At 44.8% G+C, this 141,395-nt stretch overlaps 7 protein-coding genes and 1 pseudogene across 11 annotated transcripts; 3 read left to right on the top strand and 5 right to left on the bottom strand.

Annotated features, from left to right (window-relative positions):
• Positions 1–50,936: 50,936 nt before the first annotated feature.
• Positions 50,937–52,251, bottom strand: Znf70 (zinc finger protein 70). The gene is given in 3 exon segments (XM_069994224.1): positions 50,937–51,129; positions 51,131–51,875; positions 51,878–52,251. Coding segments are annotated over 3 exon segments (1,272 nt in total). The 5' UTR covers positions 52,212–52,251.
• Positions 52,252–57,331: 5,080 nt separating this feature from the next.
• Positions 57,332–68,059, bottom strand: Vpreb3 (V-set pre-B cell surrogate light chain 3). The gene is made up of 3 exons (XM_069994461.1): positions 67,719–68,059; positions 58,887–59,335; positions 57,332–57,796 (listed from the first exon to the last, which is right to left on the bottom strand). Exons 2-3 carry the CDS (start codon positions 58,936–58,938, stop codon positions 57,474–57,476), a joined length of 375 nt encoding a protein of 124 aa, XP_069850562.1. The 5' UTR covers positions 58,939–59,335; positions 67,719–68,059; the 3' UTR covers positions 57,332–57,473.
• On the top strand, positions 67,582–70,276 carry CUNH22orf15 (chromosome unknown C22orf15 homolog). Of its 2 annotated transcripts, none has more exons than XM_069994458.1 (6): positions 67,582–67,825; positions 68,427–68,510; positions 68,603–68,734; positions 68,905–68,979; positions 69,074–69,234; positions 69,518–70,276. In XM_069994458.1, the coding sequence occupies exons 1-5, from the start codon at positions 67,801–67,803 to the stop codon at positions 69,211–69,213; spliced, it is 456 nt and encodes a 151-aa protein (XP_069850559.1). In that variant the 5' UTR covers positions 67,582–67,800; the 3' UTR covers positions 69,214–69,234; positions 69,518–70,276. The 2 variants fall into 2 exon arrangements, with proteins under 2 accessions (XP_069850559.1, XP_069850558.1); XM_069994457.1 differs by having other exon boundaries at positions 68,424–68,510.
• Positions 70,247–72,335, bottom strand: Chchd10 (coiled-coil-helix-coiled-coil-helix domain containing 10). The gene is made up of 4 exons (XM_069994459.1): positions 72,199–72,335; positions 71,701–71,920; positions 70,537–70,684; positions 70,247–70,426 (listed from the first exon to the last, which is right to left on the bottom strand). Exons 1-4 carry the CDS (start codon positions 72,237–72,239, stop codon positions 70,407–70,409), a joined length of 429 nt encoding a protein of 142 aa, XP_069850560.1. The 5' UTR covers positions 72,240–72,335; the 3' UTR covers positions 70,247–70,406.
• Positions 72,336–75,651: 3,316 nt separating this feature from the next.
• Positions 75,652–85,787, top strand: Mmp11 (matrix metallopeptidase 11). The gene is made up of 8 exons (XM_069994456.1): positions 75,652–75,762; positions 80,996–81,210; positions 82,012–82,155; positions 82,244–82,377; positions 82,523–82,764; positions 82,844–83,060; positions 83,813–84,070; positions 84,924–85,787. Exons 1-8 carry the CDS (start codon positions 75,661–75,663, stop codon positions 85,055–85,057), a joined length of 1,446 nt encoding a protein of 481 aa, XP_069850557.1. The 5' UTR covers positions 75,652–75,660; the 3' UTR covers positions 85,058–85,787.
• Positions 85,788–87,091: 1,304 nt separating this feature from the next.
• Smarcb1 (SWI/SNF related BAF chromatin remodeling complex subunit B1) lies at positions 87,092–124,972 on the top strand. 2 transcript variants are annotated; one of them, XM_069994454.1, is made up of 9 exons: positions 87,092–87,365; positions 92,231–92,369; positions 94,250–94,379; positions 99,911–100,048; positions 103,019–103,146; positions 111,865–112,031; positions 115,343–115,533; positions 124,116–124,247; positions 124,608–124,972. In XM_069994454.1, the coding sequence occupies exons 1-9, from the start codon at positions 87,273–87,275 to the stop codon at positions 124,645–124,647; spliced, it is 1,158 nt and encodes a 385-aa protein (XP_069850555.1). In that variant the 5' UTR covers positions 87,092–87,272; the 3' UTR covers positions 124,648–124,972. The 2 variants fall into 2 exon arrangements, with proteins under 2 accessions (XP_069850555.1, XP_069850556.1); XM_069994455.1 differs by having other exon boundaries at positions 87,093–87,365; positions 92,231–92,342.
• A 2,437-nt stretch (positions 124,973–127,409) lies between these two features.
• Positions 127,410–129,881, bottom strand: Derl3 (derlin 3). 3 transcript variants are annotated; one of them, XM_069994779.1, is made up of 7 exons: positions 129,670–129,881; positions 129,460–129,522; positions 129,299–129,372; positions 128,947–129,040; positions 128,304–128,499; positions 127,781–127,871; positions 127,410–127,681 (listed from the first exon to the last, which is right to left on the bottom strand). In XM_069994779.1, the coding sequence occupies exons 1-7, from the start codon at positions 129,760–129,762 to the stop codon at positions 127,588–127,590; spliced, it is 705 nt and encodes a 234-aa protein (XP_069850880.1). In that variant the 5' UTR covers positions 129,763–129,881; the 3' UTR covers positions 127,410–127,587. The 3 variants fall into 3 exon arrangements, with proteins under 3 accessions (XP_069850880.1, XP_069850881.1, XP_069850879.1); XM_069994780.1 differs by having other exon boundaries at positions 129,727–129,881; XM_069994778.1 differs by having other exon boundaries at positions 129,460–129,525; positions 129,670–129,879.
• An 843-nt stretch (positions 129,882–130,724) lies between these two features.
• On the bottom strand, positions 130,725–131,259 carry LOC138808498 (peptidyl-tRNA hydrolase 2, mitochondrial-like; annotated as a pseudogene).
• Positions 131,260–141,395: the final 10,136 nt, after the last annotated feature.

Raw genomic sequence — 141,395 nt, 5'->3', positions numbered from 1 at the left:
GAAGCACAGGAAGAAGACATATGGCACAGCCCCCAAAAAGGAAGATAACATGGTAGGACCTACCAAACACCTCTCATTCCTAACTCTCAATATTAATGGACTTAACTCTCCAATTAAGAGACTTACAATTGAATGTGATACCTATCAATATCCCAACCTCATTCTTCAATGAAATAGAAGAGGCAATCCAAAAATTCATATGAAACGATAAAAGACCCTAGCAAAAACAATCCTTAGAGAAAGAACAGTACTGGAGGAATTTCAATACCAAACTTCAAACTTTATTACAAAACCATAGTAATCAAAACAGCTTGGTACTGGCACAAGAACAGACCTGAGGACCAATGGAATAGAACTGAAGACCCAGAAATAAGTTCACAGACCTATAGCCACCTAATCTTCAATAGGGGAGCTAGAATATAGAAGGGAAGAATGCCTCTTAATAAATGATGCTGGCAAAATTGGCTAAACACCTGTAGAAAAGCTAGATCCCCATATCTCACCCTGCACCAGAATCAACTGCAAATGGATCAAAGACTTCGGAGTCAATGCAGGCACCTAAAAACATTACAGGAAGGAATAAGAGAAACTCTAGGGCTACTTGGCACAGGCCAAAAATTTTCTTAATGAAGACCCAGAAACACAACAAATCAAAGAAAGGTTGGACAAATGGGATTGCATGAAATTGCAGAGCTTTTGCATGACAAAGGACATAGCTAGCAAGATCACTAGAAAGCCCACAGACTGGGAGAAGATCTTCACTAGCCATACAATGGACAAGGGTCTCATATCTAAAATATATCTGGAACTCAAAAAATTAAATCCCCCATCAACAAAGCCTCAAAGAAACAACTGCCCAATAAATAAGTGGGCTAAAGACTTAACGAGAAACTTCTCTGAAGAAGAAATAAGAATGGCCAATAGACACATGAAGAAATGTTCAACTTCTCTAGCTATAAAAGAAATACAAATCAAAACAACATTGAGATTCCACCTCACCCCAGTTAGAGTGGCTATAATCAAGAACTCTAACAACAACAGATGCTGGAGGGGATGTGGCCAAATGGGAACCCTACTACATTATTGGTGAGAACGTAAACTTGTTCAACCACTTTGGAAAGCATTATGGAGGTTCCTCAAAAGAATCCACATAGAGCTCCCCTATGACCCAGCAATCCCAATTTTAGGCATCTATCCAAACAATCACAAAGAAGGCCTTACTAAGGCTACCAGCACAACCATGTTTATCACAGGATTATTCACCATAGCTAAGATATGTAACCAACCCAGATGCCCCTCAGTAGATGAATAGATCAAGAAATGTGGTACACACACACACACACACACACACACACACACACACGGGATTCTAGCCCATCAGAAAGAATGGCATCGCCCCATTTCTTAGGAAATGGAAAGACTTGGAAAAAATATCAACTGAAGTAAAACAGACTCAAAAAACATAGGTCCCATGGTTTCCCTTATTTGAAATAACTAGTATATGTCTAGTACAAGCAGAAGAGAGCAAAAGTGATGTGCATAAGACCATATAACCTGATGCTAAGTGAAATGAACCCCAAGATAGGGACACAAGAGGTTTTATATTTGTTGCTGTTCTTCTTAACCTACTTATAATGTATTATGTGATTTTTTTTGTTTCTGGAAGAAAATTGGCATTTTTTTCTTTTTCTTTTTTTTTAAATTTTGAAAATACCATACAGAGGGGTTACAATTACATGGGCAAGGTAATGAGTACATTTCTTATCAAGCATTGTTGCCTCCTCCTTTGTTTCCCCTTCCCATCCCTTCCCATCTCCCCCCCCCCACCCTCACCCTCCCACCCTCCTCCCCTGGCCAAAGTTGTAAAGTTTGTTTTTCGACATAACAACTTGTACATCTCATTGTTGCAGTGGGTCCACCTGTATCCCTATTTAAACGATTTCTTTTTCCTCTTCCCCTCCACAAATTATACCAACATCAAATACAGTGAAAGCAGAGGTTATATCGTGGGAGAGGAACATACAAAGCAACAAAGAAATCATCTTATAAACATGTTAGAAACAATCATAAGAAAGAAAAAAGCATGTGAATACTTATCTTGGGGTTCATTTCACCTAACATCGACTTATCTGAGCTTTTCTGCTTGACTCAGACATATATTAGTTATTGCAAATAAGGGAAACCATGGGACCTATGTTTCTTTGGGCCTGGCTTACTTCACTTAATGTAATTTTTTCCAAGTCTTTCCATTTCCTAACATCCTCCATCTTTCTGATGGAGGCATAAAATTCCATTGTGTATATAGACCACATTTTCTTGACCCATTCATCATTTTATGAATGAATTTCTGCTAATATTATCTTTTATCTAAGCAGAACAAGTTAATTTATTATAAAAATAGGTAGCAGCTCAGAAATTGGACAACAGGATGGTATTTCAGTCAAAATGCGAACTCTTTCAAATGTTAGGTTTACTCTCTTCTTCCAATCAATATTCTCACTCTTGGCAATATTTGGGCTGTGACATGTCTTGTCTGTCTTATTTAAAACACAATAGAATAATGTGTGGGATTACTATTCAGTTTCTGACACATATTGTATAATTATGTAATTATATAAAATATATACACATACTATATATAACATATATATGTTATGTAACACGACATATTTTAACAGGGATTCTTGTACTTCCTAAAATATACTGTGTAAGGTCTCCCAGGAAGGCCTGACAGACTCCTCCCTTCTCTTGGTTAAGTCTCAACTCAGTACCTGTGTTACCTAGGTCACTGCCTGGAGACAATTACCTCACTGTTCTCTGCGGTCACATCTGAATCTGTTGTAGCCACACCTTCCCCCCACCAGACCAAACCTTCCCCTACCTGGCCACACCTTCTCTCTGCCCCTGCCCCAGGTAAATCTTGGCCAGACAGTGGCTCACCCCTTCAGCCACGTGTCTCCACCATGCACATCCAGGCAGTAGTTCAGAAACACTTTCTCTCTTGCCTGACTACCACATGGTGTTTTCTTCATCGGCTACCTCCTTAAACAATATATTGTTTATATAGCAATTGTTGGGGCACACATTATGAATTGTGATACAACTCTGAAAATTCTGTTACATGCTGTTACTATGGTGATGTGATCATATATGTGCTTTTCCTAGTACTGCATCCCACATTCTTTGCTGACTTGTTAAAGCTTAAGTAGCAGGAAGTTTTGAAGCATGTGGCTTGCTTTGCCATAATTTCACTATGGGAAACATAGTTTGCTGTGCAAAAGGTATGTTAATATTACACATTCAATTCTATCTCTTCAGATGGGCTGGTTAGTATGTCTCAAAATACTTTTTAAATATTTATTTCCTGAATTATAACAGAAACTGTTATATTTTCGTATTATTTTATTTTTCATTTCATGTATCCAAATCTTTTCTCAAGTAATTTGCCTTTAAATGTTTCTTCATTAATATTACATATAATTCATATTACAATATGTACTTTTCAAGGTTTCCCAATAAGTAGTCCAAGAAGTAAAAATGACAAGCCTTGTGTGTGTGTGTGTGTGTGTGTGTGTGTGTGTGTGCGCGCGCGCGTGCGCACGCATGTGTGTTGTCCTAGGGCTTGAACTGAGAGGCTGGGCACTAATCCTGAGCAGCTTTTGCTCAACACTCCTGCTCTAACACTTGAGCCACAACTCCACTTCTGGCTTTTTGATAGTTTATTGGATTATCTCTATGGAGTTTCCTCTTGGGCTTGCTTCAAACCATGACCCTCAGAAGACCTTTGTGATTTTACTTTCTAATTTTGTGCTACCCTATTTATTCCATTTCTTAAACTGATGAAACAACCTCAGAGTTGAGAGGCATGGTCAAAGGTGACAAAGGAGTTTTATTAGCTGCCTGTGACTACCTTGCCCTGGGTTACCTCAGAACTAACTGCTGCTGAAACCTCCAAGGGGGCAAGCTTCTTTCTCCTCCCTCCCTCTGCTCCTTTTCCTGGGAAGTCTGGACCTGCAGCAGCTCCTGAGTGGGTGATCCTGGCTGCTCCCACAATTCCCCATGCCCCCCTGCAACTCAGGGACATGTTTCAGCACCTGTTTGAGCAAGTTCTCAGGCCAGTTCAGCACCTGCCCAACTCTTTCTCTCTCCTCTTTCTCCTCTCGCCTCTCTTTTCTTTCCTCTTTCCTCTCTCCTCTCCTCTTCTGTCCTCTCTCTCTCCCCTCTCTCTCCTCTCTCTCTCTCTCTCTCTCTCTCTCTGTGTGTGTGTGTGTGTGTGTGTGTGTGTGTGTGTGTGTGTATACACATTAGTGTAGGGTGGGACTTTCAGCCTGGCTGAACTTCACACCCCTCTGGTTCTCACAATACCATTTCTTATACTTTTAAATTTCTGACTTTGCTGGGTGAATTTGATTCTTATCACTATTTATGATGAGTGATTGATTACTGTCTATGAAGTGGATTGAGTTTTATTTTTTGTTTAATTTTTCTTTTTTTTTCTTATTTTGTGTGTAACAGTTGTGGTCTTAAAACTCAGGACTGATGCTTGGTAGACAGGGACTCTATTACATAGTTATAATGCTAGCCCTCTTGACTTCTTTTAATGTCAGCAACTATGCTAGTCTTTGTAATGAGATGATATTTTTATTTTGTGGAAATGCCTCAACTCTTGGTTTGTTTAGAATTATACTTGAAAGCCTCCCTTCCTACCTGTGTGGAGCTTCAATGTCAACTTGAGGTGAGTGAATAAGGCATTCCCAGGTCTTCTCTAGTCAGGCTCAGAACATTGTATATATGGAAAGTCCTGTGTAAGAGGAAACTATAAACACTGCTGGCAAGCACTTTTTCTTTTATGTATTTTATATATTATGTACCTCAATATTATCCTTCACTTCAGGTAACCACAAGAGAGTCATTGCATATAATTGTTTGCACAAAATCTCACCTTAAAATGAATTTTTCACTAGGGAAGTTTAAAATGTTTGAAAAATAGACAAGTATAGGTCAGTCAGACAGAGCAAATAATGATTCTCCTGGAAATAGTCTGAATAAGATCCTTCGTAGTCCTTTTCCTATTCACTTGGTGTCAAAGTTTTCATCTGCACCATGAATGTGATTGCTATTTTTAATTCTGACCACATAGCTACAGAGCACATGGATACCTCAAGATGAAATGCTACAAATCTTGCTGCTTTTACTGAATTCAGTCCATTTTTGTTCTGAATAATGGCTTTCTAAACTGAATAAACACAAACCTTCCATGAATTTCCAGAATTCTGAACTACCTTGAAATGTACAGAGGAGGAGAAAATTTTTGTCACTCTGTATTCTGTGGTGTTCACTGATATCACTCCAGGAACATATTCATTTAAATGCTTTTGGGTCATAGTAAGTGACAAGTTATCCTCAACAGTTTTGTTAATTACTATTCAGCAAAAATTATACCTTAGACTGCTTCAACATATTAGAACATCTTTGGTCTAAGCTCCAAAGGAATCAATGTGTCCAGTGAGATGATTCTACATTTACCTACTATTTCTTGTTAGCTTACCTTGTTATTAGCAAAATGCTCAGAGATGGATTTCTCTTTTCTTCTTAGCTCTCATTTAGTTTCACTTTTCATTAAAGGCACTCTAAAAAACAGTTTGATTAACAGTTTTTAGAGCGTAGCACACACCCCTCTGCAGACTAAACTAAGTTCTTTGAGTAAATTATGAGTAGCATTAGCAATGATTAACAGTGAAACTGTGTTCCTAGCTGTCCTGCAAAGCTCCATTAAAAAGACATCTGAAATGGAGGAAGATATCTTTGATGAGTTACTACTCTCTGAAATGGTAAGACAACATTTATTTGCTTGGAATTGAAATGTTGCTGTCTTCGTTTTTATCCATTAAATTATGATCAGCAATTAAAAATGAGCCAGGAAAACCAGGTCATGTTTAACATTTCCTACTTAGAAGACTGAAATGAGAAGAATGTTTCTAGGACATCTCGGGCAAAAAAAAGTCCACAAAATGCCATCTTGTAAAATGAAAGGATGGCTGTGGTGATATGTGTTTGCCTTGTCAGCAATGTGGGAAGTATAAATAGATAAACTGTGGTCCATGTAAGCTCAGGCAAAATGTAAAGCCCAAAGTGAAAAATAAAGAGCACCTCAGCAGATGAGTCGATCAAGAAACTCTGGTATATATACACAATGGAATTTTATGCTTCCATCACAAAAAATGATATTGTACCATTCATAATGAGATAGAAAGATTAGGAAAAATTATATTAAGCAAAATAAGCCAGAGTCAAAGAAACATAGGTTGTATGGTTTCTCTCATTTGTTGTAACTACAAAGTGCCTATAAATCTACAAATAAACATACTAGGTTGTAAAAAACAAAAAAATACATTGGGACATGATAAATTATATAGCGTTCTAGACATTCACATAGTGAGACAAAAGAAAATATTATTAGGAGATGATCACAAAGGTTCAATAGTTATGGGCATATGATCATATAAAATGATGTTTATCAAAATGAACTCTAAGAAATGGAAACAGGGTACTATGTTATTTTGCTTCTTAGTTGTTTTAGATTTCTGTACCTTTTGTATATAAGTTTATCTGTTTGGAGGAGGGGAAGGAGAAGCCCAGAAATGATGGGACAAGGGGTGAACAAATGCAGCAGTGAAACTCAATAGACACTATGTTGAAAATGAACTATACAACTTGTGGGGGAGAGTGGTTGGGAGGGAGAACTGAAAGAAAACAATGGAAAAGGTGGCACAGTTCAAAAAGAAATCATACTCATAACTTGAGTTGTATGTAACTGTAACCCCTCAGTATATCACCTTTCCAATACAATTTATTTTATTTTATTGTTAAGATGCTTTACAGAGGGGTTAAAGTTACATGAGTAAGGCAATAAGTACATTACGTGTCAATCATTGTTACCGCTGCCCTTGTTGCTGTCCCACTATCCCTTCCCTCCCCCACATCCCCCAATACAATTTTTAAAGTAAAAAATATTGTACTTCAAATGTTTTTTTCTTTCATGTGATTGTTTTTAACATATTTATAAGATGATTTCTTTGTTGCTTTGTATGTCCCTCCCCCATGATATAACCCCTGCTTTCACTGTATTCGATGTTGGTATGATTTGTGGAGGGGAAGGGGAAAAATCGTTTAAATAGGGATACAGGTGGACCCATTGCAGCAACGAGATGTACAAGTCATTATGTTGAAAAACGAACTTTACAACTTTGGAGGGGGGGATGAGGGAGCGGAGGGGGGGATGGAAAGGGATAGGAAGGGGGAAAAAAGGAGTAGGCAACAATGCTTGATAAGAAATGTACTCATTATCTTGCCCATGTAATTGTAACTCCTCTGTACGGTATTTTCACAATAAAAAAAAATATTGTACTTTCCCATGACATTCCATGGTTATATCATAAACTTTGGATGTTAGTAAATACTGTTAAATTTTACTTAATAATAAGGAAAGCAAATAGGACTTCTAGTGTGGCTCAAGTGGTACAGGTCTGCCTCACAAGTATGAGCATCTGAATCCAAACCAAAGAACTACCAATGTGAGCAATAGAAACAAGGGAGGCTAAAAAATATACATTATAGTCATCAAACTGTGTTTTCTGGAATGGGTGAAAAATAGTCCTTTACCAACTGATTGCGAAGTGTTTTGTAAACAGCAATGTGATTAGTCAAACTTTATGCTTGCTACCTTCTCTTTGGAAATTAAGATCCTTCTTGGAGTAATTATTTAAGAACTGATAGTCAAATAGAGTTCAGGCATACATATTCAAAGAAAAGCAAGTACAAAATATGTACCCATTGTTCTTTTGGCACTTTGAATTGTCAATTATTTTTCTTGTAATACTCATGAAAAGTACTATAACAATGTGTAAACAAGTCACAGCACACCATCCTCATTATGTCTTTCTATAGTTTCAGGTGGCCTCAGAAGTATTAGAAAATGGTAAGTATTCCTCACTTACTATGTGAGGAAAACATTATGAATGCTAAAATACATGTAAGCTTAGTGGGTTCTTTTTTGAAATTTCATCCCAATTCTACAGTACCAGAAGGAACAAGTATAGTACAATAGCTTCAAAAAAATTGATTGGCTAAAAACTTGTAGTGTCTTTGGGTCCTGCATCAATTGTTCTTGTCCCTATCAGTTTATTAGGTTGTGTACTTGAAGAATGCTAGACATTAATGTGATTCTATGTTTCATGATTGTGAACATATAATGACTCTGTGTGATATGGTTTTTCTTAGACCATACTTGTATCTCACAAGCAATAGTGCCTCATTAGCTTCCCAAAGATAAAATACACCACAAAAACCACTTTACAAGATTGGGAGGAAGATGGCAGAGGTGCAACATGGGGCTAACTGAGCTCTCATAAAGAAACCAGTTTTAGTTTTCCAGTGAAAAATCCAAGGCTAGAGAGTCACACCAAATGTGCCATCATAGTACAGAGAGTTTGGTCAGAGAAGAAAAATTCAGACAGCTTGTTTAAGGAGACAGATTTGAGCACTGCAGGGTGACCATGGCGGCGGCAGTGGCAGCAGCTGCAGTTGCCACCATAACAATAGACAGAGCCTGGGGTAAAGGCGCCAGAGTTGGAGTGAGAACAGCTTTTACCCACCACCAGCACAAATTGACAAGGAGCAGAAATCCTCATCCTGCTGACCATAGATCACATATGGCCCCAAAACTAAGGGAAAGGTGTGAGTACCCCAAAGACATTCCCATTTCTTCTCACAGAGCAGTTTTTGGAAGGTAGCCTGTCCCCCACCACTTGAGAAGAATTCCATCTTTGATACTGGCAGAGACCATCCCAGAGCAGCTAGCAAATAACTCAGGCCTTAGAAGAAGACACTGTGGAGCCATTTTTCAACAACGAAAAGGAACCTGACCAGTGGGACTCAGCTCCACCCAGAGGAAAGTTGCCCTTACAGGCAGTGCAAGCTCCACCCAGGGTGGGGTGACTTTCTCCACTGGGTAAACAGATCCAGAGATGGCCCAGCCCCTCTGCAGCTGGGCAGCTCTCCAGCTACAGGAGGTCAAAAAAGTCAAAACTGGACACAGTGTAAAACCTGAGAGTGTCTACAGGCTGGGCACCAGACTGGAATGAAAGAGTATCTCTGGAACATGCCCCTCAGGGAAAAGCTACTAATTATAGACAGGCAACAAGCCCACCAACATTCAAGTTCCCTCACAGCAACTCCAATCTATAGGAAACAGCCATCTCCCTCCTGTGTAACACAGAGCAGATTGCCCTCCCAATAAACTAGTCTGGAAGGAGGGTCACAAAGACCCATGCCTGTAAGGCAGAGTTTCTTTCTACCTGCTTACACAAACTGATTTGAGAAACCAACTATGCCACAGGAAAACACCACAAGCAAATCAAAGGCTCCATAAAGAGACTCGATATGGACACAGGGGAAACACAAGATCCCCCAAATAAATCAAAGATTTTTTTTCTACTTAATTTAATTTTTTCTACTTTTTTATTATTTTTATTTTATTTTTATTTTTCCCTTTTCCTTTTCATTCTTTTCTCTTTTTTCACTCTACTTAATTGCTGCTCTATTCATCCCCAGATACATATCCATCTTTGATTATTAGGCCTCATTTTTCATTGTGTACATACTTAATTCAGACATCGATTACTTAATTCACAATTTCTCAACCTTAGTTCCTTTAATTGTTGTATTATTTCTTTATACTTATATAATTTTTTAAGTTTTTCATTTTTAATTATTTTCTTTTTTTCTTTGCCTTCTATTTCTTCTCATTTTCTGTCATTTTCCTCTCTCTGAATTTAGGTCTTAGTTATCTTTCCCTCACTTCATTCCTCTAATCTTATTTTCTCCTCACAGTTCTCCCTATACCTCTTAATTTCTGGTCTTATGGATCCTTCTTTGATTTTCTTAGTCCATTGATCCCTAGTTGATGGGAGTTGAGCTAGACTGTATCTGTTCTCATTCTGACTGTGTCAAAAAATCTGTGCAACTACAGGACTCTGGATTGGTGCTTGCCTTAAAACAGTGTCCTAGGGTGGAATTGGTTTTGCTTTTATACCTAAATGGGCAGAACAGGCCGTAGAATCACAAGACAAATGACAAGTCAAAGAACCTCAACTCACACTCATGACAAACAGGCAATAGAACAGTTAATGAAGAATCAGGATAGTTCTCAAACTGCTCTACAAACACTACTAGTAAAAATGCTGAATTAAAATACTGAAAGCCTGAAAAGGGCTCAGTGTGAATGTGAGAAGGCAATGTCTAAGCATGATAAGTAATACATGAGCATGATTAACCTAACCAAGTATTAATAGAGGTATTCAAGGAATCCATGAACAGAAAGCTGTCGGAATCCATGGAGTCCACAAAGGGAAAGCTAAAGGAATCCCAACAGAAAGAAAGGGACTCCAATGAAACTATAGCCACTCAACTAAGGGATTTAAGAGTGAACACTGAAAACCAAATCAAGGAAGTAAAGAAGTCCACATAAGATCTAAAACAAAGCTTCAATAAAGAAATTGAAACCACCAAATCTGACCACTTAGAAGGAAAGGAAATAAAAAACAAAGTAGAGAAAGAACAGACATGTATTCAAGACATATCCACGAAATATAATAAATCCATTCAACAGGGAGAAGATACCATCAACAGGGAGAAGATACCATCCTAGCAAAGAACTTCTGAAACATACAAAAAAATAGGCTCATACACATAAAAGAACCCCAAATGGACCAGACCAGCAGAGGACATCCCATTGTCACATTGCAATCTGTACAGGATCACTAGAGACTGTCAGGGAGAGAAGATCAATCATCTATAAAAGAAGACCAATCAGAATAACGACAGATTTCTCAGCAGAGGCCATGAAAGCAAGAAGAGCCTGGAAGGATGCATGCCATACACTAAAGACAAACAACTATCAACCAAGAATACTGTACCCAACTAAACTCTCCTTCATAATGGAGAGACTAAAACTCTTCCACAGCAAAGAAAAATTGAAGCAATATATCTCCACCAAACTAACATTACAAAAGATACTTAAAGATGTCCTATACATAGAAAACCAACAAAAGTACGATAAAGGCAGAAAAACAGCCCCCAGAGAATTTGAGAATCATGGTAAGAAGCCAGTAGGCACAGCCCCTGAGAAGGTAGATTAACATGGCAGGAACTACCAAACACCTCTCAATCCTAACTCTCAATACTAATGGACTTAAATCTCCGATTAATTGACATCGGTGGCCCAATTGGATCAAAAAGCAAGATCCTTCCATCTGCAGCCTTCCAGAGACACACCTTGCCCACAAAAACAAACATACACTGAAAGTGAAAGACTAGAATAAATCTACCAAGCAAACGGCCTCATTAAACAGGCAGGAGTTGCAATCCTAATATCAGATTAAATAGACTTCAAATTAAAATTAGTGAGAAGAGATAATGAAGGGCATTACATACTAATAAAGGATCTCTACTACAGGAGGATATAGCAATTCTAAATATTCACAAAATACAAAAGCACCCAAATTTATAAAAAAAAATATTACTTTCACTAAAATCACACATAAAGCCAAAGACATTGATTGTTGGTGACTTTAACACACCACTCTCCCCGATGAATAGATCAACCAAACAGAAACTTAAGAGAGAAACATCAGATCTAAACAACTGCATAGATCAGCTAGACTTAACAGGCATCTGTAGAATATTTCACCCAGCAGCATTAGAATACATGTTCTCCTCAGCAGCATCTAAAACATTCTCCAAAATAGACCACATTTTAGGTCACAAAGCAAATCTGCCCAAATTCAGAAACATTGAAATTATGTCCTGCATTCTCTCAGACCATGAGGGAATAAAATTAGGACTCAACCCCAAAAGCCACCAAAGAAAATCCTGTAACACAGAGAGACTGTACAACACACTGTCAAACCACCAGTAGGTAGTGGAAGGAATTAGAAAGGAAATTCAAATGTTCATATTTAACAAAAATGAATACACATTACTAGCTCCTCTGGGGCACAGCAAAAGCAGTATTCAGAGGAAAATTTATAGTTCTGAGTTCCTTCACCAACAAATTAGAGAGATCTGAAAACAATTTAATGATGCACCTGAAGTTCCTTGAAAAAGAGCATCTAGCCAAACCCGAATCCAGTAGACAGAAACAAATTAAATCAGAATGGAAACATTACCACAGAAACAAGATTCACAACATTATAAGGGAATACTTCTCAAATCTTTATGCTAAAAAATTTGAGAATCTGGAAGAAATGGGAGAATTTCTAGCAAAAAATTGATATGCCCAAACTAAACCAAGTCAATTTAAGCCAACTTAACAGATCTGTATCAGGCATCAAAACAGAAACAGTAAAAAGAGACCTCCATCCAAGAAACTCCAGGATCAGATAGATTCACAGCTGAATTCTACTAGGCCTGCAGAGCAGAACTCACACCAATACTCCAACTCTTCAATGAAATTGAAAGTGAAAGTTCACTACCAAACTCTTTCTATGAAGCCAGCATAACACTCATACCAAAAAGAGATAGGAACCCATCCAAGAAAGTGAATTATAGACCCATTTCTTTGATGAACATCGATGCAAAATTTCTCAATAAAATTCTAGCCAACCAACTTAAACAACTAATAAAAAAATTCGTACACTATAACTAAACAGAATTAATTCCAAGGATGCAAAGCTGGTTCAATATATTTAAATCAATTAATGTAATTCATTACATAAACAAGAGCAAAGATAAGAATGACATGATTATTTCAATAGATGCAGAAAAAGCGTTTGACAAGATCCAACATCCTTTTTATGCTGAAAGCTCTGGAGAAACTAGGAATATGGATCATTCCTCAATATAATAAAGGCAATGTATGACAACCCTACAGCCAGCATTATACCTTAATGGCAAAAAGCTAAAGCCATTTCCCCTAAATTCAGGAATGAGACAAGGATGTCTGCTCTGTCCACTCCTCTTCAATTTAGTATTACAATGCCTACATAGAGCAATAAGACAAGATACAAACATAAAGGGTATCCAAATAGGGAAAGATGAAGTAAAACTCTCCCACCTTGCAGATAACATGATCTTGTATTTAAAGCACCCATGGACTCCACTGCCAAGTTACTCAAGCTGATCCAAAATTTTGGCAAAGGAGCAGGGTATAAAATTAACCCTCAAAAATCCATGACTTTTCTGTTTGCCAATAATGAGAAGAGTTCAGCTGAAATCAGGAAAGCAACTCCTTTTATAATAGCATTGCCCAAAATAAAATATTAAGGAATTAACTTAACCAAAGAAGTAAAGGACCTCTATGAAGAAAGCTTTAAAATCCTGAAAAAGGAAATTAAAGAGGAGAACTAAGGAAGTGGAAAAACCTCCCATGCTCTTGAATAGGGAGGATTAACATCATGAAAATGACAATACTGCCAAAGACTATCTACAAATTCAATGCAATACCGATCAATATCCAAACCTCATTCTTCAATGAAATAGAAGCAATCCAAAAATTCATATGAAACAATAAAAGACTGCAGATAACAATTAACAATCCTTAGCAGAAATAACAATGCTGGGGAAATATCAAAACCGAACTTCAAGCACAACAAATCAAAGAAAGGTTGGACAAATGGGATTGCATAAGGTTGCAGAGCTTCTGCAGGGCAAATGACATAGCTAGCAAGATCAATAGAAAGCCCACCGATTGGGAGAAGATCTTTACTAGCCATACAACGGACAAGGGTCTCATATCTAAAATATACTTGGAACTCAAAAAATTAAACCACCCAACAACAAATCCTCAAAGAAACAACTGCCCAATAAATAAGTGGGCGAAAGACTTAAAGAGAAGCTTCTCTGAAGAAGAAAGAAGGATGGCCAATAGACACATGAAGAAATGTTCAACATCCCTAGCCATAAAAGAAATGCAAATCAAAACAACATTGAGATATCACCTCACTCCAGTTAGAACAGCAAAAATCAAGAACTCTAACAACAACAGATGCTGGAGGGGATGTGGACAGAAAGGAACCTTACTTCATTGTTGGTGGGAATGTAAACTTGTTCAACCACTTTGGAAAGCAGTATGGAGGTTCCTCAAAAGACTTCACATAGATCTCCCCTATGATCCAGCAATCCCACTTTTGGGCATTTACCCAAATGTTTACAAACAAGACCACACTAAAGCTACCAGCACAACTATGTTTATTGCAGCATTATTTACCATAGCTAAGATATGGAACCAACCCAGATGCCCCTCAGTAGATGAATGGATCAAGAAAATGTGGTATATATACACAATGGAATTCTATGCCTCCATCAGAAAGAATGACATTTCCCCATTTGTTAGGAAATGGAAAGGTTTGGAAAAAATTATATTAAGTGAAGTAAGCCAGGCCCAAAGAAGCATAGGTCCCATGGTTTCCCTTATTTGCAATATCTAGTATAGGTATGAGTCAAGCGGAAAAGGTCAGATAATGTGATGTTAGGAAAATGAACCCTTAAATATGTATTTTAATGTTTTCGTTTCTTTCATGCATGTGTTTCTAACGCATTTATAAGATTATTTCTTTGTTGCTTTGTATGTCCCTCCCCCACAGTGTAACCCCCGCTTTCACTATATTTGATGTCAGTATAACATGTGGAGGAGATGGGGACAAACAAGTCGTTTAAGGATTCAGGTGGACCTGTTGCAACAATGAGAAGTACAAAATGTCATGTCAAAACCAACTTTACAATGTCGGTGTGGGGGGGGAGGGGGGTATAATTGGATGGGGGGATGGGGGAGGCTGGGAAGGGAGGTGAAGGGTAAACAAAGGAGGAGGCTGCAATGCTTGGTAAGAAATGTATGCATTATCCTGCCCATGTAATTGTAGCCCCTCTGTACAGTATGTTCTCAAATAAAATAAAATAAAATTAAAAAAAAAACGAACTTCAAACTTTATTACAAAGTTATAATAACCAAAACAGCTTGGTACTGGCACAAGAACAGACCTGAGGATCAATGGAATAGAAGTTCAGACCCAGAAATGAACCTGCAGACATACAGCCAACAAATCTTCGATGTGGGAGCTAAAAAAGTAGAATGGAAGAAAGACAGCCTCTTCAGTAAATGGTGCTGGCAAAATTGGTTAAACACCTGTAAATAATAATAATAATAATAAGTTAGATCCTTATATCACCCTGCACCAGAATCAACTCCAAATGGACCAAACACCTTGAAGTCAAAGCAGACACCCTGAAAACATTACAGGAAAGAAGAGGAGAAACTCTAGGACCCCTTGACACAGGCCTAAATTTTCTTAATAAAGACCCAGAAACACAATAAATCAAAGAAAGATTGGACAAATGGAATTGTATTAAACTGCAGAGTTTCTGCATGGCAAAGGACATAGCAAGATCAAAGAAAGCCCACAGATTGTAGATGACCTTTACTAGCCATACAATGAACAAAATATACTTAGAACTCAAAAAAGTAAGTCTCCCAAAAACAAATCCTAAAAAAAAAAAAACTTCCCCATTAAGAAGTGGGCTAAAGATTTCTCTGAAGAAGATATATGAATGGCCAATAGACACATGAAGAAATGCTCAACTTCTCTGGCCATAAAAGAAATGAGACTGAGATTCCATTGAGATTCCACTTAACCCCAGTTAGAATGGCTATAATCAAGAAATCTGATAACAACAGATGCTGGAGGGGCCAAAAGGGAACCTTACTACACTGTTGGTGGGAATGTAAACCTTTTCAACCACTTTGGAAAGCAATATGGATGTTCCTCAAAAAACTACACATAGAGCTCCCCTATGACCCAGTAATCCCACTTCTGGGCCTTTACCTAAATGATCACAAACAAGGCCATACTAAAGCTACCAGCACAACTATGTTTATTACAGCATAGTTAAGATATAGAACCAACCCAGATGCCCCTCAGTTGATGAATGGATCAAGGAAATGTGAGATAGATAGATAGATAGATAGATAGATAGATAGATAGATAGATAGATAGATAGATAGATAGATAGATAGATAGATAGATAGATAGATAGAGACAGATAGATAGATAGATAGACAGACATATACAGACATACATAAATATACATACATACGTACATACATACGTACATACATACATACATAGTGGAATTCTATGCTTCCATTAGAAAGAATGACACTTCCCCATTTGTTAGGAAATAAAAAAATTGGAAAAAATAATAGTAAGTGAAGTAAGCCAGACCCAAAGAAATATAGGTCCCATAGTTTCCCTTATTTGCAATAATTAATATATGTCTAGGATAATGTTATCAGGTGAGCAAATAGCTCAATAGCTATGTACATATGACCAAGTAAGATAATGTTAAGTGAAATGAACTCCCAGACATAGACACAAGAGGTTTTTCTTTGTTATTGTTTTTAATGTACTATGTGATTTTTTTTATTTCCCTTGTATTTTTTCCCCTATGCTTTATCCCGTGTTGTCACTGTATTTGATTTTGGTACCCTGATATTGTATATATGTTCATTTGAAATATGGAAGAGAATGGTGACACAAAAGATAAGGGAACCAATGCAACAGTGACATACACAAGACAGTATGTTGGAAGTTATCTGTACAACTTTGGATGGGGGCTGAAAGAGAGGGAAAGTATGAGAAAAATGAGGGAAGGAGTAACAAGTTTGACTTGTTACTTATGTAACTGTAACCCCTCTATACATCAACTTGACAATTAAAAAAAAACACACTTTACACACACTGAATACACATTTGATCATCCAGTACTCACCAGAGTTGTACCAAGAGTTTTTTTTGTTGCCTCAGTACTCCAGGTGGTAATTCTCATGTATTGATATTATTGACCATGCTCCTGCTTTGTACTTTGATACACAAAACATGAGCACATGTGTGTGCCTTTACTGTTGTGCTCAGCTAATGTAATGAATTTAGACTCACTCATAGCACATTGGCCCTATTGTAAAGAATTTACCATTCCTGTGTTAACCTTAAATTACTCCATCCTAGAGAGTCATCATCTATCAATTCTGTTGTTTATTGTCACAGTCACTATCCCTCATTGTAAGATAATTTATTTTAGCACATAAATCAAGGCAATAATAGAATTTCAGATGTTAGATCTTCATTCATGCATTTCATGTATATAAATATACCCTATTTCTGATGAGTTTATAGATCCTTGGAGAGGCACAAGTGACTACATAGGACAAGGTGGCCCACACCATAAGTTCTAAAATGATTGTCTTCAAAGACACATCTCAGCACATAACATTTTATTTTGTTTTGTTTTTTGGGGTCCGGTCGTGGGGACTGAACTCTGGTCGTGGGCACTGTCCCTCAGCTCTTCAGCTCAAGGCTAGCGCTCTACCACTTGAGCCACAGTGCCACTTCCGGCTTTTTTTCTTTTTGCTTATGTGGTGCTGAGGAATCGAACCCAGGGCCTCATGCATGCAAGGCAAGTGCTCTACCACTGAGCCACCTTCCCAGTCCCAGCACATAACATTTTGATAAATATTTTGGTGTACTTTATGATGGCATCACGAGCAATAAATAGCTAAAATTCTGACCATTTAAGATCCCAGAGGAGTGGTAAATATAAGGACTATATATATGGACTTATATTACTTTTTTGTCAGTCATGGGGCTTGAACTCTAGACCTGGGCTCTGTCCCTCAGACCTCCAGCTCAAGGCTAGTGCTTTACCACTTGAGCCACAGCAACACTTCCGGTTTTCTGAATGGTATATTAGAAGAGTCCCATGGTCTTTTCCTGACCAGGCTGGCTTTGAACTGCAATCCTCAAATCTCAGCCTCCTGAGTAGCTAGGATTACAAGCGTGAGCCACCGGTGCCTGGCCACATATTACTTTTATAAGTCTCATATACCAGGGTTAAAGAAACTAGTCCCAAACTCATCCCTCTCCTCCATGATGACCTATGTCATCAAATGTGATTACTACTTTCAAGTCTTAACACAAAACAAGTTTATGATACTACAATTAGACAAAATGCCACAAAGATGGCTGCTTTCACTGAGTTCAGACAACTTGTTACCTGAACATTAGTTTCTTATATTGAATAAATAAAAAGCGTTGAACTACCTTAAAATGTATTGATGAGGATAAAATGTTTGTCCATCTCCATTCTGCTGTCTTTACTGATGTAATTCCACATTCATTTGAATGCTTGGGATCAGAGGCAATGTCATCTTATGAGCAACACTAGTATTAATTGCTCAGATTGCATTAAAAGCTCAGATGGTTTCACAGGTTTTAGAACATTTATATCTTAGCTCCTAATAAATCAACAAGAACAATGAAAAGCTATTACATTTACAGCTCATTTTTGTAACCTTATATTGCCATTAGCAAAATGGCCATGAATCAGTTTCCCTGATTTTTTTTCTACTGCTAATTTAGTTTCTCCTTTCACTGCAAAAGATGGCCAACAAGAAGTTCTATTTACACTTTTTAGAGCAATACCTTACAAACCTCCCTCTGATCTAAACTAATCTCAATTTTGGCTAAATTATGTATAGTTTTAGCAATAATTAACAGTTAAACTGTGTGTGTTCCTAGCTGTTATGGAAGGCTCAGTTAAGAAGACAACTTCTAAAATGGAACATTTCCTTGAGGAGTTTCTACTCTCCGAATTGGTAAGGCAAACTTTCTTTTTCCTTTTAAATTAAGACAAGCAATTAAAACATGAGCCAGTCAATACCACTCATGTGTTAATCCTCGCTAATCAGGAAGCCAAAATGACAAAGTGATCTAGGCCATCCCATGAAAAATGTTCATGAAGTATCATCTTAGCCAATGAAAGTATGGCTGTGGTGATATGTGCTTGTCTTTAGCTGCTTTGGAAATGTAATTATGGAAGCTGTGGTCTAGGCAGACCCAGGCAAAAAGCAGGATCCTAATTTCTCAAGTGGTAAAGGACAGCTTCACAAGTGTGTGCCTTGGAGTTCAAGCTCTGGGGTTGGAGGACCCTAAATGTGAACAATACAATCATATACACTTGAAAATATTCAGTGTAGGGCTGGGAAGGTGGCTCAGTGGTAGAGTGCTTGCCTTGCATGCATGAGGCCCTGGGTTCCATTCCTCAGCACCACATAAGCAGAAAAAAAAAGCCGGAAGTGGCGCTGTGGTTCAAGTGGTATAGTGCTAGCCTTGAGCTGAAGAGCTGAGGGACAGTGCCCAGGCCCAAAGTACTGGCCCCACGACTGGCCAAAAAGAAAAAAGAAAAAAAGAAAATATTCAGTGTAGGCCTTTGAATGTGTTTTCTGAAATGATAGAGAAATAGACCTTTACTGATTGCAGATGATATTTGCAAATGGCAGCATGATGTTATAATCCTTATGCTTGCTGACCACTTCTTTGAAAATAATGAGTCCTGCTTAGATAAGTCATTAAGAACTCATGATCTAGCATATCTGAATACCTAGCTATTCAGGAAGCTAAGATGTGAGAGTCAGAATTGAAAGTTCAACTGGGCAGGAAAGTCTGTCTGACTGTTACCTAATTAACCACCAAAAATAAGAGAAGTAAAGCTGTGATTCAAATGGTAGAGTGCTAGCCTTTAGCACAAAAGCTTAGGGACAGCACTGAGCCCTTGAGTTCAAGCTCCAGAACTGACACCAAAAAGGGGGATTTATGACAGAAATTGAGTTGAGTCACAGATACTTCAGTAAAGCTCATGAGTTTTCTATAGATTTCCTATTTCCTTTCCTTTGTGCACTCTATCTTGCCAGTATTTCTCATATCTTTTCATCACTTATGATCACAACACAACAATGTCCTCATAATGTCATTGTTCTATAGTTTCAGATCCCTGAAGAAGATGCTGAATATGGTAAGTATGCTGGGCTTACTACATTAGAAAACAACATATATGCTAAGATACGTGTGGTAATCTTGGTAGCTTCTCTTTTGAAATGCCACCCCAATTTTAGGTTACCCAGAAAGAGCCAGTATAGTACAAGTTTTGGATAAAAGCTGATTCTTTGGGCAAAGACTTGGGGTTTCTTTGGTTGCTGGCTCTGCTGTGCTGGCCCTCATCCATTTATTTGTAGTTTTATATTTGAATATTGTTGGGGCTTTGATGTGATTTTATGCTTCATGACTGAAGCTATATGTGATTGTGTATGTGTGATATTTTGTTTTTTCTTTGAACGTATTTGAATCTTACACAGAACAAGTGCCTTAATAATTTCCTAAGTAAAATGTAAAGACTTTGGGAAAATCACATTAAGTGAAGTAACCCAGACCTAAAGAAACATAGGGTCTATCATTTTCTTCATTTGTAATAATTAGTACATGTCCAGGATAGACCCAGCAGTGAATCACAATAGCTCAATAGTTATGTATATATGACTGTATAAGACGATGCTAAGTGAAATAAACTTCAAGTTATGGAAACAAGAGGTTTTTCTTTGTTGTTGTTTTTAATGTACTATCTGAGTTATTTTTTCTTGTGTTTTTTTTCTCTTTTTTACCTGAGATTTATCCCTTGTTATCACTGTATTTGATTTTGGTTTGCTGTGTATTGTGTATACATTTATCTGAATTAGGAAAGGGAAAGGGAACATCAAAATGGTGAGACAAAGGACAAAGGGTGAACCAATGCAGTAGTGATACTCACAAGACACTATGTTGGAAATGAACTTTACAAATTGTGGGAAGCATTAGAGGGAAGAGTAAGTGGAAGAAAAACAAGGGAAGGGGTAGCAATGTTTGACCATAAATGTACTCATTACCTTATGCATGTAAATGTAACTCCTTTGTAAATCACTTTGACAATAAAATTAAATTTAAAAACATATTTTCTAACTATAAAATCAATCACAAACACATACCTTACATACACTGAATATACATTACATCATCCAGTTCTCATCAGAGTATTGCTAGCTCCCTTCTCCTGTTGCTGAAGTTCACAAACTGATATTAATGACCCAAGCTCCAAAATTAAGGCATTGAAAGACAAAACACAAGCCCATTTGAGTTTGTCTATGCTGTTGCTCTTAGCTAATGAGATGAATTCAGGACTCATTCTTGGGCTCATTAGCACTAGTGCAGAATTTACCATTCTTGCATCAGTCTTGAAGTGTGCCATCCTGAAGAGTCACTGTCCCTCAATTTTTATTTAATTTATTTATGTTGTTACATGAGCACCAGGGTAATAATAGACTTTTCACACAGGCTTTGTCATCTTCATTTTTATGAAAGGTACATAAATATAACCTGAAGTTTCTGAGATGAGCATACATACTGGAGAGGTACCAGTGACTATGTAGGTCAATCTAGCCCACATCTGAAACTTTTAGAATGTTGTCTTAGAAGACAGATCCAAACACATGAAATTTGGCTAAATATCTTAGTATATATAAAAGGCTCCAATTCTGTACACTTAAGACCCCAGAGGAATCATAAATACTGACTTCAGTTTGGTTAGAATTATATCTATATTACTTTTGTAAGTCTCATACATCTGGATAAAGAACTTTAGTCTCTAATCCATGCCTCTCTTCTATGAGGTGCTATGTCATCATGATTCATTAGGTCATACACACACTAAGTCAGTGGACACACAAGTTACATAAAAATGGAAGGGTTGAAGGAAATATATCATAGAGGCATGGTCATTTTTAGTTTTCAGGGTATTAGTATTTTGAAGTATTAAATGTATTTTCATATTTTGACCTGAATTGGTGAAGTAATATACTAGACTATTTTTCCTAGATGTTAGCCTTGTATTCCAGAGAAACTTCATCGAATAAAGTACAAATCCTATCAAGTGACAAATGAAGTCACAATTTAGGCAGAACCCATTGATCTTGCTAAAGAAGATAGTGCAAGTTGGTGGATTTAAAATGGGCAAAAGGAAGAAAGAGACCCTCACTGGACCAGTGTAGGATTTTGCGTAGCTTCACAATGTCATGTCATATGGTGTGTATATTGAGTACAAAGTCAAGGAATCCAAGTTTCATTTTCACTTTTTCCTTTTCCTATTACCTTCTTGCACAAAAAAGGAAGTATTTTCCAAATAGAAATCAATGTGCATATTATACTGAATATATCAATATACTTCTGGATAAATCTAACTGTAGCCTGCTCTTTTACTTGAAACTCCTTCCTTGGTTATTTACTGTATGCTGCTTTTAGTGGTATTGGCAAAAGAAATGATGCCTTTTGACATCTGATGTCACCTTGAATTATCTCACTTGATCTAAAGAAAAAGTTGTGGTGATTTAAAATTATTTTTGTGTCATACATAGCAGCTCATGTATATTCTCTTCTACTTGGGAGGCAGAGATAGATTCATCATTCTAGACCAGCCCAGGCAAAATGTTAACAAGGCTTAACTTCAATAAAAATGTTGGGCATAGTGGTGCAGACCCTACCTAAAAAATAACTATAGCAAAAGAGTTTTGAGATATGTAGCTCAAATGGTAGAATGTTTGCCTGCATTCAAACTGAAATAACCAACAAAACACCATTGTTTTCTATGCCTGAAAGCATGCAGAGAAAAAAAAACCACAGAGAAACAAAAAGATACATGTGTAGTGGTGAAACAAAGACACACTCAAAGGGGAAATAAACCAGGCACTGGAGGATTGTGGAACAAAGCCAACACAGGCAGGAAAATCTGTGAGAGTTTTATCTCCAATTAACCACCAGAAAACTGGGAGTAGATCTGTGGCTCAAAATGGTGGGGTACTAGCCTTGAGCAAAAATAGTTCAGGGAAGTGCCAATGCCTTGAGTTCAAGCCCCATGACTGACACCCACACAGAGACAGACAGACAGACAGACAGACAGACAGACAGACAGACAGACAGACAGACAGACAGACAGACAGACAGAGGCAGAGGCAGAGGCAGAGACATAAAATAGTTGAATGTTATTAAATTGTAGTATTTCAATATTGTCAGGTCTGTGTTTGATTATCTTGATAAAAATTAATGGCAAATGATTTAGAATGTATTTACTGGGATGAACTCTACTTCATGAGTAATGGTTTTTAATCAAATGAGAAATTTGCCAAAAATAGTGGGAATATCTGGCACTTGAACTATATAAAGACTATTTTGGTGTATACTTGCAAGTTCAAGGCCTCTGTCTCATTTCTTTGCTACTCCTCTCCTTCAACAACACTTCAGTCCATGTTTGTTATCTACCCACAGCCATACACTCCAGCACCTAGTCCACAGCAAGAAAACTCCAAATGTCAACATTACTGACAGTTATACTCTGTTTCCTCCTAGATTCTACAAAGGACCAAATGGATTGCCAAGAATTTGACTTTGTAAGAGCACCTTTCTGTGTCTTATAAAGCAATGGAGTTCTACTTTCAATCAACTTTAGAAAGAAAAATTGACCATGCACATTATTCTTGGAAAGAAGTAATTTCTGTAGTGGAATGATGTTGTGTGAAAATCTCTTGCCAAATGATACAGAGACTGTCTAGGACAATTAAAGTACCTACACCTGCCGGGTGCTGGTGGCTCACTCTTGTAATCCTAGCTACTCAGGAGGCTGAGATCTGAGGATCATGGTTCAAAGCTAGCCTGGGCAGGAAAGTTCATGAGACTCTTTTCTCCAATAAACTAGTAGAAAACCGGAAGTGTCACTGTGGCTCAAGCGGCAGAGAGCTTGCCTTGAGCTGAAGAGCTGAAGGACAGCACCCAAACCCAGAGTTCAAGCCCCACACCCGACCAAAAAAAAAAAAAAAAGTACCTACACCCACTATGAACTGTAATACTAGAAGAATTTCCCTCAGCATAAAATTTCATCCATTAAATAAAGATAATGTATATACTTGAGAACTACCTGCTTCAAGAGATGTTCTCTCTTACTTTTTTGACTGGTGTCATCTGGAGCAGCTTCGGGTGGTTGTGACCAGTGACTGAAACATTGTTCTCTACCTGGTTTTCTAAGCCAGTGAAAGAAAACTGACCTGTGTGAAGTATGAAGCCTGTTCTAATCCTCATGGTGTTTTCTTTCCTATAATTACAGATCTCAGGTGCAACTTGTGGAAGTGGTATGTATTCACAATTTTTTGAGGAAGTATCCATCTGGCTTCAGTCAAGAAAACTCTGATTCTGGGTTGCACTGGGAAAGAGGAGTGGGTCTTTGATGAAAAGAAATGATTTTGCTAATATAGAACTATAGCCATTGAGGCCTCAGGCAGCATCCTGGGCCAGAGCAAAAATAAGTCAATCTTCTGTGAGCAGTGTACCTTCACCGGGTATAAATAGGGATAAGTGAACCATTCTGTCTGTTGATTTTTCTCCAGATTTTGGCTCCTTGGTGGAAATAGAAGAATTAGAAAATTTCTACATGGATGGTAAAATTGAAGGTAGGTGAATACATTCCAGATAAAATCCAATAGGAGAGGATTTCTGGAGCAGTGAGTTCTACTCTCTGCTTAGGAAGTTAAGGGAGGACAAAAGAAATCAGAAAATAAAAAAAGAAATATGTGTGGGGTTTCTCTTGCTCTTTTTACATTTTAATTGCAAAATTGTATGATTTTCAGTGTCTCTTTGTGTCTGATTTTGTGTGCTTTGTGTCTTCATTGGTTGTTTAAATATTACCTTTTCTAGAACATCTACACTTTCCTGCCTCTGCCATTGCCAGGCTTCAAAATTTATGCTATAGATTATGAGCACCCAAAGGATATTGTGTAGAAGTTTCATGTTCAGTTTGAGGAATTAATCTATGATAGAATCTGCTGGGCACAACTCTTTTTCATGCATGTTTTTGAACTTAGAGACAATGATCTATTGTGAGTTCATAGATAGAGGAGAAATGCACTTTTCACTTTGATCTTTCAAGATGTGTAGCAGCACTTTCATTATTCCCTCCCTTCTGATTACATTTCATTTAATGGTCACTTCTAGGAGTGCATAAGAAGATATTTAGTTTTAGTTCATTGTAAAACATCCTCTGTCCAGAGGGGAAAAAAGGGATGAAAATGCCTTTGATACATATCCACCCTAGACTCCTCATCCAATCACTAACACTAGCATGAGTTACACAATTTTGCAGAAAGTCAAAGGTCCTACCTCAAAGTCCTCTTATAGTCTTTTCCAAAATTAAGCCTTAGATGATTTCTATCTACATATTGAAGATTTCAATTCTAGACTAGATTATTCTAATTATAGGATAAAGCATGTTAACAGACACCTATGATGGTCTGTGTTATAGAGGATACTGATTCTGTTGGAGGGCCATCATCACAGAGGACAGTTAATAACACCCAAAATCCTGACCCTGAAGAATCAGTTCTCCAGAGATCTGAAGATTCAACCAAGGAGCTTGGCAAGCCTTACCCCAATGTAATGGATAAGAATTCCTAGAGAGCATGATGGTAGGTGCACCTTGGTTTCTTCCTGACATTAGCCTGGAATGATGCACCCCAGACTATCTAGGAGGGACAGAAGCTAGGATGCTAAGCATAGCAGGCCCTGACAGGGCTAACATCACTATATTTTCCCTCTGCCCTCAGGGACAACCCAAGATTTCCTTGTAGGACCTTAAGTACTCTTCCATCTTTCCTATTCTCTACATCATTTATCCTCCCAATAACTATCTGCTATTGTAACACATCTTACCCTAAGTTAGCTGTCCTCACATCTATTTTTAAATGTATTTTAATATTTTTTGCAGCTTGCTGGAACTCAGTCATCCTTGTAGGATATCCACAGAAACCTCAATTTTTGACAAGATCACTACCTGCGTCACCAACAACTTTCTTTTTTCTCATTTCTATATAAACTCTGTGCAAAGTCTAAACTTAAAGTTTATCATCAAAAGTTGGTTTCATTTTTGGAGGGTGGGATGAGGAAAAATGATGAAAGGAGAGTAAAGATGTATTGAACTGATATGCTGATTTGAATAATAACTTCTTTGCACAAGTACTTAAAGAAAATGGAAATACAATTTCTTTTATTGTCACAATCCATTTCTGCGAGGCAGATGGTCAGATGTCCAGCTTAGAGGTTTCATTGGGCTGAGTAGACCACACTATACAGTACTAGATAACTCATTTCCTGCTCAGTACATCCAGACCTCTCAAAGATAGTTCTGATGTGTTCTGGAGATATCACAATTCCTGACTTCTAATTTGCTACAACTCTATAGAAACAAATATAGATTGGTAGTGTCACAAAAATAGGCCCAAGGACCAATAAATAGACTAGAATAACCAAAAGTACAGCTATCTACTATTTGACAAGGGAACCAAAATATGTTGAAAACAGTCTCTTCAATAAATCATGCTGAGAAAACTGGATATCCATTTGCAGTAGAGTAAAACTAGATCTCCCTAACTGTCTCTTTGTATTTATCAATTCAAAAGTCATCAAAAATATCAATGTAAGACTAAAACCTTTAAATTACTTTAGGAAGAATAGGAGGAATATTGGAACTTACTGGAAAAGGGAGGAACTTTATGAATAGAATTCAAAGACTCAGCAAATCAGAGGAAATTGACAAATAGGATTACACCAAGCTTTTAAAATGTTTGCTAAGCTAAAAGTAAGCCTATAGAGTAGGAGATCTTTGCTAGCTATACACCTAACTGGCGCCTAATATCCAGAATAGAGAAAGACTTCAAGAAATTAAGCCCACTTAGGAGAGAAACACAAAGGTGCAGTAGCTATGTGCATCTGATCACATAATATTTATGGAAATGAACTTTGGGAAATGGAAATGAGATTTTTTTTCTTTGTGGCTGTTTTTTTTTTCTTTTCCTTTTGTCTTATTTGCTAATTTAGCTTAATTTTTGAAGAGTAAGGGGAGGCACACAAATTGTGGGAGTGATATTCCCTAGACACTATGCTGCAAATGAACTATACAACTTGTGGGTGGGTAGGAGTAGGAGGGAAAAACAGAGAAAGTGAGGGAATGGGTTATATTGTTTAAAAAGCAAATGTATTGTTTATCTAACTTATGTAACTAACCATTCTGTATATCACCTGTATAATAACATTAAAATGCATAAAAAAATTACACCATCAAAGAATAAGCAATCCAATGACTTTTTTAAAAAGCTAAATAAAAACTCAGATGAAGTGAAAGTAGCTAATGAATGTAAGAATAAATGCTTAACTCTTAAGAAACGTCACTTTTTAAAGACAGAAAGGCTGTCCAACTCATACCTCTGTTAAGATGCCTCAAGATTACTTCAGGTATAGGTACAGAAATCAGAAATATAATTTCTTCTTATAAAAGTCACTTCAAGCATTTTGTGGGCAAATTTTACCTTAGGAAAACGAAATATTCACATAGCATGGTCACTGGCTTTTTTTCGTGTGTGAAACAGAAATACATTTTATTAAGCTTCTTTGAAAGTATTTACAAAAGATTTAATAAAAATTATAAATAGACAGCAGTGTCATTAAAGACTGCTTCATACGATATCAGATATCTGTTTCTAGGGACAGTTATTCTATACAAACAACTTGACTGCAATACGATAGGTTATGCAAGTTATAGAGTATCTGGAGTAATTGCTCAACACCAAATTATTTAACAGTGCATTTACAAATGTTTCTAGAAAGCTTCTTAGGCATATTATGATCATAAAGAGTGCAATTAACTTTGTGGCTTATACAATTATTTATGTAAGTGTACCAAATGGATATCATTACCAGTTAATATTCATATTTTGCAGTAAAACTACAGTAGGTTGCCTAGTAACACAAAAAATTATTCCATATTGCCATATTGACATAAACTGACTTATTTTGGAGAAATGTAGGGAAGTCATCCCCTATCAGAGAGTGTAGCAACGGTTACATGGGAACGCATTACAGAAGTATTTGGAATGTCTGCTGGATATTTGTATAGATATAGCATAATGAGCAAGAGGTAAGAGACTAGACAAAGATTAATACAGGAATTGTGAAGAAGCTAATCAAAGATTAATACAGGAATTGGGTGAGCAGGATGAGAATAGACAAAGATAAGTGGAGGCATTCATGAAATCCACAGATAGCTTAAGGAATCCAGTGAGGCCACAAAGGGAATGCTGAATGGAGCACATCAGAAGGAAAGGGAGTCCAATGAAATCATAACCAATCAACTAAGGGATTTGAGAATGAACACTGAAAACCAAAGTAAGGAAGTAAAGAAGTCCATACAAGATCTAAAACAAAACTCTAACAAAGAATTTGAAGCCAACAAAGCCAACCAATTAGAACAAAAGGAAATTTAAAAAATAGAAAGTTTTGACAATAGGTTAAATCATGCAGAAGATCGAATCTCTGGGATTGAAGACATCCTAGATATTACAGAGAAAGGACAAACAACTATTCAAGACAAATGCAAAAAAAATATGATAGATCAATGCAACATTTAGAAGAAACCATCAGAAGGCCTAATGGGTGTAGAGGAGGATAATGGGTGTAGAGGAGCACAGAAGTGGAAGTTCTAGGAAATTTATTTAACAGGATCCTAGCAGAGAATTTCCCAAACATGCAAAAAGATAGGCCTATTCAGATACAAGAAGCTTTTAGAACTCCAAATAGACCAGACCAGAACAGGACATCCCACTGTCACATTATAATCTACACAGGATCAATTCAGACCAAAGAGAGGATCCTTAAAGCTTAAAGGATCCTTAAAGGAGAAAAGATCAATCACCTATAAAGGGAAACCAATCAGAATAACTTCAGATTTCTCAGCAGAGACAAAGCAAGAAGAGCCTGGAATGATGTATGCCATGCCCAAAAGACAACCATAAACCAAGAATATTGAACCCAGCTAAACTCTCCTTCATAATGGAAGATCAAATAAAAACCTTCCATAGCAAAGAAAAACTGAAACAATATATCTCCACCAAACTAGCCCTACAAAAGATATTTAAAGATGTCCTACACATAGAAAACCAACAAGAGCACAATAGAGGCCAAGAAACCACACCCAAACTGAGAATCCAAGATGCATAGGAAAACCCAGTTGCCACAGCCCCCAAGAAGGAAGATAACATGGCAGCAGCTACCAAACACCTCTCAGTCCTAACTCTCAATATTAATGGACTTAACTCTCCAATTAAGCAACACAGACTGTCTAGCTGGATCAAAAAGCAAGATCCTTCTATCTGCTGCCCTTAAGAGACACAGCTTGCCCACAAAAACAAACATATTTTGAAAGTGAAAGGCTGGAATAAAATCTACCAACCAAACAAGCCCCATAAGCAGGTAGGAGTTGCAATCCTAATATCAGATAAAATACACTTCAAATTAGAATTAGTTAGAAGATATAAAGGTCACTACAATTAAGGGATCTCTCCCTCAGGAGGATATTACAATTCTAAGTATCTATTCACCAAACAGAGCACCCAAATTTATCCAAGAAACACTACTTTCCCTCAAATCCTACATAGATCCAAGAATATTAATTGTTGGAGACTTTAACACACCACTATCCCCACTGGATAGATCAACCTGGCAAAAACTCAACAGAGAAACCAGATCTAAACAACTGCATAGATCAACTAGATTTAACAGACATCTACCAAATATTTCACCCACCAGCATCAGAATACACTTTCTTCTCAGCAGCACAAAGAACATTCTCCAAAATAGACCACATTTTAGGTCACAAAGCAAATTTGTCCAAATTCAGAAACATTGAAATTATACCCTGCATTCTCTCAGACCATAAGAAAATATGATTAGAACTCAACACCAAAAGCCACCAAAGAAAGTCATGTAACATATGGAGGCTAAACAACATTCTGTTGAATCACCACTGGATCATGGAAGAGATTAGAAAGGAAATTCAAATGTTCACGATATTTAACAAAAATGAACACACAAATTACCAGCTCCTCTGGGACCCAGCTAAGGCAGTACTCAGAGGCAAGTTTATAGCCCTGAGTACCTACATCAACAAATTGGAGAAATCTGAAACCAACAATTTAATGAGACATCTGAACCTCCTTGAAAAAGAGCAGCAAGCTAAGCCCCAATCCAGTAGATGGAAACAAATAATTAAAATTCAGAAGAAAATGAATTATAATTAAAAAAGACATAGAAATAATCAGCAAAACAACTAGTAGGTTCTTCAAAAAAATTAACAAAATTGACATACCCTTAGCAAATCTTATCAGAAAAAGAAGAGAGCGCACCCAAATTAAAAAAAAACTCAGATGAGGGCTGGGAAGGTGGCTCAGTGGTAGAATGCTTGCCTTGCATGCATGAGGCCCTGGGTTCAATTCCTCAGCACCACATACGCAGAAAAAAGCCAGAAGTGGTGCTGTGGCTCAAGTGGTAGAGAGCTAGCCTTGAGCTGAAGAGTTGAGGGACAGCACCCAGGCCCAGAGTTCAAGGCCCATGACTGGCAAAAAAAAAAACAAAAATAACTCAGAGATGAGAATGAAAACATCACCACAGAAACAACCAGATTCAGAATATTATGAGGGAATATTTTTCAAACCTTTATGCTAATAAGTTTGAGAACCTGGAAGAAATGAAAGAATTTTTTTGTTTCTTTGGTATGTTCCTCCCCAATGGTATAACCCCTGTTTTCACTGTATTTGATTCCAGTGCCCGCATCTTCTATATACACTTTTCTAATTTGGGGAGGGGAAGGGAAAAAACAAAATGCTTAAATAGGAATACAGGTTGACCCATTGTAACAAGGAGAAGTACAAGACATTATGTTGAAAATGAACTTTACAACTTTGGCGGGGGTGGGGGGGTGGAGGAGGAGGTAGTAGTTGGGGAAGTGAGAAGAAAGGGATGGTAGGGGGGAAACAAAGGAGCAGGCAACAGTGCTCCATAGGAAATGTACTCATTACCTTCTCATGCAACTGTAACCCCTCTGTACAGTATTTTTACAATAAAAAATGTCTAAAAAATGAAAGATAACTATAGACCCATTTCTTTGATGAACATCGATGCAAAACTTCTCTACAAATTTTTGGTCAATCAACCACTTTGGAAATCAGTATGGAATTTCCTTAAAAGACTACACATAGAGCACCAGTATGAACCAGCAATCCCACTTCACCCAAATGATCACAAGCAAGGCCATATTAAGCTACCAGCGCAAGCATGTTTATTGCAGCATCATTCACCATATCTAAGATATGGAACCAACCCCAATGCCCCTCAGTAGATGAATGGATCAAGAAAATGTGGTGTCATATATGTATACAGATATATACATACATACATACATACATATAGTAGAATTCTCTGCCTCCATCAGAAAGAATGACATTGCCCCGTTTGTCAGGAAATGGAAAGCCTTGGAAAAAATTATATTAAGTGAAGTAAGCCAGGCCCAAAGAAACATAGGTCCCATGGTTTCCCTTATTTGCAATACCTAGTATATGTCTAAGACAAGTAGAAAAGGTCAAAAGCTATGTACATATGACCATATAAGATGAACCCCAAGACAGGGACACAACTCCTTTTTTCTCTTTCTATTATTTTAGCTTATTTATAATGTACTATGTGATTTTTTTATTTCTTTTGTGTGTTCTTCACCCACAGTATAACCCCTAATTTCACTGATTCTGGTGCCTTGCTTCTTGTATATACATTTTTCTAATTTGGGAAGGGGAAAGGAAATAACAAATGCTTAAATGAGGATACAGGTTGACTCGTAACAAAGATATGTACAAGACACTATCTTGAAAACAAACTTTACAACTTCGGCGGGGAGGGGGGAGTTGGGGAGGTAGTGGGGGAAGGGATGGTAGGGGAAAATCAAAACCTGAGGCAACAATGCTTGATAGGAAATGTACTCATTACCTTACTCATGTAACTATAACCCCTTTGTACAGTATTTTTACAATAAAAATGGTCAATTGAGTTCAACAACTCATCAAAAAAATCATACAACATGATCAAACAGGATTCATCTCAGGGATGCAAAGCTGGTTCAATATACATAAATCAATTAATGTAATCCATCACATAAACAAGAGCAAGGATAAGAACTACATGATTATCTCAATAGATGCAGAAAAAGCATTGGACAACATCCAACACCCCTTTATGATGAAGGGTCTGGAAAAAAACTAGGCATCCACGGAATATTCCTCAATACAATAAAGGCTGTATGTGACGAACCTACAGCCAGCATTATACTTAATGGTGAAAAGCTAAAGCTATTTCCTCTAAACTCAGGAATGAGACAAGGATGTTCACTTCTCCATTTTTCTTCAACTTAAATAGAATGCCTAGCTACAGCAATTAGGGGATCCAAATAGGGAAAGTGGAAGAAAAACTCTCCGTCTTTGTAGATGACATGATCTTGTATTTAAAGAATCCTATGTACTACACTCCCAAGTTACTCAAGCTGATTCGAAACTTTGACAATGTAGCATGATATAAAATTAACCCTCAAAAATCAATGTATTTTCTGTATGCCAATGAAGAGAGGAGTGCAGCTGAAATCAGGAAAGCAACTCCTTTTATAATAGCCCAACAAAAAAAATAAAATACCTGGGAATTTACTTAACTAAAGAAGTGAAGGACCTCTATGATGAAAACTTTAAAAACCTGAAAAAGGAAATAGAAGACTCAACCCCAAAATCACATGGAACAATAAAAGACCCTAAATAGCAAAAACAGTCCTTAACAGAAAGAACAGTGCTGAAGGAATATCAATACCAAATTTCAAACTCTACTATAAAGCCATAGTATTCAAAACAGCTTGGTACTGGCACAAGAACAGACTTGAGGATCAATGGAATATAACTAAAGACCCAGAAATAAACCCACAGACTTATAGCCGCCTAATCTTCAATAAGGGAGCTAAAAAAAATTGAATGGAAGAAAGACAACCTCTTTAGTAAATGTTGCTGGCAAAACTGGTTAATCACTTGTAGAAAACTAAAGTTAGATCCTTACATATATTATATATATATATATATATATATATATATATATTATTATTAAGGTTATCTTTTAAGTCTTGAATAGATTGCCTTACCTCCTGGAGTTGGTTTTCAGCCAACCTGATGTCGTGTAGATGTATAGAGGTCAGGTCTGGCCAGCACTATATTGGCCACATAGTGTATTATAGGTCTGGCATCTTGTCTTCATGCTGGGGGAAGGAAACCCTCTCCCCCATCACCTGCCTCCCAGGTAAGGGGCGTGCCTGGACCCCGGAGGCAGTGGGCAGGCACTTGGTGGATAGGTTACTGAATCTGTCAGTCTAGTGCCTGGGACTGGGAATCTCCTGAGGATCTGCCCCTTGTGCCAACCTATTTAGTCCCAGACAAGCCTAGCCGCTGGGCTCCATGCCACATATGTCTCCATGATCGTGTCCTGTGTGCTGTCTCCTGGCTTGTTTCTAGTCATCATGGAGTCCCAATTCCATTCAGCTCTCCATTGGAGCTGAATTGGCTTGTTGGTATTGTTCTTGTTATTTCTTTCCTCTTTAGCATGTTTCCTAGCTAGGTTATGTGTATTTGCGTGCTGCAGAACTTTGTAACAACTGGTGGCCTGCAGCCTGTTAACTGATAATAAAGACTCCAATGTTCTATATATATATTTTTTGGGGGGGGTCCGGTCCCTGGTGGTGCACGGGACCTCAGAGCCTGTGATGTGTTGGCCGGGATGGGGTTGGTGGGTTCTCAGTAGGAGGGTCAGGGTGTTGGCAGATGCTGCAGCTGAAGGGTCTCCTCTGTGGCGTGGGGAGTCCTGGCGCTGGGAGGACCAGGTGGAGCTTGGTTCAGTGGGCTAGTGTGGGCAGTGGGGACCATGCTGGTCTGCAGCAGAGTTGGGAGGCGGCGGGCAGCCTTAGGGTGGCTGCGAGCTGTGTCAGCAGTAGTGCCCACAACAGCATGATGCTGCGGTGGCTGTGAGAGTCTGGGGTCTGCGTCTGGTGGTGGCAGGGAGGGAACAGGTTCCCCCAGAGCACCCAGTCAGCAAGGTGGTCGGTGCCATGGAGAGAGCCTGTGGTTTCCTAGGGCCATGTGCAGGTTGGTAGAGGCCCATGGGGATCCCACCGGCGCTGCAGGCACGGGCTGGCTTTGGGGGCTTACCCAGTGGTGCCCACTTCTGAGATTGTAATGGTTGGGTTGCTGAATTCACTCCTTCTCTGTAGCCTCCCGGGCGGGGGAGGGGGGGCAGTGGAGGGAGGTTGGAGTGGGGGTGGTTCGTGGACTTGGAGGTCTTCACCAGATTCCCTCCTTTCTGCAGATTAGATGCTCCTCTGCTTAAAGTCTGCAGAAAGTCCCTGCTCAGCACCCAGCTGCTCCACAAGGGTCCCATTCACTGTTTCTCTTTTCCCTTTCTCATTTGCCTGCTAGGATAATCCTCTTGTACTAGGAAAAGTCCTTAGTTTTTTGTTTTTGTTTTTGTTTTTTTTTTTGCAGTTGTGGGGCCTGAACTCTGGGCCTAGGCGCTGTCCCTCAGCTCTTCAGCTCAAGGCTAGCACTCTACCACTTGAGCCACAGAGCCACTTCCGGCTTTTTAATGCTTATGTGGTGCTGAGAAATCAAACCCAGGGCCTCATGCATGGGAGGCAAGCACTCTACCATTGAGCCAACTTCCTAGCCCAGGAATATTTATTTTTTAGCTATTCTATAAAATTATTGAGTGCCCACTAAAGCCTTTAAACATTCCTGATATTCCTTTCCATCCTCCTTGTATAATATGAAGTAATCATGCAATGATCTTGATGCTCTATCCAGAAAGCTGCATGCAAATGAAAGTGGATGGGCAAGCAAAACCCAACCAAAAAAATACCATTTAGACCCAACTTTCTTCCCTTGACTTGTGTGAAAGAAAGAAAGCATTGTTCTTACAGCAAAGGATTGTTCACAGAGATTCACTGGATGAAATGCTGACCCAGTGTTCCTACTGTATTTTGCATGTGCCTATAAAACATTTGCAAAAAATAAAATAAAAGGTAATGTCTTGACATAGCAACTACCAAGCTACCTTAAAAACCAATGTTGGTGACAGCCAGTTAAGTTACCCAAGAGCCCTCTCTCTGTGGTCTTACCTGTTCCTATTTGAAAAACCATTTCATGTATACATTACTGAAGTGAATCTATAACTTGAAATGTGAACTTGTTTAGTTAAGAACAAACTATATAAATGTTTTTTTTAAGAGTTTTATTTTCAAACATGCTCATAGTTTAGTTATCTGTAGCTGCTTTGTATTAGGAAAGCTCTTTGGATCTTGCTCCATTTAAAAAACATTCTTAGGATGTGTGTAGTAAATAAAGTTTTCTTTAAAGGAAAAGAAAAAGAATTGATGGTCAAAATGGAGTTGAGACATACATACTCTGAGCAAAGCACATACAAAACTTATACCCATTTTGGCACTTTGTCTTGTCAATGTTTTTCTTTTAATACTCATGAAGAGTACTAAACCACTGTGCAAACAAGTCACACACAGTACAACATTCTCATAATACCTTTCTATAGTAACAAGTGGCCTCAAAAGAATTAGAAAACTATAAATAATCCTTACTAACCCCATTATTGGAAGGAACCAGTATAGTATGAGGGCTGCAAAAAAGTTGATTAGCCAAAAACTCATAGTATCTTTGATTCCTATATTAGTTGTTCTGGTCCCTATCTGTTTATTAGGTTATGTATTCAAAGATTGCTGGACCTTTATGTGATTCTATGTTTCATGATTTTGAACCTATATATGAGACTGTATATATTTTTGTTTTTCTTAAGACATATTTATATCTAACAAAGCAACAGAGCCTCAATAACTTCATAATAACTAAATCCATCACAAACATACACCTTACACAAACTCTACCAGAGTTGTACCCGGAGTTTAGTTTACTTCCTCACTTCTCCAGGTTGCTGAGGCCAACTACTAACATTAATGACCCAAGCTCCCAAATTAGTACATTGAAGGACCAAACATGAGCCAGTATGAGTAAGCCTATACTGTTTCTCTCAGCTAATTAAATGAATTTGGGACTCACTAATGGGCTCATTAACCCTAGTGTAGAGAGTTTAACATTCCTGTGTTAGCCTTAAATTACTCCATCCTATAGAATCATCATCTATAAATTTAAGTTGCTGTTTATTGGCATAGTCACTCTTCTCATTTTGAGTTGCAATATAATATCAAATAAGCCAAATTTAATAATAGATTTTCACACAGAATTTTTTTTTTTTGGGTCCGGTCATGGGGCCTGAACTCTGGGCCTGGGTGCTGTCCCTCAGCTCTTCAGCTCAAGGCTAGCGCTCTACCACTTGAGCCACAGCGCCACTTCCGGCTTTTTTCTTTTTGATTATGTGGTGCTGAGGAATCGAACCCAGGGCCTCTGGCATGCAAGGCAAGCACTCTACCACTGAGCCACCTTCCGAGCCCCTTCACACAGAATTTGGCATTTAATGTACATGTGAAATGCATGTAAATATACCAATATTTCTGACAATTTAATAAATGTTTGGACAGGTCAAGTGACTATGTAGGACAATGTGGCCTATTTCTGTAAGTTGAGGAATCATGTCTTCAAAGACAAATCCCAACCCATAAAATTTGGCTAAATATTTTAGCATACTTTATAATGGCACCATAAGCAATAAAAGGCTCAAATTCTGGCTGGGCACCGGTGGCTCATGCCTGTAATCCTAGCCACTCAGGAGGCTGAGCTCTGAGGATCGCAGTTCAAAGCCAGCCTGGGCAAGTCCGTGAGATTCTTGTTTCCAATAAACCACTAGAAAACCAGAAGTGGCGCTATGGCTCAAGTGGTAAAGATCACAGGGACAGCGCCCAAGACTAGAGTTCAAGCTCTTGTTTTCAAATTGCTTCTCTTACTTTAAATGGAGAAGGGTTGCCTTACCAATTCACAGAGCAGAAAGTTCTCAAGAAAACCTTTCTCCATTTCAGATGTTCTTTACTGATATAGAGAAAACAACACAAAAATTCACATGGAACATTAAAAGACCTAGACTAGCCAAAGCAACTCTAGGCAAAAGAGACACCACAGGAGGGATCATGAATCCAGATTCCAAGCTCTACTACAGAGTCATAATAACAAAAACAGCTTGGTATTGGTACAAAAACAGACCGGAGTTCCAATGGAATAAATTAGAAGATCCAGAAATAAAATTGCATACTTACAGTCAGCTGATATTTGACAAAGGAGCCAAAGACATACAGTAGAATAAACATAGCCTCTTCAACTATTGGTGCTGGGAAAACTACAGCCACATGCAGAAAACTAAAGGTGGACCCCAGCCTGTCACATGTACTAACATCAACTCGAAATGGATTAAAGACTTCAACATCAAATCTGAAACTCTAAAATTACTGCAGGACAGAGTAGGAGAGACACTAGAATTTTGGGGGGGGTTGATCGTGGGGCTTGAACTCTGGGCTTGGGCGCTGTCCCTGCACTCTTCAGCTCAAGGCAAGCACTAGACCGCTTTAGCTACAGCACTACTTCCGGTTTTCTAGTGGTTTATCTCATGGACTTTCTTGCTCCAGGGCTCTTGGAGACAAATGGATGGATCCTGTTTTCTGATCCAATTTGCAATTCTTTTTCTTTTATTGGTAAATTGAGTCCATTAATGCTTATGGTTATTTTAGAGTGGTGCATTGTGTTTCCTGTCTTTTTTTTTTTTTTGCTTTCCTGAGTTTTTCTTCATTCCTTTCCTCCTGTGCTTACTATAAATTGAGTAGTGATATCTATCTGATGTGGTTTCCTTATCTTGATTGTTTTCTTCAGACTGTATTCCTCCTCATAAAATTTTTTATAGTGCTGGCTTATTGTTTATTAATTCATTTAGTTTTTCTTTACTATTAAATTAAACTTTACTATTAAAATTTTTAATTTCTCAGTTGAATGTGAATGCTAGCTTGGCTGGATATACAAGTCTGGTTGGCAGTTGTTGGTTCTCAGGATTTGGATGGTTATTTTCCAGGCTCTCCTTGCATTCGGGGTTTGTGTGGAGAGGTCTTCAGGGATTCTCATTTTCTTTTTGTAGTATAGCTCCTTCTTTGATTTTGCCGCATGTCAGATCATCTCTTTGGTACTCAAGTCTACTGTTTTTACTATGATGTGTCTAGAAGTTTTCCTCCTGGCAGCCTGTTTGCTAGGTGTTCTGTATGATTCTGATATGTAGGTGAGATTTTCAAGGTTTGGGAAATTTCTGGGTGCCAGTAGCTCACACCTGGAAGCTGAGATTTGAGGATTGCAGTTCCAAGCCACCCCAGGCAGGAAAGTGCATGAGACTCTAATCTCCAATAAATCACCAGAAAACCAGATGTGGCATTGTGGCTCAAGTGGTAGAGCACTAGCCTTAAGCTGAAGAGTTGAGGGACAGCACCCAGGCCCAGAGATCAAGCCCCACAACTGACAAAAAAAGATTAGGGAAATTTTCAGCAATAATTTTGAATATGTATCACATCCCTCTATTCTGGTATTCCTCTTCTTCGTTGATCCCAATTATAGAAAGATTGCATTTCTTAGTATTGTCTGCATGTTCTTGGACTTCCCCATGATAAATTCTGAGTGTTTTTTTTTTCCAAATCTGTGACTTTTTTCTCCAACTGCTGTGTTTTGTCTTTGGTCTCTGATATTCAATTTTCCATCTCATTCATTTTGTTAATGATGGATCCCATTGTGATTTGCATGGTGGAAATTGAGCTATGTGTGATTTGTTTTTTTTATGTATGGTTTGTATATTGGTTCTCAAAGTGTTCATCTTTTAATGAGGTATGTACTGTATCTATTCTTGACTGTATCTCTTTTTTTTAGGTATTGAAATTCTTTTGATATTTCTTCTCCATGTTCTTTGACTTGCTGATCTATTTCTCTCCTTATTTCTTTGGTCATTTCCTTTATCCATTTCCTTGGATGTATTGTTTGTCCTCCATTGTTTCTTCACTTTAACTGGAGTTTTTCCCTAGGTGGCTGCTGGCCTTTGTGGATGGTCTGCCATCTTTGCTGTTGATCAATCTTGTTTTTGTTTTGCTTTTGTTTTGTTTGTTTTTTGTTTTGCTGTTTGTTGACAGTGTCTTCCTGAAGCAGGGAAACTGAGTCTAAGTAATGTCACCTTGTTCTCAGGTATTCTGGTGCCAAGCTCTCCACCCAGCAAAGTCTAGAGGTGAGAGAGGCCATTCATTGAATTACAGAGGCCCTATAGCTCAATGTGAGCTAGCTCTGCTTCAAAGAAATGTAAAGGTCATATCCTTAAGAAAGCTTTGCTTCAGAGAATGCTGGCCTTCAATTTCCCCCAAATGGTCTGATTTGCTTACCTCTGAGTAGCCTCTAAGAATCTCCTTACGTGGAAGGCTTAAGGCATATCCCCTATTATGGAAAGAGTTTAATTGACCCCTGAGCTTGTATCTGAGTATGTCCTAATAAGGTCTGCTTCTGTGAGATTGGGAGCTCCATCCAAGCATGTGGTTTTTGTCTTCAAAATCTTGGTTTGGGCTTTGTTCTAGGATTCAGAGCTTTGCAACAGTAGTCCCTCCGCAGATCACGGTACTCCAATAAAGACTCCAACCTTTCAAAATGTAGCATCTCAGGGCTGGGGGTTTAGCCCAGCAGAAGGGCGCCCGCCTGGCGCACCCAAGGCCCTGGGTTCGGTTCTCAGCCCTGGTTTAAAAAAAAAAAAAAAAAGACAAAATGTAGCATCTCTCTCTCTCTCTTGCTAACTCTTACAACATTCCTACATAATTCAGGCTAGCGTGGAACTTGTTATGTTCCTTCCTTAGTCTCTCAGGCTAAGCATGAGCTTTATGCCCTGCTGTTATGATTGCTAGCTTCATTGCTAGAGCATAATTTGTGCTTCAGCTCATTATTTAACTACACATTCCTTTTTTTTTTTTTTCAGTCGTGGGGCTTGAACTGTGGGCCTGGGTGCTCTCCCAGGTCTTCAGCTCAAGGCTAGTGCCCTACCACTTGAGCCACAGTACCACTTCCAGCTTTTTTTATGTAGTGCTGAGGAATCAAACCCAGGATCTCATGCATGTGAGGCGAGCACTCTACCATTGAGCCACCTTCCAAGCCCTTAACTACACATTCCTTACAGCCCAGTACACCTGCATTTTTTGTTCCACTGGGCTTGAAAACAATATGGTGATGGTTTATGCCTGTAATTATAGCTACTCATGAGGCTGAGATCTGAACATCACAATTCAAAGCCAGCAAGAGCTGACATATTCAAAGCATACTTATCTCGTTAACCAGCAAAAATCCAGATGTGGAGGTATGGCTAAAGTGATAGAAAGTGAGATTGTGAGTGAAAAACACTAAGCAAGAGTTTGAGGTCCTAGGTTCAAGCCCCATTACCAGCACAAAGGAAAGGGAAAGGAGAGGAAATACAATTTACAGTCAGGGTATGCTTTGCCCATGGAAAAACACAAAGTTAACTATCTTGTTCAAACCTTCTCTAGTTCCTTCTCATTTGTAATTTCCTTATTCCATTCATTACAGAGAGATGTGTAAAAATATGATAGCAACCATGTATCCATGGGAGTCCCCAAACTCCACTTCCTGTTGCCCTGTAGCTGGAACTGGTTTCTTCAGAGCCAGTCTGGCCTTGAGGCTTGCAGAATGGCTGAGGCAAAGGAGAGTATACGTGTGAGCGTAGGCAGGAGCTTCCTTAACTCAGCACCAGCCAGGCTTACCAGTCTCCCACCCCCACCCCACCCATGGTTTCCTGTCCCAATATATGCAGGTCTTAGACAAAGAGAGACTATATCTTAGCCCTGTTCTCTTCATTTGCCATGATAGCTCAACCAGGATTTTTCCTCTACCTCTGTTTTACTCCTACTTCTCCATGTACTATGGGAAAATGGACTTGTGACAGCCTTCTCTCTGAGAATGTGAAATTATATGGTTCCCTATTAGCTGATTCTGAGCCCTTCCCACTTGACTCTTCTTGGAACCAGACTTACCTGGAAATTCCTGCTGCCAAGTCCCAACCTCTGAACCTATGAAACAAGGGGAAGATCAACATCAACTATCATGAGGGTATGCCTGAGTCCTGAGATATTCTAGCCAAGTTGTAGAAAAAAAGATTCACAGAAAAATCATGACTGGAGTACTTGTGAAAGAATTGTTTTAGGAAAGATGTGAACATGGTAAGTGTTGACATGATGATGTAAAAGTACAACAGTGAGACACAGAAGACAGTCACTGTCAAACTCTATTTCCTCAGAATAACCTGGGGCTAGAATACCACACATCATGCTCCTTCAATAATTAAGAGAGAGATATTTCCCAAAAGGGCCTGCTTCCTGCCACACAGAGGCTTGCTTGGAACACAGGAGCACAGGTGGCTAGAGCATGGAGGACATATTGTGTAGGATGGGGCAGTTATCAGGAATAACCTATAACAGTTGTTATGACCTGGACACTTTGTTTTCCCAGAGACTCAAGGGGGTGTTTGAGGAAGGGAGTAAACCCATCAAGTGTAGTAAGAGTGCTCTAGCTACCAAGGAGAGAAAGGAATAATGGGAAGAAATTGAGTCTGGACACTAGGCTACCAAAGGGTAATAGCATATCCAACTAGGGTGAGAGCAATCAGATGAAAGGAGCAAAGAGTCAAACTTCAGGGGTATCAGTGGATGAGAGATAAAAGAGACAGTGTCTAATTTCTGACTTAAGATAGCAGATTATAGAAAGGAACAAGAAATAAGAGAGATGAGCCTAGCAGGCCACAGGAGACGACTGAGAGTTGGGGGGGGGGGGCATTAAACAACACATCCTCAGTGTGCAGAGGCAGGATAGTCACTTGTTCACATGGATGCTAAGGGCCTTCATCACAGTGTAGAAGGGATACAGCATACAACAAGATCTGCAATCCCTCCCTCCAGGCCCAAAGTAGTAGAAAGGAAGATGTACAGAAAGGGAAGTCTACACTAAAAATTTCTAGGATGGGTTGCTGATAGGAGAGTTAGGATAGGATTTTATAGGACTAGCAGCCTAGATGTAGGCACTTGTGTCTTCTGACCATTCCTTACTATGAGCCCATGTTTGTTTGCTGTGCAAGTACTTGGTTTTGAACTCAAGGCCTCATGCTGTTGCCTGGCATTTCTTGCTCATAAGTGGCATCTAACACTTGAGCCATGTATCCAGTTCTGGCTTGTCTGGTGGATTTATCTGCCCCAGCTGGCTTCCTACTGCACTTTTTAGATATCAGCCTCTGGAGTAGCTAGAATTACAGATGTGAACCATTGTCGCCTGGCTCATGTCTTCACTTTTGAGGATACCTGTGGTTCTAGGAGATCAATCCAGACCACACAACGTTCCTATCTCTTCTCTAAGAGATGAGATAAGGTGAGAATTTCTGCTTCACTACTTCTGACATCCTCTCATTTTTTGAAAGAGTTTTGTGAGGTATGGAGGAAAGGAGTAGATGCTTCTGGTCACCTGTAAGGGGAAGGAGCGCTAACCTGAGTAGGGTCAGTGGCAAAAGGAAGCTAACAAGAAAAAGAGAAATGGGAAAGAAAGATGAAGACCAACAGGACCCTTTCAGGGTTTGGAGGCATCTAAGTGCCTTTCAGTGTTTACAGAGAGCCATCAGAGGGTTCTCTAGGCATCCTCCAGATCTTCCTCCTTCACTGCCTTCACTTTGAAGCATTATCAGTGAGGCACAGTGCAAGAATATGTAACTACAATTATAAGATATTTACAAAAACAGACAAAGTAAGAGTGAATATTAAAAGATCTCAAGCAAATGCCCCATTACCACCAATCTGAGTAGGCACGTTTGCACTCAGTAGTATGAGAGGAATAGCCCACAGGTGGCATTATGTGGCAAGATCCTCCATTATTTTGTGCCCTAATTCCATCTCACTAGGCAACCTCAACTTGCTTTCCTGAATCATCAGATATAAAACGCAAGGTCAGGGGCTAGGAATGTGGCTCAGTGGTAGAGTGCTTACCTTGCATGCATGAGGCTCTGGGTTCAATTCCTCAGCATAACATAAGCAGAAAAAGCCAGAAGTGGCACTGTGGCTCAAGTGGTAGGGCGCTAGCCTTGAGCTGAAGAGCTAAGGGTCAGTACCCAGGCCCAGAGTTCAGGCCTCCATGACTGGCTAAATAAATAAATAAATATAATTAAAAAAAAATAAAACGCCAGGTCATTTCCCACAAGAAAAGGGTTTCACTAGCAAAAACTTCACACATCTACATGTGTGAAGTTAATGACAATGCACTGCTTCCTAAAGAAGTAAGCAACTCTTAGCAAACCAATACCACTTGGTTTTCACCTTGGCCTCCAAAAAGCCCTGGTAGCACCCAGTCAAGACTCTAGCATTCTGTTCAGAATTGCTCTTATCCATGGCCACTGGGTAGATCTGACATTAAATCACTGCAAACCTTGAGCAAGTCATCTGCCTGTTTCCAAATCTGCAACTGGATGGGTCGGAAGACCCTCATCTTCCTGGGCCTTTGCAGCTAGCTGTGACAGCATTTCTTACTCTCTCTGAAGAAGGTGCTGGCAGCATTTTGTAAATGATGGAAAGCGTGGCATAGGAAGGACAGGGCAGGCACAAACGGGTGATAAGGATAGAAGAATGAGATCAGTACAAAATAACTATGCACAGTCACTTGGGGATGGACCTGTGATGTGTGTAGTTCTTTGCTACACATGGCAATGTTGAAAGAACTTTGGGAATAACTAAGAACAGAAAATTAAAGAAATGTTTCAGAAAATTATATTAAGTGAAGTAAGCCAGGCCCAAAGAAACATAGGTCCCATGGTTTCCCTTGCAATAACTAGCATATGTCTGAGACAAGCAGAAAAGGTCAGATAAGTTGATATTAGGTGAAACGAAGCCCAAGATAAGTATTCAAGTGTTTTTGCTTTCATGCAATTGTTTCTAACATATTTATAAGATGATTTCTTTGTTGCCTTGTATGTCCCTCCCCCACAGTATAACCCCTGCTTTCACTGTATTGATGTTGGTACAATTTGTGAAGGGCAAGGGAAAAAACAAATCACTTAAATAGGGATACAGTGGACCCATTGAAACAATGAGATGTACAAATCGTTATGTCGAAAAACAAACTTTACAACTTTGGGGGGGGGTGAGGTAAGGGAGAGGAGATAGGAAGGGATGGGAAGGGGAAACAAAGGAGGAGGCAACAATGCTTGATAAGAAATGTACTCATTATCTTGCCCATGTAATTGTAACCCCCTCTGTATGGTATTTTCACAATAAAATTTTTTTTTAAAAAATAAAATAAATAAATAAAAGAAATGTTTCAGAGCTAGGGTTATAGCTCAGTAATACAGCATTGCTTAGCATGCATGAGACCCTAGGTTTGACCCCCAGTACCACCAAAAAAATTTTTGCAAAATAACTACAATAGCCAGGCACCAGTAGCTCACACCTGTAACCCGAGCTATTCAAGAGGCTGAGATCTGAGGACTCCAGTTCAGAGCCAGCCTGGACAGAAAAGTCCCCATGAGACTCTTATCTCCAGTTAACCACTCCAAAAAAAAAACAAACATGGAAGTGGTGCGATGGCTCAAGTGGTAGAGTGCTAGTCTTGAGCACAAAGAGGTTCAGGGACAGCACCCAGGCCCTGAGTTTGAGGTTCAGGGACAGAGCCCAGGCCCTGAGTTCAATACCCACAACTGACAAAAAAAATACTATAAATAATCAACTGCACTTCATAATTTAACTAAACACGGTGGTATTCCTTATACTTCTGAATCACACCAGGCTACAATACAACATTATCCCTCCATGTTATAGCTAAGAACACTGGAGAATAGCTGACTCTGGCACTAATCCCAAATGTGAAGAGAAGACAGAGACAAAGAGAAGCAGATGTGCCAGGAAGGCCTATGGTCTACCTAGAAATTACAGTCTCCATGTGGTTAATAACTGCATGTGAGCAAGAAGTGAGCATATATTAAAATATTGCAATGTAAATAAATTATTCCTTGCTCAAAAATAATGTTAATCAGAATCTCTTTATAACAAAAAATACATTAAAAAAAACAGAAAATGAAGACCAACAATTTGCTGTTTATAAGTTACATACACAGTAAAACATATACAAATTTTAAAAATAAAATGCTTAGCTAAATATCATGCAAATGCAAATTCAAGAAAAGCAAGGGATTTCTATTGTATTTGGAAAATATTTAAGCTAAAGGGGTTACTAAAAGAGCACATTTCCCCACTATCACACTATTAAACAAATATGCCTCAAATATTATAGCTATGTATTGCTCATTTATACCTTGTCTATTTCTCCAAAAAATTTTTTAACTGCACATAGCAAGAACATACATAAACAAGCAGAAAGTAAAAATGAAACTAAAGCTGGAGATAAAGGCACATGCCTACTACTCCTAGCTTATACGCAGATGATGAGACAGAAGGATCACTTGCACCCAGAAGTTTGAAGCCCACCTGGGAAACCTACCAAAACTCTATGAAAAACATAATAATAAAACAAGCTGAGTGCCAGTGGCTTATACCTGTAATCCTAGCTACTTCGGAAGTTGAGATCTAAGGATCAGGTTCAAAGCTAACTAGGTCAGGAAAATTCATGAGAGTCTCATCTCAATTAGCTACCAAAAAGCCAGAAATAGTGTTGTAGCTCAAAGTGGTAGAGTACCAGCCTTGAGCACAAATGCTCCACCAACAGTGCCCAGGCCCTGAGTTCAAGCCGCAAGACTTGCACACACACACAAAAAAAAAATAATAACTAGGACTGGGAATGTGGCTTAGTGGTAGAGTGCTTGCCTAGCATGCATAAAGCCTTGGGTTCGATTCCTCAGTACCACATACACAGAAAAAGCCAGAAGTGGTGCTGTGGCTAAGTGGTAAAGTGCTAGCCTTGAGCAAAAGAAGCTCGGGGACAGTGCCCAGGCCCTGAGTTCAATCCCCAAGACTGGCTAAATAAATAAATAATACAAGATAATTTTTAAAAATTGATCCTGGTACCAGTGACTAATAACCCTAGCCACTCAGAAGGCTGAGATCTGAGGATGATAGTTCAAAGCCAGCCTAGGCAGGAAAATTGGTAAGATTCTCATCTCCAAATAGCCACCAAAAAAAAAGTTAGAAGTGGATCTGTGGCTCAAGTGGTAAGAGTACTAACCTTGAGCACAAAAGCTCAAGGATGGCACCCAGGCCCCTGAGTTCAAGCCCCAAGGCCTCACAAAGAGAAAAAAGAAATTCTATTAGACACTTAAAAATACTGACACCAAATAGTACAATATATAAGCAGCAACTATCTAAGTATTTATCTCTTAGAAATGTTAGTAAGTGGGGGGGAGGATGGAAAGGGATGGGAAGGGGAAACAAAGGAGGAGGCTACAATGCTTGATAAGAAATGTACTCATCATCTTGCCTATGTAATTGTAACCCCTCTGTACAGTATTTTCACAATAAAAAAAGAAACGTTAGTAATACTTAGACCAAAAGAAAATCACCAATACAGTACTATACAAAGCTATAACTATGAAAGAATAATGCAAGGACCAAAGTACCTACATTTACTAGCAGTACTAAAAATATGGTTAACCATATGTCAATAATTAATCTTAGAATTGGAATAGAGAGAGAGACAGACTGTGACAAAACATGTAAAAGAGTAAATGTGTAAATGTCTGTGTAGCCAAGTACCAGTGGCTCACACCTGTCATCCTATCTACTCAGGAATCTGAGATCTGAAAACTGAGGTTCAAAGTCAGTCCAGGCTGGAAAGTCCATGAAATTCTTCCCTCCAATTAATTACCAAAAAACCAGAAGTAGACCAGTAGTTCAAGCACTAGAACACTAATCAGGAGGCTAAGATCAGTAGGAACATAGTTTGACACCAGCCCAGGCAGAAAAGTTTTCTAAACACTATCTACAAAATAACTAGCAAGAAGCTAAACTGGAAACACGGTTCAAATGGTCAAGTACCAATCATGAGCAAGCAAGCGAAACAAGTGCAAGACCCTGAGTACTTGGGAAGGGGGGGGGGGGGTGAAGAGTGCTTAAAATATGACCTTGGATGATCTCTTAAAATTTTACAGTATTTGAGAACCTAAATGATTATTTTTAAATAATAAAAACAGTTAAAATTTTTAACATCCAAAAAAGAAGAGAAAAAAAGTTTAAGCCAGGCACTGGTGGCTCATATCTGAATTCCTAGCTACTTTAGAGGTTGAGATATGAAGATCATGATTCAAAACCAGCCTGGGAAAAAAAAGTCCAGGAGACTTCTATCTCCAATTAACCAGCAAAAGACCAGAAATAGAACTGTGGCTCAAGTGATAGATAGTACACCAGCCTTAAGTGAAAATGCTAGCTAAGAGTGCTAGGCCAAGTACCAGCGTGCACACACACACACACACACACACACACACACACACACACACACACACACGAAACATGTTAACACTACAGGGGATTGTCTTAGTCTCTTGGTATAGAAAAGAGAAACAAAAAAGAAGGAAAAGACAGTAAGTGCATATTCCGAACAATGAGAGCAGCATGAAGTGACTTGAGAAGCCAGATGTGAATAGAGAGAGCAGCCAGCAGAGGGCAGCGTGAACTTCATGTGCCTTATTCTGAGGTAAACCAGATTGATTCAATCAAGACTGCAAAAAAGCTTCCAAAAGTTGGCTTTAAGGAGAGCAATGATACATGCAAAGTGATGCTTTAAAAATCTATTTGGAGAGGGTGCCAGTGGATCACGCCTATAATCCTATCAGGAGGCTGAGATCTGAGGATCGCAGTTCAAAGGCAGTCCCTGCAGGAAAAGTCTGTGAGACTCTTATCTCCAATAAACCACTCAGAAAACTGGAAGTGACGCTGAGACTCAAGTGGTAGAGCACTAGCCTTGAGCTGAAGGGCTGAGGGACAGTGCCCAGGCCCAGAGTTCATGCCCAAAAAGAATCTATTTGGAAAACAGCACTAGCTACTCAGGAGTCTGAGATCTGATTATGATGGTTCTAAGCCAGCCTGGGAAGGAAAGTCCATGAAATTCTTTATCTCCAATTAAACACCAAAAAGCTGGAAGTAGTACTGTGGCTCAAATGATAGAGCACTAGCCTTGAGCATAAAAGGTCAGAGATAATGCCCAGGCCCTGAGTTCAAGCCCTAGAACTGGCACAAAAAAAAATCAATTTGGAACTGGACACAATGGCTCATGCCTGCTAACACTAAGCTACTCAGGAGGCTTACAGGTAGAAAGTCACACAGTTCACAGCCAGGTCTGGCAAAAAGTTCATAAAACCTCAACCAATTAGAAAGCTAGGTGTGGTGGTACACAACTGTCCTCCCAGCTCTGTGAAAAGCATAATGAGATGGAGTAAGGTCTACAATAGCCCTGGAAAAAAACAAGGCCCTGTTCAAAAATGAACAAAAGCAAAAAAGGGCTGAGGGCATGGCTCAAGTGATAGAGTGCCTGCCTAGCAATACAGGCCCTGAGTCCAAACCCCAAGACCACCATATAAATTTTTTATTTAATTTGATCATGCAATCCCAGCTACTGGTGGTTCAAGCCTATAATCCTAGCTACTCAGGCTGAAATATGAGAATCTGAGATTCAAAACTAAGCTGGGCAAACAAATCCAAGAGACCCTCTTATCTCCAATTAACCAGCAAAAAGCCAGAAGTGGAGCTGTGGGGCTCAAATAGCCTTGAGTGAAGAAGCTAAGGGACAGTACCTGGGCCCTGAGTTAAATTCCACAGACTGGCACCAAAAAAAAAAAAATCAGTTTGGATGGAGTACATAGGAAAGGCAGCCACAGATAGACCGTAGGTAAGTAACAAACGCTCACTGGATAAGGACAGGCCAAGGCTAAGGTAGAATGGGACTTTGAGGAGGCCCCTGCCTGATGCCGCCTGCTGTTCTAACTCTATCCCAGCATCCTTTCCTTCTTTCTTTACTCCTGACAAAGTGACCAAAGACTTTGGCTAAATGCAGACTGTGTCCAGTACTACCTGCGAGGCTCTGGACCTTCACAATGCAACTGTTTCTAGGTGGCATGAGGTTGCTGGAAATGATCAGGACTCCCAATGTGATCTTTCCAACTTAGCATCCACATCATTCAATGTTCAGACTCTCTGGCCTACCAAGCCCCACTTACTAAGGAACAAAAATAGCTCTCCCATGTTTATTCATCAAAACTATGTATAACTACCATAACTGCTGCACTGAGCTTCTGAACAGCTAAATAACCAACATCATGATGAATTCATGTCATTCCAGCCATTCACTTTGTGAATGGGGGGAGAGGGATGGAGCTACATTAAAGCAGCTCCACAGTAGAACACTTGTCTATACATAAAGCCCTGGGTTTAATTCCTAGAACAGAGAAGAGAAATTATTTGACTCAACTTATTACCTAAGGCCATACCTGAGACCCTGGGAGCTGAAGACGGAGAACAGCTTCAAGTTCTGCTCTGATAAGAGTGATCTGGTAAGAGTGATCAGGCTGCTGATGCTGCCTGAAAGCCCAAAACAGGCCTAGCCACCATGTACCTTATAATCACTCAGAAACCTTTGCAAACATACCGCTATTGGGACCCACCTACCCCGAAGGGATGCCAGACGATTGGTCCAGTTGAAACACAGGTAATAGTACTTTTTAAACCTTCAGGTAAACTCATTGGCCAGAAAACAGAAAGAACACAAGAGCCTGGACAAAACATCCTGGCAGCAGTCTCAAGATGAGGTCCAGAAGGAAGCATATATAAGCCATTTTTTTTTTATCTGCAAGGGAATATGGGATGGGGCTCATTCAGGGTCTCCATTCTCAGCCATCACCCATGATTGCTGTTGCCAAAGCACTTTTGAGAATGGATATATGGGAGCCACCAATCCTTTAAGGTCAGGTGCCATCCTCAACAAGGAAACAGAGCCTTGGGAAGTTACAGGACTTGTTCAAGGTCATATAATAGGAGGAAGCAGCATCAGGATTTAACCCCAGACCTTCTGATTGAATCACAGCCCTTCCAAATCATCAGCTGCCCACACCCCTGCATTGTTGAGCTGGGGGGTGGGGGAAGCCTATTGAATCATCAGACTGGAAAGTGCTCTGCTAGCATCCAAGGCACGTGGAAATCTTGGGAGCACTGGGTTTCAGGAAGGAATTGATGTTAGCTGGCACCAGTGCCCTTGCTGAGTCACAGCCAGGTGTCAAACATCTTGTGGCCACCATAAGTACCAAAATAATCTGTTCTCTTGTGACATAGCATTTGGTAGAATCCACCCTCCTTCCAAGGAGAGGGTGAGACCATGCTCTGGGATCCCCTGCCCTCACCCCTAATCTTCAAAGCAATCCTCCAGACTTTTTCTACTCTGTTAACCTGTTCTGCTTGTCCTTGGTCCCTGACCATGCAGAGATTCTCTTTTTCCCCCTCTACCACATCTACTTTTTTTTTTTTTTGTCAGTCCTGGGGCCTGGGCGTTGTTCCTCAGCTATTCAGCTCAAGGCTAGTGCTCTACCACTTGAGCCACAGCGCCCACTTCTGGCTTTTTCTATGTATGTGGTACTAAGGAATCGAACCCAGGGCCTCATGCATGCAAGGCAAGCTCTCTACCATGGAGCCACCTTCCCAGCCCCCACATCTACTTTTGAATCCATTTTCTGCAACCGACTCCAGCTGCACTGATTTTGCCTTCTTGGAAAGTTCCAGGCTTAGGCCTGATTTCATGTGTCATTTTCTTGAGACTAACTCAACTCTTTTCCTCAATGTTTATACTTCCTTTGGACTCTGAGAAGAGTGAGAGAGGGTAAAATGAAATCTCATAGGCTTGGGAGTCAAATATGAGAATGAGAGGACTGAAGCCAGCTCTGTGTGTGTGGCTTGCCTCCCAGTAGTCCCACCATTCCTTTCATGTGAGAAACTTGCTAAGTGTGGCTTAACAAGATGCCTTCCTGCCAGTGGGGACGTCCAGAAGGGCCTCATGGGCCTTTGTTCTCAGGGAGACAGGTAGGGTCAGAGAGGCAAAGCTATGTAAAGGCTTCCAAGTGATGATGGATATTCTCCTTCTCCAGATTTCCACTAGCATGGATTTTCTGATGCCGGCTAAGGTGTAAGCTTCCTTGGAAAGACTTGCCACACAGATTACATCCATAGGGCTTCTCTCTGGAATAGGTTTTATAATGTTCCATGAGAGCCAACCTGTGTCTGAAGGCTTTGCCACTCACAGGTGTACGGCTTCTTGCCAGCATGGATCCTCTGGTGCTGAATCCGTGCAGAGCTGTGGCAAAAGGCCTTGCCACAGTGACAACACTCATAGGGCTTTTCCCCAGTGTGGATCCACTGGTGCTCGATAAGTGAGGAACGACGGCTAAAGGTCTTCTCACACTTATGACACTTGTAGGGTTTCTCACCAGTGTGGGTCTTCCAATATTCGATGAGGTTGGAGCTCTGGCTGAATGCCTTCCCACGTTCTTCACACTTGTAAGTTTTCTTCCCTGTGTGAATCCACTGGTGCCGGATGAGGTAGGATCTGTGACAGAAGGCTTTCTCACAGAGGTCGCATTCATGAGGTTTCTTAAGGGTGTGGATTTTCCGATGCTGGCTAAGGCCTGAACTCTGGATGAAAGCTTTCCCACATTCCTTACACTGAGAAGGTCTCTCTCCGGTATGAATTCTCTCACGTTTTCGGAGACTAGAGCTCCAGCTGAAATCCTTCCCACATTCCCTACACTCATAGGGCCTCTTCCCTGTGTGGATTTTCTGGTGTTGGGTGAGGGCTGAACTCTGGCAAAAGGCTTTCCCACACTCTTGGCATTGGTAGGGCTTCTCCCCAGTGTGGATGACCAAGTGTCAGAGAAGGTAGGAGCTCTGGCTGAAGGCCTTTCCGCACTCATTACTAGCATAGGGCTTAGTGGGATGCAGGCTTCTGTGAGGTGCATTGAGTCATGACTTACCCTGCCTGCTTCCTCTTCTCCACTGTGGATTATCTGAGAGACACTGGAGTCGGATTTCTGAAGTAAAGTTTGGACAAATGGATCCTCATCTTGAGATCTGCCCCCAAGGGTAATCCTCTGATATGGCATGGGGCTTGAGCACAGGTGGAAATTCCCCCCATAATCCTCCCATTCCACATCTTGCTCTCCAAGAGGAATCTCCTTGTAGATGACAGCCATTTGCTCCAAGCCTCCTTCATGAAGAAAAGAATTCCCTAGATCCTCACCTGGGAAAAGTTCTTGATGAATCTCTAACTTGTTCTCAAACATAAAGGTGTTATCAAACTTGCTTGCTGGGGGAACCTCCATTGTGAATCTGGTATCGCTGTCAATAATCAGATATCTTTAAAACACTCTTCTTTGGGCCATACTTTTCCATGATAAGTCTATAGTAGAAAAGACCAAATGATGGTAAGACACAACCTTGTCCCTGAGAGGATGGATGAATTAGAGACAAGTTTCACTTACCTAAAGCAACTACAAGAAAGAAAGGCACAACCAACGGTCACATCATGGTGTCTAGACTGGTTTTACAAGGAGTAAAAACAGGAAGTAAAGCCATTGTGGAATAGGAGAAAAAGGCTTCTGCCATTAGATGACAATAACGCTGTGGGTGGCTTTTGTTAGGAAAGATAGAGAACACATTCCTCCTACCTTAGGTTAACAGCACCACTGCCAGACAAAATCCTACACCCTCTCTAGTTTTTATCCTACCAGCCTGGCCTCACCAGTTCCTGAGGCCTCATGCCAGGAAGGGATCTCTGCCCTCTGTCCTCACTGTCACGAAGCAAGCAGCTCAGGTCTCAGAGTGACTCCCCAGAACGTGTTTCAATACTTGCTTCCTAACCAACTGCTTCTTTGGTCCACACTCTGTATGGACACTAGAAGCAAGTATCCAAAACATAAGCCTGATCTGCATCATGTTTCTTCTCAGGATCTCTTGGTAATCACACTACTTCACAAGGCCCTTCCTATCTGGCACTTTCAGCCTTGTCTGTAGCTCTCACTTTTCCAACCTACTCACCACCCAGCTCACCAATTCATTTGCACTGCTTTTACCTTCTCCTAAAAAGTCCTTGTCCTGTTCTCAGATTGCCACTAGGTGGTCCTTCCACATTCAAGCCAAATCTTTCCCCTTCTCTGAACCCTCAGACTCTGGACTATCTCAAACATATTCCCCCATGTACCCCTTTTTCCCTGTGAGCTGAGGGGCGGGATACAGTCTGTCACACATTTACAAGACTCTTTGCTTAGGGACATCTCCCTAAGGACAAGCATTAGGTACTAATAGGAATTCCCAGGATCCAACACAACACAATCCCAGCACACTACATTGGGGAATAAATGACCCAAGAGAAGAAAAGCCATTTATTTTTGTGCTACAACTGACTGTCATACATCTTTTTTTTTTTTTTGGTCATGGGGCTTAACTCAGGGCCTGAGCACTGTCCCTGAGCTCTATCACTCAAGGCTAGTGCTTACTACTTTGATACACAGCTCCATTTCTAGTTTTCGAGTAGTTAATAAGAGATAAAAGACTCACAGGGACTCTTCTTCCTGGGCTGGTTTTGAACCATGATCCTCAGATATCAGTCTCCCAGTTAGGTAGGATTACAGATGAGAGCCACCAGCACCCAACACATCTTTTATTATTATTGTTTTTGTTGTTGTTATTAAAAATAATTGTCTAGAAAATGTAAATAAGTAAGACAGACAGAAAGCAGATCTGCTCCAATGGACAGGGCATTTTAGAGGGAATAAAGGAAGGAGGTTGGAACACTTCATTCTGCCCTCCACTCTACTTCAGAGGGCCTCTCAGTCTCACTGAGAAACGTAGCCGAATAAACAAGAAGTTGTTAGCTACTCAGGAGACTGAGATCTGAGGATCAAGTTCAAAGCCAGCCCAGGCAGGAAAGTCCATCAGACTTATCTCCAATTAACCATTAAAAAGCTGGAGGTAGAGCTGTGGCTCAAGTGGTAGAGCACTATCTTTAAGTTTTGGGGGGGAAAAAAAAAGCTCAGGAGCTGTACTCAGGCTCTGAGTTCCAACCCCAGAACACAAGGGGAAAAAAATTTTTTGTTAGAGGATGTGATAATAGCACTTACTACTGAGCACCTACTATATGCCAGGGAGTACTAGAAATTCCATAAATATATCTCATTTAATTCTCACAGCTTTACATGAAGGTACTATGCTATCAATTACTCAAGCTTAGAGAAAAAGGCTCATAAACAAACTAAAAAAACATCATACTAAATTACTCAGAATAGACATAATGGAACTTGCTGCAATTTGGAAGTGACCTTTTTAATGTTTCAGCCAGTAGAAAAGCCATGATGGAAAAGCACACAAGTAAAATACCCTCTTTGATTAGGCTGAGGCCAGCTCAAGGGCAGTGTTTGTCTAGCATGCAGAAGTCCCTGGGGTCAATCCCCAGCAATGGGAGAAAAAAATAAAAATCTTTTCCACTCCTGTTACCCCACCCCCTCCTTCAGCAGCAGAGTCTCTAGCCCTTCTTGTTTTACTGAGGTCATCAAACCCAATAGCCTCCCCCCACATCCCCCATGTCCCATTTCACCCAGGTTTTCTTCTTCAAGTTCCACTCTTTCTCTATCTGACATAGAACTTTACTTTCCATAGTGAGTGTAACTATGGGCACCCCTTTAACTGTCTGGCTAGCATTACATTCTTCACCTACTTGCCCTGGGTTTCTAGCTCCCAACCTTTCCAGCCAGTTCCTCCTAAGGTGGCAAATGCTGCCAACTATGCATGGCACCAGGACAGATTTTGGGTTCCATCAACTGGGACTTCAGAACTCAGCATCAGCATCCAATGGCCTTATTTCCAAATCCCTCTCTTCCTAGGCTCACCTTCCCACACTATCTGGCATTGTTCACCAGGGCTACCTTCTCAAATCCAACTTGTCAAAAGTTGCAAACTGGCAGCTTAGGAATCCTGCCACACAGACACATTTTGCTTGGCTCTTAAAGAGTTGAGCTTCCCCAGTTTCCTTAAAACCAAGTAGATTTCCTTTCTCTCTCTATCTCCCCCTCTTTCTCCCCCCCCCTTCCTCCCTCTCAGTCTTTTCCTCAGTCTCTCTGTCTTTCTGGATTTAACTGGGGCTTAATCTCAGGTGCCAGGTGTTGTCTTTAGCTTTTTGCTCTACCACTTGAACCACAATCCCACTTCTGACTTTTTGGAGATGTCTCACACTTTCCTGCCTAGGCTGGATTCAAAAGTCCATCCTCAGATTTCAGCCTCCTGAGTATTACCAGAACCAGTAGTGCCTGGCTCTTGTTTCCTTTTGAAAATTAAAAGATTTAGCAAAGTGAATCTACTCCTTCACTAACCCTCAGGTTGCCTACCTAGATACTTGAAAGCTTTGAGTTGGCCTCAATCCTCCATCCCCACTTTCTTTTATTCCCTTGGATATGTGTGTGTGTGTGTGTGTGTGTATGTGTGTGTGTGTGTGTGTGTGTGTGTGTGTGTGTGTGTACATGTGTGTACCAGGGCTTGAACTGGGAGCTATCCTTAAGCTTCTTTTGCTCAATACTAACATTCTACCACTTGAGCTACAACTCTTATTTTCAGCTTTTGGCAATTTAGTGGAGATGAGTCTCAGAGACTTTCCTGCCAGGTCTAGCTTGGAACAGAGATCCTCATATCTCAGCCTCCTGAATAGCTAGGATTACAGGCACTAGCAATTTCCTGGGTTTCTGAAAGGTTTCCCCCCCCCCAAGTTTTCCAGCCCTCTGATTCCTCCTTCTTGATGGGTTGCAATTCTTTCTCAATTTAACCTGTTAAATACTGTTTTCCAAGGTTCCCTTTTTGGTAATTTCCTATTTCCACTATGTATCTTCTACACCCAGAATTTGTTGCTCTAGATAAAAAGTTGCCACTACTTTTAGATCTGTCCCCAACAATGTGTTAAATGTTTCCTGACTACACATTCGAAGGTCTGGGACCCTTTGCTTCCCAACACTCTGTGCCTTCCCCCAACACCTCCTGCATCGTTCGCCCCATCCTTCAGATAGTCCCCAGTGCCTGGGCCACCGGAAAAATACTCAGTGCAGCCAGGGTTTCCCAGCCAGGGGCCGGCGGGTGTCCGACCCGCACACGCTGCAGGTTCCCCCGGACCGGCTTCGCACGGATTGGGCACATTGGCACTCAGAGCCAATCGAAGGACAAGTGATCAGGCAGATTCAGGTCTTCCAGGTGGACACGGGGCGCAGTCACCTGGGGCGGGCCGCAGGCAGGCGGAGCGGGGCCTCACTTCGTAACTACACCCCGTGGCCGAAGCGGCCCGGCTCTAGGCCTCGCGGAGGTCCAGGTGTCTCAGTGGTCTTGCTATTCCCCGGCCTAACAACTGTCGGTGGCCCAGAGCTTCCCGTCGTCCCTAAGGCGTTTGCTAGCCATGGGGACAACACATCTGGGCTAGCGTTTCCTGGCGCGCAGAGGAGGAAACTCAGGCTGGGAAAGAGCAGTCTAGAGTCTGGCACCTGGCGCTGCTGGGCACCAGACTACCTTGGAGCTGGAGTTGGAAGTTCCCCAGAGCTGTGTACCCGCACCGGCCAGGGGTCCTGTTTGCATTTAGTCTGCTTTGAAAGGTAGCCTTGGTCCTGGAGTGGGAAGGTGAAAGGGTGAAGACCCAAGAGATGGCTGAGTGTAGGCAGAACCCTCTTTGTACCCTTGAGCAGCCCAACTCTGCTCCATAGATGAGAGCCCTCTTAGGCACCAGGAAGAATGATGGATGTGTTGTGCATTTGGGGTTTGGGTTATTTTTCTGGGGACAGAACCTTGGGCCTCATACACACTAGGATTTTGAAACTACACAAACCTCTATACCAGACACTCAGCTCTACTTTTGATGGCAAGATTTGCCCTTTCAAGCCAGAGGCCTGATCCATGGTAGCTCACATCTGACTACACAGCCAACAGGAAAGCCTCTCCAGGAGACCAGTAAGAACACACCCGTCCAGCGATGCTGCACCAGCCATCTGCATAACTTACCTTCAGCCTTGGCTCTCAAGTGCCTCAGAGACCCTTCCATGCTCCACACCACCCACACACAACTGCCTTTCTTCCCCATCAAGTATCTTGTACAAAGATACTTCCCTGGAGGGAAGGGAAGAGAAGCAAGGGCTTGCCCCTCTCAAACCCAGCATCCTGAGCTCCTTGGGGACCAGCCACCCAGACCCATGAGCATTATAATAACCACAATCAGATCATGTGAGCTGAAGGTGTCTAGAGCTGCTTCCTCCCAGCACTTCAGGTCATTGGAAAGACAAGCCACCAGACCCAGCCCTTGGGGGATAAGGGCAAAGCAGGGCCACTTCCCCAGGGATCTCAGGTGTTTCCTGTTCAGCAACAAACCCCACAATTCACACACACCCACACTCCCAGACCAACCAATTACTTTTCAGCCAGGATCACATGGTCCCCATAATGACTGTTGTTGACATGCTGTATGTGATTAATCCATTTTACAAAGGAAGGAAGGAAGCAAGACTGAGAAAGAGAGGGATCCAAAGTCAAGGGCAGAAAAGAGAGATTCATCCCATATCCCATCCCTAGAGATCAAGACCATAATGAACAGAGCAGAAGTAATCCGCATCATCCTCAGGCTGCACAGGGCTGATGGTCAGGATGCAAGCATTGTGGACTGTATCCTTGACAGCCCAGAATCGATCAGGAATGTCAGCAGGCCGATAGTGGTCCTCCTCTGAATGGTAGTAGAGAAGGAGGCGGGGGGCACTGCCTGGCCGCTGCTGGTACCAGGACACACCATAGTCCAAAATGGTGGTATGCTGGGGGCTGAGTCTGCAGGAGAGTTGGGCCACTTGGCCTGGGAAGACCAGCAGTGCATCCGGCTGGGCTAGGACTGGCTGTAAGACTGAGAGAAATAGATCTACTTAGACCTGGCCTGGTCCCCTTTTCTCCTGCCCATGCCTAGGAATGGTTGGGGTATAGCAGCCTCCCCAGCCCTGTCCCCCTAAATACCTGGAGCACAACCCAGCAGACTTTCTGCCTACCTCTCTGCTCTGACTCCAAGGCGGCTACCACTTCTAGAGCCAGATATGGTTCCATGTAACTTGGAGTACCCTCTCTATACCTTCATTTCCCTCTACCAATGAGGACTTTGCAGTTAGTAACCCCCTTAGTCTGTGTTCCACAGTCTTAAGAATCCACATTCAAAGCTGGGGGGCAAGTTGCTTGTGTGTGTAGTCCTGGCTAATCAGGAGCCTGAGATCTGAGGATCTTGGTTCAAAGCCAGTCCAGACAGGAAAGTTCATAAGACTCTTTATCTCCAATTAATCACAAAAAGCTGGAAGTGAAGCTGTAGCTCAAGGGACAGAGTGCTAGACTGGAGCAAAAGTGCTCAGAAACAGTCCCCAGCCCCCAAGCTCCAGCCCCAGTACCAGCACCAAAAAAAAAAAAAAAAAAATCAACATTCAATTAGGAAATTAATATTCAAGCATGAGACTGGCATTTTTTGGGTGTCTTGGCTACCCACTCCGCTCACTCTGAAAGCTATTTCAAACTCCAGCTACAGATGAGCCATCCCTCTCCAAGAACCTCCTAGCTGCATTATTCATCTTTTCAGCCTCAGGCCACTGGCTGCTGGGGACCTGCTCAAGGTTAGGTTACCTTGGTGGCCTGGCCCTTTAGGCGTAAGGAACAGCCAATACCAGCTTCCCCTGTAAAAGATGATCGGGTCTAATCTCCTCAGGGGCCCCAGAGAGCGCCCAAAGAAAAATAGGGACCTGATCGTCAACCCCTGGAGAAACCACAGCTCATACAAGAAAGTGACTTGTCCCAGGTCAGGGGCAAAGCTGCCTGGGCTCAAGTCTCCTCTCTATCTCAAGACCTCTGTCGGATACTCCCCACTGTCCCTATTGATACGCTTCCCTGCCAGAGCCTTTTCAGGCCAGTGCCAACCACCACAACCTACCCCCAAGTGTGACAGCCAAGGGAGGGCTCACCTGCCAGAAAGGCTCCCATCAAAAGGAGAAACAGGTTCTGGGTGCAGGCCATGGCCAGAGGAGAGAAACAGGCAGGGAGTTTATTGGGCTATGCTCCTAGTACTGAAGGACACCGGGCTGGGGAGGCTGCTAGACCACAACAGAGCATGCAAATCATACCCGTGACTAAGAAGGAAAGGGTGTGACTGGAGCCAACCCAGGCCCTCTCTCCCCATATATCAAGGTCCTGACACGTGGGCCTTGGGAGATCAGAAGCCTGAAAGCCCACTTGTGCAGTTATAACAGAAGGTTGGAATCTTCCTCTTTCTCCTTTCTTCTTCTTCTTCTTCCTCCTCCTTCTCTTCTGCTTCTGCTGCTTCTTACACTGGGCATCAGTTCAGGACCTCAAATAAGCTAGGCAAATGCTTCCATCTCCAGCCTCAAAAATCTGCTTTTATCCTGAGGTATAACTAGCATACAAGAAAGTACATAAACCTTAATTATATAATTTTATAATATATATTATGCATATGCTACTTTATGTGTATAAGACACCCAAAAATATCACTCCTACAACTTCCGTTAAATCAAGATTTAGAGCATTTCCATTTCTGCAGAGGACAGCCCTCATACAGCTGTGCAGTCAACACCGTTCACTCATCTAGACCTCAAGTTAAAGAATTGGTCCTCAGCTTGGCATTATGGGGAGGTGTGGTCTACTGGAAGGTCTTCAGGCCAGTGGAAGTATGCTCTTAAAGGAGATAGTGGGACCCCAGCTCCTTCTCTCTTTTGCTTCCTGGCCCATTATGAAGTGGCTTTGTTCCACTTCACACTCTCTGCCATGATATACTGACTTGCCACATACCCAGTAGCAACAGGACCAGCCTCCCACACAGTGAAATGAAACAATCTTTCCTCTTTATAAATTGAGTACCTTGCCTGGTGCTGGTGGCTCAGTCGCCTGTAATCCTAACTACTCAGGAAACTTGAGATCTAAGGATTGCAGTTCAAAGCCAGCCTGGGCAGGGAAGTCTGTGAGACACTTGTCTCCAATTAACCACCAGAAAACCAAAAGTGTAGCTGTGGCTCAAAGTGGTAGAACACTATCCTTGTGCAGAAAAGAAAAGCTCAGGGGCAGCTCCCAGGCCCTGAGTTCAAGCCCCACAACTGAAACAACAACAAAAAAAATGTTGAATGCCTTTAGGAGTTCGTTATGGTAACAGAAAACTAACAACCCCTAAGGGAGGTATCACTGGAACTTTATCACTTACCTTCACCCCAGGATCAGGGAGGGCTTAAACTCATCTAGCCTCAAGCTTTAGAATATCTTGCTTACAGTTGGTGCTCTGACAGTTGCTCCAAGCATCCAGACCAGCTTTTTGATGGTTATTTTGGAGATGGAGTCTTGTACATTTTGCTGCCTAGGCTAGCTTTGAATTTTGATCCTCCAGCTCTCAATCTCTTGAGTAGCTAGAATTGTAAGTATGAACCAATGACACCATCTATCGGATTAATTATGCCTGCTTTAGACACTCTACTCTAAATGGAATGACAGTGTATATTTTGTCTCTGTGTTTATGTGCATGTTGACATGTTTTATCCAATATTGAGTCATTCGTGTGTGTGTGTGTGTGTGTGTGTGTGTGTGTGTGTGTGTGTGTGTATGGGTATCATCCTCTTAGCTATATGTAATTTATTCTGTGAATGCATCACAATTAGATAGCCATTGTCCTGCTATTAAACATCTGGGGGTTTCTGCTCTTTGGCCACACTCAATAAAATTGCTGCAGCCATTCCTATCAACCAAAAGAGATGTACCTGTTCTCTTTCTGTCTCGCACATGTACTTTCCTCTTCTCTCTTTCCTCTCCTCTCTCTGCCTCTCTTTTTGGAGAGATATCTAGGATTGGTAGGAAATGTATACTTTTCACTTAGCAGGGTTCATTTTCACTAGCTTCACTTTCACCAGCAGGGTAAAAATTCTAGAGACTTCACATCCTCAGCATCCTTAACATTGTTAATCGCTTTCATCTGCCACAAAGAGGACAGCTGTGGTGCTTTCCAACCTTGGGATTCAAACCCAAGTTTTCAGACATGTTACTTGCTGTATGACTTCAAATAAGTTATTTCCCCTTGAAGTGTCTCAGTTTTCCCATCTGGGAAATGAAAATGAACATGTTGGAAGCTGGAGGGTAGTCGAGATACAAAGATAGTCTGTGTTGGCTCAGTGCTGAACACACTGCATTTATTAAGTGCTCTAGTTAGGATCTAGAATGTCCCTCAGAGACTGATGTATTAACAGCTTATGGAACAATTGGGAAAGATGGTGGAGCCTTTAAGAGGTGGAGCTACTGGGAGATCATAGGTCACTAGGGACTTGCCCTTGAAGGGGATAGAATTTACCCCTTTCCAAACTCACTCTTGGTTCCCTGGCCACCATGAAGTAAGAAACTTCATTTTTTACTACATACTCCTACCATTGTGTACTGCCTTGCCACAGACTCCAAAGCAATGTGGCTACTTAAGCATGGACTAAAGCCTCCAAAACTGTAAGTCAAAATAAACCTTTCCTCCTTTTAAGTTGATTGTTACTATAATAGAAAGAAAACCAACACATTAAGCATATCATTTTTTTTCTTTTGTGCCAATTCTGGGATTTGAACTCAGGGCCTGGGCACTGTCCCTTGGCTTTTTCACTCAAGGCTAGTGCTCTATGACTTGAGCCATAACTTCACTTCTGACTTTTGGGTGATTAATTGGCGATAAGAGTCACAGAGTTTTCTGCCCAGGCTGGCTTTGAACCAAGACCCTTGGGTCTCAGCCTCCTGGGTAGCTAGCATTATAGGTATCCACCACATAAAACTGCACCACATGCAGTTTTAAGTTTTTAAGTTTTTATTTATTTTTTGTCGGTTGTGGGGCTTGAACTCTGGGCCTGGGCGCTGTCCTTGCACTCTTCAGCTCAAGGCAAGTACTCTACTGCTTAAGCCACAACGCCACTTCCAGTTTTCTAGGGGTTTATTGGAGATAAGAGTCTTTCAAGCTGGGCGCTGGTGGCTCACGCCTGTAATCCTAGCTACTCAGGAGGCTGAGATCTGAGGATCGCGGTTCAAAGCCAGCCCGGGCAGGAGAGACCGTGAGACTCCTATCTCCAATAAACCACCAGAAAACTGGAAGTGGCGCTGTAGCTCAAGTGGTAGAGCGCTCGCCTTGAGCTGAAGAGCTGAGGGACAGCGCCCAGGCCCAGAGTTCAAGCCCCATGGCTGACAAAAAAAAAAAAAAAAAGAGTCAGACTTTTCTGCCCGGGCTGGCTTTGAACCCGATCCTCAGATCTCAGCCTCCTGAGTAGCTAGGATTACATGCGTGAGCCACCGGCGCCTGGCTTTAAAAAAAAAAAAAATTTTTTATTCCAGTGTTTGGGGCCTTATTGACCCTATACCCTCTCAAGGTTATCCAGTTTGTGAAGACAGTAAATTGCTGTGTGTTTTTCAAATGCAAACCAGCCAATCCTGAGCCCATACCCCCAACTCCCTCCATTATACGTCTCACACTGAACCTAGTATGTTCATCTCTCAAGGAACATAAACTAAACTACCCTACCTGCTCATCCTTTCCTGCAGAAACCACAGTTCTTCCTCTTCCTGTCTCTTGACCAACCCTAGTGAGTCCCTGTGTGGCACCTCCTCTTCATAGAAGCTGTAAGTAATAAACTCTCAGCAAGTTCAGTGGTCTCCTCAGATCTTGGCCTCACTATTGCTGAGTCTATAAATAACAATTAAACTGTGAGCTGAAACTGGGCACCTGTGGCTCATGCCTGTAATCCTAGCTATGTAAGAGACTGAGATCTGAGAATTAAGGTTCAAAGCCAGGTCAGGCAGGAACATTCCTGAGATGCTTGTCTCCAATTAACCACCAAAAAGCTGGAAACAGAGCTATGGCTCAAGTGGTAGATCACCAGCCTTGAGCAAAAAAGCTAAGAAAGAGTGTCAAGGCCCTGAATTTAAGCCCCAGTAGCGTGCGTGCACTCTCTCTTTCTCTCTTTCTTTTTCTCTCTCTCTCTCACACACACACACACAACTACTCTCAACACACACTTGCTACTCTCAAAACAACAACATGAGCTCTCTTTAACTGAAGCCTCCAGAGTAATCTTGGGGGCAGTTATCGTAAGCATTATGCCCACCTTTGGTCCTCAGCTCTTCCCAGACCTGAGCAAAAGCTCAGCTCTGGAGTTCCCTCCATACAGCTAGCCCCTCCCTTTCTACCCCCAGATCCTGCTGCTACCTAGACAGTGAAGGATGCTATGTGCTCCCTCTCCAGGGGAAATATGGCTTCTCTAATAAACCTTGTAATAATCTTTCTCCTGTGCCTGTCTGCCTCTGTGTGGTCCCCTGGTATAGATGTGATGGATCCTTTCAGTTATAAAGCCCCCTGGGTACCTCACTCCATTCCTGACATCTCATTAAGGATTTCCATGACACTCAGAATTAAAGGCTCCCTTCTCTATGGTGGCACTGAAGAGGAGCCACTAACAGAGCTGTAAACCCAGGCCTGGAATGACCTTTTCTTCTGAAGTCTGGCTCTAGACTCTGGCATTGAACTCTCAACCCTTAGTGCTTCCTGAGCTATGATCTGCAGGAAACACACAGTGCTGATCAGCACTACAACCTAAGGCACTACTGGGGTTTGAACTTGCTAGGCAGGCCCTATTCCACCACTTTAGCACCTCCAGCCCTAGAGATAACTTTCTAAATATTATTATATTTATGTTAGGCATGACATTACTTAGTCCAGCACTCAGAAGTCAGGCTAGAGGATCATGAGTTTGAGGCCAGAATGAGCGACAAAGTGAAATGCTGTCTCAAAACAACAGTACCAACCAAAAAGTGTTAAGACTTTTAAACTTTAGCAACCTGGCTAGATCATGGGGTTCAGTCCCTTTTATAGGTGAGAACACTGAAGCCATTCAAGAAAAAAAGTGCTAATTCAGTGACAGAATGAACCAACGGTGAGCTGCCTGGAAGGCCTACCTATCATATCTGTCCACAGAGGACAGGACAATGAAATCATGGAGATAATCCTCTTAGCACTCAGGAAGGGTTTGGTGAAGGGTGGTAGGGGAGGGGCAGGGCAGGAGACAGAAGAAGAAAGATAGAGGGAAGATAGTAGGGGAAAATTAAAAGAGAAAGAATGAATTAGATAGAAAAGAAAAAAAGAAAATAAATTAAAGGAATAATACAGGAAGAAGAAAACCAGGTTAAATAAAAGACCGTAGAGACAGAAAGAAAGGAGACCTAGCTAGATGTCAGGGCTCATGCCTATCATCCTAAACTACTTAAAAGGCTGAGAATGAGAAGATTGAGATTTGAGACCAGCCAGCCTAGAAAAGCCCTAGAGACTCCATCTCCACAGAAGGGAAGCTCAACAGAGTGGCCTAACACAAACACTTTCCATCCCTCTGAGTATGGCCCACATACACATTTACCTCCATACTTAGCATGCATCATGTCCTGGGTTTCATACCCAACAGAGGAAAAAAAAAAAACAAAAGAAGGAAGAAAAGAGAGAAAAATGGAAGCAGAAGAGCTGGTAATCCACAAATGTTTGTGGATTGCTAGATTGCTCTGGATCTGTGAAGCCCAGAGATAAGACAAAAGTAGAACAATGCAAAGTAGTTGGGTCTCACTGGAAAACATGTTCAGTGTCTTTTGAAGTTAAACCTACATTCAGCCAATGAGCCAGCAGTCCCTCTTGTGGTATTTACTAGGCCAGAGAAATGAAAATCTCTGCTCACCCAAGAACCTGAAGGAAAATGTTTATATTAGCTTTGTTCATAATTTCCCCAAACTAGAAACAAGCCAAAAAGACAACAGGTGAGTGGATCAACCAACAGACAATGGAACTGGGAGGAAAAGGAAAGAAGTACTGACTTAGAACCACCTGGATGACCTTGGCTGCATCACACTGAATGAAAGAAGCTAGATGCAGAAAGTTCCAACAAAAAACAAATAACATGGGCTGGGAAGGTGGCTCAGTAGTAAAGCGCTTGCCTTGCATGCTTGAGGCCCTGGGTTCAATTCCTCAGCACCCATAAGCAAAAAAAAAAAAAAAAAAAAAGCCGGAAGTGGCGCTGTGGCTCAAGTGGTAGAGCGCTAGCCTTGAGCTGAAGAGCTGAGGGGCAGCGCCCAGGCTCAGAGTTCAGGCCTACCACCGGACCCAAAATAAAACAAAACAAAAGAACAAATAACAACAAAGAAAAACAAAACAGAACAGTGGATGCCAGGGTGGACTAAATAATAGAGATGTCTAAAGATTAAGTTTATTTAGGAATAAAATAATATTGCAATAGGAGTATCTATGCTATTGTAAACTGTAAGTTATTCAAGAAGACTAAGCAAGAGGAAGTTTTGCTTTTTGGTCAGTCCTGGAACTGAGGGCCTAAAAACTGTGCCTAAGCTTTTTTGCTCAAGGCTAATGTTCTAGCACTTGAGCCCTAGCTCCACTTCTGGCTTCTATTGATAGTTAATTAGAAATAAGAATTTCATAGACTTTCCTGCCCAAGCTGGCTTCAAACAAGGGTCTTGAACTCAGGGCCTGGATGCTGTCTCTGAGCATTTTTGCTCAAGGCTAGTGCTCTACCACTTTGAACCACAACTCCAATTCTGGCTTTTTGCTGATAATTGGAGATAAGAGTCTCACAGACTTTCCTGCAAAGGCTGGCTTCAAAATTCAATCTTCAGATCTCAGCCTCCTGAGTATCTAGGATTACAGGTGTGAGCCACCAGTGCCCATCATGGAAGAGAAAGTTTTTGGTGGTGATACTTGGTTTTGAACTCAAGGTCTTATACCTGCCTACCATTTAAGCCACTTCCCTAGCATTTTAGCTTTAGTTACTTTGTGGATAAGGTCTTGAATGTTTGCCCAGTGTCAGTTATGGAAGGCAATATTCCTACCTATGCCCCCCATGTAGCTGGAACTACAAACACAAACCACCATGCCAAACATGTTGCTTGAGTTAGTCTCAATTTTTTGCCCAGCTGACCTTAAATGGTGATACTCTCTATCTTTGCCTCTCAAGTAGTTGGAATTATAGTCGTGTGCCCTGTACCTGGCCAAGAGGAAGTTTTTAAAGGTAAAATGAGTTACATGTGGTGGTTTGAAACAATAATCCTTGGCTACTAGGATCAGTAACAAGGGTGGCCTCAGTCCAAGATTAAACACACAGTTGTTGGGCCGACGCCCTTGTAGAAGGAAGTATTTCTGTGTAAGGTTTCAGTGGGCTTTGTGTAAGGTTGTGGTTCTGGCAGAGCCTTTTGTGAATAACTCTTCTCTATACATGCAGGAGATTCCCTCCTCTCATTTCCCAGCTTCAGTTATTGGAGGAAGGGGAAGAGATTAGGGCTTAACAACTTGACAACTTTTACAACCTCAAAGTAGTACAGTGAGACTTGGGAGATGACAGTTGGTTTGAAGCTATACTGGTTTTATGAGATCTGCTAATATTTGAATATACTGGATAAGGTGGTACATGCCTGTAATCCCAGCTACTCAGGAAACCAAGGTAGGAGGACCTTGAATTTGAATTTAATCTTGGCAAGTTAGTAAGATCCTGTCTTGGAAAAAAAAAAAATAGCCAAGTGCTGGTAGGTCACGCTTGTAATCCTAGCTATTCAGGAGGCTGAGATCTGAGGATCAGGATTCAAAGCCAGTCCAGGTAGGAAAGTTTGTGAGACTCTTATATCTCATAACCACCAAAAACCCAGAGGTGGAGCTGTGGTTCAATGTGATAGAGCACCAGTCCTGAGCAAAAAAGCTCAGGGACACACACAGGCCCTGAGTTCAAGCCCCATGACCCCCTCCAAAAAAAAAATTACAAAAAGGGGGAAATGGGGGCCATAGTTCAAATTGTAGAGGAGTTATCCAGTACACACACACACACACACACACACACACACACACACACACACACACACACACACAGAGCAATCATAGAAAAGAGTAAATTTTGCTGGCGCTGGTGGCACACACCTGTAATCCCAGCTACTCAGGAGGCTGAGATCTGAGGAACACGGTTCAAAGCCAGCCCAGCAGGAAAGTCCCTGAGACTCTTATCTCCAATAAACCACCAGAATACCGGAAGTGGTGCTGTGGCTCACGTGGTAGAACACTAGCCTTCAGCTGATGAGCTCAAGGACAGCACCCAGGCCCTGAGTTCAAGCCCCACGACCGACAGAAGAAGAGAAAAAGTAACTTTTACTATTTTTAAATATACCTCAATACATTCAAGTAACAAGGGGGGAAAGAAACAAGGACAAGTCTGGCGCTGGTGGCTAATGTCTATAATCCTAGCTATTTTCAGGAGGCTGAGAGCTGAGGATTGGGGCTCAAAGCCAGCCTAGGCAGGAAAGTCCGAGAGACTCCTCTCCAGTTAAATCACCAGAAACCCGGAGAGACGCTGTGCTAACGCGAAACTCAAGCCATGGCCAAAACCAAACAAGGATAGCTAGAAATCCGGGCAGGAAAAAGGCACTGGATGAGGACTGTTCTTCCCTGGAGGGCTTGTCTCCGCAGCAGTCATCCCGAGCCTCTGGAACCCCTGGATTCCCACTGCGGGCTGCGCGGAGCCCCGCCTTAGGAGCCCGCCCCATCAGGGTCGTTTCCAGGATACTGGGGGTAAGGCATTTCCCGTCGAGACTGGCGGCTCTCACTGCCTTGGAGACCAGCTGGGAGGATGGGGGTGCTGTTCTGACCCAGCCAGAGGCGGCAGGACGAGGGGCTCCAGAGGCCTTGGTCTGAGCAGGTGCTTCAGTTGAAGTCTGGACCCCCCCCTCCCTCCACCCTCACCAGCACACACCTGGGCGACCGGGTCCCACTCCGCAGTGGCAGGAGTCGGGATATCAAAGCCTCCGGGTCTGTCTTCTTCCCCGCTGTAAGCCATGTTTATCACCGTCAAGTTTGGAGGTGAGTGGGGGAGGGAGCCGTGGGAATGGGGGAGCACCCTCAGAGGCAAGTCTCCGGGGAGCTGGAGGAAGGATGGGGCGGTGCGGGGGAAGAGGGAGAGGAAGGGGGCTTAGGGAGGAGGCAAAGCGAACGCCCAAGCTTTGTCTGGTATGGATCATTGACGCGGGTTCCACCGGACAAGTACCTGCCACCGTGCCGCCCAGGTTTGCACGACTCAAGCTTCAGATTGCGTCTGAAGTCCGACGCTGTAGCTGCTAATCCTCCCCACCCTCCCCTCCCGCCCCTTCCTGGAAGGTGGAAGGGGCGGGGCCTGCAGCGCTTGGAGGAGGGCCCCTCCGGAGAGGCGTGGTCAGCGCCAGGGGGCCGTCCTAATGCGCAGGGGGGCGGGGTCAACTAGGCGTAGCCAATACTAGGGATCCTGGTCTGGTAGGTCCAATCCCATCTCTAGTCAGGAGTAAGTCTCCAACACAGGAAGATAGCAATTGTCTGGACTATTGTGCCCATTACCCAGACCTAGCTCCTTAGTCCTATTTGCAGCTCTGGAGAGGGGATAGACACGCAGGGATCCCACATACTCACTTCTGCCCCTTCCTCACAGCAGGCTGCTGGATGCTGGTGAATCCCTGGTGCAGCCTTGTAACCCTCACTGCTCACCTGAAGCAGAAGGGGCAGATCACCTCAGATGGTGAGGAGTCAGGGAAATTTCCGGGGAAGAGGGGCTGTGGGTCCCCAGGCAGGAGTGCCAGCTTTGCTCAACCAATCTCCATGTCCTCCCAGTGGCCATCGCCCTCCTGGCTGAGGATGGGCATCTAGTGAGCCTGGATAAGGGCCTGGAGGCCTCTCCCACACCCTCTCTGGGCAGTTCACTGCTGCAGGAGCGAAGGACCTATGTCCTGGTGCGCGTCATCAGTAAGTGGAACCCAACACTCTCCTTTATAGCTATGCTGGAATGTAAGAGTCAGTCAGGTCAGACCATTCAAGGCCCTGCTCCTTACCTGGGATCCAGTACCCCGCCTAGCCCCCCCAACCCTCCAGCATTCGTGACAGGGAGTCCTTTGTCCTTTCTGTATACTCCACAGAGGGAGAGAATGGAGCCCCCAACTGCTATGAGTCCCTGTTGGAAAACCTAGATGACCAGAGTCCAGAGTTGGCAGGTGAGTGTTAGCGTTGAGTTCGGAAAGGGGACGTGCCAGCAGGAATTACTGGGTTTTCCCAGCTCCTACCAGCAGGATATCCTGGGTCTTCCAGAGGAACTGCGCCGGCTGTCAGGTCTCTCTGCCATGAGCAACAGGCGAAGGAGACGCCTGGGCACTAGGAATGGCCTCCAGGAGCAAGACCCCCCTTCAAGGTCCCGAAGAGTAGGCTCCATACCATCCAGGACCCGCTAGGTGGAGCCAGGTACAGAAAAGGTATGAACAATAAGAAACACCCCAAAATGGGATCACTTCCTGAGGGATAGACACAAGGCATGCTGAGGCAAACCCTCAATACTAAACCCACACAACAGCTGTATGTTGTATCCAGATGTTCTACTACCTAGCTGGAATATAAGCACCCTTCGAGCAGGAATGCTTTCAGTGCTTAGGAACAGAGTGTGGTACAGAGTCAGTGTTCTGCTAAACGAACTCAGTGAATATATGTGATGAAACAGCCTTTACTAGGTTTGAAGAGCCTATTCTTCTGTCCCAACAGGCCTTGTGACCTGACATATCATAGCCAAGTGGCCAAGCTGGACTTAGATCTAAGGAAGCTAACTATAACCCCTGCCTCATGTGATCAGCTGCAAACCAACAGCAGCCCAGCAGAACTCCTCTTTCAGAACCTAGAAATTACTGAGAAGTTGCATCAGCTAGAGGGGCAAGGACAGAATGTGAGACTTTGGGGGAAACCCTTAAAATGTAGGTACAGAGAAAGGGACCCAGACAGAAACAGAAGGGTGAAGGGGGCAGGTCTCCCTGTGGGCAAAAACAACAGTGTCCTGAGATTGTGACCTATAGTCTAAAGCCTCATCACTTTCCTTTTTTTTTTTTTTTTGTCATTCATGGGGCTTGAACTCAGAGTTTGGGTGCACTGTCCCTGAGCATTTTTGCTCAAGGCTACCATGCTACCATTTTAAGCCACAGCCCACTTCCGGTTTTCTGGTGGTTAATTGGCTACCAACGGTGATCCTCAAGTCTCAGCCTCCTGAGTAGCTAAGATTATAGGCATGAGATACCAGCATCTGGCTAATTATCATTCTACTTTGAGCTGCCCAAAGTATCCTTGGCTATAGTACAGATGAAACCAGGGCTCTTCTCTCACCACCCAACATACCTGTTTAAGATAGCATACAACAATGAGACCTGCATCTCTTCCCACTGACCACCCCTCAACAGGCAGTGTATTCCAGGCAGACAGGCCAGGAAGAGGGCATATAGCAGGTTGTGATCGAAAATAAACTTTTTAATTGCACATTTTTTTTTTGGTGTTATCCATGGGGTGAGAAACATCTTCCTTATTCCTAGTCCCAGCTACAGTCTATCGTCATAGTCCAGCTGTCGGTGAGGGGATGGGGGAGAGCAGGGCTATGGCCCAGGACTCTTCAGGGCAGTGAACTCAGACCTGTGGGGAAGCAGGAAGAAGAGGGAGCATACATTGGTGATCAGCCTGCAGATGCAAGAAGAAGGTTTGCCCCTCCCAGTCCCTACCAGGGTTGGAATCCAATTGCTCACCATGGTTGTACTTGCACTGCTTCAAGGCCTCACTGAAGCCCTCACACAGGGACAAGTCACTCTGAGTGGTCGAGCAGTCTAGGAACTGCTTGATCTCATAGGAGCAGGGCCCCATTTGTAGGTGTTGAGGGGCAGCACGAGCAGGGGCCTAGGATGGACAATACAAGAGACAGCAGGGTCACTCAAGGTTGGTACCCAGAAGTGAGTTTCAAAGCAAGAGGCTACCTGCCTCTCTACAAATTCCCAGCCCAGTGTCCCCAGGGTCCCAGGTAGGTTGGCTGACCAGTGCCAGCTTGTGCCTGCCTAACCACAGCTGCTCTACCCATGGAGATGAGCTAGTAGCAGCAGCCTTTTAAAATCCATTAAGATGATACAGACAGGGTTTCCTGATGCTTCAAAACTGGTTTTGTTGCTGGATGCTAGTGGCTTATGCCTTTACTCCTATCTACTTAGGAGGCTGGGATATGAGGATCCAGGTTTAAAGCCAGACCAGGTAGTCCATGAGACTCTTATCTACAATTAACCACCAAAAAGCCAGAAGAGTGCTAGCCTAAGGTTAAAAAGCTAAGAGACAGTACCCAGGCCCTGCATTCAAGCAAAAGAAAGGAAAGAAAAGAAAAAAAGAAGAAAGGAAGGGAGAGAGGGAGAGAGGGAGGGAGGGAGGAGAGAAGGGAGGGAGGGGCTTGTGAAGAAGGAAGAGAAAATTCTAGAAAAGCCCTGCACACTCTGAGTACAAGCCCCACCCCCAAGATTCTAGCACCATCCTGGCTCAGCCGTAGTGATCTTCATGACCCTTTACCCAGATGCTAAGCTGAATTTGGATTTGGCTCAAGACAAATTGAGCTTCAGTGGGAGATAGGTCATCAGGGAACAGGAGCTGTGGTTATGAACTGACCTTCATCCTTGGACCCAGGAGCTACAATATTGGGCCTGAATGAGGAAAACAAGAGCTTGGGAAATTCTACATCCTGCCTCCACTCCGCGTTAAGTGTCCTTGGGCAAGTTTTTAAGCCCACCTGAGCCAAGCTGTTCCTTATCTTTAAAGGGCTGTTTGGTGTTAAGTCACTGGGAGCCCAGAGAGTTTACCTTTCAAGGAGGAACAAGGGCAGCCTGCCAGAGACACCCACCCTGAGTGAACCGTTTCTCCTGGGCCCTGCTGCTCACCTGCTGGGCGGCAGGCTGGGCAGGTTCAGAGCTTCCTCCACTGAAGGCTCCAGTAAGAGCGCTGCCCACGACGTGTCCCACTGCCGATCCCACGGCTACCCCAGCGGCTGTGGACGCCATCTGTGCCATGAGGCCCGGCTGGCCCGATGGAACCGGAGCGGGAGCGGCAGCGGAGGGTGGTGGGTGCGCGGGAGGATGGGCAGAGGTTGTGGCCAGACGGCTGCAGAGGTAGGAAATGGCGAAGCGAGGAAGGAAGCAAGATTAATTCTGGCCAGATCCCAAGCCAAGGACCTGTGGGGTCTGCAGGTCCTGGCAACGACCCCTGCTCGTCCCCAGCAAGGGGGAGCGCACCGTCCTGCACACGCGATGGCTGCGCGGCGCCCTCCCCCCGCCAAGATGGCGCGATCGAACTCAAGGTCACCCTCCGGATGCCCTCGCGGGATGCGAGGCCCACGTTTCTCTCTCCCCCTTCCTCCCGGGACTAGGGACCCCTCACACCTGGCTGGCCGAGCGGCTGCGCTGCGGCTGCCCCGAGGCATGGTGGTGGCAGTGGAGCCAAAGTCGGTAGGAGACAGAGACGGTCGCTGGCGGCGGCTGTGTCACCGGGACAGGAAGCCGGGGCACTTGTCACTGCGGCCGAGGGGGCGGGGTTGGGAGGGGCCTCGTGGACACGCCCCTGTGGCCGAGGGGGCGGGGTTGGGAGGGGCCTCGTGGACACGCCCCTGTGGCCGAGGGGGCGGGGTTGGGAGGGGCCTCTCGGGCACGCCCCTGCGACCGAGGGAGCGGGGTTGGGAGGGGCCTCTAGGACACGCCCCTGCGACCGAGGGGGCGGGGTTGGGAGGGGCCTCGTGGACACGCCCCCGTGGCCGAGGGGGCGGGGTTGGGAGGGGCCTCGTGGACACGCCCCTGTGGGAGCCGATCGCCCCGTAGTTTCGGTGGAACAGGGTGGCCCGGGGCGCTCTCACTGCTCCGGGCTCCGGGTGGGAGGGTCCTGCGGACACCGGCCAAGGTCACAGGCCGCCAAAGGTTTATGTCGGCAGTGTCAGTGAAGCTGTGGTAGCGGCGGTAGCGGGTCCTCCAAATGAGGAAGGCGTCTCACTAAACAGTGGTTGACGACCAGCGCGTGGCCTCCACCCGGGAAGATGTGCGACGGCCTAGAATGGCCACTAGGGGGCATCGGAACCCCGCTTTGATTTTCTGCGTGCTCTACCTCCAGCAGTGCCTAACCTAAGATCTCCATCTGCGGGACCTTGATTCCATTGTACTTCCTGGGCTCGATCTGGCCTGCTTCTCTGGGCTCCTGATCCCACGGATGCAACACTGGACGCTGACAGGGTTTTGTTTTGCGACATGCAAGCAAGGTGCCCATTCCACCAGCTGTGTGGCCCGAGTGTCTAGAGCTGCTTGCTCAAACTAAAATCAAACCACACACAGATGTAAATCCTAAGGACTTAAGATTTCAGCACCTTCCAGACTAAGGTGAGGCCAGAGGAAGGAATTTAGAATGCTTCCTGACCCTTCAGGAAGGAACTCAGTTTTTATGGTGTTTACTGGGTTACTGTGACAGGTCACATGATTAATTTTTTACTATTCTGTACTGTGTCTTGAATTCAGATCTAGGGAGCTGTCCCTTAGCTTTTTTGATCAAGGTTAGCACTGTTATCATTTGAGCCACAGCTCCACTTCCAGCTTCTTTAGTAGTTAATTTGTAGATAGTCTCACAGACTTTCCTGACCAGGTTGGCTTTGAATTGTCATCATTTCTCAGCCTCCTGTGTAGCTAGGATTACAGGTGTGAGCCACCAATCCCTGTCTATGATGTGATCATATTATGATCCCTACTAAGAACTGGGAGAGACCCTGACTTCTTCCCCCCACCTTGGGGAGGTGGCTGCCTGGCACTGGAAAATCATCAAAAGCAAGAGACTCCAAGAGTGGGGCTTTGATCACCAAGTCAAAAGCAGAAGTCAGTTCCTCTATGAGTGAATGAGAGAAGGGGAACAGGATACCTGCAGGATCCAATACACTACACAGGTATTCTGTACCACTATGCATGAAAGTCATGTCCACTCTTGTGCTCTTGCATTTATTCTTTTCAACTACTCTGTGCAAAATAAGCCATTCCCTCTTCAATGATGTGCCAGGCTTGCTCCAGCCTCCCCATGCCCATAAAGTCGCTGATCACCTGGTTCCCATTGGCCAAATGAGCTTCCCTTCCGGGCTTATCAGAGTATTCCTCCTGTAAGAATCTGACTGCGATCAGCTATCCTACCAAGTGCACTGTTGGCTGGTAGTGATAGCACCCTCTCCCTAAAGACCGTTCTAGAAGGCTTATGGCTTGTAGGTTTCCCCAAAGGATTGTTATGCACCTCTGGATGCACTCAAGGTTATTTTAAGGTACTCATACAAACGAATGCTTCATTTTTTAAAAATGCTGTTTTCATCTGTATCAGAAAACGTATGAATTTCTCACCAAACTCTTGCTTTAGTATTGCTTAGAGGAGGCTGAGGCAGACACTGATACCAGTCTTTTAAAAATGAGGCATTTGATCTAAGCATAGATGGCTCATGTTTGTAATCATATCTACTCACAGGAGGCTGAGATCTGATCGTTGAGGTTCAAAGCCACTAGAGTAGGAAAATTTGTGAGACATTTATCTCCAATTAAGTACCAAAAGGCCAGAAGTGGAGCTGTGGCTCAAATGGTAGAACACCAACCTTGAGTGAAAAAGCTAAGGGAAAAACACCCAGGTCCAGAGTTCAAGCCCCACCTTGGGAGGGTGGGAAGGGGGGAAGACATTTTAAAGAAAAGAACTGTTGATAGATAAGGTATAAAACTGACTGCTGGATGGGAAGGGATGGGAAGGGGAAACAAAGGAGGAGTCTACAATGCTTGCTAAGAAATGAACTCATTATCTTGCCCATGTAATTGTAACTCCTCTGTACAGTATTGTCACAATAAAAAAATAAATTAATTTAAAAAAACCTGACTGCTGTCTTGCTCCTCCTCGCCCTGCAGGGGTCTCTGTGGAGTCTTCCTGGAGAAGCTGGGGGGGGGAGGGGAGGGAGGGGGGGGAGATTCTCAGCTTCTCTTTCTTTGCCCAGGCTGCTGGTAGCCTTACCTTGCAGCTGCTAGGAGCCCTGTCAAAACGGGAGGGAGCCGCTACCTTAATCTTCGCTCTTGAGGGTGCCAGAGAGGGGGCAGATTGTCTGGGGTCCTGGGGGTGAGATTGGAGAAGCCCTTCCATCATTGTAGATATGACTCCCTCTTTGATTCTTCTCCGCCCCCCCCCCCCAAGCAGGCCCTGGAAGTCAGGAGGGAGGCCCTGATCAGGGAACAGCCTGGGGCTCTAGTCCCCAACTGACACCTTTCTATTGCTCTCCCTACCCCCTGCTGGACCAGCTAGAGGGTCTGCTAACACTTGCACAAATCTGGCCCATCTCAGATCTTCAGTTTCTCCATCTATAGATTGTGCCCAGTTCGTTGCAAGGTGAGAGGCTGGTTAGCCTGTCATATGCCTCAGTGTTCCCCGGGACAAACGTTCCTCACAAGTGCTATTGTGGCATCTTCCATCCGGTTGGGCTGGGGAGTCCAGGGAGAGGTGGGGGGACGTCTTCCTGGGTTTCAGAACCACCTGTCACCGAGGTCGGAGGTCAGGCCCTCGCGGAGACTCGGTGGGACAATTAGCCTTCCAAAAGTGGGGGGTAGGAATCGATCGGAGTGGAAACCCGACTCCTCTCTCTCAGACTCCCCTCGGAACTCAGGGAGCCCAACCCCTCCAGGGCCACCTCCCCCACCCCGGCCGGGGCGACGGTCGCCGGCGGGGAGAGTTTAGAACAAAAGGCGGCGGGGGGGGGGGGGGGAGAGAAGGGGCGTGCCCGGGCCGGGCCGGGGGCGGAGCAAAGGCTATAAGGGGCGGTGGCCGGGCGCGGCCCAGCAGGCCCAGCAGCCCCCGGGCGGATGGCTCGGGCCGCCGGGTTCCGCAGCGCGGCCCCGCGCGCCCTCCTCCTGCTGCTACTGCTCGCGCTGCTGCCGCCGCTGCTGGCCCGAGCCAGGCCACCGGTGAGTGCGCGCCGCCGGCTTTTCGCTCCTCCTCCAGGGGAGGGCCGGGCACACACGGAACCCTTTGGGGGGCGCCCCTGGTATCCTGGCGCAGCAGGTATGCTAAAGGCCTTTTTGGTTCCCCTGCGGGTGTCCCGTCCCGGGCGCTGTGCAGGTGGCGCCTGCGCAGCAATCGCTGTCCGCCCGGTGGGGCGCGCCACCCCGCGTCTGACTCACACCCCGGCTTCTCGCTCCACAGCCCCAGATGCTTGGGTTGTGTGTGTGGGGAGAAGTAGCAGAGAAACAAAGCGAAGCGGGTCCTAGGCAAGGGTCAGCCTCCTGTGGTGTGGCCTCCAGGGAGCGCACCTCCAGGTATGCGATGAAGTGGAGGGTGAGTTGGACAGGAAGGGATCATGGAATGTGAACCTGGAGGAGATGATGCTGTCGCTGGCACCCGAGGAAGGCCCCTGTGGGACACTGACACCCGGGAGAGCTGGAGTAAGATGGTGACATTGTGTGTGATCATCACGTGGGGGGAGGGTCAGTACTGAAAATGGATGAGGTGAAGGAGAAGGTTCAAGTAAAGAGAACAAACAGATTGAGGAGAGAAGGGACTGTAATGGAGGGGGGGTGCTGTGTACGGCACCTTTGTGTCCAATAGCTTCACTGTCCCTTCAGGCTGGACTTTAAGGCATCAGTCACAGGATGACTAGGGGCAGGGGCAGGACACAACCCATCTACAGGATCCCCCAAGACCTGGTCCCTTCAGCCTCACGGCTGAATGACCTAAACAATTCAGACGTGATGGGGAAAGAGAATGTGACGGGTCCTAGGACTGGTCCCTCTGTCCAGATACACTGGCTCTGTGCATGCCAGCTTTGTCCGCAATGTGAGTGTAGAAAGAGATGGGGAAGGTGGAGTAGAGTGAATGAGGATGGCTCAATGCAGTGCACCTCCCCCAATCCAGCAGTTAAGCCCATGGGTTCAGAAATTGGAAAGATCTGTCTGAGTCTGAAACCAAGCTCCCTCCCCAGAACCTCACCCACTTGCTACACATTGAGGGGATAGGATGGGCTTTGGCAACAGTGACTACAGCTGAGCGATGGGAGAAGCTAAATGAGGTGATATTATATACACTGGAGGGGGGGGGGAGGTCACCTGTAGTTGCCTCTCTATTTAGGGCTAAATGCTAGGGCTGGAGGCTAGCCTGGAATGGGTCTGAGCTGCACTCGGAGACACACAAGGAGCATTTGGAGTTTCCTCCAATGTGTTTATCCCCAAAATTGCTGTCAGCAGGACCAGAAGAACTCTGTAAATATTTATCCGTCCCAGTTTCCAGTTCTCAGGAGTTAAAAGCCCAATGGGACAAAGCTGACTTCCCACTCCTCTCCCACTAGCCAGTAGGGAGGAGTGGAGAGAGAAAGATTATAGACAGACCTTGTAGCTACTGGTTGTGTGACTTGGGCAGTGTACCTGAGTTCTCTAAGCCTCAGATGAGCATGATCTGGGTATAGAATAGTGTGGGGATGTCCCAGTTTCTTCCTCACAGCCTAACAATGTATCTTGCTCTCAAGATTGCTCCCTACTGACATTAGAAAGTGTAACTATGATTCATTATTTCCGTTACACCAAAAGCAAACTGGGGCCCAAGAATTGCACTGAACCAGCCTGGCCTTACCCTAAGGTTTCCTAGACTGGGGTCCTCCCTTATTTTCTCTTTACCTGGTACTTGCCATTATCTGAATGGGAAGATGATAAGCCTCTGAGCTATGCCAGAAAACTGGGTTAGCCAAGACATTTTTGAGTGTGTCTGAGGCTGTGGGATGCTGGACCAGAGGGTAGGGTAGAGTAAGACAGGCCCCTCCACTGGGTAAACCAAGAAAGGCTACTGGCCCAGGGGAGGGAATGCATTAGAAACAGAAATGCTTCTCAGGAATGTGGGTTTTGGAGATAATCCAAGAGTGGGAGAGTAGGCATGAAGGAGAGCTTTGGAGGGGGAGGCTTGAGCCCCAAATCCAGGCCCAGCTCTTACCTGACTTGCTGTGTGACCCTGGCTAAAGTCTTTGACCTCACTGAGTTGTTTCATCCTTTGGGATATAGGGTAATGGCTGTATCCTAAGCTCCTCAGGGCTATAGGTGAGATTATGGGTGCTCTGTGCCACTACTCTACCTCATTGGATCCTAATTGTCCTGAGAGGACCAAGAATTTGGGGAGAAGAGATTCCGAAGTGTGGGAGAGGAGGATCTACAGGAGAAGCAGGTGCAGGGAAGAGCCCTTCTTTGTGCCAGATGCTACAGGAGCCATTATAGAACAATGACAACTCTTTGTTCTGGGACAATCCTCATTTGACACATAGAGAAGTTTAGGCTGTAAGAAGACAGTGACTTGCCCAGGATCACCATGACATAGAAATAGGCTTTCATACCCTAAGCTTTTCAGAATAGCTAGCCTTCCTACTCAGGAGGGTGAGATCTGAAGATCACAGTTCAAACCAGTCCAGGCAGGTGAATCCAGGAGATTTATCTTCAATTAACCATCACACAAAAACAGGAAAACCAGAAAATGGAATTGTTACTCAAATGATAAGCGTGCCAGCCTTGAGTGAAAAAGCTAAAGAACAGGGCCCAGACCCTGAGTTCAGTCCTCAGTGCTGGCAAAAAGAAAAAGAAGAAGAAGGAGGAGGAGGAGGAAGAAGAGGGGGGAAGGAAGGAGTGAGGGAGGGAGGGAGGAAAGGAGGGAGCGAAGGAAGGAGAGAAAGAAAGGAAGAAAGAAAGAAAGGAAGGAAGGAAGGAAGGAAGAAAGGAAGGAAGGAAGGAAGGAAGGAAGGCAGGAAGGAAGGAAGGAAGGAAGAAAGAAAGAAAGACAAAGAAAAACCACTTACATTTTGGTTCTGATTCAGTGATCTAGCTATGGACTTGACTCATAAAGGAAGAGGAGGAAGGGGCTATAGTGGATCTAAGACATGTAGATCCATTGCCTTCCCTTTATTTGTTCCCAGGCCTTTCTGGGCAGCAGAGAAAAGAGATTTCTGGCATAATCAGAGCTGGCAGATGGGGCTCTGGGCTGTTTGGGGCTCTCCAGGGATGACACAACTCTGTACTTTCCTGAGAGGGTCCCCAGGGTTAGGGGGAAGAAATCTGTTTCTCCTTTGGGAGGTGGGGTGACAAGCCCCTGTGGCAAGTCACACAGTCCTGGTATTCACATCCTAAATGTGACCCTTAGAGTAGATATTATCCTCTCACTTTATTGAGGAGTGATGGAGTTTCACTGAGCCTTAATTCAAAGTGTCTTGGAAGTTGCAGCTACTTAACAATTTCCCCTTCATTCTCTTTTGCAATCAAGATGAGGCTAGCCTGGGCCCTCCAGGGGACAGATGACTGTCTTTGAAGAGCAGAATAGACACAGTATCCAGGGGGTGAGCTGTGAGCATGGATACTTTGCTCCTTGACAGCTGTTACCTGAGCAAGGTGTTCCATTTCCCCATGTGAGGGATGATGACAATGGAATTGGCTGAAGGCACATGTGGGTGGAGGATGAAAACAGGGTTCTAATGTGCCATAGTCATAAGTATATTAACAGTAAGCCCAGAATTGTCTAAAATCTGCAAGCTAGTAAGGTTCAGAGTTGGTGTCAAGCTCAGAAACCAGGAGGAAACTGGTCTAGGGCACGATACTCCCAGTAGTTTCAAGTCCCCTTAATGGTTCAGAAGGCTCCTTCACAAAAGAGTGTCCAGAGCTTGCAGGAATCCAGAGCTTGCAGGACTGGGAGCCTGTTCACAACTCTGGGGTGCTTGGAGACTGGGAGAGGTGCCAGAGGCTGAGGCTGAGTGTGGAGCCAGAATGGCTGGGTGCCTGCCCCAAATATGGCTGTGGGGAGACTGTAGCCACCCAGATCAGACAGGCCCAGACCATACAGGTGCCTCAAGTATCTTAGCAAACAGCATGGCTCCAGCTCTCTTTTTTTTGGAGGGAGGGGGGCAGTTCTGGGGCTTAAACTCAGGGCCTGGGTGCCATCCCTGAGCTTCTTTTGCTCAAGGCTAGTGCTCTACCACTTGAGCCACAGTCTCACTTCAGGCTTTTTCTCAGTAGTTTATTAGAGATAAGAGTCTCACTGACTTTTCTGCCTGGGCTGGCTTCAAACTGTGATCCTCAGATCTCAGCCTTCTGACTAGCTAAGATTACAGGCATGAGCCACCACCATCCAGCTGGCACCATCTCTTTCCTTCTACTCAGGCTTTAGTACAGTGGCCTGAAACAGGCCCTTGCCTTTGATCTGGTGTGCTAGAGTACTCACCTGCCCCCACCAGACTCTTGTTGGGTAATCTCACAGGGCTTTTATATGTCCCTGCATTTCCACTTTTCTCCTGCATAAGAACTGTGAGTTCCACTCTGAGGACTTAAAGAAAGAAGATGGGAGGATGCAGCTCAGGTGAGAACTGCCATCGGTGGTCTTCGAGTTGTGGCAGAGTCTGGCAGGGATGCCCTGAATCTCCCTGCGAGAAAAATCACAGATTGGCTTTGGCAGGGTGTGAACAAAACATCTTTGCTAGAAGTCAGACCTCAGGTGGATGGAGGTGTAGATTATTGGAAGGGTACTTGGACCTGTGCTAAGTACACACTTTTATGTATCATTTCATTCCATCCCCAGATCATCACTATTGTAGGGGAGTATTGCCCTCATTTATCAGGTGAGCAAGCCAAGGCCATGCTGTAGTTTCTCCATGCTGGGGGAGGGGCATGGAGGCATGCGGGGAAAAGAGAAAGGGCCAAGCCTGTTCATAGACCTAGGGACCAGGTATGTCTGAGCTCAGTGGACATAGGATGAAATGAAGATAGAAATGGCTATGGAAGGGCCTTTGAGGGAGCAGAAAGCACTTGCTTGATGTTTCCTTGGAAACTCTGGGATTATATACTGTGTGGGTTTGAAGAGTATAGTTTGGGGCTCATAGATTATGCTCTCCAAATCTGTGCATTTTCACTCAATCCTTGCTGATCAGCTGGGTGGGGGTGAGGTTGTGTCACACAGCCCAGAGAGGAGAAGAAGCAAGAGAGGAGGACGAAACTTGGTGCCTTAGAACAAGATGTCAAGAAACCAGAATTAGCCCAAGATCAAAGGACTGTGTTGCCCTTGCCCTTTAAGCCCTCACTTTTCCCAGTAACACAGTGGGTCTGGGTTGCACCTGCTGAAGTGTCATAGCTCTAACTGTGGTCCATCAGGACCTGAGGGCTCACCTGGATGCTCTTGCTTGCCCAGGACACCCACCACCACCAATCTGTGAGGAAGAGAACACAGCCTCAACACGCAGCTCTGCCTGCCTCTGCTGCCCAAGAAGTTCCCCAGCCTGCTGGTGGGCTTAGACTTCCACGATGTGGTGTACCTGACCCACCCGATGGGCTAAATGCCCGCAACAGACAAAAGCGTTTTGTGCTGTCTGGAGGGCGCTGGGAAAAGACGGACCTCACCTACAGGTAGGCGCCAAAGGCCAGGAGACCAGGACCATGGGTCTATAGGAGAGCCTGTTGTGCCTTCATACCTGCTTCCTGAGACACATTAGGGCTACACCCACCTGTGTGCCCACTTGGCCCCAGCCATCCATGAACCAACACCCTGAAACTCTAGCTTAAAGAGAGATTGATACCCTACTGCAGTGCTGGGGCAGGACCTCTGTCATCACTAGAAGTCACCTAGGCCTGCTTTATTGGGGACCTGTAAGGGCCAAGTCTAGAACTACATATGGATGAAGCTAAGACATAGCCCTGTCCTTTCAGGAAGGTGGCTTGTTCAAATCTACCATCATAACATGAGCCTTGTGCAGGCAGAGACTATGGTGAGTGGGGATTGGTGATGTCAGGCTCCTCACTGGTTGTTCTGGAAGGCTCCTGGGCAGGTAACAAGGAAGCTGAGATATTATAGCTTCAGAGAGAATGTTCTAGTATGACAAACACAGCATTGGAGCTAAGACTATGGAAACCTTAGGAATTTTCTGGATGAAGAACTAGGAACCGTAGACAAGGCTCAAGGGGCCATGGTCTCCCCATAATGAGCAGTACGGTCACTGTGTTCTTTCTACCAAATGCAGACACCTCTGGGCATCTAAATAGATGCAAAGACACACTCGTGTGCCGGGAGACTAGTTCGTTGTAGTCGAGACGCAGAGCACATTTGGTTTTCACACTCACGCAGTCATTGGGCATCTAGGAGCAACTCTTGCCTCCTCAGTCACCAGGGGCTTCCATGCCCCAGGCCCAGTCTCCTCCAACTCCCCCCAGGATCCTCCGGTTCCCATGGCAACTGGTACAAGAACAGGTGCGACAGACGGTGGCAGAGGCCTTACAGGTGTGGAGCGAAGTGACGCCACTCACCTTCACTGAGGTGCATGAGGGTCATGCTGACATCATGATCGACTTCACCAGGTGAACCTATGACCTAGAAACCCCTCCAGGAACAAATTCTACTGCTAGCAGCCTCTGACTCTACCTGCCCCTCCCAATCCATCCACAGGTACTGGCATGGGGACAACCTTCCATTTGATGGGCCTGGGGGCATCCTCGCCCATGCCTTCTTCCCCAAGACCCACCGAGAAGGGGATGTCCACTTTGACTATGATGAAACCTGGACTATAGGAGACAATCAAGGTATGGGCTCAATACACATCTTCCAGATGGGGCAACTGGAGATCACTCCAAGAGTGTCTGAGAACCTGCTAAGGACCTGAGCTTAAGTTCTGGAGCTAATGGCAGAAAATAGAGGATGACTGACCTATTTACTTCCCTTTTCCAGGCACAGACCTGCTACAGGTGGCAGCTCATGAATTTGGCCACGTGCTAGGGCTTCAACATACAACAGCAGCTAAGGCCCTGATGTCTCCTTTTTATACCTTCCGTTACCCACTGAGCCTCAGCCCAGATGACCGCAGAGGTATCCAGCATCTATATGGCAGGCCCCACGAGGCCACCACCTCCCAGGCTGCAACTCTGGGTCCCCAGAATGGAGTAGACACCAATGAGATTGCACCATTGGAGGTAAGGCTGGAGAGGGTGAGAAGACACAGACCCCTGCTGGTCTTGTTGGCTCCAGTGTGAGCTTTCTCTCTCACTCTAGCCGGAAAATCCACCAGATGCCTGTGAGGTCTCCTTTGACGCAGTCTCCACCATCCGAGGTGAGCTCTTCTTCTTCAAGGCAGGCTTTGTGTGGAGACTCCGTGGTGGCCGGCTACAGCCTGGGTACCCTGCGCTGGCCTCTCGCCACTGGCAAGGACTGCCCAGCCCTGTCGATGCAGCCTTCGAAGATGCCCAAGGCCACATCTGGTTCTTCCAAGGTAAGTAGGAGTTGGAGGTCAGCTGAGGACTTCCTTGAGCCAAGAATACCACAGCTAAGGGTTGAGATAGACAAGCTCCTCTCAAGGGACACAAAGGACAGTGAGAGGGTGGCTTTCCAAGGCACAGCTGGGAATCTACCAGAGGGGGCAGTTCTTGAGATCACAGCACTAAAGATATTGCACAGTAGGGCTGTATGTTGGTACATTTAAATCCCAAAGCTACCCCATGGGATGAAGTTTTAGAAGTTTTAGAGCTGAGGTCTCAGGCTCACAGGTGATGAAATGACTTACTGGAGGATGGCTCTTAGAAAGGGGAAAAGAGGGATCTGATTCAGGTCTGAAGACCCAGGAGATTATACTTTCAACTCTCAACTGCCAAAGCAGCATTTCAGATGCCAAGACCATACACAAAGGTGGACCATGGGAAACTTGCATATGGGTTCCAAAACATTCAGGGACCTGCTATGGCAGGGCTCAGGGCCCAAGGAGTGGGCAGCAGGTATTTGTGATGCCCAGACCAGGAACCCAGGTGGCCTTCTATAAATTAGAATAATCTTCCCATGTATTATTTTATAAAGCCTTCCTTATAGCTTATCCCAGATGACCTAAATAGGCCAGGAAAGCAAGCACTGTCAGACACAGTGTTTATAGTTAAGTAAACTGAGGCTGAGAAGAGTCCCTGGAAGTGGTGAAGCAGGTCCATTTTGACTGAGTGTGGCAGTGGTGGCTTAGTAACTCCCTCTCTTCCACAGGTTCCCAGTACTGGGTATATGATGGTGAGAAGCCAGTCCTAGGCCCTGCACCCCTCTCTGGGCTAGGCCTGGTGTGGTCCCCAGTGCACGCTGCCTTAGTCTGGGGTGCTGAGAAGAACAAGGTCTACTTTTTCCGAGGTGGGGACTATTGGCGTTTCCATCCCAGCACTCGGCGTGTGGACAGTCCTGTGCCTCGCCGGGCAACTGACTGGCGAGGGGTACCCTCTGAGATTGACGCTGCCTTCCAGGATGCTGACGGTGTGTGGGGCTGAGCGGTGGCTGGCAGAGGGTAGTGTAATAATTGGACTCATTCATATGTACTGCAGGAGGCCCAGCTCTTCCTCACAGGAGTGGGGTGCCAGTACTATGCCCATGTTGCAGATAAAAAGACAGGGCCAGAGAAGCACAAGGGCTTGTCCAGGTCCCTCAACCATATGCAATGAGAAAATAACTGCAACATAACAAGGGTCGCCAATGCTTTAGCCACAACACTAATGTACTTATACCTCACAGTAGCCTTCTGACATAACATCTTTTATAAACTCAGTTTCTAGAGAGACAAACAGAGGCTCAGTCTATGAGATGCCTTATTAGGGCAACATAGGTAAACAGTGATCGAGCCCAGATTCCCATTAGACAGTCCCTGTTCCTAACCACTGAGCAACCAGCCAGGCTAGAGCTCAAAGCTCAGGACTGCTTTGCCTGCCAGTATCCTCTTTTTCTATCCTTCCATGTGGTATTCTCTGGGAGCGCAATCTGGAAGTAGCCTGGAGCTTTGGCACACTCTAGGATGTCTTTGTGGTATGGTTGGTGAGATTGAAAGTAGAGTGATGAGGAAGTTGGTGAGGGAACAGAACATGCTTTCCTGAGAGATAGGAATTGAGCTAAGGCTCTAGGTACCTCTAGACTAGACCCTGATACAGGACGAGACCCTGGAAGGGCTCCTAGGAAGGAAAGGAGGTTTTGGAAGGGCAACCTTGGAGCTTCAGCAGTGGGAAGTCAAGGCCTTCCCATCCAACCCTCCCCTCATGCCTGTCCCTGGCCACAGCCAGCCAGGCAGGTGCAGAACCCAGTGTCCACTTGCCCAGGTCTTATCTTCTTCTCTTTTCAGGCTATGCCTACTTCCTGCGTGGCCGCCTGTACTGGAAGTTTGACCCCGTGAAGGTGAAGGCTCTGGAGGGCTTCCCTCGCCTTGTGGGCCCTGACTTCTTTGGCTGTGCTGAGCCTGCCAACACGTTCCGCTGACTGTGGCTTGAATGCCCTCAGGATAACTGACCCACAGCCATCTTTGTGGCTCTGGACACCAGATATGAGTCAGAGCCTATGTTTCCTCAGTTGGGGTGGGCTGGGGGGGGGGTAACCACCATGACAACTGTGGGGAGGGCCACGCAGGTCGTGGTCTCCTGCTGGCAAGTGTCTCAGACCAGACAGGGAAGCTTTGGAGTTACTGACGTGTGAAGGAGGTGTCAGGCTGGCTTTGCCATACCTTTGTAGGTCATGGTCAAACCTAGCTTCTCAAGGCCTCCATCTCTGACCCTCAGAGATGGGTGAACGACAGCATCTGATCTTCTCTATTCCTGCTGTAAGGTTCCTGCAGAGTATTAGTGTTGGAGCTTGTGTGTAAGGTATACCCTGGCCTTCTGCTTTAACCAAGCAAGGCCCGTTCCTGAGACGTCAGATCTGGGTAGATGTTTAGATCTGGCTCTCTTCTAGCTGGTGATCCTAGAGATCTATTTCTCAGGATGTAGGCCAAAAGGCCTACAACCAGCTAGGGAAGGCTCTGTTTCAACACAGAAACCCTTACCTTCAGAGGCCCCAACATACCTCAATCCTGTCCTGGGCCTGGACCTCCTGAAGCCCTTATCCTAGCACTGGTGTCTTCCAAAGCCATGTAAATGTGTGTACAGTGTACAAAGATTTTTTTTAAAAAAACAAACAACCCTGAGGACTGTCATTAAATATGATTGTTTTCTAAGTGCCCGCCTGGTGTCTCTTTGTAACTGCAGTAAGGATGAGGAGGCCTGGTTCCTGTTAGCCCAAGCCTAACATGGAAGCCAGGGTCAAAGTTCACTTTCCAAATACTTAGGGCTCCTTCTTTCCATTTTCTATCATATCTGGAGGAACATCTAACAAAGTGGTAGCAGTTTCATTTGGTCATGCCATGCCCTATCTCCTATCTTAAAATACTTCACTTTCCACTGCTATGTAAACACAGAACAAAATTCATGGTTACTGCTGTTCTTCACGATCATCTAGCATCAACTTGCACTGTCTTCTAGGTCCTCATATCTTTTTCGTAATAGCAATTGTTGAACCTTAGAAAATCATCAACAGGGGCTGGGAAGGTGGCTCAGTGGTAGAGTGCTTGCCTTGCATGTATGAGGCCCTGGGTTCGACTCCTCAGCACCACATAAGCAAAAAGAAAAAAGCCGGAAGTGGCGCTGTGGCTCAAGTGGTAGAGCGCTAGCCTTGAGCTGAAGAGCTGAGGGACAGCGCCCAGGCCCAGAGTTCAGGCCCCACAACCGGACCCAAAAAAAAAAAAGAAAAGAAAAGAAAAAAAGAAAAGAAAATCATCAACAGATGCTGGATTGGTTGGACATTTTCCTTAGTGTTGGGCCCTCCTCCCCACCTCTGATCCACAAGTGGGATGGGACAGAGACACAGGGCAGGGCTACGCTTGTTGCAGACACAAAATGCAAAGCTAAGGAAGAAAAGGAAAAGGAGTCCCTCCTCTCCAACACTCCTCTGATGCACTAGCCACGCCAAATACTACCTGGCCTTTGAATATTACTAAACACCAAAGTCTTTGCCCAAGCTACCCTCATTCAGTGTTAACATGCTGCCCACAGCCTCAGGAACAGCTATTGGCCCGGAACTGGGATATTTTTTCCTAGGAGTATTCTTATCTGTTCAACTGCACTGCTTTGAGGGGTGGAGAAAATGGGATGTCAATTTCGGGTCACAAACATGCTCAAAGCTCTCAGGGTCCCAAATGTAGCTCTGACCCCCGCCAGGCCTGAGGCCACACTTCCTTTCTTCAACCTTGGGCAGAATGCCAGTTCTGGCTGTGAGACTGAGAAAACCACCGCCCTGAGTCCAGTCCGCAGTGGCTATTTCTGTCCGTGAGAAGCTTTCCTGGGCATCGGATTGAGGCAACAGCCTCTGGTGGAAGAGAAATGGGTCGTGGTTCCTTTAAGGGACCCACGGGAACGTGCGTGCCTTTTGTTTGGGCGGCGGCAGTGGCGCGCGCGTTAGCGTCAACATCCGCGCATGCGCAGTCTGGACGGCCTGGTCGTCGTTTGCGGCGGCAGCTGAAGATCCCGGTGGTGGCGCGAGCTCCGGCCCGGCCCGGCCTTCGTCTCTTGACCTCGGTTCCCTCACTCCGGCGCGCCTCAGCCCGGCCCCAGCCTTCTTAAATCCCTCAGCAGTTCGGATCCGGCCGCCCGCCTCCGCCGCCACAATGATGATGATGGCACTGAGCAAGACCTTCGGGCAGAAGCCCGTGAAGTTCCAGCTGGAGGACGACGGCGAATTCTACATGATCGGCTCCGAGGTAGCCCCGCGGCGCGTTCTCGCCCTCCCGGGCCCGGCCCCGCGGGAGCCCCAGGGCGGGTCTGTGCGCCGGGAGCGCGCGTCCCCATTCATCGCCAGGGCGGCGGCGGCGGCGGCGGGCGCGTGCTCGGGGCTGGGGGCGTGGCCAGATGGGCGTGGCCGAGCTCGACCCTACCTGGAAGGTCTGAGTTCAGTGCATTTCTTGGTGACGGGGATACCAGGGCCTGGGGGTGCTACTGGTCTCTCGTTGAGTTGGTCTAACTCCACCCGGATGGAAAGAATGGAGTGTTCGGTTAGCTCTCGTGGCGGCGCTTGGGAGTGGAGATGCACTACTAACTACTGCCCTCGAAAATTTTTAGAGATGGTGGAAATGTCATGTGCACCCTTTACCCCTTTGCTCCATTCAGGGTCCTGAAATCTTGGTTGTAAGCCTTCAGCTTAGGAAAGTTCCCTCCTCTTTGTATTCCTTGCCTTTGAGACGGGTGGTAGAAGTAGTATTCTGACCTTTGTTTACTGGAAGTTATTGAGTCTGCTGGCTGACTGACTTCAGGAAAACCCTACATCTGGCCCCTCAATGAGGCATTTGTACTAAGCGTATTAAATTTTTACAGATCCACTCAAACTAGTCCTTGTTTAGTCCAACAGTAGCCCCCTACTAGTTCATATTTGTTTTAAAACACACACACACACACAGTAGCCCCCTACTAGTTCATATATCTACACACACACACACACACACACACACACACACACACACACACACACACACACACACACACACACACACACACACACACACACACACACACACACACACACACACACACACACACCCCTGTGGGTATAGCCAGGAGCAAGCCAGCCTAAGCAGGAAAGTCCATGAGCCTTCAGTTCACCAAAAAGCTAGAAGTGGAGTTATGACTCAGTTGGTAGTGTGCCAGCCTTGGGTGAAAAAGCTGAGGGACAGAACCCAGGCCATGTCCAAGCTCTACTTCCAATACACACACACACAACTATGGGTATAAAATTCAGATGTGCAAATGTCAATAATAGAATCAGGTAAAATTAAATGCCAACTCTGTAGAGCTAAAGCCATTTCAGAATGCCAAAGATTACCTCTCCTCTCAACAGTGTTTATACTGCAACATTTCATTCAAATTATTATTTTGGCAGTATTAGATTTAGGTACTCAAGGCTCCATGCTTACCTACTAGGCTGGCTCTCTACCACTTGAGCTACACCACTAGCCCTGCTTTTTGTTAGCTATTTTGGAGGTGAAATCTAGTGAACTTTTTCCCCTAGAATAGTGTTGAATCTTCCTCCTCCATATTTCAGCCTCCTGAATAGTTAGGTTTACAGATGTGAGCCATTGGCACTTGTCTAATTTTTTTTAAACAATTGGACATAGTATGATGAATGAAACCTCGTGTTATTAAGAGACCACCATTGAACTTTGTTTTTTCTTTTCTTTCTCTCTCTCTCTTTCTTCTTTCGTTCTTTCCTTGTGCCAGAACTGGGATTTAATCTCAAGGCCTCATGTTCTAATTTAGTTTTTTGTTGTTGTTTGTTTGCTTTTTGCCAGTCTTGGGGCTTGAACTCAGGGCTTGGGCACTGACCCTACCACTTGAGCCATAGCACCACTTCCAGCTTTTTTGAGTAGTTTATTCAAGATAATAGCTCACTAGGACTTTTCTGCCCAGGCTGGCTTCGAATTTCAATCCTCAGATCTAAGCCTTCTGAGTAGCTAGGATTACAGGTGTAAGCCACCAGTGTCTGACTTAATTAGTTTTTTGGATCAAGTTTGGAGCCCTACTACTTGAGCTACATCTCCCCTTCTGGCTTTTTGGCGGTTTATTGGAGGTAAGAGTCTTAGTTTCTTGCCCAGACTGACTTCAAACCAAAATCCTTAGATCTCAGCTCCCTGAGTAGCTAGAATTACAAATCTAAGCCATTGGCACCCTGCTATATCAAAACTTTAATGTTTTAATGTTCACCATTGTTCACCATTTTTTAATTAAACAAGAGGGGCTGGGAAGGTGGCTTAGTGGTAAAGCGCTTGCCTTGCATGCCTGAGGCCCTGGGTTCAATTCCTCAGCTCCACATAAGAAAAAAGAAAAAAGCTGGAAGTGGCGCTGTGGCTCAAGTGGTAGGGCACTAGCCTTGAGCTGAAGAGCTGAGGGACAGTGCCCAGGCCCAGAGTTCAGGCCCCATGACCGGACCCCCTCCCCCCCCCCAAAAAAAGAAAAGACAAAATGCAATAAGCTGATCAGATTGTCACTTAAATGCTGTTGTTCTAATAATGCGGTGCTGAATACAGCCCATTCCTGTACATAGTCCTTGCTGGCCAGTAGGCATCTGCTTAAATGCAAAAGGCAGTTGAGTTACAGAACCTTGATACGTAGCTAGTTGTATCTTAAAGAAACCTTTACCTGATCTGCTGAGTGAAAAAGTAATCTGTTTGGCCTTGGTTCTGACTGAGTGGTATTTCTGAAAAGAAAACTTTTCTTTGTTTGGTGGAGTAATTGAGAAACAGCTTGTGGTTAGGTGGGAAGAACTTCAGGAGGCTTACTTACTACCCTGCTGTCTCCCCCTACCCCTTGCTTTCTTTTTAGTGCTGGAACTCAGCCCAGGGGCCTTGCATATGCTATGCACATGCTCTACCCCTGAGCTATCCCAGTTTGTTTCATTTTCCTATGTGTAAAGTGAGGTACTTAGACTCTGTGATACCTCAGTACCTCCCCCCAAACACATTTTAGGTTTTAGAAAGTGAACTAAAGTCTTTTCTTTCTGCTCTTTCACTTTTGACCCTCCTGTTGAATGATGACAATCATCCTGAGATGCAGAGATCTGGCTTAATAATCACAAGTTTAAGGAAAGGCTCAAAGTCTTTGCACTATTTCTACCCAGTTGTTCTTGTGGCAATCTTGGATGTGGATGGATGGCCCTTGGCCTCTTTCCCCTTGGAGAATAGATACTATATTCAGACAGGTGAGCCAGCTTTAGCAACATACAGTTTAGCATACATGAAGCTGCCTTGGGAGGCCATCTGCTGTTGCTATGAGTATGCATCACAGTTCTACCATCTTTTTTTTGGGGGGGGGTCCAGTCGTGGGGCCTGAACTCTGGGCCTGGGCACTGTCCCTCAGCTCTTCAGCTCAAGGCTAGCACTCTACCACCTGGGCCACAGCGCCACTTCCCGCTTTTTTCTTTTTGCTTATGTGGTGCTGAGGAATCGAACCCAGGGCCTCAAGCATGCAAGGCAAGCGCTCTACCACTGAGCCACCTTCCCAGTCCCTTCAGTTCTACCATCTTTAAGCAGTTCAACTTAGCAAACCAGAGTCACAGAGGTTTTAGTACCCTAAGAAATGTCAGCGTCCTACATTTTCATTTTACATTCAGGAAACCTAAATGGGAGAGGGTAAGGGCTGGTTCAGGAAAAGCCAGGTAGATAAGCCTCAGTGTCTTAAGTTCAGAAGGGCCCTTGGGAGGAGTCAAGGTTTCATGAGCCCTGCAGAATCTTCAAGGTAGTCATAAAGATCAGGTTTGTCAGTTTCTTTAAAAACAAAAAACTATCCAGGCACAAAGTGGCTCACACCTGTAATCTTAGCAACTCAGGAGGCTGATATCTGAGGATCTCCATTTAAAGCTATCCAGGACAAGAAAGTCTGTGAGACTCATCTCCAATTAACTAGCAAAAAGCTACAAAAAAGTAGAGACGTAGTTCAAGTGGTAGAGTGTCAGCTTTAAGCAAAAAAGCTCAGGGACATTGCCCAGGCCTTATTTTAGGCTCAGTACCAACACTCAATGGCAAGAAAAATAAAGAAAATTACTTTTACATTGGATGATAATGACTCACAAAGCCACAAAGCAGTGAGGGATTTTGACTGTCTGTATGGCAGATGATTCTTCTCTTATGGTATTCAGCAGCTGTGGTTGTTGAGCATAGAAATTGTTCCTCAATGAAAAATGAAGAAACATACTTGTATGTAACCAATATGAGGTGCTAGCTATGTAAAATAGAAAAATAACGGAATTGATCCTTTGAATGGTGAAGTTCAGAGTCACTGAATATATGACCCAGAAAAACGAAGTGATTCCAGGTCACAGAGGGAGCCAGCCCCTGGCACCCCATCTGCTGGTGTCCCCCACAGTTTGACTCTGAAGTGTGGTCATTTCTGAAAAGTCAATGAGTCCATGGGGTGTCTTTATAAGAACCTTAGTATGAACTTCATTTTTATGGAGAAAGTCATAACTCTTCATTTGGTACAAACCAACTGAAGCTATTGTTTGGGGAAGTAATGATTTATAAGGCTGTCTGGTGATTGCCAATAAGTGCTTTTTAGACTCTTTGGAAAATTCCTTTGGTATCCCCAATTTGAGTTTTGTTACTAAACAAAGCAGCACGGGACATGGGGAGAATTATCTTACATCTGTCTAAAATTAGAAGACCTTTTTGGTGTTTATTACATCGTAAAAATATCAAAGTCTGCTTCTTAAGATAAAAGAAGGTCAAAGAAGCCTTGCATTTCTGGAAAGTGCCAAAGATCCTTAATCCAAAAATCAAAATCATCATGAGCTTCTTGCTCAGCTCTGGGGGAATCTTGCTAAGCTCTTCAGACATCTGGTCAGGCCTTTTGGAATGTGGTTCTTTTGTCAGGGTGGACAGATGCAGGCCAGATGTGCACTGTTTTTGAACCCTTGATGTCAGCAAGAATGTGTTTTATTGCTGCTGAAAGCCTGGCGCCAGGGGGCCACCCGAAGACCTGTTTATCAGACACTGATCCAGCAGATCTTCTGCTCACCAGGACCCTCCCCTTGCACGTGCAGATATGACTCTCATAATGAGCCTTCTTGCTTTACTCATAGGTGGGAAACTACCTCCGTATGTTCCGAGGTTCTCTGTACAAGAGATACCCTTCACTGTGGAGGCGACTAGCCACTGTGGAAGAGAGGAAGAAAATAGTTGCATCGTCACATGGTAAAAAAACAAAACCTAACACTAAGGGTGCGTCTTCACGAGGGTTTGTAAACCTGTTTCAAAACCACTCGCTTATGTCATGAAGATAAAACGTTTTCACTCCAGTGTCTTCACTGCAGCTTTGGCCTTAGTTAGCCAGGAGCATCCCAGGGGCAGGACCTGCCAGTGCACGTCTGGCTCAGGTGAGAGTGTGGCTTAGCGAGCCATTGGTGGTCCACTATCAGATATTCCTGATGGGGCCAGTGGGTGTGTGAGGAGGGGTCAAGGCTGGGGCTAGCAGGTGCCGTGAAGACATGTTGGTCTCAAAACGTTTTAGGAATGCTGTGATGCTCTGCCATTTGCTGTGGGCGTGTCACCATAGTCATTCTCCATGTAGCCCTGGGGGTGGGTGGTGGCCCCAGCCCCCACCATTCCCCTCTGGGACTTTCACTGCTTGTCTCCCAGAGCCCATCCATCCATAGCTCTTCATCCTGCATCCAGTATGCTAAGCTCCTGTGCAGGCCCCACCCACCATGGTTTATCATGTGCCTGGGGCTTGCTAGGTGAGCTGCCTAACACGAGTGAAGCTAGTGTGCTTTGGCCATGGCAGCTCTGTGCAGGGCGAAGTTGCTCTTTAGACATTCTGAGGGAGCCATCGGGAGACATGTCCACCAGGACATTTGAGTATAGATGCAACATACCATTTGGCAAGTGGCAAAACTGCTTCCCCCTTGGCAATGATGCCTTAGAGAAAGCTGCCCTGGGCCTATGTGGGTGTGTTCATGTGTATAGGTGGGTGTGTGCATGTATGTGTATAGTGCTTTATAGTCTGTCCTGTTGAGTTGTGACTGTAGGTGCTACCATGGTTTTGTCCATCGTGAGCAAAGTAGGATTCTTTTAATGCAGGAGCCAGAGCTGTTTTAATCTGCCTTTATTACATTTCTACTCACTGGCCTATATCAGTTTCCTTTGTGCTCCCCTTACCTCCCATAGAACACCAGTCACTAGTACAGGGGCTCCCTAGCTTTACCTGCCCCCTACCCAAGTCCCTGTGGAGTCTTGGTGGTGCGTCTACCTTGTGCTTCTTCTGGGGAGGAAGAAAAAACAAGCTTGGCCTACAGACAAGTAACAGTTCTTGATCAAGGTTTCCTAGAAGAGCTAGGAAAGAGGTAGCTTAGAATCTGTCCTGATTTCCAGACAACATCTCCACATTGGCTTGGGGACAGAAACTTCTGTTTGGTGAAAAGCTCTCTAGGCTCTTGTTTTAAAAGAAAAGCATTCTTCCATCTTTCATTCTGTTTCCTATTCCATTTCCCCACCCTGCTTCATGTCATGGATTGTGGTGGTATCAGACCTCTTCCCACTGGGGTGTTATTCTGGAGTCTTCCTGACAGCCTCTGATACTGCAGATGTCCTTAGCACTTCATCTGCCCCTGAGCCAGTGCTCACAGGCCAATTAGTTAAATCAATCCAAAGGGATAAATTTTACCCAATACAAATAAACCCCTTGATCAAGATTGCCTTTTTTGCAGGGGGAGGGGGTGAGCTAGCACTGGTGACCCACATAATCCTAGTTATTCAGGAGGCTGAGATCTGAGGATTACCATTCGAAACCAGCCCAGACAGGAAAAGCAATGAGATCTCCAATTAACCAGAAAAAAGTTGGAAGTGGAGGTGTGGCTCAAGTGGAAAAATGCTAGCTTTGAGAGCAACTCAGAGACAGTGCCCAGGCCCTAAGTTCTAGCTGTAGTACTGGCACACAGATAAACAAAACAAAAGGCAGATTGCCCTTTTGGAAGAGGCCAACATTCAGCAACAGTAAGTTTGACACTTTGCCTGAGAACTTCGGTGTGCTATATCCAATTGGCTGGCTGCTGTTTGCTCCTGTCATCAGCAGAGTGACCACAGCAGTCTCTCTCTGCTTACAGATCATGGGTATACCACCCTTGCCACCAGCGTGACTCTGTTGAAGGCCTCGGAGGTGGAAGAGATTCTGGATGGTAATGATGAGAAGTATAAGGCTGTATCCATCAGTACAGAGCCCCCTACCTACCTCAGGTAATGAATTCCTGGACCTGGGTTCTTCGGGGACACTCATGGGGATTTTTCTCATATTCAAACACAGGTTGAAGTGAAGTTGAACTGAAATACCTTCCAACACTTTACTCATAGTGCTTACAATTGTCTTAGCCAGGTTTCTAAGTTCCTTCTATATCTTTAGAATCCCTAAGAAATAAACAGAGGCCAAGTGTTGAATTGGATCTGGAGAGCAGTTAGGAATGCTTTGAAAGTGCCCTTTGTCAGAAAAATGAGTGACCTCAGATGAACTGAAAAACGAAACAAGCAATAGATTTAAATATAGAAAAAAACTTAGTACCTTTAAAAGAATACTTATAACATCAAAATGGCAAATCTATGGAAATTTACTGTGTTGTAATCTAGAGTCTAGTCATCTAGATGTTGTGTGTGTATGTATGTATGTGCGCGCCTGTGCGTGCGCACACAATTTAGGCTCTTGGTCCTATCCCTTAACCTTTTCACTCTAGGCTGGAACTATAAGGGTCACAACTATAAGGTGTCTACACCTTCTAACACCTGACCTTTTCTTGAAAGTAGACACTCAATAGCTCCTTATTCTTTTATTATTATTCACAACCCTCCAAGAACATCTGTGTACATATAATGGTTTTACTTATTTTGTATTTACACTGCTATGCATTCAGATTTGTAAGAAAAATTTGGCTATTTCTTTCTTTTCTTTTTTTTTTTTTTTTCCCCTCTGATCAGTTGTGGAGCTTGAACTGAGGGCCTAAGTGTTGTCCCTGAGCTTTTTCAGAAACTCAAGGCTAGCTCTCTACCACTTGAGCTATAGCATCACTTCCAGTTTCCTGGTGGTTTGTTGGAGATAAGAGTCTTACAGGGGCTGGGAAGGCGGCTCAGTGGTAGAGCACTTGCCTTGCATGCCTGAGGCCCTGGGTTCGATTCCTCAGCACCACATAAGCAAAAAGAAAAAGCCGGAAGTGGTGCTGTGGCTCAAGTGGTAGCGCGCTAGCCTTGAGCTGAAGAGCTGAGGGACAGTGCCCAGGCCCAGAGTTCAGGCCCCACGACTGGACCCAAAAAAAAAAAAAGAGTCTTACAGACTTTACTGCCTGGGCTGGCTTTGAACCATGATCCTCAGATCTCAGCCTCCTGAATAGCGAGGATTATAGGCTGGTGCCCAACAAAAAATACTTGGATTTTTCAACAGGTTTTTTTCATTCCTTTTGTTTTAAGTGGAGCTGGGAATTGAATCTAGGGCTTTTAAGCACATGCTACTTTTTCAGTCCTCAATGTGTAAAAAAGTAGATGATCTACTCCCAGAAATACAATAAGGAAGAATATTTCTTACATATAATCTCATTTTACTTAGTTTTACTTTTGGGATACTGAAGATTGAGCTCAGGGCTTCATGCATGTTATTGTGCTAGACCACTAAGCTACACCCCAGTTCCTTGTATAATTAAAAAAATTCATCCAGGAACTAATGGCTCACATCTGTAATCCTAGCTAATCAGGAGGCTGAGAGCTGAGGTTTGCAGTTTGAAGACAGCTGGGGCAGGAAAGACTATGAGACTCTTACCTCCTATTAACTACCCAAAAAGCCTGAAATGAAGTTGTAGTTCCAGTGGTAGAGCACAAAAGCTCGGGGATGGGGAAAAAAGAAAAACATCATGGTTAAAGGAAGAAAACCAAAAACCTACCCACATAAGGAAGTAAGGATGCTGTAATAGAACTGACACACTTGTCTGCTAGAGATGACTCTGTACATAGAAGTGATCTTTTTGTAAAATATTTGAATACCAAACAATTGCTGACCCATTAATTTCACCCCTGGGAATTTTTCTCAAAGAAATAATTTGAAAACACAAAATAAGTAAAAACGATTATATATAATAGATGTTCTTTAGAGGGTTGTGAATAATACTGAAAGGGAATATGGAGCTGTTGAGGAAAAGTCAGGTGTTAGAAGATACAGACACTTAAATGGACTAAGATGTGACCTTTCATGTCAGCATCAGGTAGACTGCAGCATCTGAGCCATGGCTCATGTGAATGAAGCATGTAGAATATAAGACATGCCTATCTACCTTACTCTTTGAGCCCTCAAGGAAAAATACATTTCTAAAACTAAGCTTAGAACCTGTTGCCTGTGGCTTATACCTGTGATCCTAAGCTACTCAGGAGGCTGAGATTTGAGGATCATGGTTCCAAGCCAGCTGGGGCTTGTCTCCAATTAAACTGCAAAAAGCTGAGATATGGCTCAAGTGATAGAGTGCCAGCCTTGCAAAAAAGCCAGACAAGAGTTTGAGGCCCTGAGTTCAAACCCCATTACTGCGTAAATAAAACCAGGCATTAGTTGCATTTTTGTAATGCCAGCACTTGGGAGGTTGAGGCAGAAGAATTTTGAGTTCATGGACAGTGTGGGATAAATAATGAGACCTTGTGTCAAAAACAGAAAAAAAATACATTCCCATAAACATAAGCTAGGGAGCACTAAGAGGTGGGGATTATTGTTCAAAGTGATGTTTTCCAGGTTTTCTCTCAACTTTGCTGTCAAATGGTTTTTCTAATTCCTCATCAAGTAAGGTGGCATGCATCCAGCCTAGCCAGTGTTGTAGACGTGTGCTCGGCAGATTCTTATTCTCCCAAGGGATGTGGTGAGAACATAAAGATGGCTAGACTTGCCCGAGAAGTCACAGAAGGAAATTGTATACATATGGACGGCACTTTTAAGTTTGCATGTGTCAGCTGAGAGCCTTTTATAGGGTGGTAAACAATTTTTTAATGATCATGTCATATGAAGATCAGCTGAGAGAGTACAGTCTTGTTACCCTGGAGGTCAGGACAACGGAGTTCAGAGTGGCAGAGGTTCAAGGGAAGCATCTTTGGCTGGCTTAGTCAATCTGTAAATGGGCCAGTTAGCCTCCTCACCCAGTCACTGGATTGTTTGAGCACAGGCTGGATATACCTTTTGGGATTCTTGGAAAGAGCTTGTAGAGTGAGCTGGATTTGATGTTGTGACTTAGATGTTTGTGTTCTGTATATGTCTCAGTCTGTTATTTATATTTATTGTCTGTGGTCTGTGACAACTAGCATGGTCTTCTTGAGCTGGCTACCAGATGAGGGGCTAGACATAGAAATGACAGAGATAGGGTCAAATTGAGGGTAAGAGGTAGGAGCTCAGCTCAGGAGCTAGGAAGATACCTATCTAGCAAAATAGAAGTGATCACAGCCTGGCTACACTGGAACTTTTAATGGAAGAGACAAAAAAAATTCATATTTCTGGTCCCTTCACTAGAGATGGGGATGGGATTGGGGCTCAGGAATTTGCTACTTAATTTGGTGCTAGTACTGGGGCTTGAACTTAGGGCTTGGGTCCTGTCCCTTAGCTTTTTTGCTCAAGGCTGATGCTCTACCACTTGAGCCTTAGCTCCAGTTCTGAATGTTTTTTGCTGGCTAATTGAAGTCTCAGATATTTCACTGCTTGGCTGACTTTGAACGAAGATTCTCAGATCTTAGCCTCCTGAGTAGGTAGGATTATAGGCATGAGCTACTAGTGCCTTTACCTTTTTTTGTTTCAAAAGCTGGGGCACTGACACCTCCAATGCTCAGGTCTGAAATTCTAACCAGAATATGGGTAGAGGTAGGGAGGGACTCATGGTGCTCAGTTTGACCAGGACTATGGCAAATCTTCTGTACTGCTGTCTTACTCTGATCTTTTATCAGCCTTCATCTTATACTTGAGTCCTAAAACGTAAGGGGAAGGTAGAACTAATTTTCACAGGACCTTAAAAGCTGGGACAGCATGACCAGGGGCACTCCTTTTTTAGCCTACCTCCCCCCAAAAAGAAAAAGAGGTAAAGGGCCCAGGCCCAGACAGGTTTTGGTTACCACCTCTCTCTGCCACGCCCTCCCCCCCTCACCCCATTCATGGACATCAGGTAAGGCCTGCATGCTGCATCCCCAAGTCCCTTCTTAAGGGTACTGTCAAACATTTGTTCTAACCATATAGACAGTTATTATAGGAGCAATTTGTGCAGATAGTGGGGAGTATGGGTGTTCACTGGTACTGGGGCTTAAACTCAGGGCCTTTTCACTCATGGCAAGTGCTCTATCACTTGATCTGTGGCTCTACTTCCAGTTTATTGCTGGCTAATTGGAGTTAAGAGTCTCCCAGACTTCTTACCCAGGCTGGCTTTGAATCATGATCCTCAGATCTCATCCTCCTGAGTAGCTAGGATTACAAGTGTGAGCCAGTACCTGGCTTGTAGGGATAAAGATGTGCCAGGTGCTGGTTACTTATGCCTATAATCTTAGCTGCTGGTGCCTTATGCCTATAATCTTAGCTGCTCAGGAGGCTGAGATCCGAAAATCTAGGTTCAGAGCCCATCGGGGGCCAACAGATTCTAGCGACTCTTATCTCCAACTAACCAGCAAAAAGCTAGAAACAGATATGGTTCATGTGTTACAACATCAGCCTTGAGCAAAAAAGCAAGGGAGAGCATGAGGCCCAGGATTCAAGCCCTGTAGTGGGCACAAAAAATAAATAAAAATAAAGATGAACAATATGTAAGTACTGTTTTCTTTGTAACTTACAGTTAAGGCAAAACCACAAAGCACTGTGGGAGCCTGACTGGTCTCATCTGTCTAACTCACTGAAGCAGTGAAGCTTCAGTGTAAAACTAGCTTTGAGAAAAGCAGCCTAAAATTTGGAGAAAAGACCATTATGGGACAGAGGTTATTTAAATTACTTGGGGTGACATTTTCTGGAAGATATTTGCCAGTCCATTTTCTTACCTCTGCACCTGTGGGTGGTCAGATGCCAGAAACCTTGCCTAGTCCATCTTAGAATGGTTGACACACCTAAAAAGCACAGTCTTTTGGGTGTGGTAGTTCATATTTGTAGTCCCAGCTACTTTGAAGGCCGAGATGGGAAAATCACTTGTGCTCATAAGTTCAGGGCCAACCAGGGCAATATAATGAGACCCTGTCTCAAACAAAAATCATCAGTCTGATCACATCTCTTTTCTCTGGAAGCTTCCAACCACCTGCTAGATAAAGTCAGATTTTCCTAGAGCCTGGGAGACCCTGTGAATAGGAAATACTCTTTCTTGGTCTTCACCCCTCCTTGGAGTATTCATGGCACTCTTCTCCCTACTATTCCTGTGCCTTGCCTAGATACCCAGTGAACCCTGACTCTGTATAAGGCTCCTTTCTAGATTCCACCCCTCTAGGAAGCCTCTCTCATGTCCTTTCCTTTCATTAAGGATACACTTCTATGTGAGCCATGCCTAGCAGTGTACCATGGTTATAGGTTAGTGGCCAACTCATGGTTTGGGCTTTGTCTAGCACCCTCCTCACCATTCCCCTTGTCCAGGTACTTCTAGGTGCTGTGAGGCACGGGGAACAGTGCTTTACAGACTCAGGCATGCACAGATATCTTCCATAGCAGCTTGAAGCTCAGCAGGGTTGAAGCAGACATCCACAAATCCTACTGGATGGAATTGAACTGCTTCATCTGATGGGATATGTTTGTAATGTCTCCCCAGGGAACAGAAAGCCAAAAGGAACAGCCAGTGGGTGCCGACGCTGCCTAACAGCTCCCATCATCTGGATGCTGTGCCGTGTTCTACCACTATCAACAGGAACCGGATGGGCCGGGACAAGAAGAGAACCTTTCCCCTGTGGTGAGTGTTACCTCACTTGGCCTCTGGGTGGATTCTGCCTCCATTGTACCTCCATTCTTCCCTTTTTTCTCTTCCCAGAGGCACACTCAGGAAAGCCTTGCACTGCTCTGCCTGTTGCACTGATGGCTCTCTCTGCTTTGGTTTCTCACATTCTTCTCCTCACTTCTCTCGTACCCCAGTGGAGCTTCTGGGGACCCAATCCTGAGAGGCCTTTTCTCCACCCTCTATTGCTTCAGCTAGCCATAGCCAATCTGGGAGGTTTCAAGTTCTTAATGGGACTTCTGCTGGGTCACTTCTTAGTGGCTACTAGAACAAGTCACTACAAACTGGTGTGGTGGTGGGAATTTAAAAGATGACTCGTATACCAAAACTTACTGCCTCTTACAGAAGCCTAGATTTATTCTTTCACAGTTCTGGTGCTAGGAGTCTGAAAGCTGCTTAACTGGACCTGAATCAAGGTGTGGGCAGAACTCTATTCCTCTCAAGGCTCCAGAGGAAAATCTTGGTCCTGATCCTCTTGCAGTTTTGGTGGCTTCCTCACGCACTGGCTTATGGCCACATCACTCCAGCGTCTGCCTCTGTGACACATGGCTGCGACACTGTATGTGAAGGTTCCCTGTGTCTCTTTGGAATGACACTGACATAGTTTAGGGCCAGCTGAATAATCTCTCCCAGCATCATTCACTTAGTCACATCTGCACACATGAAGAGATGGTCACAGGTTTGGGGAATGAGGGCATAGTTGTCTTTTGGGCAACATTTTTCAAGCTCTTATCCACATTTTTCTTTGAGGCCCACACTTTCCCCCACATACACACACTTCCCAAACCTCAGCCATGTACCACCTGTAGATTTACTCAGGCCTAAAACCTGGAACTCATTTCAATTCCTTCCTTTTTCCTCATACTATGACTAGTCTCAACAGATTCCCTACTTGCCCAGCCCTCCAAGTCTCTGGATTAGGCCACTCTTGGCCATTGGGTCAAGTGGTAGTCAGGTCTCACTGAGTGTTTGCAGCAGCCCTTCTTCACCTTCCTGCTGTGTTCTCGGTTTTGCAGCCAGCCTGGGCCCCTTTGCTTAGGCAGATCTTGTTATTGCTCTAAGAATCCTCTACACTGCCTGGAGCTGAGGCTGGGGCTCTCTTTGGGACTTCTTCACTCAACATTTTTCATGAACATCACCTCCTGCTGCTGAATTGCCCAGAAGTCTACCTTCCCTCTGCTTAAGTTCATTTCAAGCAGTATTTGCAAGGCTTACTCCCATTTTTCACCCTCCCTCCCTCCCCTTTTCCCTTCCACCTTCCCTCGCTCCTTCCTTCTGTCTTCTTCTTTCTCCCTCCATTCCCCCCCTCTCGGTCTCTTTTTTCCCTTCCCTCTCTTTTCCCTCCATCCTTCTTCCCTTGCTTCGTTCTCTCCCTTCCTCCCTTTTCCTCTCATCTCTGAGTGTCACTAAAACCTCCACCCTTAGAATGGCCACTCCTGTCTCCAGCACTCCCTCTACTTTCCCATCTTGGAGTCCCAGAGCACTCCAGTGCATCTCTCCATCTTTTCCATGCTCTCTGAAAGTAATTTCTCAGCCTTCTCCACATTCCGCAGATGCCCTTGCTTTCCCCTGGCCTCCCAACTTCCCCTCAGACTCAGCCTGCCCATCCCATCTCTTTCCTCTTTGTCCTCTGAAAATACATTACTCCTTTCCTCGGACTCATGAGGTTGCCACAGGAAAGAGTCAGATACTGAAGCCTGAGATGAAGAACCTCTGGCCCTTGGATATATCTGCTACCTTTTTGGAGGCCGCAGGACCTCTCCACAGGGTGATCTGCTCTCTGCCTTCAGGGGATTGTTGCTTCTCCACAGTTCCATTCTGTGTTTCAACTTTTGCTTGAGTATTTTATCTTCTGAAAATGCTCTTCTTGTCCACAGCTCCTGAGAAAATCCCTTCTTTGGGCTTTAAATGTCCCATTGGAGCCTAAGTTTTCCTTTACTGTCCAAGTCTGTAGTTTCCTGGCCCTTCTTGTGCCCATGAAACTGGCAATCGTGCTCTGTTGCACCATTTGCTGCAGACAGACTGACACTTGTTATTTATGCTCTACTTATCCCTATTACAGCCTTGGGACTTCTGCTGGCCTTTTCTGTTCTACCTTACCATTAGGTGACTGGTGCCACTACCCAGCCACTGGTAGCTCATACCTGTAATACTAGCTACTCAAGGAGGCTGAAATCTGAGGATCACTGTTCAAAACCAACTGGGTTAAGAATGTTCCTGAGACTCTTATCTCCAATTAACCATCAGGAACCCAAAGTGGAGCTATGGCTTAGAGAGGAAGGGCACTAGCCTTGAACAAAATTGCTCAGGAACAGCACCCAGGCCTCAAGTTCAAGCCCCATGACTGACCAAAAAAAAGAAAGTATCCTTTCAACCCTGTACTGGTGTCTCTTACCAGTACTAGGAAGATCACAGTTTGAGACCATCCTGAGCATACATATGAGACCCTTTCTCAACCAATATCTAGGTGTTGTGGTATATGCTTGTCATCCTAGCTGTGTGAGAGGTAAAGATGAAAAGAATTGTGGTTCCAGGCCACTCTGGACAAAACCGTTTGAGATTCCATCTCACGAGAAAGTAATTGGGTGTGGTGATGCATGCCTGCCATCCCAAATTTGAGGGAAAGCCTAAAATAAGAAGAGTGTGGTCCAAACATCATGTACCTAGGCAGGAAGCAAGACTATCTCAAAAAAAAAAAAAAAAAAAAAAAAAGGAAAGAGATAAACACTGCAAAGCAAAAGAAAAAAACTGGTGTGACTCAGTGATTGAATGCCAACCTGGAAAACATAAGTCCTGAGTGCTACTGTCCCCTTTAGCTCCTCAGCCACATTTACAATGGACCTACAATGCAGCCAGAAGCTGAGAACTCACATCCTTAGGGTTATAGGCACAGTGGATGGGCTGACAGATGCTGCCATTTCATTTCAGCTTTGATGACCATGACCCAGCAGTGATCCATGAGAATGCATCCCAGCCTGAGGTGCTGGTGCCCATCCGGCTAGACATGGAAATCGATGGGCAGAAGCTAAGGGATGCCTTCACCTGGAATATGAATGGTATGTGGACAGTTGGTCTCCATTGTATCTTATGTGTACATATGTCCCTTTTCCTACCAGCTGCCTGTCAGGTATCCTGGACTTGGCATAAAGAACATTATGCCGTGGTTCTTAAAGATGTAGAGTCTGGGTTCATTCTGGTTCTGCCACTGTTCCCTGCTCCTTTCAGGATGAGCATGTGTCTTAGTCCTTATTCTGGTATAATAGAGTACCTGAGACAAAGTAATGAATAAAGAAAAGAGGTTTATTGTGGTTTGTGATTCCAAAGGCCAGGAAGTCCAAGAGCAGGTGACAGCATCTTTTTAACTGGTAAGGGCTTTTTATTACCTCAACTACTGCGAGAAACCAAATGAAGGATGAACTTGCCTTGTGACAACCTTCTCTTATGATAACTCCACAGGAGTAAGAGAATTCATTCACCAAAGCAAAGCATTTTTCTGCCCACAAGGATGTTGCCCCCATGACTCAATCACCTCTCCTGGCCCCATCTCCCAACCCTGCTTATTAGGAACTAAGCCTCAACATGGATTTTTGGCAACACAAACTACATCTGAGCTATGGCAGCAGTTGGCAATGGTAGAACATGTGTGTCATCCCCAGCACATAGGAGGCTGAAGCAAGAGGACTGAAAGTTCAAGGCCAGTCTGGGTTAAATATTGAGATATCTCAAAAAAGCAAAAAGAAAAGAAAAAAAAGAAAAAGGCAAAACCAAAAATCCCCTGTAGTGCTTCAGGTGCTGTCTTCCATGGAGTGGCTTGGTGGCTCAAGGGGTCTGGCATGGCAAGTCTCTGTAGTACCAGTGACGAAGATGACAAGGATGCTGCTCAGACCCTTTCACCATAACTCCTTTCCAGCCTCGGCTGCTCATGTTTCCTCATGAGCTGCATGTGTGCTGCTTTCTTTTGTCCGCTCACCTCCTTTTTCAGGCATCCTCTCTCTTTAACCCCTAGGCAGATGCCAGCTCTTTTTTGGGCTTCTGTGATCTCAATGTAAGTCTCTTAGCTTATGCTAAGAAAGATTAGCAAGTTCTTTTGGGTTTTGTTTGGGAGTTTGGTTTTTCATTTGTTTCATGTTGGTATGAGGTCTTAAATTCAGGCATTATGTTGAAATTTTAACATTGTGAGCACACAGGTTTAAATAAAATATAGTGTTAAAAATTTTTTTTAAAGTTGGGGGACTAGGAAGGTGGCTCAGTGGTAGAGTGCTTGCATGAGGCCCTGCGTTCATTTCCTCAGCACCACACAAGCAGAAGAAGCCAGAAGTGGTGCTGTGGCTCATGTGGTAGAGTGCTAGCCTTGAGCTGAAGAGCTGAGGGATAGCGCCCAGGCCCAGAGTTGAAGCACCATGACCAACAAAAAAATAAAAAAATAAAAAATTGAGGTATTGTCTTTTAGTTTTTTCACTGAAGGCTGGCACGCTTAACATTTAAGCTACAATTCCACTTCCAGTTTTTTGCTAGTTATTAAAGATAAGAATCTCATAGACTGCCCTGCCCAGGCTGGATTCAAACTGTAGTTCTCAGATCTCAGCCTCTTTAATAGCTAGGATTACAGGCAGCCCCAGCTTTCAAGAAAGTTCTTCCCATGCACGTGTGGGCGCCCCCTCCCCCCCAACCCCCCACCAGTCATGGGGCTTGAACTCTGGGCCTAGGTGCTGTCCCTCAGCTCTTCAGCTCAAGCTCTACCACTTGAGCCACAGCACTACTTCCAGTTTTCTGACTGGTTTATTGGAGATAAGAGTCTCACAGACTTTCCTGCCTCAGCTAGCTTTGGACTATGAACTCAGCCTCCTGAGTAGCTAGGATTTTAGGCATGAGCCACCAGCACCCGGCAAGAAAGTTCTTTATTCATGATGACTCAGTGTAGAATGTTTGTTAGCCAGCAGCATTCTCAGTAGTGTTCACAGCCTGTGGCTTTTATGGATGGCCCAAAGGAATCCTGGAGACAGTTTTCCAGCAAGTACTCAGGTCTCTGCTTGTCATCTGGGCTCCATACATGTTGCGGGGTGCCTTTGGGCAACACCAGGGTACAGTGGCTAGGGTACATGTTGGTCAGGTGATCATATCTATCCACACTAAGCTGCAGAATAAAGAACAAGTGACTGATAACATGCACAGGTCCAAGGTCAAATTTGCTGACCACCAGATCTACATCTCAAACAAGTGGGGCTTTACCAAGTTTAATGCAGATGAGTTTGACAACATAGATGATTAATGGCTCACCCTGATTTCTGTGGATTCAGATATATCCCTAATCATGGCGTCCTGTTTAAATGGCAAGCCCTGTAATTAGTGGACTTTTTTTTCTTGCAAAACTAGGAATAGAACCCATAGCCTTATTCATATTAAGCAGTTATATCCCAACCTTCTATCTGACTTGATGCTCATACTTACATGCAGACAAAAAGAAGTGGGTATTTTTGAGGGGTAGTTCACTTTGCTTTGCTTTTTGGGTTTTTGTTATTTTTTGCTTCATTTATTGATACTGCACCTAGGTTGCCTAGGTTGGTCATGAACTTGAAGAAATCTTTCTGCCTCAGCTACTGGGGTGCTGGGGTTATAGTTATGTGCCATCATGCACAGTGTGAATATCACTTTAAAATGGATAGAAGTTGAGGGAAGAACTGGGAAAGAGCGAGGGAAGGGGTGACACTGTCCAAAAAGAAATGTACTCCTTACCTGACTTACGTAACTGTAATTCCTCTGCACTTCACTTTTATAATAACAATAAAAAATAAGATGGATATAAGTTTAAAACTGCCAGAATCTCACTGCTAATGATTTTCTAGTCACTTCATGTGTAAATATTAGCATAATTATAGTGCTAGTAATTTGAGGGTTTTTCCTTAATGGTAAGTCTCTTGTTTCTTTCATAATTGGTGTGGAATTTCTGTTAGTTGAGCTGCCTTACTTTGTTGAAACTCCCTGCTGTTAACAGCTACATGTCAGCTAACATCCTTACCTACAGCATTTTTCTTCCAAAGGGGATTTCCTAAAGAGAGTGAGCAGTTACTGATATATAGCTGCCTTGAGCTTTCCAGAAGGATTAGGCTACTTTCTTTGGTCATCTCCAGATACCTGGTGTGTCAAGCCCACATCCAAGGGCCTCTGTTCAGCCCAAAGAGCCAAGTGCCTGTTCTCCAGGACCCATGAGTGATATATGGGTGAGAGAGGACATTGGCAAGAGGTGCTGGGAGGTTGTATTGAGGGTAGATATGTTAGGTCCAGTTCATTGATGACACCTAGTACTGGGATAGGGAAGTCGTAACTACCAGGCCATCATTGGTACTGTACATCATCTGCTATCTTTGCTTACTTGGCCTGTATCATGGCTACTTGTTAATTCATCTCTCCACCTTTAGTTTTAGCTCCTTGCAGTAAGGGACGCTGTTTTGGTTTATTTGTTTTATTGCCTTGCTATGCTGGTAGTTTATTTCTGATAACTTGGTTATAAAGATAATGTGGATTTTTCAGCACTAAATAGATACAAGTTTCAGAGGTCTGTTGTTAATCAGCATCATCAGTTTCAATAAAACATGTTTTTTGGGGGGTATCCATAACTCATACTTGTGATGCTAGCAACTCTGGAGGCTGAGATATGAGGATTATGGTTCAAAATCAGACACTGTTATCTTCAGTTAATAAACAGAAAAGCTGGAAGCAAAACTATGGTTCAAGTGGTAAAACACTAGCCTTGAGCAAAAAAAAAAAAAAAAGTAAAAAATAAGGGCTGTACATCACTCAGGCCCTGAGTTCCAGCCCTCGTACTGGCTCAAAAAACAATAAAAACATTATTTCATGTTTATGGAGGAGAAATATTTCCTGATTAAGTAGACACTTATATAGACAGATTCATTCTAAGAAGCTTAATATTGAAACATTTCATTTAGAAGTCTCTACCTTTTTCAATTTGCTATAGCCCATATTCACTGAGTAAAACTTGAACTGAGCTAGGTGCCCGCAGCTCACACCTATAATCTTAGCTACTCAGGAGACTGAGATCTGAGTATCATAGTTCACAGCCAGCCTGGGCAAGAAAACCCATGAAACTCTTTTATCTCTCGTTAATAACTAAAAAGCTGGAAGTGGAACTTCCAAGTGGTAGAGTCCCAGCCTTAAGTGCAAAAGCTCAGCGACAGTGCTGAGCTTTTTTTTTTTTTTTTTGTACTGGTACAAAAAAAAAAACAAAAAAAAGCGACTCCAAACTTGTATTGATCATTAGGACCCAATTTATTTAAAGATTCTTGGTAACTTTTCCTGCAACCATTCATAGAATGTTGCTAGTACTTACTTGTACCCTCACCCTATTTAGAAGGAATGTAAGGTAAGTGCCATAAGAACACTTGGAACAGAAGACTAATTTAAATTCAGAAGTGGTTAGGGGGAAAAAAAAAAAGCAAAAAAAGGGGCTGGGAAGGTGGCTCAGTGGTATAGATAGTGCTTGCCTTGCATGCATGAGGCCCTGGGTTCGATTCCTCAGCACCACATAAGCAGAAAAAAAAAAAGTGGTTAGGGAAAAAAACTGGATAAAAGGAGAAAATATGCTGGGTGCCTGTGGCTCACACCTGTAATCCTAGCTACTCCAGAGGCAGAGATCTCAGGGTAGCAATTTAAAGCCAGCCGGGCAGGAAAGTTTGTGAGACTCCAGACAAAAAACCAAGATTCCAGGATTGGAACTGCATCTCAAGTTGTAGAACACTAACCTTGAGAAAGAAAAGCTCAGGGACAGTGCCCAGACTGAATGCAAGCCCTAGGACCAGTACACACACACACATTAAGTCACACACACACATTAAGTCACACACACACACACACTCAAATTAAGTATAAACATGCATAGGAAATCCTGAACTATTCCATACCAGCATATCAATACTATTCTGTCCAGAGATAAAATATTCCTCCCTTTGCTTTTTTGTATTTTTTGAAACAGTTATTTGTGAAATAAATAGTTCTGAGGAAGAATAGCTACTAAATGCTCAGAGTTAGAAATCCAAGAAGCCAAGCCCAGCAGTTAGGATCTGAAATCCATGAGGTAACCATGGTAGCCAGGTGACCATGACCGAGTCTAGAGGTGAAGCACAGTTCTCTTATTTTCCCGTTGGAATGTCTTTCATCGACCTGTTTCCTGTGTGATTATAAATAATAGGTTTCTATAATTACCTTCCACAATAGCAAAATACTGCTAGGAATTTTGAATCTGAATTGCTATGTAACTATTTTGTAGTTATATATTACTGAAGATAGATTAGAAATCAAGAACTTCTATAGAAAAAAAAATTTTTTTTAATGAAAAGAAAAAAACCCATCTAGCTGGGTGCCGGTGGTCATCCTAGCTACTTACTTAGGAGGCTGATATCTGAGGATTGTGGTTCAAAGCCAGTCCAGACAGGAAAGTCCATGAGCTACATCTCCAATTAACCACCAGAACACTGGAAGTGGCGCTGTGGCTCAAAGTGGTAGAGCACAAGCATTGTGTTACAGAGCTCAGGGACAGTGCCCAGGCCCAGAGTTCAAGCTCCATGACCCCCCCCCCCATAAAAGCAATAGTACTGCAATTGATGTGTGTGTGTGTGTGTGTGTGTGTGTGTGTGTGTGTGTGTGTGTGTGTGTGTGTGTACTAGTGCCAGGTCTTGAACTCAAGGCCTTGTACTCCAGCTCAGCTTGCTCATGGCTGGCATGCTTAGCCATGCCTGCAGTCCAGCTTTTTGCTGGCTAATTAAAGATGGAGTCTCACAGACTCTTCTTCCTGGGCTAATTTCAAGTCATGATCTCCAGGTCTCAGTCTCAGTTTCAGCTAGGATTACAGGAATGAGTCAGTGTTATAGGTTTGAGCCAAATTCAATTCAATGGAAGAAAGCCTTCTTTTGTTGTTGTTGTTTGTTTCTAGACAGGGTCATTGTGTAGCTTGGGCCTGTAACTAACAATCCCCTGCCTAGGCTTCTCAAGGGGTGGGATTACAGGCATGTTTCCCCGAGCCCAGCAAAGATAATCCCTTTGAACAAAGTGATGCTGGAGCAGTTGAATATCCATAGATAAATAAGTAAGTGAACTTTGACTTAAACCTTACATGTTATGTAAAAATAAAGTAAAAATGAATTAAATATAAGCCCGGTGCCAGTGGCTAACGTTTATAATCCTGGCTACTCAAAAGAGACCAGGATTTGAACTGAGATCTAAGGATCTCAGGTCAAAGATAGCCAAGGCACACTCTTTTCTTTTCTTTTCTTTTCTTTTTAATATTGGTCATGGGGCTTGAATTCAGGGCATGGGCACTGTCCCTGAGCTTCTTTTTGCTCAAGACTAGTGCCACTTCTGCCTTCTTCTGAGTGTTTATTGGTGGTAGGAGTCTCACAGACTGTCTTGACTGGACTGACTTTGAGATTTCAGGTGTGAACCACCATCAGCTTGTAAGACTGTTGTGTACAATTAACTAGCAATAAAAACCAGAAGTGGACTTGCTCTATCCTTGAGCAAAAAAGCTTAGGAACAGCGCCCAGGCCCTGTGTTCAAGCCCCAGGGAACCCCCCCCTTGCCCCCCACAAAAAAGGAAAGAAATGTAAGATTTAAATGTAAAACACAAACTCTATATATCTGTGGGGGAAAAAACATAGGAAATTTGGGGTATTGAACACTAGAGAAAAAAACTTTTATACACTAATAGCACTATCTATAATAGGAAATATTGAACATTGGAATTCATCAAAGCCTTGCCTTCAGAAGTTCTTTTTTTTAATTTTCTTAAATATTTTAATTGTTATTATAAAGGTGATGTGCAGAGGGTTACAGCTAAATAAGTTAGGTTACATTTCTTTTTGGACAGTGTTACCCCTTCCCTTTGGAAGTTCCTTTTTAAAAGACAAGCTGCAGAATAAGCAAAAATAAGTTGGGAACCATATACCTGATAATGGATTACAGTCTAGAACATAAGGAACTTTTAAAACTCAGCATTAAAAAAGTGAATCCAATTAGAACAAACAGACAAGAAGACACCCTGAAATAGACACACATACGGCAAGTAAAAATAGAAAAGATGTTCTACATTATTAGCCATTAAAGAAATGCTAATTTGATCTATAATAAAAAGTATGCCAATAAAAAGTAGTGGATATGATCCCAGTGTCAGGAGAATTATGGGATTATGGCCATCTTGGGTTATAGTTGAGACCCTGTCTCCAAAACAAAACAAAAAGTAGTGAGAACAGATATTTGTGAGATTGTGGAAGAATTGGGTCACTCACACAGTGCTAATGTAATGTAAATGTCTCAGCTGCTCTGGAAAACAATGTCAGTTTCTTTTAAAAACTAAGCATGCAGCTACCATATGACCCAGCAGTTGCATTTCTTGGGCATGTGGCTCCGAGAAAAGAAGACTCTCTTGCTACTTAGGAAGGAGAGATAGGAGGATCTCAATTTGAGGTCAGTCAGGGCTAAAACACTAAAAAATAAAAGTGATTTTGTGACTCAAATATTTGAGTACCTGCCTGCAAGTGCGAGGCGCTGAGTTTTCACTAAATCTAGACACAAATGTTTATAGCATTTTTATTTGTAATCAGAAACTGGAAACCTCCTAGATATCCTTCACTGGGTAAATAGTTAAATAGAATGTGATTTCTCCATAGTGTGAAATTCTGTGTGTAATAAAAAGGCAGGGACAACCTGGATGGCTAGAGAATTTTATTGAATGAAGAAAGGAAATTTACAGAAGTATACATGCCATATAATTCTATTTATATAACATTGTGGGGGTGTTTTTGGTTTTGGTTTCTTGTGCCAGTCCTGGGGCTTGAACTTAGAGTCTGGGCACTGTCCCTGAGATATTTGTCTAAGGCTAGTGCTCTACCACTTGAGCCACAGTGCCACTTCCAGTATTTTAGTGATTAAGGAAAGTCTCTTTTTTTTTATTGTTAGGTTTGGGATAGGGTTTTGCTTTGTGCGGGTTGGGCCTGAACTGTGTGATACTCTCCATTTGTGTGATACTCTCCATTGATGCAGATGAAATTTCACCAATTTCCTTTGCACATTCACATGTGCATGTGTACATACGCATGCACGCGCACACACATGCCAGTACTGGGCTTGAACTCAAAGCCTGGGCACCATAGCATAGCTTCTTTGCCCAAGTCCGGTATTTTACCACTTGAGCCACAGCTCTACTTCTGACATTTTGGTGGTTAATTGGAGATAGCATCTCACAGACTTTCCTGCCTGGACTGGCTTTGAACTTCAGTCCTCAGATCTCAGCCTCCTGAGTAGCTAAGATTACAAATGGTGAGCCATTGACACCCAGCTCACAAAATTTCTGCCTAGGTTAGTAGCAAACTGTAATCCTCCATCTCTGTCTCCCACAAGAGCTAGGATTGCAGGCTTGAGCTACATCAAGGAGCTATATAACATCCTTGAAATGGGTTCTAGATTAATGAGGAGGTGAGAGTGGAAATGGGATGGTTATAAAAGGGCAAGGTAAGAGATCCTGCCCTGGTAGAAATGCCCTAGATCCTGGTTAGGAGATTGTTAAAAGGCTCCTTCATCATGAGGGGACTAGGTCCTGGGGATAAGGGCTAGCAGAGAAGGATGCTTTGTCATTTGCTTTCTCCTCCATCCCCAACATCTGAAAGCGGTCCATGTATGCCTGTAGGGGGAGGTCTGGCAGAAGTGGAAGGGACTGATCCTAATGAATGAGGCTCTGCAATGTGGTGATGCTTCTTTCCTGATTTCAGAGAAGCTGATGACCCCTGAGATGTTTTCAGAAATTCTCTGTGATGACCTGGATCTGAACCCATTGACATTTGTACCTGCCATTGCCTCTGCCATCAGACAGCAGATTGAGTCCTACCCTACAGACAGCATTCTAGAGGACCAATCCGACCAGCGTGTCATCATCAAGGTAGATGGCGGGAGAGAAATATATTATTGTGGTGCTCAGGGATAGTGAGGTCTTAGCAGAAGCCTACCTTTAGGTCCATGACAGAATTCACTGGGAAATGTAGTGGAATTTTGATAAGAATCTATCTGTAAACTGCTTTGGGTATATTGATATTTTAACACTGTTATGTCCATTCTAGACTTGTAATCCATGGATGTGAGCTCTTTCTCTAGTCATTTCTTTCAGCAATGTTGAATAAGTAGATTTTAGGGTATAGTTTTTTTCACTTGTGTATTTTATTTTATTTTTTTTTTCCTTTTCGTGCTGATACCAAGACTTGAACTCTCTGGGCCTTCCTTTCTTCCTCAAGTTTACTGCTCTGCCATACATACTTTTTGCTGGTTAATTGGAGATAAGTCTCAAAGCTTTGAGGTTGTCTTTGAACTCTGATTTCAGTCTCCTGCGTAGGCAGGATTACAGGCATGAGCCACTCTTGTCCAGCTTTGTTTAGAACTTGTTTAGGTTTTTTGAGTTGGTGTTCATAAAAAGATTTTAGTGTGTGTTTTTGCTTTCCTAAAGTATTGGGCTGATTTTGTTCTCTTCTGCTTTCTTGGGAGAATTTGAAAAGTTATTTTTAAATGTTTGTTAGAATTCATCCATGAAATCACCAGATCTAAGGCTTTTATTTCTCTGGAGATTTGGGGTGCCTGATTCTGTTCTCTTGCTAATTAACACTTAGGAAACAAATATGAATTTGTTTTCTTTAAGCCATGTCAGATTTAAACCATGACCAGCTAACATGGAAAGGGTGTGAAGGAAAGGGATATCAGGAAAGAGAAGTAGGAAGAGGACCTGTGGCATGTGTTGCTTTGTACCCTCAAACACAGCTCTAGAGGACAGCCGTGTGAGCTTTATGGTATTTGCTTTATGATCTTTGGCACTTGTGGTTAGGATATAAAATTAGCTCTGCATAGCTATGAGGTTGGGCAGAGTTATCTGTCATGTATACTGGCTTTGTAATTCTGACAGTGCATATTCAGCCAGCTTCCTAACATTTTCTCAGAATTGAGCACCAGGTTTTTATTCGTTTGTGCTGGTGTTGGGGCTTGAACTCAGGCCTGGGCATTGTCCATTAACTTCTTTGTTCAAAGCAAGGCTGGTGCTCTACCACTTGAGTCATAGTTCCACTTCAGGCTATTTGGTGGTTAGTTAGAAATAAGAGCCTCACAGACTTTTCCTGTCCCAGCTGGCTTCAAACCACAATCCTCAGATCCCAGCGTCCTGAGTAGGGTTTTTGTTTTGTTTTGAGATTTGTTTGTTTTTTTTAGCTTAGCTGGGCTCATGAGTTAGTCACACAGGAAATTATCTAACAGCTGCAAATCTTTCATGGGCTACCATCTGCTCTTCCCTTAAGTATAGGGTTCCCAGTAATTCTCATGTATCTGTAATCCTCTCCTGTGGGGTGGCATTGGCTGGTAGGCTCTTGGGAGACTGGGCACAGGACAAATACAGCTGACTCAGGGAACTCTGTGCTGCATGGGACAGTGCTGTGTTCAATCAAGCCAGAGGTGACTCACCTTGTAGCTGAGGAACTGATGTTCACACTTAAGTTTTCCCCCACACGTGGCACTTGGCAGAGCTAAGTGTTATCTGAGGATGTTCTTCTTTGTCTTGATCCTGAACACAGTGGAGTGTCCCTTGCAGAAAACAGTGCTGAGCGACCTTTTCAGATCCCTTTGGCATTGCTGGGCTAAAGCCCAGGCCTGGCTACCTTTACTAGGGCAACTGGCCCCACACTTGCTGCCCACTTGCTGGGGGCATCTTGGCCCACCCTAGTCTCTGTGAACTCCCCTGCACCCAGCCTTACCACATCAGCTCTTTATATTGCTGTGTCTGTCACTTGCCCATGATCCTCTCCTCCAGGGAGCCATATGCCTACATCTAGGTGATTGACTTCTTCCTAAAAGGATACCTCCCTAGGAGGTCTTCTCTACTACTTTGCTTCACCCTGAAGTACTTAAGTCTGTCCCACACCATGTGCTTACTTGTTAGTATCTGTCTTCCCATTAGGTCAAAGTATCACTATGAGTTTGAGTTCTCAGACTCATATGTCTGCCTCAGCAAGTGTATACTACCAGGTATGGCAGCTGGTCCAGGCAATTCAGTTTTGTTTTGTTTTGAGGTTATGGGAATAGACCCTAATGCCTGCTAGGCAAGTGCTGTACTACTGAATGACTTACTCAGATCTTGATTGTTTTTGAGATAGTATCTCACTATTGTCGGTTGTAGGGCTTGAACTCTGGGACAGCTGGGTGCTGTCCCTGAGCTCTTCAGCTCAAGGCAAACGTTCTACCACTTGAGACATTGCATTACTTCTGGTTTTCTGGTGGTTAATTGGCGATAAGAGTGTCATGGACTTTCCTGCCAGGGCTGGCTTTGAACTAAGATTCTCAGATCTCAGCTTCCTGAGTAGCTAGGATTACAGGCATGAGCCACCAGCAGCCAGCCATAAGATTTTTTATTTATTTATTTATTTTTGTCAGTTGTGGGACTTGGACTGTGGGCATGGGAGCTGTCCTTCAGCTCTTCTGCTCAAGGCCAATGCTCTACCACTTGAGCCACAATGCCACTTTCAGTTTTCTGGTGGTTAATAGTAGATAAGAGTCTCACGCACTTTCCTGCCCGAGTGGCTTTGAACCTCCATCCTCAGATCTCAGCCTCCTGAGTAGCTAGGATAATAGGCGTGAGCCACCAGGCACCCAGCCATAAGATTCTTTAACTAGCAAAAAAAAACAGAAGTAGCTCAAGCGGTAGAATGCCATGCTTGAATATAAAAGACAGTACCTGGGCCCTAAGTTCAAACACACACACACACACACACATACACACACACACACACACACACACACACACACACACACACACACACGAAGCAAGGACATGGTGATGGCTTAAGTTAGTCTCAGGGACAGTCTCTGACAAGGAACACTTGAGCTGAATCCTGTCTGGTCAACACAGTAACATTAAGGCTAATTGCCTCGATCAAAGGGTAAGAAAGAGTCACTGGTCAGTATGGGGAAACGAGGAAGATGGGGATAGAGGTAAGGTGTACTCAGGTGTCCCTGGAGCCCCTGTGGCAACACTAGGAGGTTTACAAGGCCGGTCTTGGGGATGGCAACTGGATGGAAGGACGGGCAGCCGTCCCAATTCTAACTCCTGAGTTGTGCTTAGCAACTACAGCCGTAGACTGGGTTGTCCCCACCTTTTTGCAGCCTGGCTGTGCTGGGGTGGCCTTGTCCTTTCTCATCTGAGTGTCTTGGCTCTTGCTGCAGCTGAATATCCACGTGGGAAACATCTCCCTGGTGGACCAGTTTGAGTGGGACATGTCGGAGAAAGAGAACTCACCGGAGAAGTTTGCCCTGAAGCTGTGCTCAGAGCTGGGGCTGGGCGGGGAGTTTGTCACCACCATCGCTTACAGCATCCGGGGACAGCTGAGCTGGCATCAGAAAACCTATGCTTTCAGGTAGGATGGCACACGCGTCTACATCTCTTCCTTCCTTGTTCCTCTACCAGCCTCCTCTGGGAAAAGACTTCTGTCTGTGGGAGCTGCGATATTTTTGCAGTTCTTGGGCTTCATGGTAACCAGGCTGTGACCTGTTCATTGGCTCTGGGCTCTTGTCAGCAGGGCTCTCCTGTCACAGGAAGTATTGCAGCTAAAGAAGTGGCACATTGAGAGCACTGAGTATGATCCTAGCAGACTCAATATTCTGACAGTGAAACCTTGCCTTCGTTGTCCCCAAGTCCTCAGTCTTCCCAGGGCCACCCTGAGGCCCTCCCATCCTTCCTCCACACAGCAGCGCTTCCCCAGCCTGCATATATTCTGTCCTTTGTCTGTACTCTTGGCCTAGCCTTTCCTCCTCCACACCTAGATTCTCCCTCTGTTTTATTTTTTGTTTGTTTGTTGCAGTAGATAGTAGGGCTTGAACTCAGGGCCTGGGGGCTGTCTCTTTTAGCACTACTTACAGCTTTTTGTTGGATAACTGGATATCAGAGTCTCCTAACTTTTTGCTCAGGTTGGCTTTGAACCATGATCTTCAGATCTCAGCCTCCTGAGTAGCTAGGATTACAGGGGTGAGCCCACCCATGCTTGGCTCTTTATCTGTTTTAAACAAGAGTACCCCAGCTTGGGTACCTGTATTCAGAGAACATTTGGTGACCATAATGTGAGACTGCCATATTGGATACTGAGGAAAAGATCAGGTCACACTGACCTACCTGCAGCTGAATACATGAAGTATGAACAGAATCTCCTAGAACAGCCTTTCCCCTTGAAAAGAAAACACAAACAAAAGAACTTTCTGTTCTGGGGCACTCTGAGATGACTCTGAACTTAGCCACCTCATCAAGCCTGCAAGAATAGGAAGCCCTGTAGTTTCTGGTACATTCCTCTGCCTGTCCTTTCTGGTTGGGATGATTTGCAGAGATGGAATGCCACCAAGTATTCCTGTACCAAGAGCAGGATACTGGGAAGGATTGTGCCCTCAGACTGTCATCATTTACGTTGTACTCCAGACGGACCGTCTACAGTGTTTAGGAGGAGCAAAAACAAAGGTCTTTGTGGCAGTTCAAAGAGCTTGTTAGTAGGTTTATGTCTCCGCTGGCTTTCCCAGACATCCCAAGAGACAGTGTTCTTGGCACTTCCTGTAAATCTGAGCAAGAGAAAATGAAGCACAGCCACAGGGTACAAGGCCCCTAGCCTGGGAAACAGCTGCACCCCTGGGCCCCAATACTTGCTGTGCTCATGAGTCACCTGCTGTGACCCCTCTGGCAGTCCTGCTGGCTGATGGTTCTGCTTCCAAGTCCTAGTGTCTGTCTTGCCCATGGGTATAGCCGGGGTGTGTGTACTCCCATATGGAGCTAAGGCCAACAGGCTTGAGAGACAGTCTAGGTTGACCTTGGTCCCCAGAAGCAGCGGCATCGTACAGGCTTTGCCAGTGGCCTTGACATCGAGCACTCTCTCATAGATGTTAGTCCAAAGGGAACCCATTTTTCAGACTTACCGGCAGTAGGTGGTAGCTTGTTGCTCCCAATAACTAGACGCTAAGCTGTTGACCTTCATGTGGCAGCTGCTTTCCTTTGGTCACCGGCACTCTGAGCAATATTCCCCTGCTTAGTGACCACTTACTGAATTCCATGTTTGGACTGAAAGTGGCACAGACCTTGGCCACTGTCTCCACTGCCAGCGTGCAGCTTTCAAGTCCTTGGGAATAAAGGCTAGGCTACTCTGCCAAAGACTTGAACAAACACACGTGCCCTTCACAGTGGGTGGCCTGGGGACCTGTTAGGGTCCCAAGAACTTTCTTTGGCATTAGAAGGGCAAACTTATGTCTGTCCAGTCTATGATGTGGGCCATTGCCATTTGGTCAGCCATTATACTCGCCATATAAGGAGATCCAGCAATGACAGTTCAGGAACTTTAGGCCGGAGGCTGGCTCCCTTCCGGACTTTACAGTTTAGGGAACAGAACTATGGCTCACTGTGGCAAGGTAAGGGACCAGAACTTGTGTTTCTGACCCTAATTCTTCCCACAGTCCCACCCCACCCCTCACAGACTAGAATGAGAGATGGGACTTGAACTGAAGGCCTGGGCACTGTTCTGAGCTCTTTCACTCAAGGCTAGCACTCTGCCACTTTAAACCACAGTGTCACTTGCATAAGATTTTTTTTTTTTTCCTTTTGCTTATGTGGTGCTGAGGAATCGAACCCAGGGCCTCAGGCATGCAAGGCAAGCGCTCTACCACTGAGCCACCTTCCCAGCCCCTGCATAAGATTTTTTAAGGAAACCACTGTTTGTCCTGAAGGCCTGGTAGTTCCTCCATAAGAAAAGAGGCTGACTCAGAGTCCTGACCTGCTCTCTCTGCCATGCACTGTGCATGACAACTGCCCAACCATGTGACTCCTTAGAGTCCTGACAGGGAAAAGTGGCTCATACTTTTAATCCTAGTGGTTTGGGTGGTATAGATCAGGAGCATTATAGTTTGAGGGCAGCTAGGAGGAAAAGTTATCAAGACCCCCATCTCAGCCAATAAAAGGTTGAGCATGGTAGCATACCTCTCAATGGAAAATGTAAGTAGAAGGACCAGAGGATCATGGTCTAGGCTGGCCAATTCAAAAAACAAGACCTTAGCCAAGCATCTGTGGCACACATTTGTGTCTTAGCTAAGAGACTAAGATCTGAGAACCATGGTTTGAAGCCAAGCTCCAGGCAGGAAAGTCCAGGAGACTTATATCTCTAATTGAACACCAAAAGCCAGAGGTAGAGGTATGTCTTAAGTGGTACAACGCTAGTGCCTTGAGCACAGAAACTCAAGGACAGCATCCAGGCTTTGAATTCAAACCCAGGACTGGCGTGTACACATGCACACGCATGCGCATACACACACACACAACACACATACGGGGGACATAGGTCCCCCATAGCCAAGGCCCTAAGTTCAAATCCTAGTGCCACCCAAAATTACATTCTAGCCTCAATCCCCTCACTTGGAAGTGCTTTGAATGCCCTGTAATCATGCAAGACTTTTTCCAGTTGGAGCCCAGTACCTGAGGCATTGTTGTATCCACAGTGAAGTCGGACAGACAAGTCTAACAGGAAGCTTGAGAGAAAAACAGGCATGTGACAATCTTGTTACTCTAGGCTCCTAGAGGACAACTGGACCAAAGTGGCATTCAGACATCTTAGAGCCAACTGAATGGGGACAGAGGGCCTGTGACAAGAAGTCACAATGTGGAAAGAGCCTTGCTGGGGTGGGGCTGGGCTAGGCACACGGGCCCCTCTGAAAATAGTACCTAGCAAAGGTACTGGCACTTTCTCTGGGTCACCCTTGTGCCCTATACCAGGGAATAGAGAATACAGCACCATCTCTCAGGGACACATGGCACCACTGCTCTGTGACCCCCTGACACACCAGAGGAGAGGTAGCGGGGATTGGTATTGCCCTTAGGGTGAAGTTGGGCATTGTCGGAGCTGGCTGGGATCTGAAGGGCAATGGTAGGGCAGGCACTGCCTGAGGCTGGGCAGTTCTGTCCTGCCTGGGGAGCTCCTCAGCATATGTCCCTGCCAGGATCCTAGGCTGAAGGTTAAGTCAGACTGATGGGAGAGACAAAGACAATGTCCCTCGGCTGGTGCAGGCCTAGGAATTACGTTGGGAGAGGAGTCTACATGGATTGGTTGGGTTGCGGACAGTATACCTAAAGATCTGCCCACCAGCCTGACTTGATGTCATGGCTTGTTTATAACAGCCTTCCTGAGGAATAATTCACAGACCATACTACTTACTCATTTATTATATTTTGTAGTGCTGGGGATCCAGCCTAGGCCCTTTGTGCATACTAGGAAAATACTCTCCTGTTGAACTACGTCACCAGCCACCCCTGCTTCATTTAAAGTGCCCAAGTCACTAGTATTTAGCATATTCAGAGCTGTGCAGCCATCGCCATAGTCAAATTTAGGATACTCCAAAAGGAAATTCCATACCCCTTAACTTTCACTCTGCTTTCCCACAAATCTCCCAACCCTAGTCTACTTTCTACCAATAGACTTGCCAATTCTGAGCACATTATAACTGAAGTCATATTCCATGGCCTTTATGACTAACTTCCTAACATGTTTTCAAGGGTCATGCATGTTGTAGCAGAGATCAGAACTGCATTCTTTCTAGGGCTGAGTAGTATTCTGTTGCTTGGATAAAACACTTGTTTCTTCATTGGTAACTGGACTTTAGGGCTGTTTCCACTTTTTGGCTATTTTGAATAAACCTAAGAGCGTTTGTCTTAAGTTTTTGTTTGAACACCTGTTTTCACTTCTCTTGGTTATATACCTGGGAATAGAATTGCCAGATCATGATAACTCTGTTTAGAAGAATAGCCAACTTGGTTTTCAAAGTGGTTCTACCATTTCCAAATTCTTACTAATTTTTTTCTTGTCTTCTTTCCTTTCCTTTATTTCCCCCCTGCTGCCTTTTTTTTCTTTTTTGTCCATTGTGGGGCTTGAACTCTGGCCCTGGGCACTGTCCCTCAGCTCTTCAGCTCAAGGCTAGCACTCTACTGCTTGAGCCACAGCGCCACTTCCAGTGTTCTGGTGGTTAATTGGAGATAAGAGTCTCATGCACTTTCTTGCCTGGGCTGGCTTTGAACCGTGATCATCAAATCTCAGCCTCTTGAGTAGCTAGGATTACGTGTATGAGCCACCAGCACCCGGCTCCTTTCCTTTCCTTTTCTGAGAGTCTTTCTGTGTAGCTCAGATTGACCTGGAACACCCTTTTTTTGTTTAGGTCTGAGACAAGGACTCAAACTTGGTACCTGACGCTACAGCTCATTGGCAAGCACTGTACCAACTGAACCATGCCTTCCAACCCCTTTAAAAAAAATTGTGCTGGTCCTGGGGCTTCTTCCATGACTAAGGTCATGGGTGCTGTCCCTGAGCTTCTTTTTCTCAATGCTAGTGCTCTACCACCTGAGCCACAGCTTTACTTCCTGGCCTGGAACTCTGGATCCTCTACCTCAGCTTCCCAAGTGCTGGGATTACAGGCATGTACACCACACCCTGCTCTTGGCAATTTTTTTCAGTTGTAGCCTAGAATCCTAGCAAAGTAATTGTAGCTTGGAGTTCTGTTTTCCTGATGACTAGTGATAATTGAACATGTTTTTCTGTGTATCTTTGGAGAAATGGGTTAAGTCCCATGCCTGTTTAATTGAATTATTTTATTACTGAGTTGAAAGAGTTCTTTAAAAAAAAAGAAGAAGAAAAAAAAAAGAAAAGGAAAGGAAAGGAAAAAAAAAACTAGCTCTTCGGGGTTTGAGGTGTGGCTCAGTTGGTTGAGTGCTAGCCAGTGAGTAACAGCATCAGGTACCAAGTTCAAGTCCCAGTCTCAGACCCCCCCAAAAAAAAAGTTCTTTACATATTATAATACAACTCCCAGTAGGTTTGTTTTGCTATTCCGTGGGTTGCCTTTTCACTTTGATCATGGCCTTTGCAGAACAGAAATTATTTTGATCTAGTCCATCAGTTTTTTGAGTGTCCTATCTAAGGAACCATTGCCTAATCCAGAGTCATATTGTGCTGGCACCATATTGAAAAGCTTGTTGCCATTTCTTCATTGAATGATTTAACACCTGTCAAAAATCAGTGGGTTTTTCTTGCTTGCTATTGCTTCTACCGTATTTATAAGGTACCATGTGATTTGTTGCTGTGTATGTCCCTCCCCCACGGTATAACCCCTGTTTTCACTGTGTTTGATGTTGGTATAATTTGGGGAGGGGAAGGGAAAAAACAAATTGTTTAAATAGGGATACAGGTAGACCCATTGCAACAATGAGAGGGAAGGGATGGTAGGGGAAAAACAAGAGGAGGCAACAATGCTGGATAAGAAATGCACTCATTACCTTGCTCATGTAACTGTAACCCCTCTGTACAGTATTTTCACAATAAAAAACTTATTTAAAAAAAAAATCGGCCGGGCACTGGTGGCTCACGCCTGTAATCCTAGCTACTCAGGAGGCTGAGATCTGAGGATCGCGGTTCAAAGCCAGCCCGGGCAGGAGACTGTGAGACTCCTATCTCCAATAAACCACCAGAAAACCGGAAGTGGCGCTGTAGCTCAAGTGGTAGAGCGCTTGCCTTGAGCTGAAGAGCTGAGGGACAGCGGCCAGGCCCAGAGTTCAAGCCCCACGACCGACAAAAAAAAAAAAAAAATCAGTTCCTCCTGGGAGATGTTGCAAAAATGAGGATGTGGAATTTAGTTGCCCCTTCCTGATTGAGTGGCACAGGCAGGTTGTTCAGCCTCATTTATAGAGTGGGATGATGCTTTCTCAAGGTGCCTGTTACATCATGTGAGGCCTTGAAAGTGAGATCATGATGTAAATAAGCCTGAAGCCATTTTCTAAGCATCATTCCTAGCTCCAGCAATCACCTGAGACACCCCTCCTGCCTGAGTGTCCATCTCCCCCTTGTGGTGGTAGCAGTGTCTGAGGTCCCTGGCTGCCTCAAAGCCTGCAAATCAGAATCTCCTTGGAGGAGTGGGAGTAGACCGGCCTCCAGACTTAGTGGAACTCAGGCCAGCATGTATGCCTGCGTGTTGTCCCCCCTGTCCCTCCTCAAACCTCTAAGGCAGGCTAGTACTGGCTCCAGGCCCATCCTTACATGGTTGGCTTAAGCAGTTCTTATTTTAGAACAAGCCAACTGGAGTGGAATCTTCCCAGAGTCAAGGGGAGGTAAACAAAGGAGCCTTGGGGCCTGCTAGCTGCTTCTTGTTTAAATTCAGAGGAAAACATGTTTTGCTTCCCTTGGCGTGGGCTTGGCGCCTTTAACATCTGCCCTCCTGAGGAAGGCAGCCTGGAAGTGAGGAATGATGTTTGGGAGTTAAGCTGTTCCTGGATTGCCAAAGCAAGCTGCTGAGGAGGGATCGGCCCCTGGGGACCGTGGTGAGGAGAGGGGGCTGCCCAGTCAATGACTGTGAATCATAAGCTGGAGCTTCCGGGCCTCAATGACCTGTGGGTGTAAATGCTGTGAGCCAAACTTCATCAGATGGGTCAAGCCTGTTTGTGCCAGGGAACACAGAGAAAGTCCCTAGGACCCCAGGACAAGGAGAGCTGCTCCCAGCCCAACCCTTCTGGGCCAGGACAGGTCCTCAGCTGCCAATGTGGATTATGTACTAACCGGTTAGTGGGGAGTCTGGGATCAGACCTGGGGGCATGCTTCTCTGCAGCTCAGCAGTCCAGCCTTGAGGGAGGCTGTGGGGGAAAGTGCCTGGCCCCAGTGAAGCACCGTCAGTGTATGAATGTTGCCTGCTCTAATAGTAATAATCCTCCAACAGTAAATATTGTCCACATATTCCAGACCGAAAGCAGTCCAATCAAGGACTTGTCCTCTTTTATCCTGTGTTCACCACCCTGAACCCTCCCTGACTTTCCCCTCATTCTTCTTGGAGCTGTCGGAGTGGGTAGACATCTGTAGGACTACAATAAAGCAGAGTAACCTTCTGGGGGACTGAGCCTCAAGAGACAATGGGAGGACACCCAACTAGAGGACCACGGAAGGGCCAGAGTGGGGACAATTAGGGAGGAGAGCATAATCATCAGGACTGTGCTCGGACACTTTGTGCCAGCCTAGCGGTTTGGTCTAACATACAAGGCACCTCCTTCTTGTTGCAAACGTGTAAACCAAGGTCCAGAAAGTCTTGGCTCAGCTGTGCCCTTCTCCCCCAGCACTCCTTCATGCCCACCCCTGTGACCTGTAGCCTTTGTCCATGCTGACCTACTCCTACCGTGTGTCCACTTGTCCAGAGCCAATTACATATGGTCCCTCAGAGCAGATTTGCACTCTTAAGAGGCCATGGGATCAAATATGGTCCTGGGATATGGTTTCCTGATCCATCTGGTTCAATGGCCAGCCAGCTCTCTGTCTCTGAGCAAATAGACTCGCTTCTGTGAGGCTTGGCGTGAGCCCCATGACATAGGCTATGGGACAGGTACATTGAACATTCTGGAACAGGCCATTCCAAGGCCCTCAGTAAGCAGCATCAAGGCTCCTCCTATCCCCTTGTCCTAGGCTAGCCTCTTCTTCAGTGGATTCTGGCTCTGTACAGGGGGACAGATAGGCTTCTGCCTCCCAGCCACACTCCAGGACAGCCATGGTTCTATCAAGGGAACCATCACCGCAGTGGCCTTTCCCTAGTCTCCCAGACAGACCCAGCCATGGCAGACAAAAGGCCTGTTGAGAGCTAGTTTGGAAGGCAGGCCCTCAGGGTCACAGGGCAGCACTGTCACTGCAAGGCCAGCTCCCTGGAGCAATGACAGGAGCATTCCCCAGCTACTTGTCAGCAGAGCTGCTCTGAGGAGCTAGAGCATGGGAATTGGCTGTGGCCGTGCTGGGCCCCATGGAATGGAGGCAAGGAGGAAGTGAGGAAAGGCCTGAGCCTTCTCACTAGGCCTCAGCCATCTGCTGGGGAACAGTAGGGAAACCATGGTTTGGGGGGAGGGGGGGTTGCACCTGCTGCCCTGTGAACTGCCTTGTTCCTCTTAACTGCCTCTCCTCCCCTCCCCCAGTGAGAACCCCCTACCCACAGTAGAAATTGCCATCCGGAACACAGGCGATGCGGACCAGTGGTGCCCACTGCTGGAGACCCTGACAGATGCTGAGATGGAGAAGAAAATTCGAGACCAGGACAGGAACACCAGGTACCCTATCCCGGTGTCCTGGCTCTTCTGCTCATGGGCACTCATTTTCCCAAATAGGACCAGAGCCATTTCCTTTCCTCAATGACCTGTAGTCTCTGGAAAGAACCTGTGTTGCCAGAGGTAGCTCCTAGGTGTCAGGCTTCATCTGGTCCCCTCGGCCACAACCAAGGTAGGGTTGAAAGTTCCTAGAGAGATGAGCAGGGCCTACAGAGCAGACTAGCAAGGTCAAGGAATAGCTAGTCAGTCCCTTCTGGTGTCAGGGGTGCCTCAGACCTGGCTGCTCTAGAGAGCCCTATGGGAGGGGGGCTACTACCCTGTGCTGGGACCGGCCCCAGATGACAGTCTGCTCCCATCTTCCAGGCGGATGAGGCGTCTTGCCAATACTGCCCCAGCGTGGTGACCAGCTCATTGAAGCTCAGCTCCCACAGAGATCTCAGAAGACTGGACCAGCTTTCCTTCAACTTCTGGCAAGGAGAAAAGCAAGGGGCAGCCTGTTGCCATCCTGAGGAACGGGGTGGGTCTGGGAGCATTGGTGGGGGCCTTCAGATTGTCCTTCCCTGGCACACATTCCATTTGCTGAGCCCCAGTCCGGTCCCCGCCTACCCAAACCCTCCCTTGACTATCTCAAGTCAAAAGAGAAGCCTCTTTTTTTTGGGTTGTTTTGTTTTTGTATAGGAGCCCCAGGCAGGGCTAGCTACGCTTTTTAAATAAAAGACAACAGGTTATATTTAATTTCTTCAATGTGGTAGCATAAAAATGACACTGGGCACTCATGGCTCATGCCTATAATCCTTTCTACTCAGGAAGCTGAGTGAGAATCACAGCTCAAAGCCAATCTGGGAAGGAAAGTTCCTGAGACTCCAATTAACCACCACCAAAAAAAAAAAAGCCAGACACCGGTGGCTCATGCCTGTAATCCTAGCTACTCAGGAGGCTGAGATCTGAGGATCGCGGTTCAAAGCCATCCCAGGCAGGAAAGTCCGTGAGACTCTTACCGCCAATAAAAACCACTAGAAAACTGGAAGTGGCGCTGTGGCTCAATCAGTAGAGCACTCTCCTTAAGCTGAAGAGCGCAGGGACAGTGCCTAAGCCCAGAGTTCAAGCCCCACGACCGACCAAAAAAAGCCAAAAGCAGAGCCCTAGTGGTAGAGCACCAGCCTTGAACAAAAATGTTAAGGGACTGTGCCCAAACCCTGAGTTCAAGCCCTTGTACTGGCACACACAAAAAGAGCCAGGAGCAGGGCCTGAGGTGAGGACAGTGTCATACCAAGCATCATCCCTCTGCTTCAAATTCCCAGGCGAAGAAGTCTCCCCTCTCAGCCACCCCAGCACCTTGTATAGCCCCTGGGGCAAAACCCAATCACTGCCTTGGGCCTTCCAGCGTCCCAGTGGCCACCTGTGCTCAGCATGTCCTTGCAGAGAGGAAAAAAGTACGGCTGAGGCTCAAGGCAGGCACCTACCTACCTTTCAGTGACAGCCTAGCCCTCATCCCTTTGTTTGGCCTTAGGGAGGATCTGTAGGCTCTTCCCTGTTCCTAGGTGGCCCTGTTGTGCTGTACCCAGATGGGCTGCCATTAATCAGAGGCCTTGTTACTCTAGAGTCCCTTGCAGAGGGTTTGGTCCTGTGGAGGCATGCCTGTATGTCACTAGCCTGGATGCTGGCTAAAGGACCTTGCTCCAGCTGCACACAAAACCAGGACCAGCTCATCCTTCCCACCCTCCCAGACCTGTTAGGGAATGCAGGAATGTCATACCCAGTCCAGTGCTGGCTTATAGATGTTGGCAGTGTGGACAAAGAAAGCGGTCTCCTACAGGACCCTTCCAGGCTGTGCTTCTGATGAGCTTATTCTCGACCTCATCTGTAATATGGAATGTGCCCACTCTAAAGAACGGATTCTGGCTCTATGACGGTGACATGCGCGGTCTCTTCACTGAGCCAAGCACTGCTTGGTCAACTAGGTGTACATCTATGCTTACTGAGGACAGTGGTCTGGGGCCGAGGTAGAGCTGATGGTCACAGGACGTTCCCCCACACCCCTCCCCGAAGGTTGTGGCAGTTACCCTGTAAACCTGACTTCAGGTCTGACCCACATGGGCGGAGGTGGGTCTCAATAGGAACTGGGGCTCTACATTGACAGGACGTAGACAGCTTGACCCTCAGGTTGGGAAACCACAGTGAGTGAGTTTGCAGTTGGCCCCCGCCTGTCAGTGGCACTCACCAGAGGCTCACAACAAGGGGACAGCCAAGTTTTACTGGTAGATTTTAAACAAAAGGGAAGATCCCAGGTCCAGCTGGTCTTAGAAATGAGGGGGCTCCACTGTGGCTTGGTCTGTGAGGAACAAGGCAGTGAAGCTGTCACTGTTGGTGGGATGGAAGAAATACTGGCCATCCTCACCCCTCCTTGACAGGCTCACCTGCCTGGGAGGGACAACATATTTTCCTTCCCAGACCCTGCTCACTTCTAGCCCTTTAAGTTCCACCAGCCCACACAACAGCCCAGGTTTCACTACAGAAAGAGGTCAAACTCACAGCAAACTTTTTTTTAAAAGCCATGAAAATGACATCGGTTGCTAGGGGAAATCCCTATGCTGCTGAGCATTTAACACACAGACATAGCAGTGTAGGCCTGGCCCCTGAAGGAAAGCTGGCCCCTTCTGATGCCTCTGAAAAGAAAATGGAGCTGTGAGATTGGAGAAGGCTCACCCAGGGCCTCAGCTGAAAGGCAGAGACAGACCTTCCAGAAGTCTCTGCCTCAACCAGGTACAGGCAACTTCTTGAGATTCTAGCCTGAGCAAAGGCAGAGGACCTGGTCCCCTTCTGCCACAGCTCCCATGGGCCCTCCAGGTTTCCAGTTGGAAAATAAGGCAATGATCCACTTTTTGAGGCTATTGATGTGAAGAGGCTAGGTGGACATCAGCCCAAAGGCACTGTACAGACAGGGCCCCGATTGAGTGGGCTGGTCCCAACCACTGAGGTTTAGCTAACCCTCTCATTGACTGACAGGGAGCAGAGGCTCAGTGCTCTATCAAGGCACTGGCAGGGTAAGTCCATCTAGTAAGCTCAGAGCTTGCTGAACATCTGTGGCAGATTATCTCCTCTGAGCCTCCTGTCCTACCACCTTCAGTAAGGCAGAAGAAGTAGGTGTAGAAGGACACGGGAGGGTTTAGCAGGCCCAGATGGGAAAGCTACTGCCTTGGGCCCAGAGGCTTCAGGTAATGGTTTATTTAGGTGTGTAGGCCTTTACATGGATTCAACCTCCTTTGACGGATTGTTCTGCTGCAGGGAATAGGAAGGGGAAGGAGAGAGGTCTGCCAGAAACATTAGGCCGGCATGGGTGTGCTCACTGCTGCGGCGGTGGCAAATGGGTTCCTGGACGCTCCTCAGGAAGGGGCAGGTAGTTGGGGTCCTCCTCAGGGGGGTCCAGAAGCAACTTCCTGTAGGAAGGCCCCACACTGAGCTAAGGCCAGCACAAGCCCCCTATGGGGCGGGGAACCATCCAATAGAAGGGAGCCTGTCATCTCTTCAGTACTCACAGGAAGTGGGGGGTCAGCAACAGCCTCTTGCCTCCAGGCTGGTTGGGGAAGACATCTTCCAGGAAGTAGTAGATGTGACCCACAGCAATCCCTATGAGAGCCAGAGGCTACCCTCCACAACCAGAGGAACCCCAAGCTCCAAGCATGCATACCCCAGTGTCCTGCATAGACTGCCAGCCCAGGGTGGGACTGCCCTGAAGGTCAGGCTTAAAGAGTGCAGAGGGGGGCAGGACCTGGGGGGGGGGGGAAGGTTTTTGAACATCATGGGAGCAGAGATCACAGAACAGACACTGAGGCACCCCAGCTAGGACCCACTCAGACATGTACAGGTCAACCCTGAAGGTGCAAATCTTGTGTGCCAACAGGCTTATTTGAGGGTGTATTAAGCTTATTTGGCTGGAAGGGGATCTGGAGGTGGATGGCAGGTCTAGCTTGGGGAGAGAGGGATCAAGGGAACCAGCAGCATGTGCTGAGAGGAGGGGCGGGCCATGGGTAGGTAGGTGGGAAGGACAAGAAGGCTCACCAAGCAGATCCACAAGGATTGAGTTGCCTAGCAGCAATGAGATACCCAGGATTGCCCAGGGCAGGAATGGTGCCTGGAAGGTGAGGAGGCCAAAGAAATTGACCCTCACTTGAGGGCTGCGTCGGCTCCACACATAGACCAGCATGGCCATGAGGGCTTGGCCTAGGAAAAACAAGCTGCCCAGGAGTCCTAGCAGCTGGACCCAAGTTAAGGTGTCCTATGGTGCAATGCACAGCCACATCTAGGTCCTCTGACTTACTAAGTCCCTGGAATCCTGGTTACCTTGCCCTCATAGCTCTTGTCCATGGTCCTCCAAGGTGAGCCCTCCACTTGTCCATGGACTTCAGGTTCCAAGTCTGCCCTGTATACCTGTCTATCTCATTCCATGCCCCAATCATTCTCTGTACCTGCCTGGGGTTCTCCAGGCTATGTGTATTCCGGGGTCAGTGACCCCGGTACCTCACCTGGTCATGTTCATCACCCTGTATTCTGTATATCACTGAAGATCTAGCTGAGCATACATGGCTGCTCAATACTGTCGTAAAATGGAATGAAGAGTCTGTCTCTCCTAGACCTGAGCCCTTATGTCTGGACCTGGCTCCAGGTGCCCTGGTTTGAGGTTAGTAGGCTGCAAGAAGGATACAGTCATAAGGACACCACCAAAGAGAAACATGAAGACAAAGTCAGCTGTGCGGCCACGGAAAGACCCCTCCTCCAGCATGCGACAGTAGCGGAACCTGCAGTGTTGGTATAGGAAGTGGCAGCCCAGTTGGGCCTCTTGTTTCCCCAATCCCAACCTGGGCAGCATGCTCCGACACTCTGGCTCTCTCCTTTCTCCCTTCTCTTCCTCTCCTCTCTCCTCTTTCCCCCTTCTCTTTCTCTCCTCTCTCCTCTTTCCCCCTTCTCTTCCTCTCCTCTCTCCTCTTTCTCCCTTCTCTCTCTCTGTTCTTTCTTCTCTCTTCCCCTCCTCTCTCTCTCCCTGAAGCTCAGGATACACGAAGAGCATGTTGAAGAAGAAACTGAATCCCATGGGTCCGAAGAAGAGGAAGTTGGTGAAGAGCCTCCAGACCTGCAAAGAGGTGGGGCGGGGGGAAGGGGGAGTAAGGTGAGATGCTGATGTCTAACGAACAGGTGTCAGGGGCAGGACAAGTCTCACCTGGAACTTCTGGAACACAAGGTGCGGGTTGAAGTACAGCTGGAAGGGGCTGAGGATCTCCAGCTGCTGTGGAACCAAGGACACATCAGGGTCCCTGCCTGGATCCATGCTGTGACCCTGCAGCCCTCCCTAATCCCTCTCATTACCCACCCAGGGTTGTAACCACAGCGACCCAACGTCCCCCTCCCCAATACCCCGCACCCCGCTCACCACAGCGGCTGTGGTGAGGACACAGGCCGCGGTGTAGGCGCGGGTCACCGCGGGCACCTGCAGAAATTCGGCTGCCATCCCCTGCCACGCCATTGAACCTATTCCAGCATGCTCGGCCAGATCCCCGGCGGCTCTCTGAAGCCCTCCTTTAACCCCCGCCTTACTTTCAATTTTGACCAATCCGCACCAGAGCCACCAAGCGTCTGGTTGAAGGATGGGCCCTTGGTCCCAGCAAGCCAATAGAAAGAGGAAAAGAGAAGTACGGGGTGACAGGGGGTGGGGGAGGGCCAGTCGACTCGGCTAGCCAATGAGCAAGCCCCACGGTAAAAGCACATGGCGATTGTTGTGGCTGCGGTAGCAGCGCGGGAGAAGGAGTAGCCAATGAGCGATTGGTCTCTTCGCGGCATACTAGAGAGAGGCCAATCGCAAAGACCCACGAAACCATTACGAGGGCGGGGCTAGGATCACGCCCGCCCGGGAATGAAGCCCTGAGTCAAGTACGGGTGACCGGAAAAGGGAAAGGTGGGACTCTTGAGTCTGCAGCTGCAGATCGGGATCTTTTTGTTGTTGTTGGTGGTGGTGGTGGTGGTGGTCATGGGGTTTGAACTCTGGTCCCTCAGCTCTTCAGCTCAAGGCTAGCGCTCCATCGCTTGAGCCATAGTGCCACATCGGTTTTTTGGTGGGTTACTGAAGCGTCTCATGGACTTTCCTGCTCGGGCTGGCTTTGAACTGAGATCCTCAGATCTCAGCCTCCTGAGTAGCTATGGATACAGGCGTGAGCCATCGGCGCCCACATGGAATCTTGGGGGGGGGCAGGGGAGTGAAGAAATCCAGTTTTATTATTATAATTTGACAGGTTTCAAACTCTGAAAGGATTATCATCACTCAAAAACCCATCTAGGGGGAGGGGGGTGGCTGGGTGAAGGGTAAACAAAGGAGGAGGCTGCAATGCTTGGTAAGAAATGTATGCATTATCCTGCCCATGTAATTGTAACCCCTCTGTACAGTATGTTCTCAAATAAAATAAAATAAAATTTTAAATTAAAAAAAACCATCTAGTAAAGTTTTAGGTGACCAGTAACTTTGTCAATTAGACCTGCTGGGCCTGGCCCAATTCCCAGGACAGTTTGAGAGTCTGGTTCAATTTGAGTATGTCCAGCATCTTGGATTAAACTTACAGTCAGTCCCAGCCTTTTTGCATGGGTCAGCTATTCAATCAGGGTTTCTTCATCAGGGGCTTTGACTACCACTTTGGGCTGGCCGCTGTATTCCCACTTTGAGGGAATACAGTTTGAGCACTTGAGGGTTTTTCCTTTGCATTTGCTTGTAGGCAGAAACAGCAGCATGAGAGCACTAGACAGCAACTTTCCCTTCTCTCATCTTTAAGTCAAACCACAAAAATCATTTTGTACTCTCCACTCTCTCCCATGATGCTTGCTTCAGTTCTGGTGTCTGCATCAGACTCACTTGTTGGGAGTGTGGGTGCATCCCAAAGCGCACCCTGAGGCCCCAGCCCAGGCACAGCCACAAGCAACTCCAGCAGCCAAGCTAAGTGCACATATACTCCATAGCCAAGGATTTGGAGAGCATCTAAACAGGGCCCTCTTGGGCTGGGAAGGTGGCTCAGTGGTAGAGCACTTGCCTTGCATGCCCGAGGCCCTGGGTTCGATTCCTCAGCACCATGTAAGCAAAAAGAAAGAGGCCAAAAGTGGCGCTGTGGCTCAAGTGGTAGAGCGCTAGCCTTGAGCTGAAGACTTCAGCTGAGGGACAGGCCCAGAGTTCAGGCCCCATGACCAGACCCAAAAAGTAAAAATAAAAAAAATAAACAGGGCCCTCTTCACTCGCCCCCCGCAGTCCTTCACTTTGGGGGAGTGAACATGCTTCTCGCATGCCAGCTACCACTTCCAGGGTTCCCAAAACAACTAGTTCCAGATAAAGACCCGGAATCTTCTTTCTGTACTATTGGTGGAAATATAAAATGGTATAGTCACAAAATAGTATGACCACTTTTCAAAAAGTAAAAATACTATTACCAGGGCTGGCGGTGTAGCTCAAGTGGTAGAGCATCTGCCTAGCCAGCAAGCACAGGGTAGGCAAAGCACTGAGTTCAAACCCAAGTACCTGCAAAAAATAATTACTATTATATATATATATATATATATATATATATGATATATGACATATGATACATATTGTATGTCCCAGCAGTTTTTCTGAGTATATATCCAGAAGAAAAGAGAGCAGCGGCTGGGAATGTGGCTTAGTGGTAGAGTGCTTGCCTAGCATGTATGAAGCCCTGGGTTTGATTGCTCAGCACCACATACACAGAAAAGGCCAGAAGTGGCACTGTGGCTCAAGTGGTAGAGCGCTACCCTTGAGCAAAAGAAGCTCAGGGACATTGCTCAGGTCCTGAAATCAAGCCCCAGGACTAGGAAAAAGAAAAAGAAAAGGAGAGCAGTGACATACACCCATGCTCATAACAGTATAACAATAGATGAAAGGTGGAAGCAACTGAAGTACCCTTTGGCAGATGAATGTCAAGGTATGGTATATCCATACACTGGAATATTACTCAACCCTGAAGAAATGAAATTCTGACACATGCTCCAGCAGGGATGAACTTGAAGACATTATATTAAGTGAAATTAGGCACCAAAACACAAATATAGCTGGGCACTGGAGGCTCATGTCTGGAATCCTAGCTACTCAGGAGGCTGAGATCAGAGGATCATGGTTTGAAGCCAGGCCAGATAGGAAAGCCCATAAGACTCTTATTTCCAATTAAGCACCAAAAAAATCTAGAAGTGAGCTTTGCTCAAATGGTAGAGCCTTGAGCACAAATGCTCAGGCCCTGAGTTTAAGCCCCAGTACCACACTAAAACAAAAAAGAAAAATACGATTCCACTTATATGAAAGGGAAAAGTTCTTTCAGTGTGAGGAATTTCTGTTTGGGAAAATGGAAACCTGGAAATGGATGTTGGTGATGGTCGCACAAAAATATGTGTGTGTGTGTGTGTGTGTGTGTGTGTGTGTGTGTGTGTGTGTGTGTGTGTGTGTGTGTGTGTATTTAAAGCTACTGAACTGTATGTATGTATATATATATTTATTTATTTATTTATTTAAAGCTACTGAACTGTATGCCTTAGTATGGTTAAGCTAAAATTTACATTATGTATATTGTATTAGATAGTGTAATTCATCTGTTCAGAGGTCAGTAGGGAATTTGTGAACAGCATGCAGCTGCAAGAGGAGGAGCAGAGGAGGTAAATTTGCATACACACTGAATATGACCATGAGGGAGAAGTCAAGGGTGACTCCAAGATCTGACCCAAAGCAGTGGGAGATGAAGAACAATTGATGGAAGTTTTATTCTGGGCCTCACTGATGTGTGTGTGTGTGTGTGTGTGTGTGTGTGTGTGTGTGTGTGTGTGTGTGTGTGTGTGTGTGTGTGTGTGTGTGTGTGTGTGTGTGTGTGTATGTGTTGGTACTGGAACTTGAACTCAGGGCCTCATGTTCTTAGTTGGCTTTTTTGCTCAAGACTGGTGCTCTACTGTTTGAGCCACACCTCCACTTCCAACTCTTTGCTGTTTAATTAGAGATAAAAGTCTCATGGATTTGCCTGTCCAGGTTGACTTCAAATCTCAATCCTCTGATCTCAACCTCTTGAGTAGCTAGGATTACACATGTGAGCCACTGGCTCAAATGAAGCATCTATGTGACATTCACTTGGAAAAATTTGAGTGTGACATTGGAGAAGAGGTGGGTACCAATGGTCTTCCTGTTGGTGACATTCTCCAGGAGATCCAATAGCACTTGTAGCCTGAGTCTGAGAGGGCCTCCTTAGATGGCCTTGCTTTTGTTTTGTTTTAGCAAAGCAGGCCAAGGTCATGTTTTAGGCAGGCCAGACGGGGCAGCTTCCACCAGCACAGTAGCAATATACAGCAGGGCGGAGATGCAGGACCTCTGACGCCAGGGTGGGCGTTGGTGGGAGCCTGTGGAAGGAGAGAGGCTGGGTTTCATGTGGGTTGGGAAGGGGAGGTATTCCTTGGACAGGCACTTAGTGAGACACTGGCCGCCCTGCACTCAGGGTCAGGCCAAGGCTAACAGGAGGGGTTGTCATTGTCTGCAGGACTGTCTGTCTCCCCTGTGATTGGAGGCTCTGATAAGGTGGGCGCCTGGATTGGAGGACTGAGAAGCACATTCCTGGGATGCTGGGAGCCCACAGCTGGTGGGAGTGGAGGGGCACGGCCGGCCTGTCTGGAGGAAAGCCAGGCCGGACCTCTGAGGGAGCTGCAGCTGGATCGCGTACAAATGCTCCATTCTGGGATAACTTTAGATGGGCAAACTAAGCCTGAGTGGAAGGAAGAGCAGGGCCTGGCACAGACCTCCATCCCTAGTCCTGTTCTGTCAGATGCGGGACAGGCCATTCTGAAGACACCAGGTCCGTGTGAGAGTTATTTGTGGAGACAAGCTCTGGGCACTCCCAAGTTCTGGAGCTGGAGTTGGGGTTGGGGGGGGCGGGCATAGAGATGCAGGTAGTGCTGGGTGCTGTCATCTGGGTGCCACATCTGTTCTGAGGACTGTAAACAGGAGGAGGGCTTGGGGTTTTGGGCAAGATGGCAATGAGCTCTGCTCCTCATGCCACTTTCCTGCCCTGCAGCTACAATCAAAGAAGGGCAGAATGTCCAGATGTGCAGCCCACCCTCCCATCCCAGAGGAGCCTAGATCTCCTGTTCAGTACCTCTTGGTGCCCATAGGCAGGGTGTGCATGCCCACCATTCTGCCTTCCTCCCTGTGGCAGGTCCTTGCAGTCTTCTGTGACCATCCAGAAGCCTGGGGTCACCTTTGTGTCCCTGCCAGCTCCACATAGTACTCAATGCTCCTTCAGACTTGAACTCAGGGCCTGGGTATATCCCTTAGCATTTTTGTTCAAGTCTGGTGCTATACCAGTTGAGCCACAGCTCCACTTCCAGCTTTTGGAGATAAAGTTTTAGGAACTTTCCTGCCCAGGTTATTTTTTGGGGGGGGGGTCCGGTCGTGGGGCCTGAACTCTGGGCTTGGGCGCTGTCCCTCAGCTCTTCAGCTCAAGGCTTGCACTCTACCACTTGAGCCACAAAGCCACTTCCGGCTTTTTTCTTTTTGCTTATGTGGTGCTGAGGAATCGAACCCAGGGCCTCATGCATGCAAGGCAAGTGCTCTACCACTGAGCCACCTTCCCAGCCCTGTCCAGGTTATTTTTTATCTGCAATCCTCAGAGCTCAGCCTTCTGAGTAGTTAGGATTATAAATGTGAGCCACCAGTGCCTGGATTCAGAACCTCTCCTCTGGGGTTCCCTAGTTCTCTGCACCATTCATTCATTTTCTTACTAGCAGCCTAGGGTTTGCTGTTGTTTTGTTCATCTCTTGAGATTAAATCTCACTATGTTGCTTAAACTAACCTCACACTTCTAGGTTCAGCTGGGTGCTGGTGGCTCATGTGTATAATCCTAGCTACTCAGGAGGCTGAGATCTGAAGTTCATGGTTCAAAGCCAGCCCAGGCAGGAAAGTTCCTGATAACTTTATCCCCAATTAACCACCCAAAAGCCACAAGTAGAACTATGGCTCAAGTGGTAGACCTCTAGTCTTAAGAAATAAAGCTTAAGGGGCTGGGAAGGTGGCTTAGTGGTAGAGTGCTTGTCTTGCATGCCTGAGGCCCTGGGTTCGATTCCTCAGCACCACATAAGCAAAAAGAAAAAAGCCGGAAGTGGCGCTATGGCTCAAGTGGTAGAGAGCTAGCCTTGAGCTGAAGAGCTGAGGGACAGCGCCCAGGCCCAGAGTTCAGGCCCCACGACCAGACCCCTCACCCCAAAAAAAAAAAAGAAATAAAGCTTAAGAACAATGCCCAGGCCCTGAGTTTAAGCCCCAAGACTACCACCAACAACAACAAACCTAGGTCCTAGTGATTCTCTCCAATCCCAGCCTCTTGAGTTGCTGGGACTACAAGTATATGATACCATAGTCAGCTAGTCTAGATATTCTGTTTAAAGAGTAAGAGTAGGTGGTAGAAAGACTTCCTACTCTAGGAAGCCCTCCTGGATCAACTCCAAAGAGACTTCCATTAGGACCTTGAGCACTTCATTTCTTAATTTATTTCAATCCAAAGGCTGTCCATGAAGAATAAGAATGAAGAATGTCAAATGAAGAATGAGAAATGAGGTTAATGTGTGTGTGTGTGTGTGTGTGTGTATGTGTGTGTGTGTGTGTGTGTTAGAGCTCTTGACAACGCAGGATGCCTTTTGCTGGCCCTGGGCACTCATTTGTCCATCAAGGACCCTTTCCTAAGGGCTGAGAGCATGAGGCCCACACCTTCCAACACACAAAACCCCTTCTGTGCTGGGTATGCCTTCACTGAGGCTCAAGCCAGCCCCTCCCAGGAGCAGCTGTGTCCCCGTGGGCCCTTCCTGTCTGGCCTATGAGGTATTTTTAGCACAAAATCCGGAAACTACCCAGCAGCTGCTGCTAATAGCCAGAGTATAAGACCAACAAATCATGCAGGTGGGTTGTGTCAGGCCTTAACCACAGAGAGAGTTACCTGAGGCTGGCTCAGAGGAGCCTGGCTGGTAAATCTAAACTTTCCAGGAGTGAGCTGGTCTCTGGGTGAAAGGGTAAAGTGAGGCAGAAAATGGGTCATAGGGAGCAGTCTATGCAGAACAGGCTGAAACAGTGTAGGCCCTGAGGTGACTTGGGGGACAAGAAGATGAGAGAAAGCAGGGTAAGAAGGAGGAGGGGGCGTGCCATGTGGAGGGGGAGAGGGACCTAGCAGAGCAGTGTCAGATTGGGTTTCATTCTCAAGGCCAGTAGAGGAGCAATAGAAAGGTTTTAAGCATGGTATGGAGTTACGCTCAAACAGCGGCGCCTGGGAAAAAGACAAGGACAAGAGTAGAAACAGTCATCTAGGCAGAGGAGGGTAGACTTCACCTTGGCTGCAGCATTGTGCAACAAGGCTGGGATCAAGGTCTCTGATGTCTGAGTGGGTGCCTGCTGGGCATGAAGGAACCTATAAAGGCCATGGCTGGTAGGGCAGGCCTGTAATCTCAGCTATTCAAGAGTCAAAGATCTAGAGGACAGTTTGAGCCCAGCCTGGGCAAAAAGTTAGCAACACCAATCTCAATGTATTAAGCCAGGTATGGTGGTTCATCTCTATAACTCCAGCTCTAGGGAAACATGGATAGGGGGAATCCCAGTCTAAGGCTAGCCTTCAGTAAAAATGTGAGACCCTATCTGAAAAATGACTAAAACAAAAGGGATGGAGGTGTTGTGGCTCAAGTATTAGCTTAATAAGGTTGAGGTCTTCAGTTGAAATCACTGAGGGAAAGCTGACAGGCCAAAGTGATGGAAACCACAGACTTTTTTCTTTTGTCCGTGTAGGGCTTGAACTCAGGGCCTAAGCAATGTCCCTGAGCCTCTTTGTGCTCAAGGCTAGTGCTCTACCACTTGAGCCGCTGCACCTCTTCTAGTTTTGGGGTGGTTAATTGGAGATCAGAGTCTTACAGGGACTTTCCTGCCCAGGCTGGCTTTGAACCATCATCTTCAGATCTCAGCCTCCTGAATAGCTCAGTTTATAGGTGTGAGCACTTGGCAAGCAGGGGTGAAAGCAGGAGGACCAGATGATTCCCAGACTCCTGGTCTGTTCTATCTGGGGACAAGGAGCTTCCCTTGGGCAGGGACATGGCTGAAGACACAGTTTGGGAGGGAGACTACCTCCAAAGTAGTCAAATTCAGAAGGCTATGAGGACGTGGCCTCCTTGGAGAAGCTCCCTCCAGCCTCCTAGTTCTTGCCTCTCTGCGGCCTTCCACACACCTTCCATGGCATCTCTGGACCCCATGTCATTGTGGGACAGCTAAGGCTGGGGCTTGGTAACCAGGCAGATGCTGAAACAGAGACCTGGACTCCAGGCTGGATTTTCAGCCTGGAGGCTGACAGTGGTCCCTGGCCACTGCCGGCCTGCTGTGTCTCTGTGACACAGACAGATTGGACGAGTCCATCTGAAGAGCCCTGGTATTGTTCACAGAGAGGGTAAAGGGTCTCTGGGAGGAGACCAGTTGATGGACAAAGAGCCACAGGCTGGGCCACTGAGTGAGGCAGAGCTGGAAGAGGACAGGGCATGCCCAGGGCTCAAGGGCAAGACAAGGACACTGTGAAGTGCAGGAGATAATAGCTGCTCAGTGACCCAGAGCCAGACTGCTCCAAGGCTTCACCCAAGTCACTTTACAGCTGCAGAAGCTCAGAGAGCTTCAGTAACTTCTTTGAGGTACCAAAATAGTAGGGTGCTATTCCTGGCTTTGTAACCATGCAGCCCATCCACTGGGGTTTAGGAGAAAGAAGTCATCATCTGCCCATGCCTTGGGGCAAGGGTGGGGGGTGGTCACCAGCCAACTACTGCAATTTCTGGGCTTCCAGGCAGTTCCCTAGTTGTTTCTGTCTGGGTGTATCTGACCCACTATAGCTGGATGTGATGGACTACTGACCTACACTGCCCAGTATCCTGCAGTTATTGGTCCTCAGCAATTGCCAGTAATTTGTACTTCCTGTTGCGGTCCTTGCTGGAATGTCAAAGCCCCTCTGCCTGCCCCCAGAGCTACAGGAGCAGAGAGGGGAAGGGAGCTCCCATTCCCCCAGCTATTTGGGGCTTAAGGCTGCAGGCAATTTGGGAGAAGCGGATTACCTGCCTGGTTGTGTCAGTCAAAGGATTGGAGCTCCCCCAGAACAGAGCTAGAGATTTGCTGCTGACAGACTTCAGGCCCTGCACACCAGGGGTGCACATGTGGAGCCCACAGGGACAGGCTGAATGATCCTCGGTGTGGAGCTTGTGTCACACTATTCTACATTTGTCCCACACGCTGCCTCATGGCCCGATCATCAAGCAGGGCTAGCTCTCAGCTACTGCCCAGAACAGACCAGTGGGCTCTGGCAGGTGGAAGGAGTGGCCTAGGGTGCTCCCCAACTCTGCCTTAGCCTGTGCCCACTGATTCCTCCCCTCCAGCAGCCAAGTGCTTCTCTCTTCCTCCTTCTCTCCAGCCAGGGTACTGGGATAAGTAACTATGTGTGTTCATTCTGTTACAGGAAAAAAAGAAAAAAAAGGCCAGGCACAGTGATGCACACTTACAGTTCCAGCTATTCAGTGCACCTATTCAAGAGGCTAAGGGAGGAAGATGACTTGCACCCAATAGTTTGGGGCTGGCCTAGGCAACATGACTTTACTCAGCACTTGGGCACTGTCCCTGAGCTCTTTTGCTCAAGGCTAGTGCTCTACCACTTTGAGTCACAGCTCCACTTCTAGTTTTCTGGTGGTTAACTGGAGATTAAAAGTCTCACAGACTGTCCTGTCCAGGCTGGTTTTGAACCACAATCCTCAGATTTCAGCTCCTGAGTAGATAGGATTACAGGCATGAGCCACCAGCACCTGGTGATGACCACATATTGAAAGAAAGAAAAAGAAAAGCACCAGGCATGGTGTCAAAGGCCTATAGTCCCCCAGCACTCAAAAGGCTAAGGCTGTAGGATTGAGTGCAAGGCCAGTTTAGGCATCAGAGTGAAATCTGCACAGAAAAAAAGTGGGTGGAGAGAGAGGGAGAAGAGGAAAGGAGGGTGAAGGGAAGAGGGAGAGGAAGAAAAAAAGGAAAAAATGAAATCAGTATTATACATGCAAGATTAAATGCCAAAGTAAATATTTTATTTATTTGCTTACATATTTAGTGCCAGTACCAGGGTTTGAACCCAGGGACTCATACTCATTGAGCTTGCTTGCTAGACTGGTGCTATATCACTTGAGCCACATTCCAGCTCCACTTTTTACTGGCTAATTGGAGATAAGAGTCTTCTGGACTTTTCTTCCCAGCCTGGTTAAAACTGAGATCCTCTACTGTAGCTAGGATTACAGGTGTGAGGCATGAATATCCAGTTAAAATCTTTTGTGTATGTGCCTGAATGGAGTTTGAGTTCAGGGCTTTGAGTTATTTTCATTCAAAGCTGGTACTCTACCACTTGAGCCACAGCCCCACTTTTAGTTTTTCGCTGGTTAATTGGAGATAAGTCTCCTGTATTTCTCTGCCCAGGATGGCTTCAAATGGAGACTCTCAGATATTAACTTCCCGAGTAGCTACAATTATAGATGTGAACTACTAGCACCAGCTAAATTTTATTGGTTTATGCAGTACTAGAGTTTGAACTCAGGGCCTTGAGCCTGCTAAGTTGGTGCTCTACCATTTGAGCCATACTTCTAGCCTGTGAAATCTTATGGAGAAGCTGACAAAACACTCCCAAACAGAAAATACATAAAATAAAAATTTAAAAATCCCCTTCCTGGTCACAGTCTGTGTCATAAAAAGACCCACTAAACCTCAATCAGCTGGTGGCAGGGCAGGTAAAGAACTAGTATGTATGCTGGGCACCAGTGGCTCACACCTATAATCCTAGCTACTAAGGAAGATGAGATCTGAGGATTGCGATACAACCCAGCCCAGGCAAGGAAGTCCATGAGACTCTTATCTCCAATAAACCATCAGAAAACCAGAAGTGGCGCTGTGGCTTAAGTGGTAGAGCACTTGCCTTGAGCTCAACTGCTGAGGGACAGCACCCAGGCCCAGAGTTCAAGCCCCACAACTGACAAAAAAAAAAAAAAAATAGTGTGTATGAAAGGTGACACTGATCAAGATGCATTGTATTCATAGACTGCTTTAATGGCAACTCTTTTGTACAAATACTTTAAAATAATAATAAAAAAAGAACCAATATGTACTAACTAGGTTGGCCCTTATATGTATCCCTATATAAAACAGTGGAAACGGAGGCTGGGGGTGTTGGGAGGGCTTGCATAGTGGCCAGGGCTACAGAGAGATTGACTTCTGCAGCAGGTGGCCCAGTCACAAGGGACTGGCTACTTTGGCTCCCCTCTCCCCCCCACCCTGCCCCTCCTTTGGACCTTGCTGAGAGGAGACAACCCCCACCCCCAGGAATGCAGGCGTCAGCTGCTTCAAACAGACTGTTGGCCTAACCACCATCCTCATTCCCTGAGCCCTAACTCTTCCCTCCAGATGTGGGCACAACTGTATTTTTAGAACAGCCCACCACAAAGGGGAGGACATTCTTTCCTTCTAATTAAGATAGTTTCAAATCTCCCCTCCACCATCAACCCCATATTTCAGTCCTCAAATATCAAAGGATGGTCAGGAGACACCACCTCATTGGGTTGTAGGGTTGGGTTTGTTTTCTTTGCTCTTTTTTTTTTTTTTAAACCATTAAGTTGAAATGAGACCCAGAACCTGAGTGAATGAATGCCAGCTCTGGGGAGGACAGTAAAGCAGGATTTAGAGCAGAGTTTACAGGAGCTCCTCCAGGCTTTACCCTGAGCATCCTCAGCTCCCACCTAACTTGGGATGTCCAGCTAGCCTTCAGTCCCCTGTCCCCCATGTCCAACTGTGTGGGACAAGTGCAAGGGATCAGGACAGGACCCAGTGTCTGCCTTCTGGCACATGTAGGAGTATGAGGCACACATGTGTCCGGTACCCATAGGAGCATCTGCACTGTGGGCCTGTTAAAAATGTCCCATTTTATAGATAGGCAAACAGAGGCTGGGAGAAAGGAAGTCCCTACCAAAATTATAAGAGACCAATGGATGTAGGTTGTGGCCAGGCCTGTAACTGGCCTGCAGTAATTAAGATGTCCTCCGCCTTCCCTAGTGGCCTGC

The sequence above is a fragment of the Dipodomys merriami genome, unplaced genomic scaffold (assembly GCF_024711535.1).
Source record: "Dipodomys merriami isolate MVZ:Mamm:240054 unplaced genomic scaffold, mDipMer1.0.p SCAF_45, whole genome shotgun sequence".
In the NCBI taxonomy this organism is placed as follows: domain Eukaryota; kingdom Metazoa; phylum Chordata; class Mammalia; order Rodentia; family Heteromyidae; genus Dipodomys; species Dipodomys merriami.
The sequence above is the reverse complement of the archived record's forward strand: the minus strand, read 5'-3'. Positions and strand labels throughout refer to the sequence as shown.

Excerpts from the sequence above, each read along its gene's own strand:
- Chchd10 (XM_069994459.1), bottom strand. The coding sequence starts at position 72,239 with ATGCCTCGGGGCAGCCGCAGCGCAGCCGCTCGGCCAGCCAG. Across the intron at positions 71,921-72,198 it reads GCAGCCGCTCGGCCAGCCAG|CCGTCTGGCCACAACCTCTG; the intron begins GTGTGAGGGGTC and ends CTACCTCTGCAG. Across the intron at positions 70,427-70,536 it reads GCAGTGCAAGTACAACCATG|GTCTGAGTTCACTGCCCTGA; the intron begins GTGAGCAATTGG and ends GCTTCCCCACAG.
- Derl3 (XM_069994778.1), bottom strand. The coding sequence starts at position 129,762 with ATGGCGTGGCAGGGGATGGCAGCCGAATTTCTGCAGGTGCCCGCGGTG. Across the intron at positions 129,526-129,669 it reads TCCTCACCACAGCCGCTGTG|CAGCTGGAGATCCTCAGCCC; the intron begins GTGAGCGGGGTG and ends TTGGTTCCACAG. Across the intron at positions 129,041-129,298 it reads TTCTTCAACATGCTCTTCGT|GTTCCGCTACTGTCGCATGC; the intron begins GTATCCTGAGCT and ends CCAACACTGCAG.
- Smarcb1 (XM_069994454.1), top strand. The coding sequence starts at position 87,273 with ATGATGATGATGGCACTGAGCAAGACCTTCGGGCAGAAGCCCGTGAAG. Across the intron at positions 100,049-103,018 it reads AAGAGAACCTTTCCCCTGTG|CTTTGATGACCATGACCCAG; the intron begins GTGAGTGTTACC and ends ATTTCATTTCAG. Across the intron at positions 115,534-124,115 it reads CAGAAAACCTATGCTTTCAG|TGAGAACCCCCTACCCACAG; the intron begins GTAGGATGGCAC and ends CCCCTCCCCCAG.
- CUNH22orf15 (XM_069994457.1), top strand. The coding sequence starts at position 67,801 with ATGTTTATCACCGTCAAGTTTGGAG. Across the intron at positions 68,511-68,602 it reads GGGGCAGATCACCTCAGATG|TGGCCATCGCCCTCCTGGCT; the intron begins GTGAGGAGTCAG and ends ATGTCCTCCCAG. Across the intron at positions 68,980-69,073 it reads CCAGAGTCCAGAGTTGGCAG|AGGAACTGCGCCGGCTGTCA; the intron begins GTGAGTGTTAGC and ends TGGGTCTTCCAG.
- Vpreb3 (XM_069994461.1), bottom strand. The coding sequence starts at position 58,938 with ATGGCCTGCACCCAGAACCTGTTTCTCCTTTTGATGGGAGCCTTTCTG. Across the intron at positions 57,797-58,886 it reads GATGGGAGCCTTTCTGGCAG|TCTTACAGCCAGTCCTAGCC; the intron begins GTGAGCCCTCCC and ends TATTTCTCTCAG.
- Mmp11 (XM_069994456.1), top strand. The coding sequence starts at position 75,661 with ATGGCTCGGGCCGCCGGGTTCCGCAGCGCGGCCCCGCGCGCCCTCCTC. Across the intron at positions 82,378-82,522 it reads GACTATAGGAGACAATCAAG|GCACAGACCTGCTACAGGTG; the intron begins GTATGGGCTCAA and ends TCCCTTTTCCAG. Across the intron at positions 83,061-83,812 it reads CCACATCTGGTTCTTCCAAG|GTTCCCAGTACTGGGTATAT; the intron begins GTAAGTAGGAGT and ends TCTCTTCCACAG.